The 119,010-nt window shown below is 38.3% G+C and overlaps 3 protein-coding genes and 2 pseudogenes across 4 annotated transcripts; 4 read left to right on the forward strand and 1 right to left on the reverse strand.

The window, feature by feature from the left end:
• Positions 1-8,444: 8,444 nt before the first annotated feature.
• On the reverse strand, positions 8,445-10,808 carry LOC143569065 (FT-interacting protein 4-like; annotated as a pseudogene).
• A 28,436-nt stretch (positions 10,809-39,244) lies between these two features.
• On the forward strand, positions 39,245-40,797 carry LOC143569081 (protein neprosin-like; annotated as a pseudogene). The gene is made up of 5 exons (XR_013141669.1): positions 39,245-39,352; positions 39,445-39,606; positions 39,778-39,831; positions 39,914-40,060; positions 40,361-40,797. The product of XR_013141669.1 is annotated as a protein neprosin-like (transcript).
• A 24,130-nt stretch (positions 40,798-64,927) lies between these two features.
• On the forward strand, positions 64,928-76,090 carry LOC143569088 (protein neprosin-like). The gene is made up of 6 exons (XM_077055076.1): positions 64,928-65,083; positions 65,431-65,517; positions 65,609-65,848; positions 65,937-66,053; positions 75,467-75,613; positions 75,722-76,090. The coding sequence occupies exons 1-6, from the start codon at positions 64,928-64,930 to the stop codon at positions 76,088-76,090; spliced, it is 1,116 nt and encodes a 371-aa protein (XP_076911191.1).
• Positions 76,091-77,145: 1,055 nt separating this feature from the next.
• On the forward strand, positions 77,146-80,105 carry LOC143569066 (hypothetical protein At1g04090-like). Its single transcript, XM_077055062.1, has 2 exons — positions 77,146-77,749; positions 78,454-80,105. Exons 1-2 carry the CDS (start codon positions 77,638-77,640, stop codon positions 80,103-80,105), a joined length of 1,764 nt encoding a protein of 587 aa, XP_076911177.1. The 5' UTR covers positions 77,146-77,637.
• Positions 80,106-88,444: 8,339 nt separating this feature from the next.
• On the forward strand, positions 88,445-93,678 carry LOC143569067 (protein SOSEKI 1-like). Its single transcript, XM_077055063.1, has 6 exons — positions 88,445-88,485; positions 89,775-89,944; positions 90,134-90,203; positions 91,185-91,303; positions 92,462-93,122; positions 93,441-93,678. The coding sequence occupies exons 1-6, from the start codon at positions 88,445-88,447 to the stop codon at positions 93,607-93,609; spliced, it is 1,230 nt and encodes a 409-aa protein (XP_076911178.1). The 3' UTR covers positions 93,610-93,678.
• The last annotated feature ends 25,332 nt before the right edge of the window (positions 93,679-119,010 follow it).

Genomic DNA, 119,010 nt, shown 5'->3' on the forward strand with positions numbered 1-119,010 from the left:
ACACTTAGCATATAAATGTACAAATACACTCAAATGGGAACATGAATTGATCGTGTTCAAATGAATGAGGTTTAGAACCTTAAAACTCTTTAACCACATACACTAAAAATTGGTTAGTCAATTGGCTTAAACTTGAATTAGTACAAGAACCGTTATTTTGTTTGTCTTATAAACATACTTTGATGTGATACAACACAAATGTGTATGAATATGTTATTATGTTACCTTGTAATGAAACAACTTTTTTTAACCAAGTCAATCACTCTAGGTCACTGTTAAATGCACCAAAAAATTTACCAATTTTGACCTGGAATGCATTTTTATAACGACAACAAAAAATTACACCTGAAATGCCTCTAGAGCAATATAAATTTGCTGTTTTTTTCCTTATTTTTTGGTTTTTTAAAACAATTCTAAACAACCCTTGCATAAATCTGCAAATCAGTAACTAAGGAACGACTAATGAAACCAAGTTGAATTTTAAGTCCCGAAAGTACTCCTTACCTTCAATTGTAATCCCACATATTAACCTTTAATATGCAATGTGACTGTATCAGTAAATGAAACCAGCTTTGACCACAAACCTGAACAAATGCCGCTGTAAACATTTTTTTGACTTAAACCAAGTATCGATATTATTGGTTTGTTGTTTTTTTCTTTTCAGTTTCTATCACTTGCAAAATCAAAACCAAATCATAATTTTAGTTTTTTGCAAAAACATAAAACCGAAACATCGGTTTTTTTTGTTTCAGTTCGGTTTTTTCAGTTTGATTATTTCAGTTTGGGATCGGCTTTTCCGATTTTATCAAGTTCTATCAACTAAAGTAGGGATTAGATCAATAAAAAGAAACAATCGGTAAAACCATATACCGAACTCCGTACCAATTTGTTTGGTTCAGTACTAATTGGTACTTTTACGGGTACCGATAAAAAAATACCGGAACCTAATAATATCGATACTTGGAAACATGAAAAAAAGAATATTGGTATGGTATTTAGTAAAAAAATGTCCATTCGTAATCCTATCTAGTTAAATCGGAATCGGTAATTGAAAACAGATGCACACAAATAGTTTTTGCATCAACCAACTAAAACTTAAATCTGTTACCTCTGATGGAAAAATTGACAGCGAAGAGAAGAGGCCAGAAGAACTTGTTACGACGTCGGAGTGATTCCTTTGGTGGTAGTGACGTTGGTGGTGGCGGCGTAGCAGATGAAGAAGCAGGTTGAGCAGCCATTAAGACATCGGCGGTGAGCAGGTGGTAGTTGCAGACATGTTTTCCTGTTGAGCTGTTATGATGGTTTACTGAACACACAAAAAACACATATATAAATCGAAATAAACGTCTCGAAATCAGAATTAGTCATTCAAAACCAATTGAACACAAACGAACACGAGCATGTTCATGTTTTAAACGAACTAACATGAACACAAATATTTTTCCAACTAACTGTCCATGTTCGTGTAAAGTTAAATGAACGAAGACAAACATTCCCTTGTTAAAACGAAACATGTAAATTCAATAGAGTTATAATCAAATAAGTAAAAAATAACTTATTTTGAAGAGTTGAGAAAATATATGCAACTAACATCATATGCTAGATTAAGATTAGTGTATAATAACCAGGTTTTGTTTTTTAGATGCTCGGTTAAATGGAGAAATACGCTAGGTATCTCTACGATCAATAATGCAACCATCATTTCTAACACACACTACCATTGTTTAATAAATGATTTTCTTGGAACATACATAGGTTAACATGCACCCGTTAACATCACCAAGTGCATGAACATGAAAACCATAAGGACCTAATTAACTATATGTTTCTCAAAAATTCATACAACATTAATATTCAGAGTAGAATTCTATTGAAAAAATGGTGCCACTAACACCCTCACTGCAACTGACTCCAATAATCTAAACACTTACATATATAATCAGCATAGAAACAAATACTTACTGAGTAAACGTGCTGTCGGATAACACAAACGTGCATCGTTCCTTGTTTTCGCCACCGACGGTCGAAGTTTACGTCTGCACAATCTGAACATCAGTAATCCGTAGGACCGATTTCAGATGTGATCTCTGCATCCTACATCGATTTAGTTTACTATTAACCATACCCAATAAACTCACTAATTAGATTTATAGCACAAGTCCTGCAACCAAATAACAACAACTCGGTTATCAAACGAAGTAAATCTTTAAACAATTAATAAATCCGAAGAAAACATAAAGAGATGATCAAAATACACTTACAAAATAAGAATGTAATAAACTTTTAACTTCATTGGAGAAATTTGAGGGAGACGCGACCTAGGTTGTTATAAAATAGACGGCATCTTAATAGAATTGAATAGCGATTGATCGCTTAACAAATCAATTTAGGGTGGTTATGGGCCAAAAAACCTTTGGACTTAGCCTATTTAAACCCTAATTTATCTTTATCTTCATTATTTCATCATCATTGTCACACATACCCATACACACAAACACCGAACCACCTGTACAAACATTCAAAATCCAATCTCATCCATCAAGTTATTCAAGATCTAGTTCCAACACCAAAAAGGTAAATACTATATTCATTTCGTCCTTTGACTCGCTAAGATTATTAATACGTAAACCGAACCAAACCGACATAAAACAAACCGGGCTAAACAAGTTTCAAACAAATCTAATAACAATAATAACGATAAGATTATGAGATTTGATAGAATACAAATAACAATGATAAAATGTACACGGGTCTTCAACGAGACCCGAATCCCGACAGTTCGGCCATGGTTAAACCCGAACCCAAGAGCTCGAAACAGAAACCAACAAAAGTCGAACCCAGATCTGAACCGACGGACTGGGTAGGTCTTGAACCCGAACCGTTCAGCTGACCCTTTTAACCTCGAAATCTGAACCCAAGCTTCAAACAACCGAAACCGAACCCCTATCTGTATGTTAGTAAACACTCGGGGACGGCCGCAACCGCGAAATCCAAACCAGATCTACACCCGAACTAAACCTGAATGCGAAAATATGGCGCGAAGCGAGAACCCGGTGCGAATAGACTGACCATTCGCGCGAATTTACGGCATGCGAAATCAGTGAATTCGCATAGCCAAGCGAAATACTCCAAGCGAAATCCAATGCGAAACGTCGTGCGAAATCGAACCCCTGTGCGAAGTTCCCTATGCGAATGAAGTGAAGGTGCTCGGCCTACTCTAGGTCTTGGGTGTTGTCACTATAGAAGCCGGAGGTGGCCGGATGTGGTGGGGAAATAGAAGAGCCGGCGATGGAGGGGTGGTGTCTGTGGTGGCGGCTGAAGTTAAGGAAGAAAGAAGAAGAAAGGTGGGAGTGGGGGTGGGGTGGGGTGGGGTGGGGTGGGGTCGGGTAGGGTTTTCTGTATATAGGGGTGTAGGTGGGTGTTTTTATATATAATAAGTATTATGGATGCGATAAATTAACCGAAACTCGAATTAGAGACCCGACTCGTCTAACGCCCAGTGACCCGTCTCAAACAAAGGAATGGAGATTGAACACGAATCCATCCGTTAAATAAGTGGAATCTTTAATGAGGTTAGGTGTGGTTCCGACACGAACCCGAGACACGACTCGTTTAGAACCCGAACTCGCTTAAAGTAACGTTAACTTGTAAATGCGTAAGGACGTGAATTAATAATAACAAAGTGAATATAATATATATATATATATATATATAATAAATAAGAATTGTATTACAATAATATTAATACTTAAATAATAAATCTATAATAATAATAAGAGGCAATTTCATAGAATAGTAACCAACTTTCAAAAGTGTTCCAATTAGATCACTTAACTTTAAAAAGTGTTCTAATTAGGTCACTCAACTTAGACGTGCACAAAAAAACCGGTTCCGGAACCTAACTGGTGGAACCAAACCGGAACCGGTTCCAGTTCTAACCCGGTTGGAACAATACCCGGTTTGGGTATTATTGTACCCGAAAATCGTACCCGGTTCTCCTATTTGTATGTCAGTACCAGTTCCAACCCGGTTCCTACCCGGTTCTTAATTGGAACCGGTTCGGTTCGTACCCGGAAAAACCGGTTCCGACGGGTTTTTTTTGAAGGGTAAAACAAAAGTCAAACTAGCCGTTGGAACCGGTTCCAACGGTAATATAGCCGTTGAAACCGGTTTTTTAGACACCAATTAGCCGTTGGAACCGGTTCCAACGGTAATATAGTCGTTGGAACCGGTTTTTGAGACAATAGATCCGTTGGAACCAGTTCCAACGGTAATATAGTCGTTGGAACCGGTTTTTGATGCCCAAAACCTATATATAACTTGTTTCCATTAAAAACTAACTATTACAAACCTATATATAACTTGTTTCCTATATTTAAAAACTAACTATTATAAACATTATTAAAACATAAACGATACTAAACATAACAACTAAAACATAAAAAACAAAGTCCGTCGTTTTAATCCGGGAATACTTATTTTTGGGTTGTAGAGCCGGACGACTCTCCCACTTCCGTTTTTTTAGCTTCCAATCTTCTTTTCTCTCGACAATACTTATTCGTATGTTTTCGTAATGTCGAGTTGGACCCTGCTTTAAGAAACTTCGAGCAATATTTGCAACGTGCCAACTCATGTGAGTCGGTCATGAGACACAAATCGTAATGAACCCAAACATCGGGGCATCTTGTTGTTTCGATCACCATAACAACGTCATCATTGGTTGCCATTTGTTGTCGGTTTAAGGTTAATTGTGGTTTGGAGTGTGTTTTATAGTTTTGGAAGTTGTTTAACAAGTAAACAAACAAACCTTGCTATTTATAGTAAGAAAATAACCTATTTATAGTTAAAAAACCGGTTCCAACGGTCAAAAACGGCTATATAGCCGTTGGAACCGGTTCCTAACGGCTCTAATATTTAAATTTCAAAAAAAACCGGTGGAACCGGTTTTTACGTAAAAACCGGTTCCGGTTCATACCCTACCCGGTTCTTAAAAGTTCGCATATCTGGGCATCAGTTCGGGTCGGGAACCGAACCGGTGCCATTTTACAACCCGGTGTGAAAAAACCGGTTTGGAACCGGTTCGGGTTTTCCATTTGAACCCGATTTGTGCACCTCTAACTCAACTTTCGTGTTTGATTAAATTAAAAGTTTTAACATGTTTTTTAGCCAATTTTTTTTCTGTTTCACATACGAAATCTTTTTATCTTTTTTTTGAAGTTGACGTTGAGTGGCGACGTGAATTTTATTTTTTATTTTTAAATTTTAATATAATTAACGTTTTTTTAAAATTTTTAAATTTAACTACATATATTGCAAATTCCGACACCCACATCTTATCATCCATTTCTTTCTTGACGTACACAAAAATCGGTGAGACTTGATTTGAAGATTTAGTGACCCGATTTGGGGAAAATATGCATCAGTGACCTAATTGGAACACATTTGAAAGTTGGTTACTATTCTATAAGATTTACCCTAATAATAATAAGTTGTTAATAATAATGATAATAATAATGTTAGACGTGAAAGGTAAAAGTAAAGGATACGAGATAAATGAAACCCGAACCCGTAACTCGCCTTATGCCAAACCAATAGTTATGGGACCCATTCAGAAACACTTAAATGTAAGAGCCCGTGGTAAATGAGGAAATTGAAAGGGAACGTACGAGTAAAGGATAACTTATGAAAATAAACAATTATATTATAATGATAATAATAATAATAACGAATAGTAATGAACTAATATAATAATAATTATAAATACGATAATGATAAATGTCGTCAAGACGTAAACTAATGAAGACGGTTCATTAATAAGATTATGCCAAGTATATTAAATTAATATGAACGGTTTAAGAAGGTTATATGTCGGTTCGATTAACTTAAAGGTTAACCCCGTTATTTTTAGAGAGTAAAGATCAAACAAATATAGAGTTTAATACGTGTATGTTATTAACAGTTACTCGGGCACAGTTGAAGAATGGAATTACTATCAACAGTGAACGTAACAGGATCCAGGTGAGTTCTAGCCCCTTTTCTGTGTCACGTTTTTTTCGGGGCTGTGTGCATGTTACGATGTGTTAGATTAATACACTTACCTTAAATGGTAAGTCTATAGTAGATATAATTGTGTATGTATGTGGACATTATTGAATGATTAATTTAGTATGCCCGTAGTCATAATTAAGTATATTACAATTGAAGGATGAAGGTATGAAACGAGGAATGTATGATTGTATGGTTGAACGGATTGCAGACTCTACTAATATATGTGAAGAATATAGGGTTGAAGACTCTACTAATATTTGCGAAGAATATAGGGTTGCAGACTCTACTAATATCTGCGAAGAAAATAGGTTTGCAGACTCTACTAATATCTGCGAAGAATAAAGGATGGCGGACCCTAATAATATATGCGAAGTTTATAGAATGAAAGGCTCGTTAAAATGTAGAAGGGGCGCGTAGGTATTAATTAAAGAAAGTCAGATAAAGTATAGAAGATTGTATGAATGTAGATATGTATGTATGTATGTATGTATGTATGAATGCAGAAGAACGGGTAACTAATTAATACGTATCTTCGGACGCGTATTAATAAGTGGATGCAATGTATGTTAATTAACTAGAACTCACTCAGCGTAGCTGACTTCTAGTATGCACGCAGGTGAGTAGAATGAGGCAGGTTGCTTGGAGTGGGACACGTGGCAAATAAAAGAAGACTGACATCGAAGAAAAGAAGAGACACGTGTTATTTATAATTTATGTTTAAAGACTTATGTTAAGTTATTTTAAGACAAGATGTTTATGCTATGTATGAATTGTTGACTTTTAATTCCGCGAAATGTTTTAATTAACTCTGATTTTACGAATTATGTGAATGAGTAAAGCCAACCAGCGAGAAAGTAGGGCACTCTGGTCGGTGGCTTTACATATCGTTCTTTCGATCAAAAGCCCTAAAACATCGGTTTGAAACTAGGGAAAAAACATAGCGACGTTAAGTATTTTTTAACGGAGGACCAGTAAGACAAAAATAGTTAATAGGTGGGACCATTGCTAGTGATTTTTAAAGGTGAGATTATTATCGGCCAATACACAAAAGATGGGATTATTTATTTCCAATTTTCCAAATTTCTTTATATACAACATTTGTTATTTTATCACAAGTATTCAAATTGTCATATAATATAAACAAATTTAGACTATGTCTACCAGTTACCCTGAATGATGCAATATATAATGTTCATGAGAAAAAACTGGAAATCGAATGAACAAAACAACATTAGGAAAAGATTGTTCTTTAATATTTTCTACTTGTTTTCATATTTTTACTTGCTTGATCCCAATCAATATTTTACTATTAACTTCGTGACTATTTTATAACTCAACTGTCAAAATGATTTTGGCCATGACCCATTGTAGGTTGTAGGAATGAGATTAGAATATTAGAATGGAAAATTAACTATTTTATAACCCAATTGCTAAATTAATTTCAACCCGTGAGTCCGTGACACATGGATAATATGGATTAAGGAGAATAAAAATTAGAAATTTGGATTTAATGTGGTTATGACACATCATCGTTATCATTATTTCTATTTATTAGTAGATTAAGATTATAATGAAAAATTGACTATTTTATAATCCAATTACCAAAATTATTTTAACCCATGAATAACATAGATTACGAAGAATAGAGATTAGAAATTATTTAGTATGGTTGTGACATATCATCATCTTTATATTTATTTTTTAGTAGATTAAGATGAAGTCGGAGATGACATGAGATGTGAGTAAAACAAAATTTTGATATAAATAATGTTTTGTTAAAAATAAAATAAATGCTTCTGTGTTTATCTTTCCTTTCAAAACGGAGTTTTAAAGAGAAAAGAATAGATCAACATTACATTCATATTTCAATTCCAAATTTCACCCTCATCAAGAAGATGGCGGGATTATCTCTCACATCCGCCATGTCTTTAACCGAACTTCCGTCATCTCGCCCGTATCGCGATTCTCCCAAGTCCCAACTCCCTTTCTCAGTCCAAGCCGAAGCCCAAACCATAGCCCAAGCCCGAAACCAAGACCGAAACCAAAAAAATTGTTTTAACCGAACCAAACTCACCGAATACCATCCAACAGGACCAACACATATAAACATTATCTGTTGTTCCGGTTTGGATCTACTGTGTCCAATTTGCTGAGCCCAACTTTTTGAAACATCAATTTGTAAATAACATGAGATAACTTTTACATAACAAAGAAGGTTTTGACATCTATTCATTCGGTCCAAACAAACTCATAAGCAGTAAAAACTAGTGGGGTTTTATAGTTGTAAACATAAAACAAAACTAGCCATCTCATAAATCTAGTCTGTGATCAAAATCTTATAAAGTTAATATCAGACAATTAACTATATGAAATTAACCGATAACAATATCAAGTTATCACAACAACCCATCAGTTCTCGCCGGCAACCTCCTAAAGAAGTTCATCGGCACCGACCGGTTCCTTAAACCAGGATGCCTCATCACAAACAACCCGACCGCCACCACGACCCCTCTAACCGGAACCATATAGAGCACAATAGCCATCACAAAGCAAAACACCAAAAGCATACCCGTGGCTCGCGGGTCCCGCCACGTGACCAGATTCTGAACCCGCTCCCCTTGAGTCGCCACGTCTCCAATCAAGCTCTGAATTCGGGCCCCCACGCTTCTAAGCCGGTCATATCTCAACTTCAATGCCTCGCCATGTTTTGAACTTGGAAACGAGTCGAATTCTTCATCGAGTTCGTCACCGTTCAATCTGTCCGCATAAGATAACTTAATATCCATATGAGGCGGGTGTCGGGCCCGTGACCGATACCTAGATACCCCGATCACGAACATGTAAAGAAACATAAAACTCAAAATCATTTACGGGTTGTACACGACGATCAAGAAGAAAACGTGCACGAGAACCGTGAGGACAGGGTTAGTCCATACGCATATATGGTAGAACCATTTGCAAAACCACACTAAACCCGACAGAACCTCGATTAGTCTACAATAGTTAGCCTTACTCTTCCTTAAACTCCACATAGTCGAACCCACATCGAGCATGTACTCAACCACCTCTTTCCTCAAAGGCGGTTCGGCTCGGTTCAACCGCATTGCCATTATTTGAGTCGCGTGGTGCCTTAAACTGTCTTGTTGGAACATCGTTAACAGGTGAATGTAATGCATATTCGGTAACAACGGCTGCGAGTACATTTGCACTAAATTCATCAACGACACGCACGTGAACCGAACCGCGAGCTGGATTTCACCCATCTTTTTCACACCCGATGGCTGCAACGCAATCAATGGATACAAATGTGTGTACACCCGATCCGTTTCAAGTGTCGATAACCGAATTCTTACTTTCCCAATTCTCGAATCTTTACTTCCGCCCCCACTATCAACCCCTTGTAGATGATTATTATCGAACACAACAATCGTGATAACCGTACACGGATCAAAAACTTCCCACGTATACTTCTCGTTCCACTTCGGGTTTAACGAGTCTATCACGGTTCACGTTCGGATCCATTTCTGCCCATATTTCGCTACACAATACGCGTCTACCGCCCCATGCCCGTTTCTCGCTTTCCCAGGGGTTAACGGGGTAGCATTTAATATCCCTAATTCGAGCACACCAATGCTCGATGACCCGAGTAACTTATGAGTCGCCCGAAGATCGCTACTATACTGAGTCAACTCGTCTAAAACATGATACCCGCCATCCAAACACACGCGTATATGAATCTTACTGTTTAACTCGACTACCTTAACCTCCCCGTTTTCGCCTCGAGTATGTTTTTCAAGATTAAACCATTTACTACTTACGACTCGCGTATCCATTCGTTTTTCGACATTATGAAGTGGGATCGAACATCTACCGACCGTTTCTTCCTTATTCCCGAGCTTTTACTCAACCGATAAAACCAATTGCTCGTCAAACGGCTCGGCAACAACAAACATCAAATCCTCATCCCAACTCGGTTTAGCCGAAACCTTAGTCCTCAAAACCATATTCATAACCGCGCCTTTCACATAAACCTCAGACTGTCTATTACTGTTATTATAACCATTCGTTTGCAGCTCGTGAGCCTCGATCACATGAACCCGAACATACCAAAGCCGAGGCGATAAATACACCTTCGACCGAATATTCGTAACCCCATCACCATTAACCGAAACCGAATCGAAATGCCACGAATCCGGGAACGCCTCATCGGCTTGAGTCCCCATCCAAACCGCAACCATCAACTCCCCGCCATTCGCATTATCCAACCGGTACCATTGAGCCGCCAACGCGCTGTCTGGCGGGACCCGAACTGGGAGCTCAGTGATATCAAACGAAAGCCCGCCAATTGAGCTCTCTTCATCCTCACCCACATCCTTATTCCTAACCGTTAACTCAATCGTTAACGACTGAATCCGATCCTTGGCAAATGCAAACACTTGGTTCCATTCGGGGTTCGGGTTCTTTTCGAAATGATTAGTGCAAGCTATGAAGTTACCAAGCTTGATCTCAACATAAGCATCAGGGGTATTCTCGGGATTACCTTGTTTTGGCGGTAAGTTTCTCGCTTTGACAATTCGAATATACAAGTAATGCATTTGCTCCACGAGATCGAAAGCGATTCCGAATCTTTCGTTCCCGGGAACCCTTCCGCCGCCTAAGCTCGGACGGGTTTCGCGTAAATTGAATTCATCAGGAGCCACATTATTACTGTTCTGGTTCCGATTCTGGTTCTGGGTTTGGTTTTGGGTTTGTCTTGCCATTGAAGAATTGAAAGAAATGAGGGTTTTGGAAGTGAGATTGGGATGAATTTGAAGTGGGTTTTATAAATGGAAAGCCGTTACAGGCGGTTGTGGGTGATCCGATAAACAGGGGATGTGGGTTGAGATGAAGATTTTGAAATTGTAACCGTTGTGTGAATAAATTGAGATAAAGATGATAAGGAAATTGTGAGCAACCGGGGTGGAAATTAGGAAATTATGAAGAAGAATAAGGGAAATGCAATTGTATGAGATATTGTTGCATTGCTGCAATTATGATGAAGAGTGTGTACCATTAACAGTAATTCTGCAGATGCAGAGAATAATCATAATCATTGTGACAGGAAGATATGGAAAGAGAAAACGGTCATGACTGCTTATGAATTTCACTTTTAATTCTTTATTTATTTCTAAAGATTTGTTTATTTAATGAAAACGACCCGAGTTTGAGCTCGACTAACCTCAAGCTCGGCTCATTTAATTTGCATGAAACTCGAGCTTGTCATTTTTTTACGATTATATTTTTATTTACAACATAATAATATGTATTATGTACTTACGTTTTTATAACATTATATATATTAATTCATAATTATTAAATATTTTAAAAAATTATATAAGTGAAAGGTTTATTTAGGTTCGCGAGCCAGTTCGAACTTGATAAGTGAATCTCAGGCTTGGGCTCAGACACATTTATTAAACAAGATTACTTTTTTGCTTGAGCTCGGACTCGATTAAGCTCGGCTCGATAGAGCTTTTTCACGAGCCAATTTGAAGTTGCAGCAAGTTGCTCGACTCATTTGTACCCTAAAATATATGTAATATATATTTAATGTATGGTAAAAAGATTTTGATTTATTTGTTTGAATTTTAAAGCTCTTAAGACTATACTAATTTAAGGTCGATCCCTTTTTAATATTTTAGATCACCTATATGTAGTCCCGACGATTACAACTCGCGTCATCTAACAAGGAGGATTAGTATATATATATGTATGTGTGTGTGTATATATATAGGGGAGGGATATTTTGATAACCATGTTGAGTTTTAAGAACTTAAGAACTCAATTATAAGCCACACATTTAATTAAATGTATTAGAATATGTGGTTGAGATTAAATCTAGAAAAAAAGTCAAAGTAGGAGAGAGAATAAATATGTAAGTGGTTACACTAACTTTTACGTCCGTTACACATGTATAAAAAGTCGACTCGATGCGTAAAAAATTCTGTAATTTTTTTACGTGTATGTAACTTACATATGTTACGCATGTGCAAAAAAAAATTCGAAAAAAAAATCGTTACACAAAGTTCTTTCGAGTTCTTAAAACTCAAAGGGGTTCTTAATTGAAATATCCCCTATATATATATATAGGGTTGAGTTCAATAGAAAAATCATATTAGTGTGAGAAGTTGGAGAAATCCTTTGAACCAATCAGGTTTTTTTATTTTTCTTTTTGTTTTATTTAATTGTAAAGGCAGACTTGTAAATTGTTAATACTTATATTTTTGTTAAGTAGGTATTAATATGGTAATATGGTAACTTTGCAAAACAATATTATTATCTTTAAACCATTATTTATCAAATACTATTAACATATTTAAAGTCGTGTTTTTTGTATTTTATCTCTGAAACAAAATTCGATATTCCCCAAAATTCAAGTTAGTTTTAAACTTATGTCTCTTCCCTGAATTCAATTTTTTTTCTTTTATTATTATTATTATTATTATTATTATTATTATTATTATTATTATTATCCTACACAGCATACACATCCTACACAAAAAACAAGTTTCCCTACACATTAAAATTTAAGAAAACAATCCTACAAAGTTTCATAGTTACTAACTACACAACAAAATAAACAACCTACATACATGGGATTCCAAAAATGTTACTACATAAAACACAAACAAATAACTTATACCTACACAACAACTTTAAGTCCTACACAAAATTAAAGAACCCATTTAACCTTTCTTACACAATTTTAATAAATCCATACACCATGCTTTTGAATATATACTACACAAGTGTTAATCATAGTACACAAATAAAAAATCTAAATAAGCATATAATCCTTCTTGCACAAAATTAAAGTACCCATACACAATGATATTTGAATATATACTACTTAGGTGGTAGTTATATTAAACGAAAAAATAAAGCATTCTCATTAACAATATCCCAACATAAGTTGAAAACATCCTACACAATTAAGAAATCATTATTGTTGGTATTTAAATATATCTATATAAGTTGAAAACATCCTACACGGTCTATGGATGTTTTCACATTTATGAACAACCACCATTTGTTACAAAATCTACCAAAGTAAAGAATTAAAAGTATACCTACACAAAAAGATGACAGCCTACACTCCCACCAAAGCTAAATTGTTTTGTTAGGAACTTGTAGTCAAAGAAACAAAAATTTTGAAATAACTGAACAAAAATTGTAGGTTTAGTTGAACACAAAATCAATTGCCCCAATTGGTATTGTAACGAAGCCAGATTTTTTTTGTTTTCAAATAAATTGATAAATCACATTATTTTTATTATCTAATTAAGAATGTAGGTTTCTTCTATATGAAAACAGTGATATATTTAGTGCATTTAAACAAAGGAAAAAAAGAAACAACATAATAAAGACAAGTTTTCTTGGTAATTGAATTTTTGGATTACACGATTATGGCAATGGAAAACATTAAATGATTGAAGCCAACATTTAGCAACTCATTAATTGCAAACATTTGTCATAAAATAGAAAGACTAAACTACCCTTTTTATATTAAAACCTCATAAATTATTTTCTTATATATTACAAGATTGCCATTAACATTATGAACCATAGATCAAACATAATCAATGACTCAAATTCATTTATCACACTTCTCACACTAAGATGACTTCTCCACTGAACCATCCATATATATATATGCTAAGTATAAAATGAAAACCCACTTGAGTTGTGAAAACTCTAGAAACCTGAAGAGGTATGTACCCGCCTTAACATCAAGCGGGGCGGGTCAACCCACAAGATATAGACAAGAGGCTTGAAATCAAGATATCATGAAGGCACAAAGCCAAAACCTATGCGCATGGCGCATATCACATATGCTCACGCATATCACATATGCTCACGCATCACATATGCTCACGCATACCACATATGCTCACGCATCACATATGCTCACGCGTATCACATGCTCACGCACCATATATGCTCACGCATATCACATCTGCGCGTGGCGCATCTCACATGCTCACGCATCATATATGCTCACGCATATCACATCTGCGCGTGGCGCATCTGCGCGTGGCGCATATTACATATGCTTGCGCATATCACATCTGCGCATGAAACATCTGCGCGTGAGAATAAAGAGAAGACCTCGCGCATCCTCAGGATAGGCGCATATCACACATGCACATAATCAACCTCGTCCTTATCCAAATCAGGATAAGGACAACCTTGATTGTGCTCGTCAGACAACCTTCCAGAAGGTATCCTTTAAGGAATAAGAATATGCTGATGTTGACAGCTGCCAATGAAAGGTGGACAACTCAGCAAAACCCATGTGCTACCACGTGATTGCACATGGGTCAGGTGAAATGCCTGGGTCAGAGAATAATCAATGAAAAAGCACCAGGTGTCCTAAGGACACGTGGCGCAAAGCAATAGGAGGAGGCCAAAAAGGCCCTAATGGGATCTGAGCCCAATCATTGGAAACCCTAACACTATAAATACCACACCACCTCCACAAGGGGAGGTAAGCAAGAAAATACATTCCAATTCCTTACTCATTCTTAGATTATTATTATCTTCTCCTACAATCTCTTATTCTCACACCGGAGGGTTACCCCAAAGAGGACCTCTCTGTCCCTTTCTGAGGGGTAAGTTCACGGTGCTGCTCGTTTTGTAGGTGGAAGAATTCATACTCCGGAGAACCATCGGTGAAATAGCATACTCATACCCGAGGAAAGTTGATCGTCTACCAGTGAGCCGATCCACGTTTCTTCATTGGCGCCATCACCTGTTACAACGGCAACAAAATCACCATCTCATCAGTTCTCTCTGAAAAACTTCACCATGGTTTCTGGTGTTCGAAACAGCGATCAAGTTCTGGAGGATATTGAGCTTGAGGATGTTAATGAGGGACAGCAGTTTCTGAGGGTGCCGCGTGATTCTGCGCGCACCACCAGTAACCATCCCTTCATCACAACTCCTCATAGCCAGACTGAAACTCCTCCAGACGATCTCACGTTCCAAAATCTGACTGGCGCGAAACAAAAAGGACCAATGGGTCCAGAAGTTGAAACCAATGACCCTAAAGAATGGCTCATAAACGAACAACGACGTTTAATGGACAAATACAATGAGCTGGTCAAACACAAAAAGTTAGCCGACTTAACACAAAGGCTCGCGTTTGATAAGCAAACCATTCAAGGAACAACAAAAAGGGCGCGCGCGCCAGAAGATGGTCACTCTGTTCACACTGAACACGCTGATTTTAGTGATGAAGAAGTGCACAGCATGAGGAAGACGCGAGATACTCATGCAGGAGGCTCACAGCTCCGCGCGCACATGAACATAGCGCCTGGAGCCAAAGCCGATATGGATCTGTACACACCGTACAACCCACCAGCGAGAGGGCAAGTGGACGTAACCACACCATACAGGCCAGCCATCTTGGTAAAACATTCAAAATTCACTGAACGCATCGCGAAGGCTCCCATTCAGCACAAAACCAAGATGCCAAGTGGTTTGGGCAAGTACGACGGCACAACAGATCCAGACGATTTCTTACAAGGTTTTTACAACACTGGAAACCTAGAAAGCTGGACGATGCCAACATGGTGTCACATGTTTGCTCGCTGCCTCACGGGCGCAGCGCGTGTCTGGTTTGAAAGTTTGCTGACTGGACAAATCGATGGGTTCGAAGAGCTATTGGAGAAGTTCCAGGCTCACTTCGTACAGCAGCGCAGACACACGCGCGACCCCGATGACATCATGCACTGCGTGCGCAGGAATGATGAAACCATTGAAGACTACATAACCCGTTTCAATCAGGAATCTCTTGCAATTGGAGGTATCACTGAGCAACTCTTGCGCGTGGCCTTTATACAAGGTGCGCGCAGTGATCAACTCCGCAGAGCTCTCGTGAGCAGAGATGGCATGCCAACCACTTGGGCCAAGCTAATGGAAGCATCGCGAGTCTTCGCGCGAAATGAAAAACAAATTGCCCAAGATAGAGCAAGAGATAGAGGGCATCAAACAGAAGCACCGCGCAACAATGAAAGGAGGGGCAAACAGAACTCCGTATGGTCCAGGTTGCAACAAACCAGTTTTTCTCCCGCAGAAAAGCAGGCGCAACCAAGCTCACCCCAGCCCCAAAAAGACATTCGTAATCGCGGAGAAAGTGACAAGAGGAAAGGCGGCAGAGAGCCTAACAGACCTCTACCAAGAATATGGACTCCCCTCACTAAAACGCCTTCACAAGTGTTAAGCACAGAGAATGGCCAGTTTAAAAGCCCCAAGCCATTACTCCACAAGGGACCATCAAACAGTGGCAAGTATTGTGAGTTTCACAAGTCCACAGGGCACAACACCGATGCATGCCACCATTTGAAGGATGCGATTGAAAGAGATGTGAAATCAGGCAAGTTGGCTCACCTGGTGAAAAACCCAAGACCAGAGAATGAACAACCAGATGGAGCCTCAGCCAGCAAAAAGTTCAAAAGAATCTGTGTAGCCGAGGGAGGAAGGCAAGGGCAAAGATCGAGAAAGAGAAGCGCGCAAGTCCAAGGAGATTGGCGCGAGCAACAAGTAATCTTCCCAAGAATCAGGGGAGGCCCGTCTATCAGCAGTCCTCTAGTCATCACTACACACATTGCTCATTATGAAGTGTCAAAAGTCCTGGTGGATACTGGCAGTGAATCAGACATCATGTATGAGCAATGTTTCAGGAAGTTGGATCCAGCAGACCAAGCAAGGCTCGAAATTGTGAATGCACCAATCTCGGGTGTTTCAAATGAAATCATTCACCCCCTAGGTCAGATACAATTTGAACTAACTATGGGGGATGAGAAACACAAGCGAGCCGAAATTGTCAACTTCTTGGTCTTGCCCACCACTTCATGCCACAATATGATCTTGGGTAGAGGAACGATTGCTCAATTCAACGCCATACCGTCACCAGCGCACGGCGCGCTGGGGTTCCCAACACCAACAGGTGTAACATTTGTATACCGAGATCATTTGTGCGCAGTGACAAGTATACCGAGGGAAGGGAGAATGAAACTTCCAATGGCAAACAACGCGCCAGAGGAATGGATTCTCAACCCAAAATTCCCAGAGCAAACAATCACAATTGGAGCTACGATATCAGACGACACAAGGTTGAGAATGAAAAGATTGCTCACAACGTATATGTCGGTCTTCGCGTGGCAACATTCTGATATGACTGGGGTTCCGCGAGACCTGGCTCAACATTCTCTCAACACCTTCAAGTCTGTAGAGCCAATTGCTCAAAAGAAGAGAGTCATGGGGGATGAGAAGGCAAAGGCCATGAATGAGCAAGTAGAAGATCTACTGCGCGCAAATATCATCCGCCCAATACGATACCAAACATGGGTAGCCAATCCTGTGATGGTAAAGAAGAGCAACGGGTCATGGAGGATGTGCATTGATTTCAAGGACCTCAACAAAGCATGTCCAAAAGATTGTTACCCCCTCCCAAACATTGACTCGAAGGTGGACTATGTGGCGCCATTTAAGCTCAAATGTTTCCTAGACGCCTACAAGGGTTATCACCAAATTCAAATGGCACCACAAGACGAGGACAAGACTGCCTTCAGAACTGACAAGGGTGTTTTTTGTTACACAAAAATGCCCTTTGGTTTGAAGAATGCAGGAGCCACCTACCAAAGACTCATGGATGCGGTTTTCAACGAGCAAATTGGAAGAAACCTAGAAGTCTACGTGGATGATTTGGTGATCAAAAGCAGGGAGGAAAAACAAATGCTCAAAGACATCGAAGAAACCCTTTGGCGCCTAAAGGAAGTAAACATGAAGCTCAACCCGAGCAAATGCACATTCGGCGTAGAAGAAGGGAAATTTCTAGGTGTAATGGTCACCAAGGATGGTTTCAAGGTGAACCCAGAGAAGGTGGAGGCTATCCTTGACATACCCTCACCATCCACCATGAAGGAAGTTCAAAAGTTGAATGGTAGATTGGTATCAATTAACAGGTTCCTGGCGAACCATGCAAGCAAATCTACCCCATTTGTTAACACATTGAGAAATTGCCTAAAGAAAAGCTAATTCAAGTGGACGCCTGAGGCCGAGCAAGCTTTCAGTGAGATAAAAGAATGTCTGATAAATCTGCCTGCGCTCACAGCTCCACTTCCTGGCGAAACTCTAACATTGTACCTGTCAGCAGAAGAGCGCGCCATCGGCGCAGTGTTGTTGGTGGATCGCAAGGGAATCCAAACACCAATCTATTATGTGAGTCGGGTGCTGACAGATCCTGAGACGCGCTACTCCATCATGGAAAAGTTAGTTTTGTCACTAACACACGCGTCGCGCAAGCTTCATAGATATTTCAATGGTCATCCTATTGAATTCCTGACTGGTTACAACATCCAGCAAGTCTTGCGGCGTCCCGCGCTCTCAGGAAGGCTGACAAAATGAGCTCTGGAATTAGGAGAGCACACGATCGCCTATAAGCCCCGTCCAGCAATAAAGGGACAAGTCTTAGCTGATTTCATCGCAGAAATCCCTGAAGGAAAAATTGAAGAGGCTCAGCGCGAGGTAGACCCTCCGCAAGCCAATAATGAAAAAAATGTTTGGAGATTATTCACTGATGGAGCTTCAAACAATGAAGTGTCCGGCGCAGGCCTCAAGCTGGTGGATCCAGAAAGTCATGAGTATACTTACGCAATCAGGTTGGATTTCAAGAGCACCAACAATGAAGCTGAGTATGAAGCCCTGCTGGCTGGTCTGCGCATCGCGCACAAGTTCGGAGTTAAAAAGCTAGAGGCCCATGTTGATTCATACTTGGTAGCAGCACAGGTCAATGGCCTTTATGATGCCAAGGAGAACACCATGCCTCTGTATCTAGAGCAGGCGAAAAAACTCATCGAGCAATTTGACTTCTTCAGAATCATACATATTCCGCGCAGTGAAAACAAGTCTGCCGACGCGCTGAGTAAGATGGCATCAACCAGTTTCGATCACTTCGGCTAAGATGTCAGGGTGGAAGTAATGAGCAACCCGTCGGTGGGAGCGAAGTCTGTCCTTGTAATTCATACAACACCTTCATCATGGATAACTCCATTAATGGAATTCTTGAAGGAGGGAAAGATACCGGACGACCGCGCATAGGCGAGGAAGATAAGACACAAGTCGCAGAACTACGAATTGCTTGATGGTACGTTATATCGACGCTCTTATCTTGGACCGCTCATGAAATGCCTAGATGCTGAGGAAGCAAGCTATGTGATCAGAGAGATACACGAAGGAATCTGTGGAATACATGCTGGCCCGCGCATGGTGGTTGCCAAGGCAATGAGCGCAGGTTACTATTGGCCAGGCATGTACTTGGACGCGTTAAAAGAGATCCAAAAATGCAAAGCGTGTCAGAGCTATGCGCCAAACACAATGCGGCCAAAGAACAACTTGATTCCGGTGACCTCCGCATGGCCTTTCCACAAATGGGCAATCGATATTGTGGGTCCCCTACCGCAAGGGCAAGGGCGAGTAAAATTTTTGGTAGTGGCAGTAGACTATTTCACAAAATGGGTTGAAGCCAAGCCACTAGCAAAAATCACAGCCGAGGCGATGAAGCAATTTATTTGGAGCCACATCATATGCCGTTTTGGCCTGCCCATGGAAATTGTGAGCGACAATGGCAAACAATTCACCGACAGGAAGATATCCAGTTGGCTCAAGGAATTGCGCATCAACCAAATCTTCACTTCAGTATACCACCCTCAGGGGAATGGCCAAGTGGAGCGCGCGAACCAAAGCTTGCTGAATGGGCTGAAGAAAAGGTTGGAGGGAGAATCCCATTCATGGGTCGAGGAGCTACCTAATGTCCTGTGGGCGCACATGACATTAAGCAAAACCAGCAATGGCGAATCCCCGTTCAGCCTAACCTATGGAACGGAGGCTATGATTCCAGCAGAAATTGGATGCCCATCCCATAGAGTGCTCATGATGAGTAAGATTGATGACGAGCGTGAAAGGAGGTTGGATCTCAACTTACTTGAAGGGCGCAGAGAGGTGGCTATCATCAGTGAAGCCAAATACAAGAAAAAACTAGAAAAATATTACAATCAACGCGTGAAAGAATGCCACTTCAAGAAGAACGATTTTGTCCTTCGGAACAATGAAGCTAGCCGCGCAATACCTCCGGGAAAAATGTCCCCCAACTGGGAGGGACCTTATCAAGTCTCGGAAGAATTGGGAAAAGACGCATACACTTTAAAAGATTTGAATGGAAAGAAGATCCCGCGCGCATGGAACGCAGCACAGCTTAGAAAATGTTTCATGTAAAAATTGTCAAGTTTGTAATCAAGGCTTTTTAAGCCATTATGAATAATGATAAGCGCTATTTTCTCTTAATGTGTGTTCTATTACCTTTTGCATACATGTTTCACACTTCCCTTTATTAATTTTGAGCAATATGACAACATTGTATTGACATCAAAACTAAAAATAAAACGAAGTAAAACATACATGCGCGAGCTTCAAGCTCAAACGTGTTAACGAGTTTTAGCTCTAAAACGTCAGGGCCTTAGCCCAATAATATGAGCCTTAGCTCAGGGCCTTAGCCCAATAATACGAGTCTTAGCTCAAATCACTCACAACATCCATCCTACATGCTGCGCAGCTAGACCATAAAAATACCTAAGCACAACTAAGGCAAAGCGCATGCCAAAACATAGTTGTTAAGGTCTCAGGTCGAGGTCGCACATGGAATTGTAATGGATATCAGAGTAACACATACTGACACGTAAAGGCTAAAAAACTCATAATTCCCTATAATAAATGCGCGATAACGTCGCGCAAAAGAGGAATAATGAAACGCCAAGGCACGTGTCAGCATAGTCAGGATATTGCAAAATCACTTAAAATATGACAAGGATTAAGTAAAATAATTTCCTTACAACCTTGTTCAAATTTCAACGTGCAAGCATATCTTATATTCAACAAGCGAACATGCAATATAAAGAGATGAATGGGGAATGCGCAAGATGCGAATAAGGGAAAAACAAAATTTCATTCCAAAACATAGAAGTTTACAAATTTACAAAATGATGAGATACAAACTACAAAAAAAAACATGAAGGGCTTCTCAAGTCTCTATATCAACGTCAGCCTCTTCATCGCCCTCATCATTACCTCCCTCAGCATCTGGCGCAGCCCGCTCCTCGTCATCTCCAAACTTGCCATAGTCAAGCTGTTCGTCTTGAATGGAGTCGTCTTCTATCACAATAGTGTCAGGAGCGGGTCCTTTGGCCACGCCAGAGCCGCTAGCAGAGGCAGCATTGCCCGCGCCATCATCGCCGCCACCAGCCTCTTCACACTCGTCAAGTAATTTCTTTAGAGCGCCGAGATCGGGCTGATCAGCAAGCGAGACTATCTGCAAATCATAAGGAAAAGTATGAGTACAAAAAGACTAGGAAAATAAGTCAAGGTAAACTCATTAAGGTTAAAATACATGCTCAAGGATGGGAATGGGAGTATTCAAATACTTCTCCCCCACCTCGGCCATGTCAGCGCAGACAACGTCGAGCTGATAAGGGTAGTCGGATGGGTTCTTCTTCAGCATGCTATATTCACAGCCATCCTTAAACCCTTCAGCTCGACCCACCAAGCGCGAGGCAGCGTTGCAATCCATCACAAGGGTCTGAAACTCGTCTGAGTATTTAATCGCATAAGTGCAACGAGTCATACCCTGTGAGACTAGCCATTGGCGATCCTGCGCGAGGGAAGAAACAGACGTCTCAAGAGCAGGAATCTGAGAGTTTAACAACTCAACAGTTTCCTTGGTCTGTTTTAGCTCTTCTCTGTCGGACGCTGCTGCCGCCAAGGCCTCATTCCTTTCCGCTCGCGCAGCATCGAGCTCTTCTTGGCCAGACGCTGCCGTCGCCAGGGCTTCATACTTCTCTGCCCGCGCGGCCTCAAGCTCTTTCTTCAGGCGCGCAACCTCACTCTCTAATAAAGATTTGTCAGTGATAGCCTGCACAAGATTTTGATCACGCGCCTCTGCATCTAGCTCCAAATCGCGCACTCGCCGCGCGTACTTGGCCGCATCCGCCTCTGCTGCCTGCAGCTTCTCCCGCGCAGCCTGCAGCTCATGCCCGCGCTTTACGAAGGCAGCGTTGGCACTTGCTCGGTTCTCGCTGAGTTCTGCTTGGAGTTTCTCAGCTCTCTCTCGAGCGTTAGAAAGATTCCAAGCAGATACCTTAGCCTCTTGCTTGGCCTCCGCAAGAGCATCACGCACCTTTACATAATCATAGCGAAGCTCTTGGGAGGCAGCAAAGAACGCAGACCCAGCAAAAAGATGGTCATTGAGCAAGTCCACGCGAGCGCGGTCCACCTGAAACCTCCTTTCAGCTGGAGGCACAGAGTGAGCCCAGAAGTCTTCACACACACCCATGGACTGAAATGAGCTATCCTCAATAATATTCCATCTCGGGCGGTATATGTGATCGGCTTCCTGCAAACACAAAGCAACGTTCTAGTCATCTAAACACTAATATGGAAGTCCGCGCAGTGGAGCAAAACGAACTTATACCTGCGGAGAGCAAGCAGAAAAGTCAGCGCCAGCCCCACGAGAAGGCTGCGCCACGAAATCTCGTGGCGCTACAGGGCTTGCGCGGCCACCATCGGAGTCTTCAAAATTGACCTCCTCATCATCCTCTGTAGTAGGTCTTTTCTCCTGCGATTTGGAAAAATCAAAACCAGTCTCGCGAGGAGGGCTGCGCGCAGGAGGAGGTGAGGGAGGTCTCGACGCCGCTAGATCAGCGCGTAAAACAGTCTCCTGCTCCTTAGTAATCCCAATAAGGGGAGATTCAGTGCTTGCAGGAGCAGGAGCAGAACCAACGGCGCTGGCGCCGGCGCCAGCAGTGCCGCCAGCAGCTTGTGTGCCAGCTATAATTCCTATGAAAAAACCAACAAAGAGAAATGATTCATGACTTGATCTAAAAGAAAAAAGTCAGAAAATAAAAGCGCAATATATACCTTGGCGCACCGCCGTTCGCGAGTTAAACATCGCCATGAAGTCCATTTTCCCCCTTTTCGAGGGTAAAACAGGGGACTTCAAAGCAACCTTCGGCGCAGCCTCGGTACCTTGTTGCGCCTGAGGTTGATCCACCAAGGTCGCCGGCTCTACAAACATTTGAGTGAGCAAAGATTCATTAATAACTCTATCGGAATCACGCTCATAAAACCATAAAGTATAAACAAAGTATACCTGTTGGAGAAGAGGAAACAGCAGGCGCAGCGCCGCTTCCCTTTTCCGCCGCGCGAAGAGAGGAGGTGGCGGCACCATACCTCGTGTGGACAGGAGGACTGCCCACACCTTGAGGCAAAGAAGACGAGGAAAACTTGGAGGTAAACCCCTTGGTTTTCTCAAGTCCCTTCGCTTGAGTAGGAGGATCCTGAGCAACAGGGGCATCATTTTTCTTCTGTTTTTTACTGGCCCCTGCGCCAGTTTTCCCTTTAGCTTTACGCTTGAGTTGTGGCACCTCAGCTTCCTCCTCCACCTCTTCTTCCGCGAGCTCCAGCTCATAGTTCTCGAGCGCATCTACAATACGCGCAACAGAAATGTTAACCAAATTTGGTATTCTAAAGGCATAAGCATAAGTACAAAGGCCTACCAGGCACATCGCTGTCAAAGCAAAATCCCAAATCAACAGGGATGAACATATCATCGAAGCAATCGGGGAAACCAACTTCCCCAGCGCCCAGCGCGACAGAGCCACCCTTCATATGCTCATCAAAGGCGGCGTGGACGTACTCCTTGCTTACTGCATAAAACAAGACAAATGATATCAGCAAAACGAATTATATTCGCGCAGAAATAATGCAATGAGCCAATAACTCACATAAGCCATCAACTTGGATAACAGGCTCAGTCGCGCTGTCGGTCCACCTCCTGCTCATACCAACCCCCACCAGCACCTCCTCGCAAATATTCTTGGTGGGGGATGGTTCAGCAGTCAACTTATTAACCCATGCGCCAGTTGGGTTTTTAAGAACATTCTCATCCGCGGGCGCAGAAGTGATCGCGCGCATGGTCATGCGGATGGGAACCACACCAGCCTTAATATAAAAAAATTTCTCATACCAGTCATGAAGGCTTTTGAAGGAAACAGTGCAGCACTTGACCTTCTGACTGCGAGGAATGAACGAGAACCAAGAATCTTGGATTTTTGGCTTATAAAAATATTGAAAGCGCCGAGGGGCGGGCTCCTCGCGCTGAGCTTTGCACATGAACTCAAAATGAGTCATGCGCACAAGTCCAAAAGGATGGACTTGGGATATGTGAATCCCGTGAAATTGAAGCAGCGCACCCATAAACCTTGTCATCGGGAGACGAATGTTGCAGTGAGTGAAAAAATGGCAGTATAAGGAGATATAGCCGGTGGGCGGATCTGCCGCCGTTTGCCCGGCCGCCGGGAGCAGACAGCCGTACTCAGGGAGAAAACCCTGAGAGGCGATGAGACTGTCGAAATCAGACTGTCTCAATTTGCAGGGAATCTCATCCCACCTCTTCACTGTCTTGCCCTTCCCCACCTCCTCCGACGAGGCCTCGGCAGCCCGTTTTCCCTTGCCGGTCTTCTTCAAAGTGGACATGACTAATGACTTTACACGGCGTTTGCTGGGGGAGATTGTAGCGTCTGGGTTATCAGACATACAACTGTGAATCAAACAGAGGTTACTTCAAGAACGGAAATCTGGAAGCAAAAGACAGGCCCTTAATCGGAATAAAAATGGAAGGAAAGAAAAAGCTCTGAAATAACAATGAAGATGAAGAGTAACAACACAAAAGGCTTGCTTTTATAGGCCCAGGAGAGAGAGAAACAGGTACTGATCAGAGTTCACGCGCCCCCACTCGCAGGTGTAGGCCAACGCGAGCGCGACACGTGTTCCTGACACTGTGTGAGGGGACATGAAAGGGAACGAAACAGGTACTGATCAGAGTTCACGCGCCCCCACTCGCAGGTGCAGGCCAACACGAGCGCGACACGTGTTCCTGACACTGTGTGAGGGGACATGAAAGGCAACTGTAGCACCTCGAGCACACGAAAAGTCTGACACATGTCTCCATCACTGACGCATGTCAGCACCAACCAACCACGTACATAGACGATTCATTTCAACCAAAGGGATAGAATTTCGCGCAGCGATGAGAAATAAAAAAGGAAAAGACAAACCCTATTAAAAGAGAAAACTATTAAGTCTAATATCTATCTTACCTCGCTCGCGCGAGACAAGACACACATTAGACTGGGGGGGCTTGAAGAGGTATGTACCCGCCTTAACATCGAGCGGGGCGGGTCAACCCACAAGATATAGACAAGAGGCTTGAAATCAAGATATCATGAAGGCACAAAGCCAAAACCTATGCGCATGGCGCATATCACATATGCTCACGCATATCACATATGCTCACGCATCACATATGCTCACGCATACCACATATGCTCACGCATCACATATGCTCACGCGTATCACATGCTCACGCACCATATATGCTCACGCATATCACATCTGCGCGTGGCGCATATCACATGCTCACGCATCATATATGCTCACGCATATCACATCTGCGCGTGGCGCATCTGCGCGTGCTTGCGCATATCACATCTGCGCATGAAACATCTGCGCGTGAGAATAAAGAGAAGACCTCGCGCATCCTCAGGATAGGCGCATATCACACATGCACATAATCAACCTCGTCCTTATCCAAATCAGGATAAGGACAACCTTGATTGTGCTCGTCAGACAACCTTCCAGAAGGTATCCTTTAAGGAATAAGAATATGCTGATGTTGACAGCTGCCAATGAAAGGTGGACAACTCAGCAAAACCCATGTGCTACCACGTGATTGCACATGGGTCAGGTGAAATGCCTGGGTCAGAGAATAATCAATGAAAAAGCACCAGGTGTCCTAAGGACACGTGGCGCAAAGCAATAGGAGGAGGCCAAAAAGGCCCTAATGGGATCTGAGCCCAATCATTGGAAACCCTAACACTATAAATACCACACCACCTCCACAAGGGGAGGTAAGCAAGAAAATACATTCCAATTCCTTACTCATTCTTAGATTATTATTATCTTCTCCTACAATCTCTTATTCTCACACCGGATGGTTACCCCAAAGAGGACCCCTCTGTCCCTTTCTGAGGGGTAAGTTCACGGTGCTGCTCGTTTTGTAGGTGGAAGAATTCATACTCCGGAGAACCATCGGTGAAATAGCATACCCATACCCGAGGAAAGTTGATCGTCTACCAGTGAGCCGATCCACGTTTCTTCAAAACCCATTCTCAACCACATGTTTTTAATTAATGTTTAAATCTTGTGGTCCACAATTAAAGTGAATAAAAAATGTAAATATAAATATAACTTTTTTCTCTCCTGAAAATATATATAAAAATTAGTAAAAAAATGTTAAAAAATAGCAAAATATTTTTTTTTGATGTTTCGATGTTTTGTATTAAATGTTACAACATATATTACATGTAACAAAAAAAAAAACGATGTTACATAGGGTTTTCGCGGGTTTTCACAACTCAAATGGGTTTTCATTTTAACCTTATCATATATATATATATATATATATATATATATATATAGTCTTCAAGGTTCTTCTAGGTATGTCTAAACTCAAGGGCATGTCAAACCAGGCACACTCACAGAATCATGACAAGGATAAGCGGATCAAATGGGCCGATACATGTACTTAGTTAGTTAGAATGGACCAAGTCACGTTGCTAATGTCTGATTTTTCGGTTTAAAACCTTAGCCTAAAAACCGCATTTAAGATATCTTTAAAAAGAATAATATCTATACACTTTTTATTATTTTTTAGTATTATGGTTATTTATATTTATTTATATTTAAATATCTATACACTTTTTATTTTTAATAAATATAATATTTTCGAAACTGACTTTTTTATGCAAGTGTATATTTTTAATAAATAAACCAAGACGTCATTCTTATTTTGAATGGCTGGCAAGGTGATTAAGATGTGAAATAATTATTTCAAACTCTATAGAGTACAAACATTTAGTTGTTGAAAAAAAAATACAAACCAATAATTAATATTAATAAATAGATTTTCAAAAACCTCCGTCAATTGAAAAGTAAAAAAAAAACAATATAAAATAAATATATGTTCTTTTTACCACCGAGAAATAAAAACAGAAAAGTTAAGTTTTCTAAATCATTTATAGTTAGTAGAAATTAGAATTAAAATGAAACTTAAAAAATAAGTATTTTATTTTTTAAAGCCTAGATTTTATAACGGATATAAAAAGTAAAAATAAAAGCATTCAAATATAAATAAATATATAGTTGCATAAAAGCTCTGACTTTAAAAAAAATATTTTAAAAAAGTAAAAAAGTATGTATTTATATACAAACAAATATAATAAACCATAATAGTTAGAAAACAAAAAAAAGTATAAAACTTATATTTAGTAAAAAAAATATTCATATGAATTAAAAGTGTGAAAATATAAAAATGCCCCTCAAAGTTGTATTAACTAACGGTCGGTGGATGACGTTAATGGATTGGATTAAAACTGATAGTTAATTGAAACTATTGTACCATAAAAACCTATAATAAACTCATGAACCAAAATTGATAATTTTAAAAAACCACAAGGATCAAAACCGAAGCTCTCTCTTTTAGTATTTTAGATACGTATCACACAATTAGTAAAATATGTAGGGATCTTAATTGCTTGTTTTGTAAGTAGAAACGTTAACACTACGGGTTGAAATACGCTTTTGTCAAGGACTGATGTTATATATGCTAGCATGATTTATTTGGTAGCAAATAAAATGATTTTAAAAGTTGATCGATACAATTATTGTTTAAATTTAATTAACGACAAATGTAAGTCTTCCAAAAACGTTAAATAACAAATTTCCTTATTTTGTGGGAAGAACATTTCAAGTATTTCTATCTTAACTCTTAAGATTTTTGTAACTAATGTTCTAAATTCTGATATACACATTAAAAATTATTTAAGCCTATAAATGCCTGCCCGTTTAATATGTGTGTAAGTTGAAGAAACTCGATCATTGTTTAGTTGGATTAAGGATAAGTCCGATTTATTCGACCTGAAATAAAGGGATATTAGTTACTATTATTTATTTATTAAAAAATAATGTTTACAACAATAAATAAGATAAGGAGGCAACAAGTTAAGCCGCAAGCCCTGTTTACAAAAGGCGAGCCAGACTGTTTCATTCGTTTAAGGCTGATAAGTCTCTTAAAATTTTCTTTTTTACTTCCAAAAATGGCTTCTCTTGTAAAATAAGCAAAAAAGCAAATACATTGTTTAAAAAAAAGTGGTTTGGTTAATTTATTTTTGTAAAAAAAGTGGTTCGGTTAATTTATTTTTGTTTAAAAAAAGTAGTTCGGTTCGTTTATTATATTTAAAAAGTGGTTCAGTTCGTTTACTTTTGTTAAAAAAGTGGTTCGGTTTGTTTTTTTTATTAGAAAAGTAGTTCAGTTCGTTTATTGTTGTTTAAAAATGTGGTTCGGTTCGTTTATTTTGGTTATATTTTTAATTTTAATTTAAAAATATTTTTTTACCACATAAGTAGTTCATATCACTATTTTTGTCACATCATCGTACACATCATAAAAAACTAACGGAATCCAATCCCGTTAGGTGAAAAGTTCGTTGACAGCTAATACGTCGAAACTTGAGACTGTTGTGGTATAATTTAAAATTTAGCTTATCGCCGGCAACAAGACAAAATTTAAATTATTGAAATCCAATATCCTGATATAAAATTTTCTAAGCACATTATTAATGATTATTTAGTTAAATATTAGACGGGAAGTTGGGAAACCTCGCTTCGCGAAAGACTTTTGTAAACTTAACAAAAATTTTCATTAAAATTGAAATTCGTGACGAATTTTAAAAACGTTTTCTTTTAATTTTTGTCAGGAAACATTAATGGTTTCAATTGGTTCCAAACCAGATTTTATATGATCGGTTTAAAATAATTCGGTTTTGATTTAATTTTCAATTCGGTTCAGTTAACTGGTTTTTCGCCCACTTCTATTTTAGCTAGCTTTTCGAGAATAATCAATATAATTGTATTGTGTAATCTTTAGTAGTTTTGCATCAAGCTTTAGATATAAGGCACACAAAAGTCAATCATCGGGACACCGGTCGATTGGTGCATGCACTCGTCTTTCGGCTATTAACGCCATCACATGATGCATGATTAACCTTCGCCACTTTTAATGTTATTTTCATGAAATTAGTAAAATAATGTCAAAATTAATGCAATTTCACTTTTGCTTCCCAAGGGACCACACATATATATATTATATGCGCATACACAGGGAGAATGAAAATCAATAGTAGATAATCCGTGTATAATCGCCAACTGATACCAATGGAACTTCTATTTGTGGTTAAACCGACTTCGATGAAAACGTTTGAGGGAACTGTTCAATTTCGTCGATTTTGGATGAAACAATGTGCAAACGAAATCTTCGTCGTTAATTTGTCGCAAATTTAAGAATAAAACTTCGGATTGAATTCTATTCAGTCTTCTCGGTTGCATGTAGGTGCATGTATATTTGGGAAATATTTATAGAGTTATATTGTTCAGTTATTAATATTACGAATAGATTCTATGGGCACATGCCGTCGGTTAAGCATAATAATATTCGTCGATGTACTGCTGCCAGCATTCCATTGGCCATTGCAAACAATTCATTAGTAATCGATCCTTTGGAAACAAGCACCTTTGATGACTTTATAACAACTGCTATAGGTAAACGTCGGTACTATTAACCGTGAGTGATAGCACTGTCCGATGGTAATCTGTCGCATATGATTTACCCGCTAACAAAAAACTTTGTCGGTAATCAAGATTAACTACAGATATTGCCGTCGATGATGCTGCTTCTTCTTCTTCTTCTTTTTTTAGGTGTAACGTGGCATTCATCAAATCGCAAAATAGCATGCAATAAAGCTTTTGTCCCATTTTGGCCTCAAAGGCTATTTGCGACGGATTTACGACCAAAAGTGCTTTGTAAAATATCCAATTTTATAGCAGGGTCAGTGCATCTTACATATAAACTTTCACATTCACAAATTCAACTTGCCCCATAACGTACTTGAAGAAAATATACGAAGGTAATTATTAAGCTGTGAAAATTGTGTTTTTGATATTAATGTAGAAGTTTTAGTATATAGAAGAAAATCGGAAACCTAACAGTTGACATAATTAAGGTTTCGTATAAAAATGAAGTCTTTACAAAAATTGAATGAAATTAGCATGTGCCAATATGTCTATTCTTTTAAACGTGGGAAATGACGTAAACTTCTTTAATTTAGATTAACATTAACTAAAAATCCTATCATAAATTGATTAAAAGGTGAATTCTCTCCAGACCGGGTGCTTGTAATTGTTGCTTGGCAGAAAGTGAATCAGTCGATCATGTGTTCACCTGTGTTTCATTTCATCGATCGTTTGGCAAAATATAAGTACGTCTATGGTGTGACACCCCTCGTACCTTTGCTTTTTCTATCCATGACATCTTTGACATACATAGCCACATAGGCAGGTTCCAAACATTGGGCGCAAGAGGAAGATTGTCCAGTCCATTATTATGATAGCATGTTGGTATATCTGGAAGGTGATCAACAGTTTTGTCTTCTCCAACAAACCGGTAAAGATAGAAAGCATCATTGGGGTGAGGACATCAAAGTGTTACAGCTATTTATGGATAAAAAATAGATTGAATTGTTTAGATGAAGACCGGAACAACTGAAGTTGCCTACTTTGTAATTTTGTTTCTGCTAGCTTCTTGTTAGTAGGAGCTGTTGTGTTCGTTTTGAAATGAAAATTGAAGTTCAAAAAATAATAATCATAATAATAATAAAAAAATAAACAATAATAATAATAAAATAAATCCTATCATAAACCTTTGGTAAATCTTGATTTATTATAATAACTAGGTTAGTGTCATGTGTAACACATGAATGAAAATATAGAAAACGTCAAATATACATACACATGGATTACATAAGGAACATTATAATTTTATATTATAAAGTATCACATAATAAATATTAACAAATTGATTAATAAGAAAGATTTGTATTTGTATTTTAAAAGAAATCAAACCGGAGGTTGTGAGTCCAATGGTATCTTAGTGGTGTGATAAGACTTAATGACTATAAGGTCCTGGGTTCGAATCTCATAAGAGAGAGTTTTTTCTTAGATATTGAGTTTCCTTCTGAATTTGTGGCTTGGTGGTGGATATGATCTCGTGGTACCACTAATGGCAAGATGATACTCCGGTGGTCCGTGAGTGATCCAAATTAGTCATTCAAAAAAAAAAGGAAAAAAAGAATATTAGCATCAATTCATCTTTGTTGAGTTGGCAAGCCACAAATATTTTAAAAGCAAGGTAGTGAGTTTGATTCTCACCAATAGGGCTGTCACTTTTACCCGAAACCCAACCCGAAAAAACCTCTACCCGAACCCGAATTAACCCGACCCGAAAAACCCAAACTCAAGAAAAGACTAACCCGAACCCGAACCGAAGTAATTCGGGTTGGTTCTCGGGTTTGATTTATAAGTTTCGGGTCAACCCGAAAAACCCGAATAAACTTTTAGTTTTGAAATTAAATATATTTTTAGGTATAATAGGCTTAGTCTTAGTTACTAAAGTTATCAAACTCTTATCCTAATCGACTAGTGTCATTCCAACTATTATAGATCGATTGTTTATTGCTAACTTATGTTTTCCACTTATTACTAATAGCAACTGTGACATTCGTCAATTTCGGGTCTTGTTTGTATTCGTTTTTGTATTTGTTTATTATGTAAACCGACCCGATTTGTAAACCGAAGCTTATGTTATAATCAAAATGATGGATTTATGTTACAATATTGTTTCACACTTGTTGGGTCTTGAAAACATCCTACCTTTATTTTTAGTTATTTATTTATTTTATTATTTTTTATTTTTTGTTGTTTTGTGTTTTTGTCTTGATCCATTTTGCATGAAAACTCTTGTGTCTCACACCCATATTTGACCACCAACATTACCCTATATATACACCATCTTTCCTCTTCATTTTCTCTTGCTACAACTCCAAAAAAAGAAAAAAACTCTCTCAAACATCAAAGATTCAAGGTTATCTTCTTAAGTGTTCTTGAAGGTTTTTAATCTTTCATCTTAATTAGTTTATGTAGCCTTATTAATACTTGTTTATGGTTGTGCAACATATATATAATATACACCCCTTGTTTACCTTTGGTAGTTACTTCTCCGATTCCGGTCGGTGAGGTTTCGGACCTCATAAGGCAAGGCTTCATGGAGGACTTCGTGTCCTTGATATATATACATTTATATAACTTGTTCATACATATTAATCTTGCTTATTTTAGTTTGTTGGTCATGTTTACAAGTTCCATGGTTATGGGTTTTTAAGAGTCTATGCTTCGGTTTAACCGTAAATAGCTCTAAACCGTAAATCGAACTTTGTTACTAGTTTTGTTAAATAATTGTTTAAACATACTTATTGTTAAATCTATGTTTCTAAAATCATTTTTACAAATTCTATGGTTATGGGTTTGTAGAATCTTACCTCGGTCTTAACCCGAAACACGATCCGAACCGAAAACCGAACTTTTGTTTAAAGACTTTATTGTTAACTTTTGGTTGTAAAACTTAAAGTATTTTTTTTATTTGTACATTATTATACAAGTTCTTTAGTGTTTGGACATGTGGAAACCAAACCGATTCTTACTCGCTTAAGACACACAAGTTTTTTTTTTAGCCATCAAGACTTGTATATTTCTTTAAAAATAGTTACAAATTGATTTTTAAATATTTTCTTAAGTACTTGGAAATGTTGGATCCAACTTGATCTCATAACAAAGTTTGGACCGACAAAACCGAACACTCGCTTAACGTGCGTTATTAGTTCTAAAACAATGGAACCACATACTTGGTAAAGTCTTATTAAATTTTATTGAGTTATCTCATAACATTCAATATTTTGGAAAGTTGACTTTGGGTTTGACCAATTATCAAGACCCGAACCGACAACCCGAACACTCGATAAAAAAAATCGTTTTAGTATCTTTATTCCAAAGGGATTTGCATTCTTGCATTTTACCCACCTTATTACTTAACATAGGTTGAGTAAATATTAAGGTTAGATACTTTAACCCGGTTTCGAGCAAAGTTACATTTTTAAAGGGTTATTATTATAAATTCTTAATAGTTACATTTTAAACCTTGAACTTTAATTATTTACATTTCTCAAAATTTATTTTGTTTAAAGACCTTCAAGACAACCTTTCTAAATTCAAGATTTCTTTTCTTTTTAGGTATTGTGTGTTAAACTCGTCGTTTCGACAAATCTCCAAATTATCATCTTTCAAGTTTACTACTTGAAGGTGAGTACTTCATACCCCATTTTCCATCTTTTATTTTGGGGGTGACATTTCATACTTATTCAACAAAATGCTTTATATTTGAATCTTAAACCACAAACGTAGTCGTATACTTTACCTAAATAATTGCTCGATTTGGTGTTCTATGCTTATATGCCTATGTGTTTATCACTTTTGGTTTGTGGAATGTAAGGCCCCGTTACCGGTAGCCCTACTTTCGTGTTGGATTTACTCATAAACACAGTTCTAAATATCAGAGTTAATTAAAACATTTACGCGGAATATAAAACTTTCATAAAACTTTACATAATTCATAACTTGTCTCAAAACATCCTTTGTCTTTCAACATTAAAGCATTAAAATAAAAACATCATAAGTCTTCAGATGCCAGATTCTTGTTCAGTGCCATGTGTCTCCTCAAGCGAGCTGCCTCATCCTACTCACCTGCGTGCATACTAAAAGTCAGCTACGCTGAGTGAGTTCTAGTTAATCACATAATCATACAATACATTCTTACGCTTCATACTTAATCTCTTAACTTTCTTTCATATACACCTAAGTGCTTTTACTTTCATTTTTACTTTCATACTTTCTTTACATTCATAATCATACGTTCATTTTTACCTTCATGCTTTCCTTACATACATAATCATACTTTTTAAAGAGCCTTTCACCCTATAACCTCACAGATATTATAAGGGTCTGGGTCCCTAGTTTTCGAATATTAGAAGGGTTCGATTCCCCATCATCACAGATATTATAAGGGTCTTGGTCCCTAGTTTTCGAATATTAGAAGGGTTCGATTCCCTAACATCACAGATATTATAAGGGTCTGGTCCCTATAATCACAGATATTATAAGGGTCTGGTCCCTAGTTTTCGAATATTAGAAGGGTTCGATTCCCTCTTCGTTACCATACGACCATACATCATACCTCGAGTATTAGTAGGGCTCGGTACCCTTTTCGTAACCATACAACCATACATCATACCTCGAGTATTATTAGGGCTCGGTACCCTTTTCGTAACCATACATCATACCTCGAGTATTATTAGGGCTCGGTACCCTTTTCGTAACCATACATTATCATTTCTTTCTTCTATTATCTCTATCATGTTCATACACATAAACATACATAACATACTTACCTTATACATAACGTTACAACCTGACAGTACGTGCAATATCCGAAGATCGTTCACGTACAATCAAGCAATCATTCATACACTTCACATTATCCACATAAGGCATACACTTATCTCTTAGGATAAGTGTATTAACAAACATATTGAGTATGCACACAGCCCCGAAAACGTAACACATAAATGGGGCTAGAAACTCACCTGAACACGGTTACGTTCTCCGTTGATTGTAATCCCTTTCTTCAGTTGTGCACGGCTGACTGTATAACAAGTATACATATCAATTTAACTATCACTACTTATAACATCATTCTAGTCTTAATTACTACCCACAACGAACGGGGGTCCGGGGGGCAGCGCCCCTGGCAGCGGGGTCTAGGGGCGGCAGCCCCTAGCAGGGTCCAAGGGGCAGAGCCCCTGGCTGGGGTCGAGCTGCCAGGTCAGCTTGGAAAAATTTTATTTCCATTAACTGTCTTAACACATTTTTCATTAGATTTTTAATTTATTTTCTAATCGAACTTGACTTTAGGCGAAGTTAACCTTAGGCGAACTTAGCTTTAGGCAAAGTTACCAGCTAGGCGAACTTAGCTTTACAGCGAAGTTGCCATCAGGCGAACTTGGCTTCAGGCGAAGTTGTCATCAGGCGAACTTGGCCTCAGGCGAAGTTAACAGTTAGGCGAACTTAAATTTACAGCGAAGCTTCCATCAGGCGAACTTAGCTTGCAGGCGAAGTTCATCAGGCGAACTTAGCTTGCAGGCGAAGTTCGTCGCTTTGAAGGCGAAGTTGCCCAGATGAAGGCGAAGTTGCCCAGACAGCCGCTGTTTTAGTTTCTGATCGGCATTTCGAGCGATTTTAACACCCTTGCTATGGTTCAATATCACCCACTACGCTACCCGACCATTTTTGGTCGTTTATACACTAAAAAGCTTGGATCTTTAAACTTCAAAGATCAAGAATCATACCTTTTTGGGCTTGTTTGGATCTCGTTTACTTGCTTATCACCACTAATCGCTCTCTCTCTCACTCGGGTCTGCCGGATCTGCCCGGATCTGCCTTCGGTCCGGCGGCGAAGTTAGTGTGGTATGTGTGTGTTTTTGGAGTGTTAGGGAGTTTGGTGAAAAATGAAGATATTTTGGGATTTTGGGGGTATTTATATCCCCGAAATCCCTTTCTCATTTAACCCCTCTCAATTAATCCAAGTCCAAGACCCGCTCCTTACCCGATATTAATTAAATACGCGAAATCACTAAACATAACTTCCTTTATTCATCATTAAAATTTTAGGATGTTACATGGAACTATAAAATCCTAGACTATTTGGCATCCCCTTATAGCAAGGTGTCGTTAACGTAATGCAATTAACGATAACTATAAAATCCTAGACTATTTGGCATCCCCTTATAGCTAGGTGTCGCTAATGTGTTTAGCGATATCTATTTATCCAAATTACCACTTTTATTTATCGTTTCGTATGCAAGTTTTGTGGCTATCTTTATTATATACTAATATGATTAAACTTATGAATTGCTCACCAACATTTGTGTTGACAAACTTTATTTTATAAAATGTTGCAGGTTTGCATCTTGGTTGATTTATGATTGTGAAGAAAATGACATCAAAGACCTTAGGATATTAGTAAAAATAAACAGTATCAAATTTGCCATATATTGTGATATCTTGTTTATGGTTATTTTATGGATAATTGTTATGTGACATTTTCGATGTTGTGAAATGAAATGAGTTTATTAAATACTGTCACTTTAATTAGTGTCATGTGCTTATGGACAATCTTTACACCTCGGCATGTTCCGCCACCTTTGGTCGAGGTGTGACAGCAACCGTAATTGAACAACTAAATCACGTCTGATTGAAAACGATTATGTTTCGAGTTAGTCACTTAAATTTACTCTTCTTTTGAATTGTTCTATGATTTTATCAACTTATGTTGGTTTATTATTTGATCATTTGCGTTACGAGCAAAAAAGAATATGTTGTTTTAATTTTAGTATTGAAGGTTTTGAAATTTTTTGTTTTTTGTTTCATTATCTAGGATACTCGAAACCTGATTAACCCAACCCGAAAAAACCCGAACCCGAAAAACCCGTGAGAGATTTGGGTTGGGTTTCGAGTTGAGATTTAAAACTTTGAAACCCGAAGAACCCGACCCGAAAAACCCGAAACCCGAAAAACAAACCCGAAGAACACCTTTACTCACCAACAATATATTTTTTATTTTATCATTCTGGTTCAAAACTGTAAAAATGAAACAATTTTAATTAAATTAAAATAGATAATGAAGTGGAATTTGTTAAATTGGAAACTTGAGATCTTATGTGAAGAACCTAGTTGAATGATATGTGGAAAATAAGTATTCTTTCAATAGTATAGTCAGATCTTTAATAACATTTATCATATATTATTACAAAATCATACGGGTGAACACGTGTCAAGTTGCCCGTGCACTAGAGATCTATCCACCAAAAGCTTGAGCCGAACTTCAGAAGCAGCTTTAACAAGCTCAAGCTGTCTAATTTAATGAAACCAGCTAAGCTCGAGCTTACACAAGCTCTGAGTCACTCGTTTACGCCCTTACGAAGTCATACATCATAGTCTTAGCACTCTTTGAATTTTAGGCCACATTTCAATCCTATATAAACACCATGCATGGTAAGTTTGAAATTGCAAGCAACTGCATTTCCAAGGTCAGTGTGTATCTATATTTTTTCTTCTTTTCTTTACCAAGAGTGTAGAAATTGAAACAGGTATTCTGCAGGATAATTAAGCAAGCTAGTATTCTTGAGAAAATGATGGAGGTAAAGCCACTTTTCTGTTTCGTGCTGGTGTTGTATCTGTTTACTGGACATTTATGTTACGCAAGTATGTTTCCCGGTTCCATGGAGAATGCTAAGGTTCTGAAGCATTTGAATCGTTTAAATAAACCTCCGGTTAAATCCATCAAGATCTAGTATCCTTCTTTGCTTTCTTAGTTTTTATCATTACTTTTGTCAAATTTTAGCGAATGCCACAAACTCTTTGAACAGAGCCCCGATAGTGATATAATAGATTGCGTTCATAGAGCTCACCAACCAGCTTTTGATCACCCACTACTAAAAAATCATACCATTAAGGTGTGTTTCTTTTCTCCCCATGTGTTCATATGTATTCTGATTGTAAATAGTAGTAATAATATGTGATTATATATAGATGAGGCCAAAGTATTATCCAAGTTGGGTAAATGAAGACAACATAAAAACGAGTGCGTCAAAAGTTGGAAGATTAACATCATCACCAAAGGAAGCAATTTCTCAATTGTGGCATTCAAATGGGAAGTGCCCAAAAGGGACAATTGGTAGGTTGTCGCGGTCTACTCAAAAACAATTAATTAAAGACTTAAATACCTATAACTAGTACGGGTAAGTAAGGTTGTCTCCACAGGGACTTAAGGAAAGTGCAAGTTTATTTAATTTATAACTAATTATTTAATCTAAGCGGACAGACAATGTCAAGCGGTTTTTAGAAAAAGGTTTAATTAAAACTAATGATTACTTAAAACGATTTGTAAATAATATTAATGAAAAGTATTCATTTTAGGTTCGGGTTATGTGTTCCATACGTTAATTACAGATTCTTTAGTCTTTGGTTTTATAATAATTGCTAGTTCTATGGTTTGATTTATGATGACAAACGATACCCTAACCGAATTGTTGACACAAATGAACCCGGACAACACAATTGCCAATTCTATGTGTAGGACAACTAACTCAATGATAAGGTTTGATGATTCTAGTTTAATGACACATGAGCTTAAACCCTAAATGTTGATGAACAACCAAACAAACGTTACACAAATCAATAATCGCAAACACAAACTTTAACCAACCAAATAACTAATTAAGCAAGACAAATTCATATAAAATCAATCAAGATATATTCATTAAGCATAAGAATATGTTTATAACAATATTTCACACAAAACCTTAGCCTAGAACGAACACGGGAACTTAGCCGAGCATCGACATAATCGTTAAAACACTTATCTTGATGAACATACGATTAATGATGGAACCGGAAGCTTCGGGATGGATAAAAGTCATCCTAGAACACCTCTTCTGCCTCTGGAAGTCGTGATCTCCGAAATAGGGTCGAAAAATTGTTTATATAGTGAAAACCCTAACTTTTGCCGACTTTAAGCATCTTCGCGTATCGCGAAGATGCAACTGACTTCATATTCGGATTCGTCTCATTGAGAAACATGAAATTCATATATTATGAGTCCCGTAACTCATTTTTTAGGCCGAGATATGCCCGTTTTACTAAAAGACAATTTCCTGGTAACCCATCTTGTTCAGTTTTCACTTCGGCTTCAAGTTTCTCATCCAATCCTTTCCCGAATCCTTCTTAACCCTCAATACATGTTTCCCTATCCTTCCATCATCTCGAGGCTTGCTTAATCTTCATCTGAATGACTCTAAATTAGCTCATTTAAGCTCCATAACTTCCAATGTCCTGAAAACACATAGCAATGATTGAAGTACCAATGTTCATCTATTTATTAACCTAAATATAACTAATTAATATATAAAACTAACTAACTTTTACCCAACCATCAACAATCCCCATTATAAGGACAAAGAAAGAGGACGTACTAAGAGCCAATTCTATCGAAAGTTATGGGAAGAAACTCAACGGTGTGGGCGACGACCATGAGGTAACCCTTTTTAGCCCATGTATTGACATATTGTATTCTAAATCTTGTTTTCTTAACTTTTCTAATCTAGTATTTATGTTAACTTTTGTTAGTATGCTTACGCAACAACCGATGAAGGGATTTATTATGGTTCACAAGCGACATTTAATCTGTGGAACCCTAAGGTTCAAGAGCCAAATGAATTTAGTTTAAGTCAATTATGGATATCAAGAGGTTCTGATCCAAATTTGAATACTATTGAAGCTGGTTAGCATGTTAGTTCCTTCTCCATTTAAGTTATAGTATTAAATAAGCAAAACATGTAATCAGCTTTACATATCTTACAATCATAAGCCATAACAAAGACCCACAAAATAAAGTATTAAACAGTTAAAACAAAATAAACATTTAGCTTAAAAGTTCTTCCAACAACTTTGAAATTATAGGTGTACCCCGAGTTCAACGGAGACAACAACACGAGACTCTTCAACTACCGGACTGTAAGTTTATGTAAATTTATAAACAGTATTAGTCTTAATTCATTCAGCAATTTAATAATTTAATAATTTATAATTTGGACAGAATGATAGCTATTTAACAACAGGGTGTTACAATCTTAAGTGTCCCGGTTTTGTTCAAACCAATAATAAGATTGCGCTCGGGGGCATTATATCTCCTACTTCACAAGTTGATGGTTCTCAATATGATATCACCATACTTATCCGGAAGGTATATATTTCTCTAATTTCCTAATTATTTTATCTCAAATAGTTTTATATAAATCAGATGGTTTAAAAGGAAGAGTTGTGGGGAGAATCTATGGCATTTTTTTCTCTTGTCAAAAAGTTGTACACTAAATTTGTAACAGATAACCAAATTTATAAATTTCAGCAAAATCACCTTAAACCAAAATTTAAAGTTTTACAACTATTTGAGGCTTTATGAGTTATGACTGGTTTAATGCTCCATGTGTACATATATTGAATCACAAGATGCAAATTGCATAAGGTCTTGTTATACTGTTGGTAGGACACAGAGGGAGGAGACTGGTGGATGGAACTAGATGGAGAGCTAGTAGGTTACTGGCGGGCTTCACTCTTTTCACTCTTGAATGAGAGTCCATCAGAGGTAGATTTTGGTGGGGAGGTGATTAACAAACGCACAAACGGGCAGCATACGACTACGCAAATGGCAGCGGCCATTTCCCTCAGGATGGGTTTGGGAAAGCAAGTTATATAAAAAATATTCAAACAGTGGATGAATCCAACCCTTTAAGGACTCCTGAAGATCTTACCAGCTACGCTCCGCAACAGAGTTGCTATGACATTGTGAAGGGCATCAATGATGATGCTTGGGGCAGCCACTTTTTCTTTGGAGGACCTGGTCGCAACCAGAACTGCCCATGAAAAACTTGAATGAAGCAGCTGCCATTTTTTCATGATTTCCTGAATGGTTTATGCTATATTTTAATGTAATGATTACGTGGCAATACATATAATAAAACTAATCAGTATCCTAATAATGATTAACTTTTACAACAAATAAATACATACATACATACATGCATACATAACTCTAGTAATCTATTAGGGATCTGTTTATCAAACAACAGACATAAGCACGAACACTACTACAAGAGAAAATAAAAACAAAGATATGCACGCGAGATTACATAGTTCGGTCAAGTTGACCTACACCCACGGGTTGCAATCAGGGTAACTATTGTGTTGTTGTCTCACTCGTGAGGAATTACTAGTACAAGCTTGTGTATATATAGATAACATAAACAAGAAACAAAAGCGGGCTTTTAAAAAGTCGAAGTCCCGCCCCCCTCCCCCCCCACATCTCTCTCTCTCTCTCTCTCTCAAACTCCCAAGCCCAAAACCAAAGCTCGAATGCAAGGCAACAAAACCCAACAATCTCTCACTTGTAGGCTTACTAATCTTTAAATTACCATCCACTGTGAACACTTATACATCTCTTAATTTCCCTCATCCTTGTTGCAACAGCCTTCTCATCAATTAACCTAAAGGCCCATTAAAGATCCTCTTAGCTCCAACACATCAGTCATGGTTAAATATTTCCTTCACCCATCCTTTGTTCCTATCGGATGCTATTGACAAAAACTCCTAGATCCTAGAATGCCCTGAAAATAAACAACACTTTCCATATGTTGTAGGTAATCCTCTGAGGAGATTTTAACCACTGGAATATTGGTTCTCTTAACCCATTGTTTTGGTAACTTTGGGTAACGCACTGACTAACTGGCTGCAAGTGCTCCTGCTGTATGGAATCTCTAAACGTTCCTAGCACCTTCAACTTGAATTTGACATGCGGCTCTGGATTTATCTCCTGCAAAACAAACTTTCTCATGGCCACTAGACTTTGTGAACCGAACTTTGGTCTTTTTTTAAACTAGGATAGCATCTCTCTCAGATAAACCATGTAAAACGAACCTTTCTTTCTTCCTTGTGCTATGACAAGATTTCACTAAATAACATTCCACTGCTCATTCCCGATGTCACACCCCAACTTAAAGCGAAAATGCCGGGACGTGAGCTGATTGTTCACACCTCAAAGGTACTATCATAAAGTTAATATGACAATATCTATTAACTTAATTATTTCAAATTATAGTGCACAAACATTCATAACACAAACAAATAAAATAATCCAAACAAAATTCAAATAAAGATAGCCTCCATTAAGTTCCGTATGGTACTTTCTAGATGCCCTTCACGTCAAACTTCAATTCAAGCGATAACCTGCATATGCTTAGAAAATAGAATAGAATTTATCAACACTAGGTTGAATGAGATTATCACCAGTTTTGCATGATATGATAATAAAATAAATAAATAAGCAAAATGAAATAAATACGGTAATAAACAATCAAATCATAAACAAATAATGTGTCAATTAACCATGCCTCATGAACACGGGCTATGGCTACAATGACTAAATGTGATTTGTCGATTTACCATCGCCAAGCGGGCTTTGGTTACTAAGACGGCATATGATCATACTGACATGCTAGACTTCTGATGGACCTCTCCGAAAATGATAGAATGTAAACACATAAGCAAGTAACAAATAACATTTGATCGAAATACACACAATCATTCGTTTGCTAGTTTTGTGTAGGTATGTAGTATGAAAATATGAATTAGATATTAGTACTAGTACGCATATGTCCCCAAAACTTATGAAAACATTAAAATAGAGGGGAATGATCTCACCCTAATTCGTAGGTAAGTGAATAAAATAATAAACGATTAAGAAATAAACGGATCGTCCTCTAACGCGCTGAATGAAATAAACCAACTGAACCTGAAACTTTGAGATAAATAAATATGAGTAAAACCGAACTCGTTTCCGCTGGAATCGTTCCAAATGGATATCTAGAACTTCGGTTATGAAAAATTAAACGTTTAAGCGAGCGATTCGGAAGTTGGGTTTTGGTCAGTAGCTTTAAAATCTCGTTACGAAAATAAAAGTCTTCTGGATCGAACGTCGTTTCCGACCAGAATTATGAGAAAATGAGTAGTCAAACTTGTTGACCATTATGCCCTTTAACGGGTTTTAATCGATTTTACCAGTCAATACCCTTCAACCACAGAAATTGATTGAAGGTTATTGACTAGGGAATATATATGAATGATTTATAACTCACAACCTACCCGGAAAGTGTATGAATCAATCGAAAAGTAAAGTCAAAGGTCGTTGTAATTGTAAAGTCAAACACCGAAACTTATATCTTTAAGTAATATGGCCAAAACGAAGAAGATTATGAAGGACAGAAATGGGTGATGGCTGGGAATGATGTATTTAGGGTTTAGGGAAATTGTGGCAGATGAAATATGTGTTGTTTATATAATATATGCAAAAACGAACCAATTTTGGTTAGTTTACTCGTTTAAGAAACCAAATATGATTTTAATGACCAAATCAATATTATATGCGGCCAAAATTCATTCTTGTTGAAGGGGTAATGCATATGGACAAGTACTTAGTCTATATTAATTTTCTTGAGGTTTAATTCATGTGATACGGTCTAAAAATAAGCGATTTTGTGCCAAAAACGAACTAGAAAAGCAAACTAATCAAAGATTCTGTGCAGGTGCCCCAAGGTGACACGCGACAGCTATGGACTCCCATGGTCACGCGGCGCCTCGGGTCAAGGGAGAAATTTGTTTTTTTGGCAACTATGGCCCTTGAACTTCCTAAAAAAGTTAAACATTGATTATTTTAGAGTTAAATCAAGAAATAGACAACTTTGAAAACATAAATGATATAAAATGAAAATACATTAATGAATACCTATAAATGTTTGATTTTATTAAGAATAAGGATCCGAATAATGTTCCCGAATCGGGTTATATGTAAACAAATACGAGTAGGAATTTGTGTGAATTGTGGCTTTGTTTAATCACGCATATAGCAATTTTCTGTTCCTCCACGTCCTTCTAATCGCACTTCTTGCTATTTTTCTTTCAAACACATATAGGGTCGAGATTTCGAATTTTAATGGTGTTAGCAACAAGCCACAACCTTTCTTAGATTCTTAGGATTTTATGATGCGGCTTTGCAATCTGCTAATTAACTGAAGAGGTAGGTCCCAGCAGAGCCCAGTTGGACCCGCAAGACTCACCTTGAACAGGGACGTCTGCGCGGTTGGACCCGCAAGACTCACCTTAAACAGGGACGTCTGCGCAGTTGGACCCGCAAGACTCCTCGAAGAGAGACGTCTGCGCAGTTGAACTCGCAAGACTCACCTTAAAGAGGGACGTCTGCGCAAAGACCAACTGGATCCGCAGGACCAACCATGCTCAGAGACGCGACGTCCTTACGCGCAGTACGCAAGCTGTTCCCGCAGGAAAAGCCTCCCAATGGTGACGTACTCCGCCTGTTCCCGCAGCTACGGATACTAGCCATCAGGGAAGGCTACCCGCACAGCAAGGCTACACGCGCAAGGCACTAACTCTCAAATAATTCAGTAATGTCACCTGAAGAAGGAATGAGCAAGCCGGGAATACTCCCGCCCAAAGCCGGGAAAACTCCCGCCCAAATGAGCCAGTCCGTACGCTACTGGAGGATCTTTTGTACTATACCTGCCAAGGTATGGACAAAATATCTGACCAAAGCTGCGACAGCTCACTGACAACAGTACGACGAGCAGCACGCTCTAGTACTTAATGTCACTATCAGCCACTGCCTACTCACCAACCCTTGTCGTGGCATGTACATAGCCTGCAGTTGGTGGAAAAGGAATAGTACACAGCCGGCCATGTCACTATCAGCCGCTGCCTACCCACCAACCACCAGCACGGCACGTGCGTAGCCCACAGTTGGTAGAAAAGGAATATTATACAGCCGGCTGTACCTTCTTGGACACCTACCTTCGGCTATAAATACTCCAACACCTTGGAACGGTATCATCATCTTCTCTGTAGCTATTTCTCTTAATATACACTTATATTCAAGAGCAATCTAGTCTGATTCTCACGCCGGAGGGTAGTCACAAGGAGGTACCCCCCCTTCTCAGTGACGAGCTCACGGTGTCTGTTTTGCAGGTCATTAGAAGAATAACCATCTTGCCGGACCTAACCCTCGTGGGAAACATCTATTTAACCCCCAGATTATCCGTAGTCTGCCGGGGTCGATTAGTGTTTCTTCATTGGCGCCATCTGTGCATAAAAGCTAGAACTTATTCTTTTTCAGTTTTTTCAAAACTTCTGGAAAGATGGTTAATGTTACTCCGGTCCCGAGGCCAGCGAGTGACCAAGAAACCCCGGTAATCACAACCCCAGCTACTGGGAGGAACACCGGCGAGTACACAAATTTTACGAACACTACCCCCGGTTACCCAAGCCGGGCAAGTGCAGTAAACAATCATCCTCTGAGATTCATTGGTACCCAGGTGGAAAGACAACAGACGAGGCTCCCCCACCAAACACTTGAACAAGTTAAAGCGTGGGCGGAAGCACGTCAGAAGGAATTCCAAGCTGAGTTGGACGAACGCTACGTTCCATCCAACAGGCTGACGAATTTGGAAGCACTCGACAACAGCTCAACATGAGCAGTGAGTGCGAGTACTTGGACGATGATCGGGAGGAATCTGACACTGACGCAAACCCTCGCCATAGGGAGAAAGGGAAGCGTAAGGAAACGGACTTCCAACCGAGAAGGAATTTCGAAGAAACCTTCAAACCAAGGAACGCGGGGGAAACCCACGTGACTTCTCCAAAACCTTTAGACCAACTGCTGCAAATGCGGGAACGTCCAAGTTTGCAAGGGACATTGCGGAAGCAATCGCCCCGAGAAGTGCCAAACAGATGTCCAACATCGGCACTTATGATGGTATATCCGACCCAGACGATCATTTGAATAGATTCATAGCGGGGGCAACCGTCAGCAACTGACGGAACCCACGTGGTGTTATATGTTCCAGATGACGCTGGTTGGAGCAGCCAGAGCGTGGTTTGACCGTCTACCGGTCCACCACATCTACGATTGGGCGGACTTCCAGCAGAAGTTCAGCCAACACTTCAGTCAACAAAGAAAGTATACCGAAGAGCAATGGACGATCCTCAACTGCATCCGAGAGGAAGATGAGTCTTTACTAGACTTCATCACGCGCTTCAATTCAAAGAAGCTAAGTCTGGGCACTATTAGCGAAGATCTTGTTCGCGCTGCTTTCATCCAGGGCGCGAAGGACCCAGAGCTCATCCGCACCTTAACGGGTAAAGACGGCATGCCATCCACGTGGGATGCCATCATGACAGCAGCTAAACGCTTCGCGGAAACGGAAAAGCAACTGGGTAGAGATCTTCCCCAGAGCACAAACCTCTACACCCAGAAAACAAGAGAAAACAACGTCCTCACCGCCCGACTGAACAAAAAGAGGAAGCTAGGCATTTGGCAGTCAAGGGTAAACTTTGACACCTCATCCAGCTCTCGCCCTCGGTTAGGCGGAAAGGATAACATGCAGTCGTCGAACCGGAACTCCAGATGGACGCCACTCACCAAAAGCGTCACCGAGATATTCGCCACCGAGAGCTCCATGGCCAGAGGCTCCAATTATCTGACAGCGTCCAAACGCTGATCAAAGCAAATTCTGTGACTTCCACAGGACAAGAGGCCACACCACCGAGGAATGCTTAGACTTGAAGGACATCGTCGAAGCATTTGTCAGAGATGGGAAACTCACGCACCTCGTGGCGTAATGAACGCTGAGCAGGCTAATGCGTGTAGAACCCCAGTTGGGGAAAACACGAATGAAACTGCAGCTTCAATGTTGGAGACTACATACTGCGTAAACAACGAGATTCCGAACCAGGTGAATATCGGCTCGAAAGGCTCGATGACACCCCCATCCCAAGAACATGGAAGGGAGTTCAATTACACAGGTTGCATGTAGATCAATTCCAAACTTGTAAAGAAAAGGCCCAGAGCCACTTCTAATGGAAATGATTCTCCTTATCACATTGACGCTGATGGTCTTACATTTATACTTATGAACTTTCCACACTGATATGCCGGTGTTCACCGCATAAATAAGTGTGAAAGGAAGTCGTTGCGTGTGGACGGCAGCAAAACCCGCATAAACACAAAAAACGGCAAAAATTTCTAAGAAATAAGGACAACCTTCACGCAGGTCAGTTATAGGTAAAATTTGGTCATCCCACTAAATGAAAGTGACGGCGCAAGACGCACAATCATGATAGAGGAAACTGAACATTAACCTATTGACAACCGCGCGTTGAAAGGTTTAACTTATTCAAAACACTGATATGCCGGTATTCGCCGCATAAATAAGTGGGAAGTCGTTGCGTGTGGACGGCGGCAAAACCCGCATAAACACAAAAAAACGGCAAACCTTCACGCAGGTCAGTTATAGGTGAAGATTGGTCATCCCACTAAATGAAAGTGACGGTCCTACCCGCACAATCATGATAGAGGAAACTGAACACTAACCTATTGACAACCGCGCGTCGAACGGTTAACTTATTCAAAACACTTGGAAAATTGCTAAGTTAAACTAAAGTATGCACGAGCGAATCATATATTGTTTATGCGGCAAAGCAAGTGCCAAATTAAGCTATAATATGCATGAGCAAGTCATATAACGTTTATAAAGCAAGTCATCCAGTGAAAGTGGCGGTCCTACCCGCACAAACGTTTATATTTCATAAAAAATTCAAACATTACAAGAATGGCCGGGTATCTACCCGCCTACAGAAATATAAATCTATCCTAACGGTGGGAAGGGATCTCAAGGTTCAAACTTCAGGACCACTCCCTTCAAACCCACTTGTACCCGCACCATCAGTTGGCTGTGGCGGTTCAAGGAAAGTCTTGAGAATGGTTAGCCCATCATCAGCAGCAGCAATTTCGTTCACCTTCTCCACCACCGGATGCGGGAAGGCAGCATACTGGTTCACTGCTTGGTCATAGGCAGCTTCGGTGTCCACGTCATAAAGAGGGAAGTTGGAAGGCGGGATGCCCTTCTCAACAAACCCCAGACCAAGCAAGAAACCCGCCTTTTCCCCATCCTCATGGGAAGCGTTGAGGGCTGCGCTCATGGCATCGTCGTAAGATGTGTCCGTGAAGATCCGATGCACAACCTACAAAAAGAAAAAATATGTCAAACTTTTCTAAGTATAAAGAAAAGCGTAAAGACGTTATGAAGCTAAGCTTACCTGCGACAACGCTTCTCGTAGAAGCCATTCCTTGGTAATCAGAGCCTCCTGGAGGGCAGCTTGAGCTTGGTTACGGGCGCGTTCGGCTTCACTTTTGTTAAGGTTGGCAAGCAACACTTCCTTAGCAGCAGCCTCTTCAACGCCCTTTAGCTTACGCTCAGTATGGTCAAGCATACCCCTCTGGTCCAAGATCTCTTGAAGCTTCTTGGCGTCTTCCATGGCCAAGGCATCATGAGCCTGCTGGAGCCTCTCTAGTTTGGCTTTAAGCTCCTCATTCTCGGCGCGCAGAGGCTTAGCAACAGCTTCAGCCTTGGTGGCCCTCTCGGTCGCGTTCCGCGCAGTTTCCTTAGTCAACCGAAGCTGGTCGTTAACAGCTTGGGCAGCCTTGGAACGGGCCTCGAGACGGGCCTGAAATTCAACCTCGAGGGCCTTGAAGGCCTTTTCCTTCTCCGCAGCAACGGCGGAAAGTCTCCTGTTCTCCCGGATGGCCCGCGCCTGAGCCACTTATGGATACGCGTCGCCTTTGTCGTTTTCACAACAAAGCAACTCGACGCGCGGCTGCATCCGGGCAATGAGAATCCGAAGCTCATTTGTCAGCCTACCCTCCTGGTAGCTAGACATAGCTTCCCCCAACGTGCCACTTGGGCTGCGTGACGCGCCCACTCGACGCAGTCCACAGCCGTCCGAAGGGTTGTTCCCCGGCGGATGTTCCACCGTGGAACATACACCTCATTGGAATCCGACACTGTAAAAACAAAAAACAGTTAGGAAAAGATGATATAAAAAAAAAAGAGGCCAAAATAACCCTCCGCACCTGTAGGGTCGACAACAGGCCGGTAGCCGCCGAACCCATCACCCGAACCTAAGGGATATCCATCCAAGTGGTCAGGCAGATGGGAAGGAGGCAGAGATTGGCTAGAAGCCCCAAACATACCTGCTGAACCGGCCGGAGACGAGGTAGTCACCGGTGCCGGAGGCACGGTTGAAGCCGCCGCGGTAGAGACCATCGGAGGTGAACTCACGGGAGGTGAACTCACAACCGTGGCCGCCGCTGCGGAGGAACCGGCAGAAAAAATCACCGCCGGCTCAGTGAAGGATGCAGTGAAGATGGCACTGACAGCCGGCGGAGATGACGTCACAATTGGAACAGTTGCCTCAACCGGTGAGCAACTGAACCAACACTTGAAACAGGCGCGGCCGCCTGGGTCATCGCCTCGGGTAGGTTGACCAAACCTACCGTCATGGGTCGAGAGACGCTCCTCCCCGCTCCACTCTGGAATGCGGTAGCATCCACGCCTGCATGAAGACGAGATATTAAAAACAATGGCGGAAAGAATTGCGGGTAAGATTAATTTACACTTACGAGTTTTCTTGAGCTTGAAGGTTCTGACAGGCGGGACGAACCCGATGGAGCCGGCCTCTTCACGCCGGTCACCGTCGTCGTACTGGGCGGATCGGAGGTGACAGCTGTCTCAACCTCCGGGACAGTTGTCTCACCACCACCAGGGTTCCCCGCCACCTCCTCACTTTCGGTCTCCGAGTCAGACCGGTTCCCCTGATCGGCGGTGGAGGCAACCTTCGCCTTGCCCTTCGCGCCAGCTGCCTTCTTCCTCGCGAAGAAAGGACCGTCTGCGGATTCCTCATAAGAAGATGACAAAATTAGGGGAATTCCAGCAGAGGGTTGAGCATGGAGAGGACGGGGGTTAAAAAAACCCTTACCTGGCCGCGTGGCGCTCAAAATCTCGTGGCCCGGCGGGTAGACCTCCACGAACCTATCCGCCGTTTGCTCCAAGATGGGCAACTCGTTCTCGTCGAGAGCACGAGTAACCAACCGAGCGGGACCACCGCTCTCACGCGGTTGCAGAAGCGACTGCAAATTGTTCCCCTCTGAAAATAAACAGAAAAGCAGTTAGAAGAAAAACCCTAAATCAGCAAAAAGATATGAAAGCATACCGTAAAGGATAGAGTTCAAACCGTATTCGAGGACGATGGGAATCTCTGGCGCCTCTGCCCCAGCATCCTTCCATACCCGGCTCATCCCAAGCATCACCATCCCAGACTCCGCAAAAGCGGTAAACCGGAGTCTGGATCCGGGAGATCTTGGTAAACCATTCCGCCTCCTGGTAGTTGGAGGCGTGAAGGTTCGGGAGAGCTCTCCCGTTCTTGAACGTCATCGCAATGGGGACGACGCGAGCGGAGACATAGAAAAACTCCCGCTTCCAAGAACGAAGACTGCGCTCGGTAGCGCAGATCTTCAAACCCTTGATCCGATTGACCAAGGTATACCAGCCCTGGATGCACCTCAAAGAGTAGAAGGTCATCAGGCGGTCGACGCGGGGCTCAACGCCCAGAATATGGCACACCCATTCAAAATGGCGAACCTTTGCGATCGCCATCGGGTGCACCTCCGTTAGGTGTACACCGTGTCTCTCCAAAACATTGTACACAAACTTCGTCAATGGGAACTTGAGATTCCCATAGATGAAGAATGCAGCATACACCCCTATCTTGCCCTTGGGGGAATCGTACACCGTCTGGTGAGGCTCAGGAAACTCAGGCTCGAAGGGCTCGAGCATGAACTTCCTGACGATGTACTGATAAACGTCGACGGAAAGAGCACACTGGCACTCCCCAGCAGTACTCTTATCGTCCTTGTCAGACATCGGGTTCTCGATGTACACGTCGGACTCCTCAGCAATAGCCTCAGGATCACGAATGGAAGACATGTTTCGAAGGATGGAAAGAACGATTTCAGGAGAATGCTCGATGAAAGTTAGAGTATTCGCCGGAAATCGCTTAGAAGATGAAGTGAAACTGTGAGTTGAGATGCATCCTCTCCTCCCTTTATATACTCATCGCAATGAATGCGATGAATTTAATGCGGGAGATACGGAAAAGCGCAGGTGCAATGAAACTATGACACGTGGAAAAAGCAAGCTGGCAACAGCTGTTGACAGGACGCGCGCCGTAAACTTCGCGCCCGAAAACTTGCGCCCACGCGCCTGAAAAAGCGTCTGGAATGACCATATACTGTCACGTCACCATAACTTCATGCACGTCCTGAAACTGTCAGAAGAAACCGTCAGACCACGCTGACGTCCCTTCAACGGTTAGACTGTTCTTATCCTTTCACCAACTCTTCGAATTTCAAAAAAATTCAAAAAGATTCAAAAGTAAGCGGGACTATACCCCCTTACCTTGGCAACCAAGTAACCATAAGACAGGTGCGGGTACAGTGTCAAGGCAAAACCCTTCACATACTTAGCACCTGCAGAGAATTGAAGCCAAGAATACCTTGGCAACCAAGTAATTATAAGACAGGTGCGGGTACAGTGTCAGGGCAAAACCCTTCACATACTTAGCACCTGCAGGGAATTGAAGCCAACAATACCTTGGAAGTAAAGTAACTATAAGACGAGTGCGGGTACAGTGTCAAGGCAAAACCCTTCACATACTTAGCACTCGCAGGGAATTGAAACTAAGAAGGATCTTCTGGGCCATGCTTGCGGAAACGGAAATAACATCCCCGCATAGCGGGAACGTTGAGAACTAGATTGTTTGAAGCTCCAAGATGGAATTGGTTGTTTAACATAATTGATCACTATGTTTAAAACTACCAAAACCTCATGGAGAATCTACACAAGTGGAACTCAACGCTCCTGACTTGCGAGGAGGTTACAGACCTACCCGCATCATACCCAAAGATCAAGCAGAAAAGTCGGGAATTTCTGCACGTGACATTAGGACTTCCGCGGGAAGAATCCCCATGGAAAACCTTAAAACTAAACCCTTTTCAAAACCCCTTGCTTAAGTCCAAAAGTTCACCTCACTTATTAACAATTCATGAGAAGAACATTGGACTGGGGGGACTTGAAGAGGTAGGTCCCAGCAGAGCCCAGTTGGACCCGCAAGACTCACCTTGAACAGGGACGTCTGTGCGGTTGGACCCGCAAGACTCACCTTAAACAGGGACGTCTGCGCAGTTGGACCCGCAAGACTCCTCGAAGAGAGACGTCTGCGTAGTTGAACTCGCAAGACTCACTTTAAAGAGGGACGTCTGCGCAAAGACCAACTGGATCCGCAGGACCAACCATGCTCAGAGACGCGACGTCCTTACGCGCAGTACGCAAGCTGTTCCCGCAGGAAAAGCCTCCCAATGGTGACGTACTCCGCCTGTTCCCGCAGCTACGGATACTAGCCATCAGGGAAGGCTACCCGCACAGCAAGGCTACACGTGCAAGGCACTAACTCTCAAATAATTCAGTAATGTCACCTGAAGAAGGAATGAGCAAGCCGGGAATACTCCCGCCCAAAGCCGGGAAAACTCCCGCCCAAATGAGCCAGTCCGTACGCTACTGGAGGATCTTTTGTACTATACCTGCCAAGGTATGGACAAAAGATCTGACCAAAGCTGCGACAGCTCACTGACAACAGTACGACGAGCAGCACGCTCTAGTACTTAATGTCACTATCAGCCGCTGCCTACTCACCAACCCTTGTCGTGGCATGTACATAGCCTGCAGTTGGTGGAAAATGAATAGTACACAGCCGGCCATGTCACTATCAGCCGCTGCCTACCCACCAACCACCAGCACGGCACGTGCGTAGCCCACAGTTGGTAGAAAAGGAATATTATACAGCCGGCTGTACCTTCTTGGACACCTACCTTCGGCTATAAATACTCCAACACCTTGGAACGGTATCATCATCTTCTCTGTAGCTATTTCTCTTAATATACACTTATATTCAAGAGCAATCTAGTCTGATTCTCACGCCGGAGGGTAGTCACAAGGAGGTACCCCCCCTTCTCAGTGACGAGCTCACGGTGTCTGTTTTGCAGGTCATTAGAAGAATAACCATCTTGCCGGACCTAACCCTCGTGGGAAACATCTATTTAACCCCCAGATTATCCGTAGTCTGCCAGGGTCGATTAGTGTTTCTTCATTAACGGAAATATTTGTAATTACTTTTATTAGACTTTTGAATACCCTTAAGCTATTGACTTTTCCTTTAATGATCTTTCTTCACTGAGACAATGGTATCGCATGGTTTAATATATTTACTAATTATAAAATTAGGCAAAACTTTTTAACAATTACATTTAGGACACTAACTATACAAACAGACATTAATTTAGTATATATTTTAAACAACTAATCACAAATCCTTTTTTTTATTAAATCACCTTGACCAGCTAAATACACAGCCTTTTATATATATATATATATCACAAACAAACTTCTTCTTTATTGAATCAATCACAAACGATTAAATCACCTTGACTAGCTAAATACACAGCCTTATGTATGTGTGTGTAGGGGAGGGATCTTTTGAGAACCATATTGAGATTTAAGAACTTATGAACTAAATTCTTGCCACACATTTAATTAAATAGATTGGATTATGTGGTTGAGATTAAATCTGACTAAAAAGTCAAAGTAGGAAAGAGAATAAAGATGTAAGTGATTACACTAACTTTTACGTACGTTACACATGTGTAAAAGTTGACTCGATGTGTAAAAAATGTTGTAATTTTTTTACGTATATGTAACCTACATATATTACGCATGTGTAAAAAAACTTCAAAAAAAATGTTACATTGAGTTCTTTAGAGTTCTTAAAACTCAAAGTGGTTCTCATTTGAAATCTCCAATATATATATATATATATATATATATATATATATATATATATATCACAAACAAACTTCTTTATTGAATCAATAACAAATGATACAGGCCAATAAATTGAAGTAGCTAGCGTGAGGAGCACACATAACAAATAAAGAAGAGACTGACATCTGAAGAAGAAGAAGAAGTCTAAGTGGTGTTTGTTTTTGCTTAAAACATCTGCAGGAGACTTATGTTTGCGGGCGCACAGACATAAACTTCTGAAGACTGTTTTTTTTTAAATAAGATCTGCAAACTGCTTTTATAGTCTTAAAAAAGAAGCTATTGTTTAACTTCTTCACACATCTTCACACTTCTTAACATCCTACCAACACCCAATGTCCAACACCACCACCACCCATCGTGCGCCGCCACCACCACCACCCACCACACACCCACCGTTCGCCACCACCACTGTCCATCACCGCCACCACCCACCGTCCACTACCACCACCCATCACCACCGTCCATCACCACCACCACCACCACAACCCACCTGTCGGCCACAACCAACGTCCACTACCACCACCCACCGTCCGCCGCCACCACCACCGTCCATCACCACCACCACCACCCACCACCACGACCATCCATCGCCACCACCACCCACCCGTCGGCCACAACCATCGTCCACTACCACCACCCACCGTCCGCCACCACCACCACCCACCATCCGCCACCAACACCGTCCACCACCCACCACCATAACCGTCCAACACCACCACCACCCACCGTCCTCCACCATCACCGTTCACTGCCCTCCACAAACTATTTTACTAGTCTACAGACGTTAAATGACTTCTATCTACTGTGATATGTATGATAGGTAACTAACTTTCAGTTTATGCAGACGATACCTAATTTATAAAACAAACAATATTATATTTTCAGATTGCAGACCTTCAGACCACATCTTCAGTTGCAGACATGAAATCAGATGAAATCAGATTGCAGACAGTTTTTGTCTTAAAAAACAAACAGCACCTAAATGTTATGTTCTGAAAGGTTATTAAGAAAATATGTATGTTTTGTTTTATAATGACATATTGGTTTATGTTTAAAGATTGAAAGGTTTAATTCACTCTGATTATTAGACTGTGTTTATTAGTAAATCCAACGTTATATAAGGTGCTCAGGTTTGGGGCCTTACATTTAGGAATCCCCAGAACAACCCCCCAAAAAACACAATTACATAAAAATTGAAAATGTAAATTAAAATAAATAGTCGGTAATCACAGCAATTACATAAAAATGAAAATGTAAATTAAAACGAATAGTCGATAATCACCAACTGATTATCGACGGACTTCTACTAGTGGTTAAACCGACTTTACCACTCAATTTCATTGTTTTTAGAAAGAAATACGTGTAAACGAAAGTTTTTTCGTTAATCATGGTTATTTAAGGATAAAATTTTGAATTGAATTCATGTTCAAACTTTTCAGATGTTTATTGTTTTGGGCCCATCATGGTGGATTATCCGTTGTAATCCACCATTCAATTAATATTACTAGCGGATTTTAGGGCATTTGTAGTCGGTAGCTCATAAGATATCTGTGACTGCAACGCTCTCAGTATTTTGTTGTAAGTAACCCTTCATAAATAAGCACATTGGGTGACTTTATAACAACTATCGGTAATTTGTCGGTGATATTGACCGTCAATAATCCCTTAGGTTGTTCTTTATGGTGGGGGGCATCAAAGTCCCTCCACAGTGTCGTGTGAGCACAGGGGGCTTTGAAGCCCCAACCTATGATGCCCCTTTATGGTGAAGGGCTTTGAAGCCCAATCTTTTTTCTTTTTTCATAAAACAAAAAACCAACACAATAATATAAAATACAATAATAATATAAAATGCAATAATAATAAAAAATAAATTAAATTAAATATAAAAACATATAAATAAAATCTAAAAAAAATTACGACTATTTTTAGCCGTCGCCTTCATGTTGCTTGTTCCTCCAAAGATGTTCAACCAAATCCGATCGAAAACTGAAATTCGTTTTATAAGTTTAAAGAGGTGAATGAGATGTTTGTAGAGATTGAGTGAATGATATATATATATATATATATGATGAGTATCATTATAGAACTCTTAAATTATTTAAAAACTTAAAGGAACTCTTAATTACTAACGTTTTTTATAAAATTTTTTGTTTGTTAATGTTAAATTGAGTGTAGTTTTATCACTTCTTATATCTATATTTAACATTACAATTATGAAAATTAGTTTTCACATATCTAAATTTTTTTTACATATATGTAAATTTGTTATTACGTAAAATTTACATATATGTAAACTTGTGATTTATATATGTAATAAATTTTTTTATATAAAATATGGTAAAACTAGTCTCAAACAATATTAATATATGAAAGAGATTAATAAAATGTTTGGTTGTTATGAGTTCCTAAAAGTTTTTAACTTTTTTAAAGTTCTAATATATATATATTATTTTGGAATTTTTTTATGTTTAAACGGTAATATTACTGTTGGAGAGGGCCCACCATTTCTCCTTCCGTGCAGGTTGTTCCAAAGGCGCCCCCTCCTTCGCTGCTTGATAGCCGACCCCCCCCCGGCGGTGTTTAGCGCCCCACTTCCGCGCCCATAGCATTGGGTCATAGTAGTATCCATGGTAATTTATCGCAAATGAAATTATTCACTAACAAAATTTTTTATTGAAAACCAAAATTAACAATGGATATTGCCGTGGTGATGTTGCTTAAAATTTAGGGTAATTGACAGTCGAAAAACTGGAATACCCATTGAAGATTTTTGTCTCCGTGATTTCTGTCGCAAAAGGCTACTTGCGGTCAATTTACGATCAAAATTGTACCTTAAACATCCAATTTTATGGTGTCTTTTTGCATCTTACAGATAGGTTCACATTCACAAAATCAATTTCTATGGGGAAAAAAACAAATAACAAGAGAAATTCCATCACTTTGCTAAGTCTTCCCATAATGATTAAGACATTCAAGACTTGGACTTATTAATTGCTTGATTCTAGTTTTCCATGTAACACGTCTTGAAAGTTCATGCATGTGGTTCAGCGTTTCCATTTCGCCCATGTATCACGTCTCAACTTTTCATAATTCAAAGTTTTAAGAAAAGACAAATCTGGATATTAAACATCATTTAACTAAAGTTACAAATAGCATGATACCACTCCAGAATTAGGAAAATGATGATTACAGCATTGTGTATTCCAGCACAACTTAAAAGAAAGAGTACAAAGGGAATTAATAAGCTTTGAAAAGATTTCATTTTCGACTCGGAAGAACGAAGATGTTTTTTCAAGTAAAGATAAAAGAAAAAAAATCTTATTATTGACTCTTTTTTTAGCTACTCGTTTCGTAAATTACAAATAAAGACAGTAAAAGTAATATATGTTAATTGCATGACCGACTCTATGGGAGTAAATTCAAGCTAGGGTTTAGGCCCCCACTTGAATTGGGCCTCCAATTTAGAACAAAGTTAGAACAAATTCGTGGTTAGTTTTTTGCGTTGTAACAATAAATTTTGAAAAATGCCTCAAATTCTCGTTTTGTTTAAGCCTCCAAAAATATTGGGACAACCATGGTTAGTTGTACCGGGTGGATCAAAAATCTGCTCATTGTCATGTGATTACTTTTGGGAAAGGTTAAAATATAAAGGGATACAAAAATAAAAAGTATGAGAAGGATTTCTAACCACACAAAAAACTTTAAAAATATCAAAATAATAATAATAATAATAAAATCATAACTCAAAAATATATAAATAGAAACCAAAAAAAAATTTAAAAACTAAAATGTTTCCCCGGTAATTCCCGTTCAAAAAAAAGACACAATGAAGAAAATGAACAAAAGATATAATTATAACTAAAAAATGACACAATAAATCGCAAAATATAACACATTGCTGAACAAAATATAACACAATATTGAGTAATATAATACAATATCAAGAAAAAAAGACACAATCAATGACGAAAATAAACACAAAACACATTGATAAACAAAAAAGACACAGTCATCTTTTTCCCTCAAGATTATGTGTGTGTGTTTTTTAAGAACTAGGAAGACGATAGGAAACATTTTTGTGTTTTTATTTTTTTTGTTTTTTTATTAAAATTTGAGTTATGATTTATTTTTTTATTTCTTTGATGAGTTTTTTTTGTGGCTACAATTAATTTTTATTTTTGTCCCTCTTTGTAGCATAACTTGACCCAAAGTGGATAAAATTAAAATACAAAGGGTCACAAAATAAGAAGTGTGAGAAACAATCTAGTCCATTGATAATGTATTTGAATGGTTGTGATCAATTTAAGCAACAAAATTAATGAAAATGACATAAAAGGAATAACACATATTTGTTGACTCTCTCTCTATATATATATGCAACGCACATGTCAATTCACTCATCATTTTAAAACGTCAATAATTTTTTCGTATGATAATTTTTTTATTATATTCACCAAAGTAACAAATGTTTTTTTTTATCTTCAATATGAGCATCATATTGTTATATAAAAATAAAAAAAATAGTAGGTTTTTAAACATTGTGTTATTGGTTTATCATTGTGTTTTTTAATTGGGTTTTCTATGCATTATGTTATGGGTTCTGGTCATTGTGTTTTTGGATTGATACTCATATTAAAGATAAAAATTAAAATAAACATTACGTCATCATGTCTTTTTGCTCATCATTTTTTTGTTCATCATTGTGTCTTTTTACTCGTCATTGTATTTTAGTCATTGTGTATTATGTTCATTGTCTTTTGTACGGGATTGGCATATGGTATTCACTTAATTTGAGAAAAAGAGTATTACATTCATTGTGTATTACGTTCGTGTCATTGTGTAATATCTATTTTCCATTGTGTTTTACGTTTTTAGTCATTTTGTAATATGTATTCACCATTGTGTTTTACGCTTTAAGTTATTGTGTAATATGTATTCATCATTGTGTTTTATGTATTTGATAATTTTTGTTCTTTTATCGTTATATTTATATATTAAGGTTACACAACGGTGTTATTAGTATTAAAAAAAGTTACACAATGATGAGTAAAAGACACAATGAAGAAAAAAGACACAATGACAAGCAGAAAGACACAATGACGGAATTTTCGCTTTAATTTTTATATAACAAAGTTATACTTATATTAAAGATAAAAAAACGATTGTTATTATAGTGAAATTTATTTTTTAAAAAATATCATATGAAAAAGTTATAGACATTTTGAAATATTGGGGAATTGCTATGTGTTATGCATGTGGAGAGAGAAAATATGTGTTATTACTTTTATGTAATTCTCACTTTAGTCTTCATTTGGTACATGTCAATTAATTATAAATTCCTATATTTTTTTATTTTTGTAAGCCTTTGTAGAATAACTTTACCCTTCAAAGTTAGAATGAAATTAGTAAATGCCAAACGCATCAATTTTTATCGACGTGGGAAATGGCGTAAACTTCTTTAGAGCATTCCCATCCCATTCCCTAAAATTATGTTAGGGAGATTTGTAAATTATGTAACATTTTGGATTTTTTAAAACCGCATTCGTTTAAGTTTAACTCGACATGAAATATTTTAGATCATTATAATTAGTCAAGAATCAAATATTTAAGTTTCCTAATGTTCACTTTAGGCCCTCATACTTTAAATAACGTTTAAATCCTTATTTAAAACATAAAAACTAAATAATGGACCAAATATCAAACTACAGGGACTAAATATGTAAAAAATGAAACTTTCCCCTTTGTGGCATGGGGCGCTGCATGACGGGAACCACCCTAGGTGGCCGCGCGGCGCGACGGGGTACCTGCACAGATCGTTTATGCTTTAGTTTATTTTCTAACTCGTTTAAGGTATAAAATCGTTTATTTTAGGCATGTTAGAGTGAATTAAGGTCCAAGTAAACATCATACAACTAAAATACCATTCCTAATTCATTTTCCTTTGTCCAAGATCAGATCTTTGTGAATAAATCGAAGATTCTTTCCTTAAATCGCATATACTTGCTTAAACAGGCCAAAAAGCCCATATTTGGTTCGTTTTAGCTATTCTTATATAAACACATCATAATTCCCTGCCGTAAACCTTAACCAAACCCTACTACATCTCCTCCAGCCGTTACCTACCTTTGCTCATTCTCAAACCCTTCGGTTTTTGCATATTCGTTAAAGACACAAGCCTTGACGTTTGACTTTGCCTATACTTTGATCTTTAACTCGTTATATCTCTTGATCCTTTCACTTTCCGGGTAAGTTGTAAACTGTAAAATCGTTCATACATATTCCCTAGTCAATGAACTTCAATCCATTTTTGAGATTGAAGGGTATTGACTGGACAATTGCTTTAAAACCCGATGAAGGATAAAACAATCAACAAGTTTGACTTTGCGTTTTCTCATGCTTCTGGTCGGATTCAACGTTCGGTCCATAAGACTTTTATTCTCGTAACATAATTTTAAGGGTTCTGACCAAAACCCGACTCCCGACTCATAGTTCGGATTCTGGTCAGGCTCGACTCGTTTAAACATTAAAATCAACATAACTAGAGTTCTACTAATCCGTTTTGGATTGATTCCGGCGGCATTAAGTTCGTTTTTATTTATAGTTTCATATAACCAAGTTTCAGGTTCTGATCAGTTATCTCCTTTGATGCGTATTGGACAACTCGCTTATCCGTTGACTCGTTTATTCTTAATTATACTCACTTGCCTTTAATCTAATGTGAGTTTGACCATTCCCCTTTTTAAACACAGTTTTCTAACGTTTTGGGGACATATGCGTACTTACTCATATTTTCTATTCTATATATATACTTAAAATCGCAAACATAATTATTGTGTGAATATCAGTTGAATGTTATTTGCTAATTGCTACATGTTTAATTGTTTACTTGATAACGTTTCGGAGAGGTCCAACATATCCCCTTGTATAGGGTTTTCATTAGTATGATCATACGACCGTCTTAGTAACCGGAGCCCGATTCGCTTGGCGAAGGTAAACCGACAATCTAATCACTGTAATCAATGCCCGATTCGCTTGGCAACGATTCATTGGCACACGAGTACAACTTGGTTTTGGTTTGTTAAGGTTTGATTGATTATTACCACATAGTTTGGTTTGCGCATTTAACACTTATCATTTATTATATAACTATTTTTGTTGTGTCAAAATTGGTGATCATCTCACTCAACATATTTGTTGACAAAACTCCATTTTCTATGCATATGCAGGTTGTTTGAAATTGAAGTATGGACGCTTAGAAAGACCCTAGGGTTATATTGAAGACAAACTTGGATTTAAATGATTGTACTTATTTATTTAAACGGTTTTGTTGTATTTGATTATTGTGTGTGTTATTTGAACAAAATAATTAATAAGATATTGTAATTTATATTTGTGATAGTATCTTCGAGCTGTGAGCAATCGGATCACGCCCTGACATTTCCGCCTTAGATTGGGGTGTGACAAATTATATGGTATGATTATGAGTGGTTGTGAGTAGAAGAGAGAAAATACTATATGAGAAAGTTAAATATGGGTTTCATTGTTCATACCGTATAATTTTTTAATATTTTTGAAAGTGATTGTGTGATGAAAGAAAGATAAAAGATAATGATAAATGTATAAAAAGTATTGTCTAATTAAATAAAAGAGAGAAAAAACAATGATTTTTATTGTAATTATATGATTTATATGAATATATGATAGGGAGTGGATTAAGAATGCTCTTAACTTTAACTTAGATTAACATGAACAAATAATCCTACCGTAAACCTTTGGTAACGTGTCTAATTTATTAACAATAATTTTTAACTAGGTGTAATTAAATCCGCATGTTGTAATTAACTATATGTGATATATAGATAAATATATAAAAACTTATGGACTTAATTAGTTAATTAGTATGTGATTGGTCCACATGGGCTCATGTGGTGGGCCGCATTTAATTTTTTGGCTTTTCTTTTTTTTGGTTTTATTGTATTTGAGACATTTTTTATGAAAGTTATCTTTTTATGATTTAGCGACGACATCATCAATATCGGCCAACCTTCCGTCGGTTCACAGCCACAACATGCGGATTTTGTTTTTGCTATGTTTTTTTTCTAAATATGTTAAATTGTTGTATTTGGACGTTGACGATTTTGTTTTGCTGGTTTAATTAGTTTCAGTGCTGCAACCCGATACCGATTGTAACTAATATTATATATAAAATTATAGATTATGACTAAAATAAATAAATACTATATGTGGTTTATCTAAAAGTATATGTATGTGATATATATATATATGTATATGTATATAAACAATTATAAATAGAGATATATAAATTTATTACATCATGAATAAATGATTAATGAATTATAGATTAATGAGCCAAACGCGAGCTTCAAAATCATTTAGCGAGCCTAGCATGAGAACTACTCATGAGCTGAGTTTAAGTTTCTGCGATAGAGATTTATGTGAGCCAAGTTCGAGTTGTCTAATTAAATGAAATGAGTTGTGCTCGAGCTTAGACGAGCCCGAGCTAACTCGCTGGCAGGAACGACTCGACGAGTGTGAAGGCTTAAATCGAAACAAGATTTTGTGGTCTTTTCATCACAATTGTATAGAAACAAAAATTGCTTATTACAAGTTTTGAACTCATAACCTATACTTTAGTAACAACCAAGCCTATCACCACACTAATACATTATTTTGAGTTTACTTTACCCATTATAATATATCTATATATAAAGTTTTTTTGACTTTAGGGCCTTAATCAAATGTGGGCCTCATACCCGCTGGTTTACACCCTTACAAAATGATATATCACAGTCAAAGTCTTTTGATACTAGACCAGATTTCAAGCCTATATAAACAACTTGCATGGCAAATTTGAAATGATAAGCAACCACATTTCCATAGCCGCAAACACATTGCAAACTAAGCTCGGTAAGTATGAAGTATCTATATTTTCTTTCTTTCTTATTCAAGAGTGTATGTAACATCCCGAAATTTCTAAAGTAATATTTATTATATTATTTTGTCGGGTGAAATAAACGAGTTAGTGGAACGATAATAATAATAGCAAAATATGAAGACTTAGTAAGATAATTAGATGGGATTAGATATGGACCAAAAAGGAAATATGGGTCTTCGGTCCATGGGCTTAAGGGAGTATAAATACCCCCTTAAACCCCAATCCTTTCCATTCCATCCATTTATCCATCCTAATCTCTACACACTCCAAAACACACACAACCCGAACCAAGATCCAAAGGCGAGGACCCAAGCTCGTTGGTGCTAGATCGTCGTGATGAACCAAAGCAACAAGACCAGCTCGTGTTCGTAGTTCGACTCATTTACGGTACGTTTATATCGAGAACTTGTTCGTTTAGGTTTGGATTAGTATAGAAATGATAGATCTGTGTTTGTATGGTAAAAACGAATCCAACAAAGCTAAACTTACTGAAAATGGATATGATTTGATGGGTTAATCGATTGATAAAAGAACCCGTAACCTATATGCCTAAATCGCACCCTTTAAACATCGATGTTAGGTCGATTTGATGGTTGGGGTTTGTAGGCGCTGGTCAGACGATTCCGTGGATACCTAAATCGAGTTATTTGGTTAAGAAACAAAGATGATTAAGGGATTTAAGGACGAACAGTACCTGCAGCTGGACAACTTCGCCTGCAAGCTAAGTTCGCCTGATGAACTTCGCCTGCAAGCTAAGTTCGCCTGATGAACTTCGCCTGCAAAGCTAAGTTCGCCTGATGACAACTTCGCTGTAAAGCTAAGTTCGCCTGATGACAACTTCGCCTGCAAAGCTAAGTTCGCCTGATGAACTTCGCCTGCAAAGCTAAGTTCGCCCGATGACAACTTCGCCTGCAAAGCTAAGTTCGCCTAAGGTTTAACTTCGCCTAAAGCTAAGTTCGCCTAAGGTTTAACTTCGCCTAAGGCCAAGTTCGCCTAATTGATAACTTCGCCTACGGCCAAGTTCGCCTAAATGGTAACTTCGCCTACGGCCAAGTTCGCCTAATTGATAACTTCGCCTACGGCCAAGCTCGACCCCAGCCAGGGGCTCTGCCCCTTGGACCCTGCTAGGGGCTGCTGCCCCTAGACCCCGCTGCCAGGGGCGCTGCCCCCGGACCCTCGTTCGTTGTGGGTACTAGTTAAGACTAGAAAGATGATATGAGAAGTGATAGTTAATTGATACGTATACTTGTTATACAGTCAGCCGTGCACAACTGAAGAAAGGGATTACGATTAACGGTGAACGTAACCGTGTTCAGGTGAGTTTCTAGCCCCAATTATGTGTCATGTTTTCGGGGCTGTGTGCATACTCAATATGTTTGTTAATACGCTTATCCTAAGAGATAAGTGTATGCCTTATGTGAATAATGTGAAATGTATGAATGATGGCTTGACGGTACGTGAACGATCTTCGGATATTGCACGTACTGTCAGGTTGTAACGCTAAGTATAAGGTAAGTATGATATGTATGCTTATGTGTATGAATGTGATAAAGTTAATAAAAGCAGGAAAGGATGGATGTACGATAACGAAGAGGGAATCGAACCCTACTAATATTCGAGAACTAGGGAACCGAACCCTACTAATATTCGAGGAAAGAGGGAACCGAGCCCTAATAATACTCGAGGAAAGAGGGTACCGAGCCCTAATAATACTCGAGGAAGGAGGGTACCGAGCCCTAATAATACTCGAGGAAGGAGGGTACCGAGCCCTAATAATACTCGAGGAATGTAGGGCGTAATGCTCTTTATAACGTAAGATATGAAAGTAAGTTAATACAAAAGAAAGTATGAAAGTATGAAAGTATGAAAGGATGAATGAAAGAATATAAGTTTATGTGTATTGCATAGTGTATGATTAACTAGAACTCACTCAGCGTAGCTGACTTTTAGTATGCACGCAGGTGAGTAGGATGAGGCAGCTCGCTTGAGGAGACACGTGGCACTGAATAAGAGGCTGGCATCGGAAGACTCAAGACGTTTAAGTTTAATGTTTCGTTTATTTTGAAAGACAAAATGATGTTTTAAGACAAGATGTGTTTTATTATGAAATGTTTTATGAAAGCTTTTATATTCCGCGAATGTTTTAATTAACTCTGATATTTAGAACTGCGTTTATGAGTAAATCCAACATGAAAGTAGGGCTACCGGGTTCGGGGCCTTACAGTGTAGATATTCAAAGTGATATTTCTGCAGGATAGTTAAGATGGAGTTAGAGCTATTTATCCTTTTCATGGTGGTGTTGTATGTGTTTACGGCGGCATGCTTGTGTTATGCAAGTGGCTTTCCCGGTTCCATGGAGGAAGTTGAGGTTCTGAAGCATCTGAATCGTTTAAATAAACCTCCGGTTAAATCCATCAAGGTCTGTTATTTTTCTTTGTATAATTTTACTAGTCTACCATTCCTCCTGTCATATGACCATGCATGGTCTTTGGAAGGCCTAAAGCGCATAATAAAATTGAGGCCCTTTTCGTAAGAAAATTTGTTTTCGATCCTATTACTCTCATGTCATTTATGCATATGTATAATTATACACCACAAACCCTAATGTTGAACAATCTCAAAAACTAAAATTACATACATATAATTTGTTACCTTTTAGCATTTGGGGGCCTCTAGAGAAGTGATTGCTTTATTTCACTTCCCTTGTACCACCCTTGGTTCGAGTGAAATTTTAGCTAATGACATAATTTGTGAACTTTTTAATAGAGCCCTGACGGTGATATAATAGATTGTGTTCATATCTCTCATCAACCAGCTTTTGATCATCCGCTTCTAAAAAATCATACCATCAAGGTTTGCTTCTTTTCTCCTGTATGTTCAAATTATTAATCTTGAGTGTTAATACATGATTTAAAATGTAGTAATACTATGTGATTATATATAGATGAGGCCAAGTGATCATCCAAATTGGATAAAGGATAGCAACATAAAAATAAACGCTTCAAAAGTAATTACTCAATTGTGGCATTCAAATGGAAAGTGTCCAACAGGGACAATCCCCATTATAAGAACAAAGAAAGAGGACATACTAAGAGCAGATTCTCTTAAAAATTATGGGAAGAAGAAGAAGAAGATTTTTCATGTTGCTCAACCAAGCTTCACCGGTCCTCTAAACGGCCATGAGGTAAGCCGTAAGCCTCTTCAGCCTATGTGTAATCTACATCTTATTAATTTCATAATTTTTCTAGCTTGAATTTGAGTGTTTTCTGTAGTATGCGCATGCACAAACTGGTCGAGGGAATTTTTATGGAGCAAAAGCAACATTTAATCTTTGGAACCCAATGGTTCAAGAAGAAAATGAATTTAGTTTAAGTCAACTATGTGAAGAGGTAGGTCCCAGCAGAGCCCAGTTGGACCCGCAAGACTCACCTTAAACAGGAACGTCTGCGCAGAGACCAACTGGATCCGCAGGACCAACCATGCTCAGAGACGTGACGTCCTTACGCGCAGTACGCAAGCTGGTCCCGCAGGAAATGCCTCCCAATGGTGAAGGACTCCGCCTGTCCCCGCAGCCTCGGATACAAGCCATTAGGGAAGGCCACCCGCGCAGCATGGCTACACGCACAAGGCACTTAGCTCTCGATCATTCAGTGTCACCTGAAGGAATGAGCCAAGCCGGGAGCAATCCCGCACAGAGGCGGGAGGGGGAATACTCCCGCCCAAATAAGCCAGTCCGTATACTGAAGGATCTTTTACTGTACCTGACGAGGTATGGGCGAAAGATCTGATCAGAGATACGACAGCTCACTGATACAGTATGGCGAGCAGCATGCTCCTGTACTGTATCACTATTAGCCGCTGCCTACTCACCAACTACTGCCATACCACGTGCGTAGCCGTCAGTTGGTGGAACAGGAATAGTATACAGCAGGCCTGGTCACTATCAGCCGCTACCTACCCACCAACTACCAGCAGGGCACGTGCGTAGGCTACTGTTGGTGGAACAGGAATACTGTTGCAGCCGGCCATACCTCTTTGGAAACCTACCTTCGGCTATAAATACCACAAATGGTATGACCATCTCATCTTATCATATCTTATTACATTATCATCATAATATACCTGATATCTGCTCTAGCAATCTCTTAATATACTTTTATATTTAAAGAGCAATCTAGTCTGATTCTCACGCCGGAGGGTGGTCACAAGGAGGAACCCCCCCCCTTCTCAGTGACGAGCTCACGGTGTCTGTTTTGCAGGTTATCAGAAGAACCATCTTCCAAGGGTCTAACCCCTCGTGGGAAACATCTCTCCAACCCCCAGGTTACCAGTAACCTGCCCGGGGTTCGGTTAGTGTTTCTTCATTGGCGCCATCCGTGCATAAAGCTAGAACTACAATTTTCTCCAGTTTTTTCAAAACTTTATACAAAAGATGGTTAGAGAAATTCCGGTAACCACAACCCCAGCTATTGGGGGGAATACCGGCAACACAGTTTTTACAAACACTACTCCGGCTACCGAAGCCGGAGCAAGTGAAGTAAATTTTACGAACACTACCCCACTTACTAAAGCAGGGGCAAGTGCAGTAAATGACCGCCTACTGGGATCCACCGATACCCAGTTTGAAAAACGAAGACTCCCCCGCCAGACTCTCGACGAAGTCAAGGCATGGGCGGAGGCACGACAAAAGGAATTCCAGGCTGAGTTGAACGAACGCTTGCGTTCCGTGCAACAGGCCGACGAATTCGAATACTGGGAGGATGACTCGGAGGAATCCGACTCCGACGCGAACCCTCGTCATAAGGCAAAAGGGAAGCGTAAAGAAACGAAAACCCAACCAAAAAGGCATTTTGGACAAGCCTTCAAACCAAAAAGCATAGATGGAAGTCCACGAGACTTCTCTAAAACGTTCAGACCAAACGTTACAAATGCAGGAACGTCCAAATTTGCACGGGACATTGCTGAAGCAATTGCCCCGAAAAGTGCTAAACAAATGCCTAACATAGGCACATATGACGGCCTATCTGATCCAGACGATCATTTGAACAGGTTCATAGCGGGGGCAACCGTTAGCAATTGGACGGAACCCACGTGGTGTTACATGTTCCAAATGACGCTGGTGGGGGCTGCTAGGGCTTGGTTTGATCGTTTACCGGTTAACCACATTTACGACTGGGCAGACTTCCAGCAGAAGTTTAGCCAACACTTCAGCCAGCAGCGAAAGTATACCGAGGAGCAATGGACAATCCTCAAATGCACACGGGAAGAAGATGAATCTCTGCCAAACTTCATCACTCGCTTCAACTCAAAGAAGTTAAGTTTGGGCAATATCAGCGAGGATCTTGTTCGCGCAGCCTTCATCCAGGGCGCGCAAGACCCAGAGCTTATCCGCACCCTAACGGGTAAAGATGGAATGCCATCCACATGGGATGGCATCATGACAGCAGCCAAACGCTATGCGGAAACGGAGAAGCAACTGGGTAGAGACCTTCCGCAGAACACAAACCTTTACACCCAGAGGACGAGAGAGGACAACGTCCTCACCGCCCGATTGAACAAAAAACGGAAGCAAGGCATTTGGCAGTCAAGGGTAAACTTTGACACCTCATCCGGCTTACAACACCGATTGGGTGAAAGGGATAATGTAAAGCCGCACCGGAACCCCAGATGGACGCCACTTACCAAAAGCGTCACTGACATATTTGCTAATGAAGAGCTCCCATGGCCAAAGCCTCCAGAAATCCGACATCGTCACGATGCCGATCGGAGCAAGTACTGTGACTATCACAGAACAAAAGGCCACAACACTGAAGAATGCATAGACGTAAAAGACATGGTCGAAACATTCGTCAGAGATGGGACGCTCGCGCACCTCGTGGCGAAATAAAAGCTAAGCAGGCAGGCAGGTGCGTGTGGAACCACGGCTGGGGTAAACACGAATAAAAAATCAGCTTCAATAGACTACATGCTGCGTAAAGAACGAGATCCCGAAACAGGTGCGTGTCGGCTCGATGGCGCTCCCATCCCAACAACATGGAAGGGAGCTCATTTACACAGTTTGCATGTAAATCAATTCCAATTTGTAAAGAAAAGGCCAAGAGCCACTTCTAATGGAAATGATTCTCTCTAGAACATCGAAGATGATGATTTTACATTTATACTTTTCTGGACACTATTATGCCGGTTTTCACCGCATAATTACGTGAAGTCATTGCATGGGAAGGCGGTCCTACCCGCACGAACCCAATAACGTAACAAACCTTCACGCAGGTCAGTTGAAGGGGAAAAAATTCAGCACCCAAAAATGAAAGTGCCGGTCTATCCGCATGAATCATTAAGGAAACTGAATAATAACCTGTCAACAACCGCGCGTCGAACGGTTAAAACTATCCAACACTGGACGACATTCATATCACGTGAAGTCGTTGCGTGGGAAGGCGGTCTTACCCGCACGAACCCAATAACGTGGCAAACCTTCACGCAGGTCAGTTGAAGGAGTTCATCCCATTAAATGAAAGTGCCGGTCTATCCCGCATGAATCATTCGAGGGAACTGCACCAACAACCGCGCGTCGAACGGTTCAAAACAAAATTCTTAAAAAGATGAGAAAAACCTACACGCAGGTCAGATAAGGGTAAAGTCTTGCCATCCTACTAAGTGCAAGTGACGGTTCTACCCGCACAATCACGAAAGAGGAAGCAAAACTTCACACCTATTATCAACCACGTTCAAAGGTTAACTTATCCTCAAAAGATGAGAAACCTACACGCAGGTCAGATAAGGGTAAAGTTGTGCCATCCTACTAAGTGCAAGTGACGGTTCTACCCGCACAATCACGAAAGAGGAAGCAAAACTTCACACCTATTATCAACCACGTTCAAAGGTTAACTTATCCTAAAAAAGTAAGAAAAACCAGCACGCAGGTTAGATAAAAGTTAAAGTTTAGCCATCCTACCAAGTGCAAGTGACGGTTCTACCCGCACAATCACGAAGGAGGAAGCGAAACTTTAACCCACTATCAACCACGTTCAAAGGTTCTTATTCTGAACACTTGGAAAATTGCTAATTTAAACTAAGTATGCAAGTCATAAGTTTATAAAGCAAGGAACCCAAAGAAGGAAATAACAGTCTTATACGCAAAAAGGTTAATATTTCAATGATGTATTACAACAGTGGCCGGGTAACTACCCGCCTAAAAGAAATCTATACAAAGCTAAGTCTATCCTAGCAGTGGGAAGGGATCTTCAGGATCAGGCTTCAGGGCCACCTCCGCTTGGACCAGCACCGTCAGAGCGCGGCTGCCCAAGGAAAGCCTTAAGGATGTTTAGCCCATCATCAGCAGCAGCAACTTCATTCACCTTCTCCACCACTGGATGCGGGAAGGCAGCGTACTGGTTCACAGCATGGTCATAAGCAGCTTCAGTATTAACATTGAATAAAGGGAAGTTGGAGGGCGGAAAGCCTCTCTCAGCGAACCCTAGACCAAGCAGGAAGCCAGTCTTCTGCCCATCCTCATGAGAAGCGTTGAGGGCTGCGCTCATCGCATCGTCATAAGAGGTCTCTGAGAGGACCTGACGCACAACCTACAAAAGAAAATTACAAGTTAGAACATTTTCTAATTACAAGTAGAAAAGAGAGAAAAAAAGAGGATACCTGAGGCAACGCTTCTCGAAGTAGCCATTGGAGGGTAGCTTGCACTTCGTCACGGGCGCGTTCGGCTTCGCTTTGGTTCAGATTGGCAAGTAATACTTCCTTTGCGGCAGCCTCTTCGACGCCCTTAAGCTTCCGCTCGGTTTGGTCAAGCACCCCCCTCTGGTCAAGAATCTCTTGCAGCTTCTTGGCGTCTTCCATTGCCAAGGCGTCATGAGCATGCTGAAGAGCCTTTAATTTGCATTTAAGCTGCTCATTCTCTTCGCGAAGTGGCTCAGCAACAGCTTCAGCTTTGGCAGCCCTCTCAGTTGAGTTTCGCGCAGTCTCCTTGGCCAGCCGAAGCTGTTCATTCACAGCTTGGGCAGCCTTGGAGCGGGCCTCGAGTCGCGCCTGGACTTCAACCTCGAGGGCCTTGAATGCCTTCTCCTTCTCGGCTGCGGCAGCGGCCAACTGCCGGTTCTCCTCCCGAAGAGCCCGCGCTTCAGATACATCTTTGGCGCGAGCTGCTTTTAACTTGTCGTTTTCACGACAAAGCAACTCGACGCGGGGCTGCGTCCGGGCCTGGAGAACCCGAAGCTCATTGGTTAGCCTACCCTCTTGGTAGCTAGCCATGGCTTCCCCCAACGCACCAGGAGGAGCAGCGTGGCGAGCCCAGTCCACGCACTCCACAGGGGTGCGAAGGGTTGTTCCTCGGCGTATGTTCCATCTTGGAACATACACTTCATTGGAATCCGACACTGCAAAAAAAACAAAGGCAGTTAGGAAAAGATGATAAAAATATATAAGGGAAAAAAAAGAACCCTACGTACCTGTAGGGTCAATAACAGGCCGATAGCCGCCAAACCCATCACCTGAACCTAAAGGAAATCCATCCAACAGGTCAGGCAGACGGGAAGGTGGCATAGATCGGCGGAAAGCCCGGCGTGTACCTGATGGTCCGGCCGTCGGTGCCGGTGGCGCAGGTATAGTGGCAGCCGCTGTGGTAGCCGTTGTTGGCACCGCCTCCTCAGCAACAGTAACCGCCGGCTCCGTGAAAGATGCTGTAAAAATTGCACTCACGGCCGGCGGAGACACCTTCTCAGCTGGAACAGCCTCAGGAAGGCTGGAACCAGCGGAAGCAGACGCCTGGGTCGACGCCTCGGGAAGGCTGACCAAGCCTACCGTCATTGGCGGGGGAACACTTGCTCCAACTCCACCCTGGAATGCGTCAACATCCACACCTGCACAAGCAAAAGTGTTAGAAAAATTTATTTGAAACAACAAATTTAGACAAGAACTATGGGGGTACTCACGGGGTTTCTTGAGCTTGAACGCACGGACGAGCGGGGGCGAACCCGATGGAGCCGGCCTCTTGACACCGGTAACCGTCGTCGTCGCTGCCTCCCCGGAGGTAACACCTGCAGCCTCCGGAGCGGTGGTCTCCTCACCACCGGGCTTCCCCGCCACCTCTGCATTATCTGACTCCGAGTCAGATAGGACTACCGGGTCGGCCGTAGAGGCCACCTTCTCCTTGCCCTTCCCGACGGCAGCCTTTTTCTTCCGCACCAGTGGAGGACCTTCTGCGGATTCCTCAGAAGAAGAAATGTCATGAACTCCAGCAGCAGGCACAGCATTGAGAGGTTCAGGGTAGAAGATAGGCTTACCTGGCCGTCGGTGGCTCAGGATCTCTTGGCCTGGCGGGTAAACCTCCACGAACCGACCCGCGGTCTGCTCTAAGATGGGCAACTCGTTCTCGTCCAGAGCACGAGTACCCATCCGCGCAGGACCATCTTCCTCCCGCGTGTTCAGGAGCGACTGAAGATCGTTCCCCTCTGAAATCAAGAAAGTTAGTAAAAATCGAAGTCAGCAAAATGAAACAAGACGTACCATAAGGGACAGAGTTCGAACCATATTCAAGGACGATCGGAACCTTATCCGCATTCGCCGCCTTCCACACCCGGCTCATCCCCAGCATCACCATCGCCGACTCCGGAAAACGGAAAACCGGGGACTGGACCCGGGAAATCTTCGAGAACCATTCCGCCTCCTCGTAGTTGAGGGCGGGAAGGTTCGGAAGCGCCTGGCCATTCTTGAACTTCATGGCAATGGGGATGGCGCGAGCGGATATGAAGAAGAACTCTCTTCTCCAGGAGCGAAGACTCCGCTCGGTGGTACAAATCTTTAAACCCTTGATACGGGTTGTAAGAGTGTACCACCCTTGGATGCACCTCCATGTATAGAAGGTCATCAGGCGATCAACGAGGGGCTCAAGGCCCAGTATCCGGCACACCCACTCAAAGTGCCGGACCTTGGCAATGGCCATGGGGTGCACCTCTGTCAGGTGCACACCGTGCCTCTCCAGGACACGGTACACAAACTTTGTCAACGGAAACCTAAGGTTCCCGTAGACAAAGAATGCAGCATAAACCCCGATCTTGCCACTAGGGGCATCGTACACAGTATGGTGGGGTTCAGGAAACTCAGGCTCGAGAGACTCGAGCATGAACTTCCTGATGATATACTGGTACAGATCGACAGGAAGAGAGCACTGGCATTCGCCAGCAGTCTTCTGGTCATCAGCATCATGAGAAGACATGGTGGAAGAAAGACGAAAAGAGATTTCAGGGTAATGCTTTACTAAACAGAAAAATTCGCCGGAAATTACTTGAGAAGAAGAGATGAAAGTGGAAAGTGTGAATTGCAAATAACCCTCTCCCCCTTTATATAGTAATCGCAATTAATGCGGTGAATTTAATGCGGAGGAGAGAGAAATCAAATGTGCAATGAAACTATGACACGTGGCAAAAAGCAAGCTGGCAACAGCTATTGAAAGGACGTGTGCCAGTAATTTCGCGGCCACGCGCCCGAAAAATCGCTCCCACGCGCCTGAAAAAGCGACTGGAATGACCATGTTCTGTCACGTCACCATAACTTCCTGCACGTCCTGACACAGTCAGAAGAAACCGTCGCACGACGATTCAGAGGTTTATCTTTTCACCAACTCTTCGAATTTCAAAATTCAAAATTCGAAAGTATTAAAAAGTAAGCGGGAAAATACCCCTTACCCCTTGGCAAGCAAGTAACCGTAAGACGGATGCGGGTACAGTGTAAAGGCAAAACCCTTCACATACCTAGCACCCGCAGGGAATTGAAGCCAAATAAACCTTGGCAAACAAGTAACCGTAAGCCGGCTGCGGGTACAGTGTAAAGGCAAAACCCTTCACATACCTAGCACCCGCAGGGAATTGAAGCCAAGAAAACCTTGGCGAACAAGTAACCATAAGACGGATGCGGGTACAGTATTAAGGCAAAACCCTTCACATACCTAGCACCCGCAGGGAATTGAAGCCAAGTACCTCGGCAAACAAGTAACCGTAAGACGGATGCGGGTACAGTGTTAAGGCAAAACCCTTCACATACCTAGCACCCGCAGGGAATTGACGCCAGGAATACCTTGACAGTAAAGTAACCGTAAGACGAGCGCAGGTACAGTGTTAAGGCAAAACCCTTCACATACCTAGCGCTCCGCTGGGAATTGAAACCAAGAAGGATCTTCTGGGCAATGCTTGCGGAAACGGAAATGGCATCCCCGCATAGCGGGAACATCGAGGACTACGTTGTTTGAAGCTCCAGGGTGGAATTGGTGGTCTTAACATAATTGATCACTATGTTCAAAACTACCAAAACCTCATGGAAAATACATACAACTGGGACTCAATGCTCCTGACTTGCGAGGAGGTTACAGACCTACCCGCATCATACCCAAAGACCAAGCAGGAAACTCGGGCATTTCTGCAAGTGACAAGGACTTCCGCGGAAAGAATCCCCATGGAAAACCTTACAAAACCCTTTTCAAAAACCCTTTGCTCAAGTCCAAAAGTTCACCTTACTTCATTAAACACTCATGAGAAGAACATTGGACTGGGGGGACTTGAAGAGGTAGGTCCCAGCAGAGCCCAGTTGGACCCGCAAGACTCACCTTAAACAGGAACGTCTGCGCAGAGACCAACTGGATCCGCAGGACCAACCATGCTCAGAGACGTGACGTCCTTACGCGCAGTACGCAAGCTGGTCCCGCAGGAAATGCCTCCCAATGGTGAAGGACTCCGCCTGTCCCCGCAGCCTCGGATACAAGCCATTAGGGAAGGCCACCCGCGCAGCATGGCTACACGCACAAGGCACTTAGCTCTCGATCATTCAGTGTCACCTGAAGGAATGAGCCAAGCCGGGAGCAATCCCGCACAGAGGCGGGAGGGGGAATACTCCCGCCCAAATAAGCCAGTCCGTATACTGAAGGATCTTTTACTGTACCTGACGAGGTATGGGCGAAAGATCTGATCAGAGATACGACAGCTCACTGATACAGTATGGCGAGCAGCATGCTCCTGTACTGTATCACTATTAGCCGCTGCCTACTCACCAACTACTGCCATACCACGTGCGTAGCCGTCAGTTGGTGGAACAGGAATAGTATACAGCAGGCCTGGTCACTATCAGCCGCTACCTACCCACCAACTACCAGCAGGGCACGTGCGTAGGCTACTGTTGGTGGAACAGGAATACTGTTGCAGCCGGCCATACCTCTTTGGAAACCTACCTTCGGCTATAAATACCACAAATGGTATGACCATCTCATCTTATCATATCTTATTACATTATCATCATAATATACCTGATATCTGCTCTAGCAATCTCTTAATATACTTTTATATTTAAAGAGCAATCTAGTCTGATTCTCACGCCGGAGGGTGGTCACAAGGAGGAACCCCCCCCCTTCTCAGTGACGAGCTCACGGTGTCTGTTTTGCAGGTTATCAGAAGAACCATCTTCCAAGGGTCTAACCCCTCGTGGGAAACATCTCTCCAACCCCCAGGTTACCAGTAACCTGCCCGGGGTTCGGTTAGTGTTTCTTCACTATGGATAGTTGCAGGTCCTGCTCAAAATTTGAATACTATTGAAGCTGGTTGGCACGTGAGTACTCAATAAAACTATTAAATAATTAAAGCAAATTAAATATCCACTAACTTTGAAATTACAGGTGGTTCCTATGCTTAATGGAGATAGAAACACAAGGCTCTTCATATACTGGACTATAAGTTGATGAAAATTTTTGCTAGATATAGTATGCCTTTATTCAACAATTTCATGATTTTATCGGTTATATGTTGGGCAGAGTGATGGATATCAAACAACAGGATGTTACGACCTTAAATGTTCCGGATTTGTTCAAACAAACAATGAGATTGCAATCGGAGGCAGCATATCTCCTACTTCACAAGTTGATGGTTCTCAATATGATATTACCATACTTATCTGGAAGGTATAATTTCTTCAATGCTGTTCAATTATATCATCTTCTTACTATATTGGTTTAAAAGCAAAGGTTGTGAGAATATGTGACATTTCTTAAACCATTGTTGGTACGTAGGACACAAGACAGGGAGTATGGTGGATGCAAGTGGATGGAAAGGTAATAGGATATTGGCCGGCCTCATTGTTTTGGTACTTAAGTGAGAGGGCATCACATTTAGATTTCGGCGGGGAGATAGTTAACAGAGGCTTAGGGGGGCAGCATACGATGACGCAAATGGGCAATGGTCATTTCCCCCAAGAAGGAGCTGGGAAAGCAAGTTACATAAAAGATATTCAATCAGTCGACGAATCCAACACTCTAAGGGATCTTCGAGATCTCACCGCCATGACTTCTCCATCAAAGAGTTGCTATGATATTGTGAAAAACGACAATGAGAACCACTTTTTCTTTGGTGGACCTGGTCGCAACCAGAACTGCCCGTGAAAGGATTGAACGAAGCAGCGTATTAAGAGAGATTATGCCATATTTTCATTTTCTATATTGTTTATGTTACACCTATTGTACCTTCTGTGATGATTATGTGTGCAATATATGCATAGTTAACCGGGTCAACAGGTCCGGGCCGACCGCCACCCGTGAAACCCAGCCGGGTTTTTAGAAACGTCCAAAATACGTTGACCCGGCCCGGTATAGGGACCGGGTCCCGGTCCGACCAGCCTGGCCGGGCCGGGTTTCAAAACACTGGTTAGTGGGTATGATGACTTAGCTAATTGTTACACACAAAATAGCATATGTCTCAGTGGTACCCACTTGTTTGCTCATCTCATTAGCCATAACTATGTGGATGTAATCCATCGAAATCCGGTTCTTCGATTACGAACTCTTTTTCATAATTGTTTTCAAAATTTTGACGATACATGCTACAAATTAGCAGAATATATCAAACAACTTAACAATTTTATTTTCTTTCCATGAATCAATATAAATTTGGTTTTCTGGATGTAATACATTTTGTTTTATGGCCCGGAGGCTATGAATTTTCTGAGTAACAGCGTGTCATGCATGGTACTTTTTCGGCTCCTAAGTCCCAAAGCTTCGTATTTAGTAGGATCGGCTTTGCTATTCAAAAGAGTTTTGACGCAGCTTGTTGCCCGTTTATCTGTCACTTTATTGTAATCATTTTTTATTTTAATGAGAAAGCAAAGTCAACAACAACAACAACAACACCAACAATAATAATAATAATCGGTTGAATAAAAATTAGATTGAAGGAATCAATAGAACCTTCAAAGGTTGTTTGGAATCGCTGAAACAATAAATAAAAAGCTAGATATATTTGTATGTTAAAGAAATAGCTAGTGGGAATGATTAGTTCAATCGACATTTCAAATCGAAAATTTGATTGGTTTATGTCGCTAAATCTGTATGTCGCAAAAGCTAAATGGTACTAAAATTTGTAGCTAAATAATTAGTTCAATCGAAAAATGTTCTTGAAAGTTGAAACCAGCAAAAAAAGCTTTAGAAACGAAGCCGTCACATAACGGTTCTAAAAGTTTTAGCTAATCCCACTAGAAACAGTCATACACACATCGTCGCAAAAACAAATGAGCAAGGAGACGTTTTATCTCGACTCAAAACCGTTACAAAATTAGTAAGATAAAAAATGACGTACACAAATTACATAAAAATAGTTTTGGTTTTTCAAAACTGATAAACGATCGTTTCGTGACAATTAGGTTATACTCTTTATAAATATTAAGAAACAAGCAACCCAAAAAAAGCAAAAGAAGGATATATAAATATCATATATGTAGCAGTGGGGTTGATAGTATCTTGGACGGCTTACCCAAAACCATTTAAATGGATACCTTGCACGCCATGCACTTCTTGTTCTAGACAAAGCCTGCTTTTTGGTTTTGATATTCTCTTCACATTTTTGTTAAATTATCATTTTCAGAATTATTACATAATTAAGTACGTGTTAACCTCTATATATTGTTTGATGAAGAAAGCACTTGCCATCCAAAAATATGGGGTTGTTCTTCAGTATATTGGCAAATATATTCCAGAAATTTGGTAACAAGCCTTTGCCCATTGAATCCATATTCAAGCTTCCATCACCAATACCCAAGTTTCCTCTAGGTAACTCCATATATATTATCCATCTAAATAAAGGCTTATGGTATATACTATATAGTATTGATAGACATAGCAATGGGATATGGTCTAAATCCATGTTATGTTTAATTTCTTGGAATGTAAATTGGTAGTGTTATCTTGAGTTCATGTGAGGCTTTTTCCTTTTTGTATTAGGAAGTTAGTAAATTAATATGCGGCTTTTAAAACAACATTTTTCCTCAATTTAACCAAAAATCCAAAAATAATTAAGATCACCGTGCACAACTGATACGAAGCAGACCCAAGTGTTAGATTACTCTTAGAAAGAGCCAAGATTAAAAGAAAGGCATAACTTGGCTATAAGTGTAGTTACGGAGCACATAACCAGTGGATGGAAAGGTCTCAACAAACTAGATAACCGTCACACGTGAATTCCATAAATTAGAGCTCTTATCTTGTCGCTGAAGATTTTTCGCGTTCAAAATGCAAGAGCCCCCCCACCCACTCCCACCACGCTTGGTCTTATAATAATTTACACCCGTTTATTTTTGTCTATAATTTCATCAATATTTTTAATTTCAAAAATTTGATAATATGTGTCAAATTTATAATTCCATGTACTCTAATGTAATGTTTATCAATGAATATTTTCAATTTCAAAAATTTGACGATGATATATTAACAAGTTTCAAAACTTAACTAATTTTGTTTGCTATATATGATGATAGGGGATGGTTTTGCAACCGGTGCTATTGATTTGGGGGGGTTACAAGTTTGCCAAATCACTTCATTCGACAAAATTTGGTCTGCGCTCGAAGGCGGACCAGCCAACAAGGGTGTGACATTCTACGAGCCATCTTCAATACCAGATGGATTCTTCATGCTCGGTTGCTACAGCCAACCCAACAACAGGTCTTTATTTGGATGGATTCTTGCGGCAAAAGCCGTCTCAGATGAATCTATCTCATCACAAACTTCCTTAGCTAAACCAATAGACTATTCACTTATTTGGAGTAGTGAGTCTAAAAAACTAAAACAAGGTGGTGGCAACTGCTACATTTGGTTACCAATGCCTCCTGAAGACTACAAACCTGTCGGTTATGTTGTCACAAACTCACCCGAAAAACCATCAGTTGATAAGATCCGGTGTGTCAAGTCAGAATTCACTGATGAGATTGAAGTTGATAGATGGATTTGGGGGTTAGACAAGAAGGTTAATAATAATAATAATAATAATAATAATAATAATAATAATAATAATAATAATAATAATAATAATAATAATAATAATAATCATCATCTCAATATGTATGAAACAAGGCCCAAAGATAGGGGTGTTAATGCTCTAAGTGTGCCAACAGGATCTTTTGTAGTTCAATATGTTGATGCACCTGCTGATGTGTCACAGGTTTGTTGTTTGAAAAAGATAAACAATAATCTTATGGCTATGCCCAATTTGTCACAAGTTGAAGCACTAATTCAAGCTTACTCACCTATTATTTATTTTCATCCTGATGAAGAATACTTTCCCTCATCAGTCAATTGGTTTTTCCAAAATGGAGCTTTGTTGTATGAAAAAGGCAAGGAGAGTGAGCCGAGCGCGATACAACTGGATGGCTCGAACCTACCACAAGGTGGTTCTAACGATGACTCGTATTGGTTAGACCTACCTATAGATGGTTCAACTAAAGAAAGGGTCAAGAAAGGTGATTTGGCACATTCTTGTGCTTATTTCCACATAAAACCTATGTTTGGAGCGACATTTACCGATATACCCTTGTGGGTATTCTACCCTTTTAACGGTCCGGCAAGGGCAAAAGTGAAGATTTTTAATGTTAAGTTAGGGAAAATAGGTGAACATGTTGGTGACTGGGAGCATTTGACATTAAGGATTAGTAACTACAATGGGGAGTTGAAAAGTGTTTATTTCTCGGAACATAATGGAGGACAATTGATTGATGCTTCTGATATTGAATTTGCAAATGGGAACAAGCCCGTGGCCTATGCATCGTTGCATGGTCATGCATTTTACTCGAAACCGGGGTTAGTTTTACAAGGAAGTGGAGGGATAGGGATACGAAACGATTCATCAAAGGGCGAAATGGTGATGGATACACGTGTCAGGGCGGTGGTGGTGGCGGCCGAGTATTTGGGGCCGACGATTGTTGAACCAGTGTGGTTGAACTATACTAGAAAATGGGGTCCAAAAATAAGTTATGACATAACAAATGAGATCAAGAAAGTGAGGAATGTTTTGCCAATGGTGTTAAGAGGTGCATTTGATAAATTTGTTAAACGGCTTCCTAATGAAGTGTTTGGGGAAGAAGGCCCTACAGGCCCAAAAATGAAATATAATTGGAATGGGGATGAGAAATATTAATTTATTTATTTCATGTAATTATTATAACGTTTTGTAATTGCATTTACTATTCTACGATGTTTTCTTTTAACTATTTTCATTTTTAGATTAAAAACTTTAGGTACAAATCGACGGGAGTACGAACACATGGCATGTCATCTCATCAATAAAAAAATAAGGGTGAACTTTCTTAAGAAAATTAATTTTGATGGTACCTCATATAAATATCCTAAATTCAGAACATTTTATGAGGTTTATTTCATAACTTTAAGGGGTTAATACAAATAGGTATGAAATATAATAGGTTTATATTGATTTTCTAAATAATCTCAAGTAGGAACCGAATGTAAAACAAGACAACTGATAGAGATAGGAGTGGGGAACATAGGGTTTACAAAGCATGCAATGGTGGATTCTACCTATTAGGGTTCAGGTTCGCAAAAACCCAATCTATATTCAAGTTTATATAGAATGTATAGTATCATAACGAATGAATTCGTTCTTTTTCGATGAGCAAACCCGTTATAACTTTAAAAAATATATGAATCCATTAATTATGAAAATTATAGTTAAAAATAACTCTTTGTATATAAAATATTTAAAGAAACTATATTAATTACTAAACTCAATTGAATTGACCCAGAAACTATATTAAAGAGAAACCCATATTACTATAAATCACAAAACCCAATAGAAATGGCCCAATAACTTAATTAACATTTAACACCTAAATAGTAATTAAATAAAATCTTTTAGATTAAAAATAACTGAAAAATCAATCAGTTGATCAGCGGCCCTCACCCCTCGACTGTCGACGACTACCCTCCTATATAGATCATCTTTGTACGTTTACAACTTGTTTGTTCGCCAAATCCAAGCATCATGAGTCATTGCTCCACTCTCAAGTTATCACACAATCAAAAATCATCCATAACTGATATCAATTCTCAAATCCAATCATTCATCCAATTTGAGTAAAAACTCAAGCTTAGTTTTGTTGATTGTTTAAGTTATTATGTTTATCATTTACCTGTGATTGTAATATGTTGAAGCTTGATTAAGCCATTAAGTTTATATGTTTATGTTTAGAATTATGCGTTGATAGTTTTGAATTAGCGCATCAAGGGTTATTGACGATCTTTTTAAGCAAAGACGACCAATTTTGCATTTTTTATGCAATCCGACATGAATACTTTGACGCCGGATAGTAATAAATGCAAGGACCAAAAGAAAATACCGAATCCATAGGAAAAAATTATAGCTCCACTGCTAAAAGTAGGAGATGAAAAAAAGTCAGCAACACTCAAAACAATATTCATCATATCGTATTCTCTACTCTATTGTGCTTATAATCTCTTATTATCATTCCCAAACACATGGGCCTTTTACTGGCGCTGAACTTATACTTGAACTAGGCCAGTGGCGGACCTACCCGATGGGAAGAGGGTCGGCCGACCCTTGTGAAAAAATAAAAAAATAAAAATTTAGTGCTATTATAGTGTTAAAATTCTTATACTGGGTATGATTGATTGATTTGATATGGTGTTAAAATTCTAACCGCCCCCTGTGAAATTTTGACACCAACCCCTGTGGAATTTCGAAATCAGAAGGGTGATTAGGATGGCAATGGATCGGGTTTGGGCCGGGTTTAGGTATTCCCAAACCCATAAATTCCATCCCAAACCCGTCCCAAACCCGTCAGGTTTTAATCGGGTAATTACCCGTCGGGTTTCGAGTTTTCCCATCTGGGTTTTGGGTTTCCTATCGGGTTTTGACAAAATACTCGTCGAGTAACCCCGGCTCAAAACACGTAGGGTTTGTACCGGGGTTTTGACAAAATATAACTAATCGATTACAAAGATGGTTACTATAAAGGTAAAATATATCAAATAATTGATATAAACAAGTTTCGACAAATAATATATTTGGAATATAGTATATATATATATATAATATAATAAGCTATATCGGGTACATCGGGTATATAATCGGGTAAATGGTCTATATTATCGGGTAATCAGATATATCAGAAATCCCAAACCCGTCCCAAACCCGCGAAAAATTTCAAAGCTGTTCCCAAACCCTAACGGGTCGGGTATTACCCGTCCCATTTATGTCGGGTTTCGGGTTTCATTGCCATCCCTAAGGGTGATGAGCATCCGGAGAACCACAAGTGAAACTTTGCCTTGCTTTTCCGACCGTCGCGTTATTAGAAGTCAGAACAGTGAAGTTACCGAAGGAAAAGAGATGAAGAAGACGACTTAACCTAATATTAGTTTGGCATGTATTGGGTCTTTTCAAACTCAAAACCACGGCCATAAAGATTTATTTTTCCCAAGTATAAACAAATTAGTTTTTTTGTTATACTTATTCTTGAACGTAAGCCATTTTTTTACGTTTTATTTCATTTTTAAATTATTTTTTTTGTCCATTAGTTTAGTACATTGTTTATTAATTTAAAATTTTAATAAATCTTTGCTTTTCATAATAGTTGAACAATATTTGTTGATATTGTTTACTAATATTTTTTAGAAAAACTTAAAATATTATTTTTCAAATCCTTAAAAGAACAAGTAAAGTAATGCTAAAAGAACTCGAGTGATGAGAATCAAAACGATAGTTGTATTTGTTTCATTCAGAAAAACTTGTTTAGGATTGTCAAAAGTTGATAATATTTCAAGTTAGATTTAAAAAAAATAAAAACATGTAATGAACAATTTTAAATATATTGTCTTTTAATTATGCATTTCTAACGATATGTTAATTATCTTGTTTTATATGACCCGACCTGATTCGATCCCATCAGAACGGTGGAACCGGACCAAAAAGAAAGTAATACCGAGTTGATCCAACCAGAACGATAGAACCGGGAAAAAAACTATATAATTATGTACCGACCCAAAAATTTTCTGACCCATATAAAAAATTTTCTTGGATCCGTCACTGAACTAGGTCGTTGAATTCATAACAATTTCCTTTAAAACGGATACATTCAGTTTGACACAAAAATTAGTTTCACTTTAACTGGTTTAACATGATCAAGGGGTTAAATTGATTACCAAGCAACGATATTATATTATATATAAGCTCAAAAATGAACTTTGGTGTTGCAAGGACTTATTGGGCCACGTGACGGTGCCAGCATGCAGAGCCGGATTTGGGCCTGCTTGTGTGCAACTGTGCACTTGCACGGCTGCACAAGTCCCATTAAATCTAGGGGCCCGTAAGTTTCTAAACATCCTATGTATATGTTAGTAGACCCAGTTAAAGCCCATTGTTCATACAAAAGGCCAATGCAATTAAAAGCCTGCTGCTCTAAACACAAATAAAACCTTTTTATAAATGGTTAGATTATTTGAAATTGAAGCAATATAAAACGAGTGAAGGGCCGATTGTGAATTTATTAATCTGAAATTATAGACTAAAAGTAGAATTATTTGATTAGGTATTTAGGATTATCTGTTTATAAACACATGAGTATTTAAAATTTGAAAATAACAACTTTACTATTTAAAAATTGAAAATAACAACTTTACTATTTTCAGTATATAATATATATAAGTTTATATGATGGTCCATTTTTTACTCGCACAAGGTCTATGAGAGCCGACGTATTCTCACGGACGGCCCTGCCAACCTGTGTCACGTCATCTAAAGATCTTCTTCTTTAAGCTTTAAGTTTGTTTTTTATTTTAGTTTCAGTTCGAGAACAACGTAACTAAAACCGACCCAATTTGTGTCGACACACCGCTGCAACTCCCAAGTTTTACCGGACGAATAAACTCCGTTTTAAATATGTTGTTGTTATTATTATTATTATTTTTGTACATAAGTTATACGAGTATTATGGTTGTTTACTAATTTAATTTTTGGGTTTAGTGTCAATACTATAACTAACCTAACCGATACCACCAAATCCTTGTCATTTTAATCATGAGTTGTATTTATTTTTTTTATAAGGAATATCTCATTGAATAGTAACCAACTTTCAAAAGTTTTCCAATTAGGTCAGTAATGCATATTTTCTCCAAATTAGGTCACAAAATCTTCAAATTAAGTCTCACCGATTTGTTTATGCGTCAAGAAAGAAATTGAGGATAAGATGTGGGGGTTGAAATTTGCAATATATGTAGTTAAATTTAAAATTTTTTAAAAAACGTTAATTATATTAAAATTTAAAAATAAAAAATAAAATTCACATCACCACTAAGCATCAACTTCAAAAAAAAAAGATACAAAGATTCTCTATGTGAAACAAAAAAGAAAAAAAACTAAAAAAACATGTTAAAACCTTTAATTTAATAAAATATGAAAGTTGAGTGACTTAATTGTAACACTTTTTAAAGTTGAGTGACCTAATTGAAACACTTTTGAAAGTTGGTTACTATATATTAATTTTTTTTATTATAAGCTATACGAGTATCATCACTGCTTTCTATGTTGACGTATTAATTTTTTCATAGTGTCGGTGTTGTAACGACTTAATCCATACCAACCGAATTTGCGTTAATGCACCGCCGCAGCACGACAGGTACACAATTTAGTTTAGACTAAACGTTGAAAAAAGTTGATATTTCTAAGGCCAAGACTTAGACAACGAAGGCTCGACCTTAAATTATTTAATTTCATGTGATATAACTTTCTATAGAATAATATTGCCAATATATATATAACACAATCCTCATGAATCATGGATCCTATTAAATATTCCTAGAGTCATTTTTAAAATGGTTTTGGATCTCACCAGTTGTATGTCCCTCTCTAGGATGATACATAACGTTTGATTATTAAACTTATAAATTAAGTTTTATGCAAATCATAACTCTTTAGCCAAGCTGCGTACGTTTAACAACAACTATATTCTATTTACTTATATGCAAAAAAGGTACAAATTTTAATCAATTAAATTTGTTTAATGGTTATTATTTATGCTAAGGGTGTCTTTGGACTTTGGATAGGGAGTTGGAGAGGGAGATTGTGAATATGAAATTATAAGGTGTTTGGTTGGATGATTGAAATAAAATCTTTTAGATTGGGTTCTCTCCAAACATTCCAAATTAAAGGGGTTTGGTTGGGCATGGAATCTCATACATATATTCCCATCCCATTATGTTGGGAAGTGGGTGGCATTTGACTAACTTTGAATAATTCCTTAACGAGAGTTTGCAACAAGTTATGAAGTATCCATGATGGACACAAGATGACTGAGATGCACCCATCGTTGTATAATATATCGACGGTAAGATACCAAGATCATCCAAAAATATATAAGGGCTTTTAGTGCCGGGTTGCGGTCAACATCTAGCCAAACCAAATAAAAAAGTTTGTTTTTTAAACTAAGAAACATAAACAGAGAAAACAAAATATAAGTGTTTGAAAGCAATCACAAGAATCGCTAGAATTTATTTCCCCCTAAATAACAAGATTAACCCTTTAATTTTGGACTACAAAGAAAACTGGCTCCGGTTAAAATTACCAAAGCATACGCCTCTTTAGAAAGTTGTACATGACAACCTCCTAAAGTTGTTCTATGAAGAAAGAAAATGTGTGTTAATGCCATTGAATGAAAGGACCCTAGTTACGGGTATCACAACCCTCAACAATATTGGGAAGTTGCTACGAGCAAATTTCATGACAACCACTGAAATTTTGAAATAAAAGAATATCGTCCCTAAGGGATTTAAATCACCAACTACTATGGACCTCTTGATTTGTTGTTATCTCCTCAAGACTAGTAGCGATAACATAAACCTAGTCTTCACGCATCAAATATACAACCTCTCTACGTCAAGCAAGAACCTCCAACGCCCATTTATTTAAAGTCATTAGCATACACCAAATGGATGTTCACAACAAAGGAATTAAAAATTCATTAAGGTTTCATCTTTCCCAAGTGATTTAAGAACTTAGCGACTCATAGTTATAAAGATAAGCATCATCAAACTTGAATGAGTATGATTAAACATAGATGATTGAATTGTTATAAGCTAGGGTTGTTCTTACAATCTTGGTTTCTTAATTAAGCTAAAAATTACAAAGAAAGTGATGGAAATGGATGATGGTTGATGGTATAGTGAGTGCATAGATGGATGGATGCTAAGTGACGTCGAAATGGAGAGCTTGGAGTTGAACTTATAGGATGATCAGCAAGAGTGACACAGCCCCAAGCCTCATTAAGCATGACACATGTCGTTACTCGTTAACGTTTTTGCATTTTGTCATATCAGTAAGCTGGAAAGTTGACTTGTGAGCTAAATCAAAGGCAGTGCCTTTGTAAGGCACGGTCGTGCCTTTGTGAGACACGGTCATGGTCAAGTATGTGGGGCCCGGTCTTTTGTCTTCACCTGGGAGAGTAACACAGGTCATGATTTGCCAAACACAACCCTTATATTGTTGTTGTCTTCTATATCTTTTCCTCGTGATCAGAGCACAAGGCGTGCTTTGTCAGTTTCTTTGTAAGAACTTTTACAATAACACTTGTTTTGTCATTTTATGCTTCGTTTGTCCATGAAAATCAAAAGTAAGCAAATAAACAACATATTGTTCGTGTTAGACAACCTGAGATGTGATGTGCAAAGTCTTCTAATGTATTTCTGATGTGTAAATCAACAAAAGTGACGCATTGACGCACCCGGTTTTTTTAGTGTCACATGGCGTGCTAACCCTCTTGGACAAACGCTAAAATACTTGTTTACTAGACACATGTATAATGTATTTTGTAAATGTTACCTAACAAACTTCTATTTTGTTTTGGTAAATTACATGAGAAGATATAGCTAGTTAGACCATGAAAAATATATTATCATCAATCTCTCCATGATAAGTATTTGTAACCCAAAGGGTTACCTCTTTGGCTTTGATACCACTCATGATCGTTATTGTGTCATCACAAGAAGATCACACGCTACTCACCTAGATCCAGAGGTATGTCATTATAGAATGTAATCATATACTAATCATTTTTTAGTGTTTGTAAATTACAACCATAAAAGAAAATTTGGAGGCAAAGGGGGCAACTGATACAACGAGATATAGAGGCCCAGGACAAGGTGTTGTAGATAGAGCACATGTCAATGAGATAACCATTCCTACTAACCATGGAAGAAATGTTGCGCTCAAAGGAGTCATGACTCCACAGCACGTAAAATGTCCCTCTAACTAGCGAGATCTTTTTATAATTTATTTTATATTTGTTTAAACCTATTTTGTATTTAATTTTTATTCTAATGAGAACTTTTGTTCACGATTGTTTTTTTTTTATTTTTTATTATCTATAGGTTTTATTTGAATTTACCGTCAGAAAATGTCGTCGGTAAATCCGTCATCAACGTATCCCGTTGTTAATTCATCGGTGAATATATCCTCGCTCACTCGTTGGCCGGTGAAACTGTCATGGTAATTTTTACTAACCGTCATCGGTAATCTGTCCCTGAAATCCCTATCAGTGACATATTTTTTCGATAACTTTCATCGATAAATACATTATCATAATGTGTTTGCCGACGGTACCACCGACAGGAAGACCTTTACCGTGTGAATACATAAAGTTCGGTGTGTTGGTAAATTAAAAGAGATATTTACAATACAAAGTTACAAACATTATGAATAGAATTTATCTTGTCTTGTTTTTAGGATGAAGACCTTGACACCTGATTTTATATATACACACATGTGTGTATTTTTTAAAATGAAACGTAGATTACAAACCATTATATATATCATTCATTTGGGGTGAAACGGCACGCTGACTTTAGAAGATGCTGCGTGGAGTTCACCATCAACCACCACCATCTTAACAAATAACAACAACGACCTCTTTCTGTCTGTCTTCATCTGTGTATATAAGCACACATAATTAAGCTTAATTCTTCCAAACACACTTTTCCAATCACAACTGTTGTGTTTCTGTCTATAATATGCTTTGTTTAGAAACTTGGGAATAACAGGTGAGCATTTTGTCATCAGTTGTTGTTCAGGATTTTTGGGAAGACCCTCAGCTATCCAAATCATGTAAGAAACTCTGACCTTGATTCCTTTAATTGTCATTCTAAATTATAACGTTTAACTGTGCTTAATAATTTAAATTCAAGAGATTTTAATATATGTAAGTGCATGTTTTAAGCAAAACCCTACTTGGATTTATGATTTTAGTGTGCCTTATTAATTTTCTCACTTGAACCATCTCGCAAGAGTAATTGTTTACATCGAAATGGATAAGTCAGACAGACAATATACAAGTTGCGCCACTATCCCTATTTTTAGTTTTTCTGTTCTTTTATGATTGTTGGATCGGGATGACTAACTTCAAGTTATATATGAACAAAAAAACTCAAAGATTAATCTTGTGATTGTTCAAGCTCATGGAAGAGCCCGGTTTTCCGCTAGAACGTAGCTTCAAAAGGTGTGATTAATTTCTTTATACTTGTATGGTATATGTATACTGGTTTGAAAGTACGGATCATCGTAAACTATAAAATCAGATCATATGAAGGAGATTCAATTTAGTTTGGTTCTTAAATCTTAATTGTATAGATTTAAAGAATCAGGATCGGCCTAACCCTTTTGAAGGTCTAAAACAAAACGACAATCCGGGGCTTTTCTTAAATCCATGACCTATGATCTACATATATAACTCGTGTTTTTATGTAACTAGTTTTTTCTTTTCTTTTCTTTTCTTTTCTTTTTTCTAACTGATTTTTAACGGAAAACTCATGCCATGGTAACTAGTTATATTTAAAGAAAACTTATAATTAGTATTATTATTTTGAAAATAACATACTATTAGTATTATTAACTATTAATATCAATGTCAACTTTTAACTCGTGATGTTTAGTTTATACACAATTTGAGAATTAGGCCGGAACACATCAATATCAGCATAACTATCTATCACTATTTATATAACTAATATTTTTTACCATCCATATTACTTGAATTTTGTGGCCAACCATCATCAACCGGCTTAACAATGTTACAATAACAAAACCTTGAACATTTGTCTCGAATAATTCGTTTTTTATAGCTAGTTTATTATTATAATCATTTGATAATTAGATATTAGTTGTAATAAATCATTAGAAGTGTACAATATCATATAAAACTAAAAGACTTAAACTAATCTTTTAACTTCAACAAGTAGAATGTCTAGGCAGGGTTTGTACATTAACACAACCCTGTATACGTAGATTTCTTATGTATTTGGACAAAATTGTTGGAAGTTGTTTGTTTTAACTTTTGTGTCATTACTACATATGTACTTTAATGCCAAAGTATTTATCTTGTCTGTCTTGAAAATTTCTCATATTCTCCGCACCCTATGCCACTTTTCGTTGAAAACGTGTAGGAAACCATCGTTTCGGACACATTTCCAATGAAAACTGGATTATAGAAAACATACTCGTGGGAAATATTTTTCTTGTCATTTCAAACAATTCCTGACACCAGAATTATGTCGTTGGAAGTTTCCAACACAAATAATTAAAATTTTTATTTTCAATTTTCTAAAAATATTCATATAGTTTAATTTTCATGATGATTATTATTATTGTAATTTTAATTTACCATTTGTATTATCATTAAACGAAATATAAAGTAAATAGTAGCTATTCTTATGTTTATATTTTCATAAATATATCTTTTTTGTATTCTTGTATTGATACCTTGCCTTGTTAATTTGTCCTTTCACACAGAAGATTAATGGAAGCACAAGCCACCACCGTTAATGGTGGTGTTGGAAACGAAGTTGGTGGTCAAGTGAGAAAAGTTCATATTATCTATTACTTGTGCCGCAACGGGCGTGTCGAACACCCTCATCTCATTCGCATCCATCATCACTCCCGTAGTGGTGTGCACTTAAGAGGTCAATAATTTCTTTAACAAAATAACTGATAGTGAAATGCATATACACGTAGCATATGTATTAGAACTCAAATTAGACTTAAACAAGATCATGTGACTGTCATGCTTTACTATGTTTGTCCTATAAAACGAAACAAAACAAAAATATAAGTCATTTCCTAGGAATCATCAAAAAGTTATTGATTTGTAGATGTTAAGAGGTGGCTTGTGGAGCTAAGAGGAAAAGACATGCCAGAAAGTTTCGCTTGGTCATTCAAGAGGTTTGATTCTTTTTCTATTTTTCTTTTGTTTTTTTATTTTATCTATTCAGGGTAAACATAAAGCATCTTTTTACCTCTTATCGTAACAAGGAAGACCGTTACGGTTAATGGGTGTGACAGTGAGAAACTTAAAGGAATATCTCGGTAATACTATATAAAGAGTTAAAAGAGACATTTTACGGGTGTGAATTTATTAATTAACATAAATCTAACACGAAATTATAAGTTTGGGTGTTACAATTATGGCTGAATATGTTATATATGCCAAATATTAAATTAAATAGTCATTTAGTTGTATTGTTTAAACACAATGTGTACACATATTTCTTTAGTAATTTGCAGCGTTTGTGTATTAATAAGCAAAAAAAAGATTTTAAAAAAATACAAAATTCAAGTTAAACGGGTTATATTTGTATCAACTTGTGAATATGCATTTCGTGCTCGGGCTTGACACGGTTTTCATTTCTTGCATTCTATGGTAAGTTTAAAAGTTGTGGATGTGTCAAACTCAACCCACCAATCATCAACACAACTAGATGGACACCTCTAAAACCATCCCCAATGCTAAAGATGTAAATGCAGCCACATCATCATCTCAACTCCACTATCTCTCTCCCCTCATTCTCTCTCCTTCCTTTCTTTTTCTTTTTACCTCACAAAACCTAAAAGATGGATTAGTATCTCTCTCTTCTCTCTCATCCACGTCACACTTCATGTCACAAATACATATTATAAATGCATGCATTGAGGAAGGTCTAAGTAGTTTCTTACGCATTTAGTGTTCTCGGTATACTACTATACACTAAAAGATTGTATTGTCTATATCCTAGTAACTGAAGCATATAATGTTATTATGGTATTGATTATAAAACTTAGAAATAAATGTTCATTTTAGGTTGTTGAATGTATTTAATATCATAAAGCTTCAAATATTTAAATTATTTATTGTTAGTATTTATTTTCTTGATAAATAAATTACAGAAGGTACAAAAAGAAATATGTTTGGCAAGACCTATTAAATGACGACCTCATTACCCCGATTTGTGACAATGAATATGTTCTCAAAGGGTCAGAGATCTACTCAACAACATTAAACAATGGTACATCTTCTTTCTTGCTTTTATTAGTTTTTTTTTTACCATTTTCATTGTAATATAAGATACCATTTTAATCGGATTTCCATTCAGTTAAATCATACCTGGAATTCTAGTTATCATATCATTACTAGAAAATAGACTTCTATCAACGTATATTCACCAAAGGTCCTGTAATTCGCGGCATGAACAAACCCATTATTAGATCACACTGTAACATGTAATTATTTCGGATGGTATTATGTAAATATAGATTATATTATATGTGGTTCGATCAAATAGAAATCAAATTAACGTACTAACTATGAGAATTAAATATTGTAATTAGAGTGTAGTGTAATTACAGCATAATGTAATTACATAATTACACTATTTATATATATAACTACACTACTTGATACTTACATGTAGCACGTTAATTTAATTGGCACAATAACTTTCTCCATATTATATAACCCCTTAATGTTAAACTTAATAACAACATTATCAAGACACATCACAATTTCAGCCTTTACTGGCATTCCAGGCCATCCTTCTGGACCAGCTACGTCTATTGGCACTCAGTCTCCACAACAACTTGAGGCTCTTCAAGAGATGAAAGCTCAACGTGGCTTTCAACCCATGCCCGACACTACTCCACAAGCCTTCATTGGCGATCATCTGCCTCACGATCACAACAACAACAACAACAATCACAAACGAAGTCATTTTTCTTGGGCATCCTCTCAAAACACTGTTTATGGGTCATGCAAACAATGTGGTATTGGTCATATTCCTAGTGATTGCCCAAACCGAGACCCATCTACATTTCGTGCCAATCCAACAGCCAACTTTGCATACACCTGTTACAATCTTGCCGATAACAAATCTTATGTTGGCACAACTAAGTACCCCTACACTGGAGCAAACAGTCATGTAACACAAGATCTATCACCTCTTGACAATTTGGAGGCATACTATGGTAATGAATTATGGAATATTAGATCATCACATTTTAATGTTTTTTTTTTTTTGGTTTGCTTGGGTGAATATTTAATCATTTAAACAGCACAATATAAAAGAATAATACGAAACTTATTTTTTTTTATTTTTTGTCTGTTCTTTTAACATATTCTTGTTGTCCACGAAATAAAACTCTAATTTATTATTTGGTTGATTTAATAGACATTAACTCATACGAAGGGAAAGAAGTCTTTGAGTTGAAAACATCACCACCATTTGAAGCTTCAATGAGAAAAGAATATTCTCTAGATTTCTCAACAAATACATCTACAGAAATTGAAGAATCTTCATTTGGCTCCAATGTTACAACTGAAGACACAACAAAGAATCTAGATGGGGACAAAGACAAAGAAGTCATACAAGGCCGAGACGACACAAACGAGAATAATTCCTTTCACGAGACGTTATTGAATGATAATATGGATGATGATGAGAATAATATCATTAAGAGTAAGAAAGGAGGTGATAAAAGTGAAATAAGTTATCTCAATACTGTTCAGCCACCAAATTACTCGTATAGGAAATCAGGTCAGAAGTCGGGCATGTTTCTTAACTGGATCACTTGTGGGACTGCTAGCACCCACGAGAAGGCGGTGGTGGCGATCAATAAAAGAAACTGTAGCATACCTTCTACGGTAAGTTCAGTTTCTGAAAAACGTGGTAACGAAAAAAACACGGGGCAAATATGTAAGGAACAGAAGTTGAGGGACTTCGAGAAAAGATTTGATACAAATGATAGATCAAAGAAGAGTAAGAAGGAGGATTCCCATAACTTGAAAACCTTTGGAGCTGCTTATAAGCCTGTGAATGGCCCCAATTGCTCGTAAGTTCAATTCCTAGGTTAGCTATATTACATTTTGACTTTTAAAGTCAAATACGCATGTTTTGACTTTCAAATTAACATGAACTTTTTTAGAACTTTTTAAAAAACTCAACCAACTCGTTTAAGTTTTAGTTCGTAATATGAATATGAATTTGGTGTTAATTTGCTACATAAACCATAAGCATCTGTAATTTGAATAACAAAAGGTTTGACTTAAGTCAAACCTATTGTTCTTATTGCTTTAGTAGTATTTTTGGCCCTGTGTTAATAGATCAGTACATACGCTAATCGACCCAAGTTTCGGCATGGTTGATGCAGGCAATGTGGAAGGCAGTTCAATCCAGAGAAGCTTCACAGCCACATGAAATACTGCAGAGGGGTGAAGTCAAAGGCCAAATCTACCAATTCAAGACTTGAACCAAACACAAGAAGATCACATTCACCTTCTTCAAAATCTATGGATACTTTTTTCTTGGCAAATAATTGAACACTTGTTTGTGCCTAAAAACTACATTTGTATAAAATCAAAGAAAGCATGTGTGTACAGAAAAATTAACTACTTTAGTCAACATTTTGACTTTGTGATGAATCTTGAACCAGTCTTTAAAGGATCACAACTTTAAATCATGAGTCTTGCAAAATAAAGATCCCTAAAACAAAACAAATGCTACATTCTATTGGTTAAACAATAACTACCATTCATTAGCTTTGGTTAGAACAGCAATTCTCAAAACCCTAACACAGCTTTTTTGATGACGTGAAATGACATGTTTGCCCTCACATCCACAACTTCCAATCTTTAGTCAGTAATCAGCAATCTGTATCTTGACCTAAACTACCTGCCAGCTTTCTGGACATGATCAAGTAAAAACCCATAAATCTTTTTCCTTAAATTTTCCACATTTTCATCCCCGCGAACCGAATCATCGAGCCAACGATTGACCCGCTTAAGTTGACCCAAAAGACCAACCGCAGCACCCGAATCTTCTCTGTTTGTTAACCAAAACCCGTTGTTCAAAGCTTCCTCCAAGTAATTCAAAAACCATTTTCGTGACACTAAAAGCAGTTCTTCAGCCAATTTAGCAGTTTCCTTTAATCCGTTTCCTTTTGACCATTTTACCCTTTCGGGATTTTCATTTTTTGCTACAGGACTGGAACCCACACGCTTCACTCTAGAAGCAATAGGTTCTTGAGTTCTCGGGACTTTTTTGTTTCCGGGTGACCGGTTTTCTGCTTGAATTTTATGATTATCTGAAGCGTTGTCGAGGACAATATGGTAATTTGTCTCACTATCTTGAATCTTTGTGTTGTCTTCCTCTGTAAACAGAGTAAAATTTCCTAGGTTTGATTCTAAAGCAGCTTGCACCCATAATGCACTATTGCTAGGTTGACTTTTGGCATCAGTTGACTTTGGGTCAATTAAGCCGTTGACTGCTGTGGTTGACTTTTGAAGGTTTTGATAGAAGTTCAAGAATTGTTCAACAAGAGGGTTTCTAGAGGTCTCACCAAGTTCACATATTTCACCAAACCAACTGCATAAAATAAAAAAAAATAAAAAAAAACGAATTAAAGTTATAATTATTTACCGAAATTATTAACGTTATAAAAAATACTTCTTTAAGCAGTACCTCATGCATTGAAGGATGCTCTCAATGGTGGAAGATTCTTTTAAAGCATGTATTGCAGACGAAAAACCAAGATTCCTGTGACAAATAGCTTCCTGAAAGATAACATGTTACAAACATTGTTAAACAAGAATAAAATCTTGAATAATGTGACAAATCAAATACCTTTCCAAGTTGACGAATTGTAGGCGAAACAAAATCCCATGAAATTTTTGAATCAGAGCATGTTCTTGCATTGAGTTGCACTTTCGTAAGGTTGTTTGGAACATGAATGCTGTCGAATGAGGTTTTCAAGTCCTTTTTTACAGGTTTGCTGATTGATTTTTCAGAAACTATCACATTCTTGCTTCTAAGAGGTGCAAGATTCAAATTACGCTGTTTTTGAACAAGATCTTTTACTAAAGATGACTTCCTAACCGAACGAACCTGAGAATCAAGAGGTATCTAAAATTAGGACTATAATCAGGCTAAATAATTCTTGTTATTGGTAAACCACCTCCAAAAGTATACACCAGCTTGTCTGTCATGTCACATCATACAGGTCATATGACTTTTTCACCCTATCATGCGGTCCGTATGATGTCATATGTGCCGTATGCTAGGGCGATAAAGGTCATACTTCCTGTATGGAGTTCTCAATAGTCAGAGTCATTTTTGTTGTTCGAAAAAGACATACGAGCCCTAAGATTAGGCCCTCATAGCACCTGTATTACATTTTTCACGTTCTCATACAGCCCGTATGGCCGTATGAATATCAGAATGACCCGTTTGACCACCTTTCACCCTACCATACAGACTGTAAGACACATCACCGTGTCCGGAAACTATGTCAGTGGTCACATCAGTCATTTCTTTGTTAGTAATGATTTGGCACTCATACAACTGTATTACATTTTTCACGTTATCATACAGCCCCGAATGACTATCAAAATGGGCCTATTTGACCACTTTTCATCCTATTTAAACGACCACTTTTCAACCCTCATCCAGCTAAACATATATATCAAAATTTGCTAAACAATAAAGTAGACAACTAAAATTACCATTAATTGTTGCTTCAAGATCTTAACAGACAAATGTTTCAATGCTATGAAGTTATTAAAACGGCCATTAATAGCAGACATATATAACTCTTAAGGGGCAAGAAAACGTACAAGTCGCAAAGCATAGAGTACAACTGTTACATAAATAAATAAATAATAAATAAAATATACCGGTGTAGAACAGAGTGGAGATGAAGGCTCTCTGGGTTTTGTACCCGACCCGCTAACTTTCAAGCCGGACCTCCGGTTTTTCACCGCTGGACTCCGGTCCCACCCCTTCCTCGCCGGACAATCCAAACTCAATCTCCTCGTATCCACGTCATCCTTAACCTTCCCATTCGACAACGACAGCCTCCTCGTATCCTTCACAACAACTTTGGTCCTAACCACCAACAAATCACTCGAAATCAAATCCTTGGGATCTCCGACACACGCCCTCCGTTTCGGCACCGGTTTAATCCCGATAACAACCGGAACCGGCGACCCGGGTTCGAACCGGGTGACATGCACGAACTGGCCTAATTGTATCTTATCGTTCAAGATCAAGTCCACGTCAGCATCGGGAACCGACACGTAAGCCGAATGAATGGAGTCAGATAATCTCAAGTAAAACCCTCGGTTCCTCCTCCTATCGAAATCGAAGACGTCGTCCTGTGGTACAATGGCGATGACTTGGAGGAGAGGTGTACGGTGGTGGCCGGCGACCTTAGCGGCGGGGTTGTGTAGGGTTTGGAGGAGTTTGGAGAGAACGCCGGGGGTGAGAGAAGCCATGTGGGTGGTGGTTGAATGATGATGCCACCATGGCAGAATGAAGGTTAGGTTGAGTGTAAATATATGGATGGAATCTCAAAGTGACATTGGATTGATGGATTGGATTGGATTGGATTGGATTGGATTGGAGGTGGGTGTAGAGATTTGTGTTGTGGCCGGCTTCAAGGACGGAAAGATGCAGGTGGGTTGTGGGTTTAAAGTGGTCAGGGCTCAAGTATTACTTGACGGATGCCGATAGCCAACAATAACAGACAATTAATAATAAAAGCATCATCTTTTATTATAAGAAAATATTTTATAAAATCAGAGTTTATTACACGTGCTAATGCACGGTTTACAACACTTCACTTTTGTTCAAACATCCCACGCTCTCGTTTCCATGCCACCTCGAAATCTTCACTTTCCCGCAAAGCATATTTAAATAATATTTGGGTCAACACGAATGTTGATGAGTTATTCCCGAGAAAAAAAAAACTTATTGTATAAATATAGACAATTCATATATAAGCAACACATGAATATAATAGTGTACGACCATTATACTCCCAACAATACCGATCTTTACACGGTAAAACACAATAACGAAACCCGCAATTTTACCCTTAAGCACAAAAAGCGTTAGTTGTAAACTAGCTAAGAATACAACGCGTGTATGACTACCAATTTGATAACTCGAAACGTACCATACTCGAAATATTCCCACTTTTAACCCAACGCGAATGGAAATGGGGGGCGTCACCCCGATAGATCTACCAACATTTATGTGCCCTCAATTCGGTTAACAATTATTTAACCAAATTGATTCATCCCACAATAACGACAATTTGTAAAGTATAATGCGCTTTCAAAACATATATATAAATACGAATATAGATATACAATATGCTTTTCGGAGGAAGAACTCACCTTTGATTTCGGTGTTCGAATAAACGCTCGTTCCTATATTAGTACACGTTCGTTGATTTTAAATTCGGGTTTGACTAAAATATATATATATATTCTTATTCTAAAAATCCACACAAGCACACAACACATAAAGTTTACTACTTATAATTCTATAAATACATACTTAAAAATATAAACAATTAATAATCAACTAATAATTGTTTTATTTAATAATTTAATTTAATTATTAAAATTTATAAAAATTATTACCTTTAGTTGCTGGAGTGTTTTGGAAAAATTCAAGTTATTATTTTATTTAAAATTTTGACTCTATTATAATCGGTTTTGTCGGTTTTGCCGGTTTCGTTGGTTTTGAGCTTAAAAACGAACCGGTTGTTATTTTATGAAACTTTTAGTTTTAAATTATCTAAAACACTTTTTATATATTTTTTAGTCAAGTTTTATTGGTTTTTCAATAAAAATGTTTTGGTTTTTATTTTGTTGCCAATTTATTAAAAATGCCAATTTTTAACGTTTTCGTGTCGGTTTTCGCGACACGAACCATATTGGTTTAAGTTTTGTTATTCTTGACTTTTCTTATACTTTAACTTATGTTAAATATAAGAATATTATGACTTTAGGAGCTGTTTTAATTCAGTTCCAAAAACTCATGTCGGTTCACCTTAAAAGTCGAACTTTCCGACCGTTAAAGTCACCGACAAGCTATTTAAGTCACAATGTCAAAACCCAACCATTTGGTACAGCAAATGTACATATAATAACAAATAATATATCATCATATACATGTTTGATCATCTAGCACCAAGTATGCACACAAAACAAATTTCTAATTACACATACTCAAACCTTAAGTTTTCAACTATACAATAAACATGTCATTTCTATAATCTCTACAAGGTGTTTGTGTACCAAAATTTCCAGATCTTAATAACCCATATTAACATCTTATTTCATCCCACTATTATCCTTTAACAAACACATTCTTGATTTCTTTAACAACAAGGTTTCTATTATTAGTAAGTAGCAATTTTTAACAACCCTATTATTATACCAACAATCTTTACAATGGAGTTTACTAAAGTAATCCTAACCACAAGTCTTTAATCATCCACACAAGATTATGTTCATTTACTAAATCAATTTGCAAAACATCTTGTATAATTTACAAAGTTTCTTTTATTAGTAAATTTAACACAAACTCTTGTTTATCTAAGTTATTATGTTACATGCATCCTAGTACTTCTAGTAGATTTTATTCTTCTACATATGTCTCATTCAATCACTTAGTTAGTCACTTTCAATCCATAAAAATCAATACAAGACAAGTATGAACTTTTATGATCAAGAATCAATTTTTTTTTTTTGTATTACTTGCATGTGTAAGTAAACTTTTTAGAAAAGTCAAATAAACAAATCTCTACACTTTTTGTCAACTCTTCATCCAAGATCTTATTCACCTTTTCAAAACCATTATTACTATTACTTACAACTTTTTCAAATACTTTTTAATAAATCAAGTATGTGGGTTTTCAAAATTTATCATTTATTTTTAACCATTTTAACATTTAATCAAGTTAACAATCTCAATCCAACACCCAAACTAAAACCCACGAATTTAATGGGTGTTTTTACCCATAATCCATCTTTAATCTTTGGCCATTTACATGTTTACTTCCATTATTAAACAATACTTAAACCCATTTGTTAAACAAACTCAAGTAATCAATATGGACAATCAATACAAGCTAATATGCATCCAATATAAGTCCTATAATCAACAAAAATCCATCTTATACATTCACATGCAAACTCACGGGTCACACACATGCATGCATACATCCATATTATACTTGCATGCACACTATCAAGCATACTAAAATCAAGCTTTAAACATCAAATAACAACTAATATACACAAATCTTGAAGTGGGTTACCTTGGATTTCGGATTGGTGTCTAAGGAAGATGATAATATGAACTTGTTTTAGCTATAACCCTTTCCTTTGGTTTCCTACTCCTTATTATTTGCCTAAACTTCCATCAAAAATTCTTAACTTAATAATGTGTGTGGTATTATTTTTGAATTGATGGAATGATGAAGTGGTGTGTGAGTATACGTATATATGGAGAGAGATAGAAGGTATAGACTCTTGAGTTGGAACCTAGGGTGATGTGTTGGGTAAACCATAACACTCCAAGTAACCTTCTAATCATTACATACATATATTATATTAATTTAATATTACAAGTGGGTGGTTTTGGGGAATTTTGGCGGCCGAGAGAGTGGTAAGGGAGCGGGAAAGTGGGTTTTAAATAATAACATGTGGTATTATCTAGGTGTTAAGGTTTAACGTATCTCGTAATTTATCTAGCCAAACGACATCCGTTTCTAATAATTTTTATCAGACTTTGAGCGAAATTAGATTACAGTCAATGTCTGCCTAAAATCATAATTTTCTGAGAAACTTGATGTCGGGTCCTTACGGTGTCCTCTACTGGCTTTCGGTTACTTATTTTCAAATTTTCGCGATTCGAACCTTCTAAAATTAAGTTTATACACTATCTCTAAAATTCTAATATAAAATTAAATTTTTCGAGGTCATTTTGACATGTTTATGAATTTATCCGTTTTGAGATATTACCCGGTGTCAATCTGTACCGTGTCAGCTACACGACAAAATTTAACTTTTTTTTTTCGGGTTTCTATATTTAAAACTCAACTAAAATCAAAGACTTTAGGTAAAAATATTATTCCTATATATTTACCTTACTAATTAATACGCGATTATAGTTAAGATAATTACCAGATTAGTCTAATTTTTGGCGGTTGTCACACCTCACTCTAACCAAACTATGGTCTTTTAACCGGATCCACGCTGGCTTTAAAGTTTGGCTTTCTGGGTAACCATGCCGCTGGCTGCCACTTGACAGTTGTTGTGCCTCCACAAGAGCAGAACTCCTTGCCGTAACACACGGTGAGACGTCTTAAGATCTAAACTGACAACCTCGCAAGACCTAGCCCAAATCCTTCATTATCCACCCAAAATAATACAAGTGAAGATCAAATTTAGGTCTCTACGGAAGAACCTAAGTCTTCCTGCCATTAACCACAAGTAAAATATATTCAAGTTAATTTATTTAACTAAAATAAAACAAATCTTTAAACTAAAATAATAGGAAATGATGCATTTAAATCAATTTAACTTGACCTGTTCTTGTTATATTTTACTCGTATAATAAGTTAAAACTTAAAAGATTGAGTTTGCTGAGATAAATAGAGGAGAGATGTGTAATTGGTCTTCTAATTTAATTATATGTGAAACATTGTTAAAGCTTGAAAATTTAAGGTCACGTGTTCAAAATGTGATTTAAAGAGGGTTTTTTTTATATTGATAGGTTTTTTTCTTAATGATATTTCTAAATAATTAGGCCTAAAACATCAAAATTAATATAGACAGTTGATATCTCATTTCATAAATTTCATAAACAGTTACAAACTCTATTAAAAAGATAAAGAATAGATGTGATATATGTTTAGCACAACCTTTTAATGATCAGAGCATTCCCTCTCATCCTCATCTCCATAATTACACTATACAAGAGCATTCTCATCCCACCCATTATCCCTAAACCAAAAATTACACTAAAACTCACTACATTTTATCTCTCTATTTCAATTAAATAATACTCTTTATACCTTTTATCATTACCTTTTCTCTTTCCTTCACTCACAACCACTTTTAAAATATATTAAAAAATTGTAGGGGATAAACAGTAACTTTTCAAATATACAGAAAAATCACTACTTTTTCTAAAATATAAATATTCTTCACTTACAACACCCTGAATTACTCTTTAAATTATAAAAACACCCCTCACATAATATGAGGGGTTGGATGAGAATGCTCTAACACCACATCTTTAATTAAATAATATTTTTTTATACTTTTATCATTACAGTTTTCTCTCTACACCCTATAATTTACAAAAAATCACTACCTTTCTCCCAAATTTACAAAAAAATACTACTTTTTCTTTCTCCATCCTATAATTTACACTCACAACCACTCACAACCTCACCCTATAATTTACAAATTCCCCTCACAAAATTATAGGGGATGGGTTGAGAATGCTCTTAGTAAAACATACCAATGCATTATCTCTTTTTGCTTGTAGCGGTTGTTTTTCTTTTGACTTGTCACACCAATATTAGAGCATTCTCATCCATCCCTTTATTTTGTTTGAGTGGTGTTTTTATAATTTAGAGAGTGATTCAGGGTGTTGTGAGTAAGGAGCTTTTATATTTTAGAAAAAGTAGTGATTTTTTTGTATATTTGAAAAGTTACTATTCATCCTTTATAATATTTTAATATATTTTAAAAGTGGTTGTGAGTGAAAGAAAGAGAAAAAGGTAATGATAAAAGATATAAAAAGTATTATTTAATTGAAATGAAGAGAGAAAATGTAATGAGTTTTGGTGTAATTTTTGATTTAAATATTAGAGCATTCTCATCCCACCTCCTATCCCTAAAGTAAAAATTATACTAAAACTCACTACATTTTCTCTCTCTATTTCAATTAAATAATATTTTTTATACATTTTATCATTATCTTTTCTCTTTTTTTCACTCACAACCACTTTCAAAATATATTAAAAAATTATATGGGGTGAACAGTAGCTTTTCAAATATACAGAAAAATCACTAACTTTTTCTAAAATATAAAAACTCTTTACTCACAACACCCTGAATCACTCTCTAAATTATAAAAACACCCCTCACATTAAATGAGGGGTTAGATGAGAATGCTCATATTCTTTTATAAAAATCTCTATATTTTCGGGGGATGTGATGGTATTTAGAGTGGTACATTTAGCTATCTTTTAGAAAAATACAATAAATAGTTAAATATTTGTCTTTTTTTAAGCAATCATACTTTTATTGATGTGTAATTAATTTACTAATATAGTATATTTTAAGAATAGAATAAGAAGGCTGATAAATTAAATAATTAATTGTTTGATGAATGTGGGTTCCTTTGGTTGGTAGGAATGGAGATGAAGCAACGAGTAACAAAACTTTTGGGTTAACTTATATGGCACGAAAGTAGTAATTTTTTTTTTTATATATATTTTTTGTGTTTCAGCTCATTTTAGTTATTAGAGAGAAGAAAAAATGGTTGGTCAACTCCTTGATAAGCACAAGGACAAAAGGTACAACAGCTTAATGGTTACTAAGTTTTCTTCTCTAGGTGATACAAATAAGACCTTGGTATGTCTTAAAAAAAGACATTGGTAAACTTGTTTTGAATTCTTACTCCTGCTTGTTTTCTCTTGAATTGACTCTTATATCTCCTAAGTAACACTTTCTCTTGCATTTCTTTTACACCAAACAACAATAATGAAATTTGTCTACTTGGTTAGTTCTATGATGATACCTGACCTAATATCATGTCATACGAGATGGAAGAACAACGAACCTTCTTAAAGTATAAAGTCAGTGATTGCAATGAATCCGTGTAACATTTATTTCATCATGTTTTATGTACTATTTGTCACACCCCGACCAATGAAGGCGGAAACATCGAGGCACGACATGATTGCTCATTGCACAATGACACTATAATGTTACAATATTTAAACAACTCATTTAAATCCATATCATCATAAATAACACAACAATTGTTCATACAAAATGCCAAATAGATAGATAAACAAATAACTTGTTCTTTTATTTTCTAATATCCTAAAGCCAAGATAATAAGTTTCTTCAAGTAATCCAATTAAGCTAACATCAAACCTGTAACATTGCATAAAATAGAGTTTGTCAACACGAAGGTTGGTGAGCAATTTTCATAGTTTTGGACAATAAGTATATAGTATGAAATCCACAACTAGTATATGAAAACAATAAATAATAGCAACAATTTAGATAATAAAACCGTCAATAAGAATACATTGACGACAATAATGAAATCGTCAATAAGAATACATTGACGACACCTTTCTATATGGGGATACCATATATACTCGGAATTAACGTATAATCATACTTTGATGAGGCTACCCGCCTTAGCATTCAAGAGGCTACCCGCCTTAGCATTCAAGAATTTGCACATAATCATGTAAAGCATATAACACCAAATCGAGCATTTATTTAAGTAAACATATACAATACGTGTTGTGGTTTAAGACTCAAGCATAAATCATTTGAATTTGAATAAGTATGCAATGCCACCCCCAAAACGAAAGATGGAAAACGGGGGATGAAAAAGTACTCACATTAACAAGTAACTTGAAAGATAGTGTCGTGAATAATCGGAGAGATCGGTTTAACGAGCAAGACCTATATTAAACGGGTCTTGTGTTAGTAGGTAGTCTTGGAAGGGTTTAAAATAAAATACATGATAAATAAAGTAAATAAATAAAGTTTAGGATTTAAAATGTAAATATTTGAGAAATTAAAGAAACGAGTTTTGTAAAATAAGTTTACTCGAAACCGGGTCTCGGTATTCTATTCATTAGTTTTTTTCTTTTTTTTTACTCAACCTATGTTAAGTAATAAATGTGGGTTAAAATGCGATATTGCAAAACCTTTGGTTATAAGAATACCAAAACGAGGTTTAAACGAGTGTTCGGGTTTGTCGGTTCGAGACTTGATAATTGACCAAGCTCACAGTTAACTTCCCAAAATAATAAATGTTATGAGATAAATCAATAAAATCAAAATAGACTTAACCAAGTATGTAGTTCTATTGTGAAGAACCTTAACGTTCGTTAAGCGAGTATACGACCTTATCGGTTCGAACTTGTTATAAGATCAAGTTGGTTACCGACATGCCAAGTATGTTTAGAAATTAACTAAAATTGATTTAAAATATAATCTTGAAGAAAAATATGAGTTTTGGTGGCTAAAAACACACTTGTGTGTCTTAAGCGAGTGAACTCGGTTTAGTTCGGTTTTTGGTTCGGTCCTTGACTCGGAATAAGACCGAGGATGGTTACCACATACCCAATTACCATGGAACTTGTAAAATAACTTATAAAAAATAATACTCAAGTTTTACATTCAAAAAGTTAACAATAAAGCTTTTAAACAAAAGTTCGTTTTTTGGTTCGGTCCTTGACCCGGAATAAGACCGAGGATGGTTACCACATACCCAATTACCATGGAACTTGAAAAATAACTTATAAATAATAATACTCAAGTTTTACATTCAAAAAGTTAACAATAATGCTTTTAAACAAAAGTTCGGTTTTTGGTTCGGTTCTCAACTCGGGATGAAACCGAGGCTAGTCACCACATACCCAATACCATGAAACTTGACAAATATGAAAAATAAACTAAAATATGTAGAATTTAAGCAAGTATAACAAGTTATATGGTTAGATTTGTTAAATATATAAACAAGGACTACAAAGTCCTCCATGTAACCTTGCCTTACTAGTCCGACATTTCAACCGGCCGAGACCGGAGAAATGAAAGACCGAAGGTAAACAAGGAGTGTATATTATATATATGTTGTAACATCAAGCTTTAAGTGTTGAGAAGTTAGTTAAAATGAAAGTTTAGCTTATGAAGAACAACCTTAGAATTCAAGAATTTGAGAGAGAAATGAAGAAATGAGCAAGCACAAATGAAGAAGATGGGCGTGTATATATAGAGTAAGTTGAATGGGTCTTTCATAAAAGGTGTTTCATGAAAATGGGTTGGTTATAGACCCAAGAAGCAAAAACTACAAATGGGTCATTCAAGTCTCCATTTTGGTAGTTTTAGTCCCTAGAGTTCGTTTTGAGCGTTTTCGGGGAATTTTAAGAACCGAAAAGGGTGTTTTTTTTATCCAACAACTATAAAGCAAATATTTAACATACAATTCATTATTTTGATAATATCGAAAGGTTCGGGATACAAAACGGGTCGGGTTTACATTAAGAATACAAGTATAAAATAACCCGAAATTGACAAATGTCACACTATTAGCAGAGGTAAAAGCTTAAAAGCAACCAAAGATTCGTGTCTCATTGCTTTAGTTGTAAGTTTGTTCTACATTACAACGCTAGGTTAGATCCCGTGTTACACACGGGTGGAAATATATAAAACTTTATATATATAGGGTTAGGTTAAAATAAAAACCCACTTGAGTTGTGAAAACTCTAGAAACTTATTCTCAACCACATGTTTTTAATTAAAGTTTAAATCTTGTGGTCCACAATTAAAGTTAATAAAAAAAATGTAAACATATATATAACATTTTCTCTCTCCAGAAAACATATATAAAAATTAGTAAAAAAATGTTAAAAAATAGCAAAAAAAATGTTTTTTTAATTTTTTGATGTTTTGTATTAAATGTAACAACACATATTACGTGTGTAACAAAAAAAATGATGTTCCATAGGGTTTTCACGGGTTTTCACAACTCAAGTGGGTTTTCATTTTATACTTCCCCTATATATGTGTGTGTGTGTGTGTGTGTGTGACATTCATCAATTTTCGATTCGTATTTGTATTTGTAAACCCAACCCGTTGGGTCGTTTGATTATTTTGTCATGATTAGTAATAAAGGATTCCCGACATTTATGTTTAAACGTTCGTTCATTTAGTACTACGTTCCATTTCTTATGAAATCACGAGGCTTACCGATAACCCGCTTAAAACACGTAAATAATCCAAAACCAAAAATTATATAATTTAAATTATAAAGTTTAAGGTTAGAAATGAAAATTTAAATACTAATTTTCAACTTAAAAGATCATGAAACTTTAGGGTTTAAAGTGTAAAATATTCAAAATATAATATAATAAATAAAACAATCCCAACCCACCCCACCGTCTTCCCCGTTTTTCCGGCAAACCTCCGGTGGCCGGAATCCGGCGCCGGAGGTAGCCGTACACCCCTAAACGCTTTTTTGAAACAAATTAAATTATATAAAAACAATCGGACGTCAATATTATACGATAATAACAAGTCAATTATACCATAATCGTTAAATGAATCCCGTAATGAACGCCGGAAAATCTGGGTAAATCACATTAATGCATTGACGCGTATACGCTCCGATTAGTTGTATAAACAGGGACCAAAGCTTTATTACAACTCGCTCATAACCTTCTTTCCCTCTAATTCTCTCTACAATAGCCGTAATAATCTGGCAAAGCTTCGGCTCCGGCGAGTTCTTGTTCTTCACCAAATCAACACCATTTGAAGTAATTGTAACATGCATTTGATCAGTTTTTGATCCAACAAAAAAAACCCCTAACGTGATTTTAACAAACTTGGAACAGATTCTTCGATTGAATTATTAGGGTTCATGATGAAGATGATGAACCTGATATGTGTATATATATAAATTTTTCTGATATCTAAACGAATGAAACCCCAGTGTCAGGACCGTCTTTCGGGTGCAACCTTAGCAAAGGTTTGACAAGAACACACCGACTTAATTACTCAAAGACCGATTGAGTATCCCGGCGGAATAAGGATATTCAATGATTGAGAATGAAAGCTTATGGAGAATTATCAAACACAAAACAATAAATGATAATCGGTAAAGACTATTTCAACGACAAAGATTCACTATATTAAATGATACGTCAATGATACAGTGAATGGAATGTCTAGGGTTTTGTGTGACGGCGGCTTTTGATATTCGTTTGCAAAGATTGTCAGTATGCGTGCCAAAAAAACCGTCTCCTAGTCGTACCCTAGGATGTCTATATATAGACCCTAACATTCCATGTATACGTCATAGACATTACATAATGAAAGATAAATCTAATACAAGTGTTTCATACCTCGAGCAAGGTATATACCTTGCTCGAGCAAGCTTCCTATACAAGGTGTGCTCGGAGAGTGTCCTCGAGCATACTTTACTTAGAATATATTCTCTTTCGGAGAATACATATTCTCTTCGAGTAAGCTTCATTCCTCTTGACTTGTTCAAACTTTGCTCAAATAAGTCCATCGAGCAAGCTCATTCTTCTTGATGTCTTCAGCTTTTCTTATTCAGCAATCTTTATCATGCTCGGATATAAATCTTGCTCGGTAACTGAACTGTGCTCGAAGTCTTTGCTTTGATTCACGTGACATCCTCTTATTGCATCCATGCTCGTCCCCATGTGCTCGATCATCCTGTGCTCGTAACACTTGGCTGGAACTTGTATGATCAAGCTGTTTGCTCGATTGGCAATCCATGCTCGATAGAAGAATACGCTTTCTCGTTGAAGTGTAGCTTGCTCGAAGCCTTCAACACAGAAAAATCAACCATTTAAGATTCAGAACCTTGCTCGAAGTAGTAAAAACCATGCTCGATCGTCTGGGCTTGCTCGTATTCCATACTTAGCCATTTCTGAGGAGGTTGAGAAGATTCCAATCTTCCTTATTAAGAAATCTGACCCAACAATCTCCCCCTAGATTGGAACAAGCTCAGATGCACCAAAACATACCTGCTTAGAGTTACAAATGTATCAGATTTGTAGATAAATCATTTAAGAACATTTCATTTCATAACATAATCTGTATTTTGCCACATGGGCATTACATTAAACATTTTTACACATTAAACAAAAAGAATAAAGATAAACAAAAATAAATTAATCTTCAGTTAGCTCCATTTCTTTATCTCCTTCCTCTGCTTCTTGCATTAGCTCTTTCCTTGAGTCTCTTAACATATGCAGCCCTTTGTTTGAGCATTTCAAGCTCTGCTGAGTCCGATGCATCACTTGGAAATCTTGCTTCAATTAAATCTTGCAAATCTTGTGGATGCATGAACTTTAGTTCTTCATCATGTCTAATCACAGCAATAGGAACTCCAGAAACATTTCTCAGAGTGGTGGAATCATCAATCTGATTATATGTTAAATATGTGATTCTTCCAAATTGTTGTACTACTGAGTTTGGTTTCTGCATCACCTGCCTCATAGCTAAGCACTCTTTCAAAGTCTTCCTTTTGTGTTGAGAGCTGCTTGCTTGAGTTCCTTGTTTCTTTGATTCAGAAAAGGATAATTCTGATATATGAACTTCACTTATTCTCTTTCTCCTCTTCTCTTTTTCAGTTTGGCTCTTAATCTCTCTCTTCTTTTGTTGCAGGAATGGGTCCCTTCTCTGCTTGATCCTTTAAGAACTTTGAGAGATCATTCCTTGGTTGACTCCTTGCTTGATTGTCATATAGAGTCAGGTCAGCCATCCTGGTCAATTGTTCTACTGTGAAATTTCTCAAATCATCTCTGAAGATGATGAGATGTTCTTCTTCATCTTCTGTGACCACCCTTAAGGTCTTAGATCTTCTGTCAAAGTAGAGATGTGTGGGCAGATTCAAACTTCTTGGCTGCACAGGCCTCACACTCTCTGACCTAAGGGTTCCACTTGAGCTTCCCTTCTCAACCTTCTTAACTTTATCCAAACCTTCTTCAACATACCATCTTTTAATCGTGTCTTCATTTTGTAATAACAACTTTGACATCTTGACTCCCTTCTTGTGGAGGGCATTCATCATCTCTGCATGTACTTCTTGCTCTGCCCTTCTCCTATCTTCCTGTATTTTTCTTTGTGTTTCCAGATACATCCTCTACTCTCTGTTATATATTTCCATTAGTTCAGCAAGAGGCATGTTCTGAAATTGTTCTTCAGTCATTCCTTTCTCCATCACAATTCTTTTCAACATGTCTACCCTCTGAGGGTCCTCAAACCATTTCTTCAATTCTTGATTTTTTCTTTCAGCTTCATCCCTTTCCCTCTGTAATCTCATTTTCAACTTTTGCTCTCTTTCATATCTTTCACGACTTTGATCTGGATTATTCAGGATCATTGTGAGATCCTTCATTATAATCAATTTAACCATTGTGCTTGCAGAGATTTCAATGGCTTCCTCTTCTTCATGAATCACTGGTTCCATTCCCAGTTCATTATGATTTTCTTCACCCTCTTCCAGTTCAACTATCAATGGCTCTGCATCTTTTTATTGTTCTTTTCTTGCAGGCTCTTCAGCCACTTCAGGCTCAACCACATGTTGTTCAGCTGATATATTCTCTTGTGTATCATCATTTACATTCTGTTTAAGAGCATCAATTGTTGCCTTGATAGCTTCATCAGCTTCTGTTAATTTCCTGTTCTCTTCATCTTCCATACTCTCCCCCTCAACTTCTGAATTATCATATAACTGATTTATCATTTGTAGTGCATTTGATGGTCCGGCTTGCTGTTCATCATTAATATTCTCCACCTGTTTTGGTGCATCTGAGGTCTTCTCAACCTCAGAGTGCCCCTCAAGAGTTTGAATTTTTAACAATGCTTCCTTCAGAGCAGCTTCCAATTCAGAGTTTTTTGTAGCCAAAATGGCATTTTTCTCTTTGAGCATAATATTTTCAAACTCCAACTTTGCATTCTCACAAATGATGTCATATAGATTTGGAGTTGAAGGTGGGGTTTCAGCAGTGGATTGTGGAGCAGGGTCAGTGGATGTGGCAAATTTAATAGTGGGTTCATTAAAAGTGGAATGTTGCAGTGGTGAAGTAGGAAGAGGTTCAACAAAAACATCCTCATCCATATGCTCTTCAAGAATATCATTTATAACCCCCTCATCTTCAGCATGTGGAGGCAAAGTTCTCTCATCACTTCCAATCAAAACACCAAAATTACCATCACCATTATCATTATCATTAGCATCATCATCTTGATTATAACCACCATCATCATCTTCAATATTATCACCCTCATCATCTTCGTCATCACTGTTACCTGGGGTCCTCGGTACAGGAATGGCACACATGTTGTGCCGTTTTTCAAATTTGAATGCCATTAGATCTGCAAAAAACAAGAAGCGTTGTCAGTACACACAATTACAGAACTAATCTATGAGAAAGGATAGATGATTAATGGCGTCTTCAATTAACCTGTTCCAACGTAATATGCGTACCTGCAACACAAATAAACAGTTAGTCAATTTGTTCAATTTGGAAACCCTAATTTCAAAATCAGTGGGACGAATTTTCGAACAGTGATGTCTTACCGAAGTCGAAACAGAAGTAATGGCTATTAAGAAAGTGAAAATAAATAAGAATACAGCAGCGAGCAAGAAGACGGCAGAACGAGCAAGAATGGCGATAGGACGAGCAAGAGATGTTTTGTTTAGGTTAAATTAGAGAAAAGTGTGAAAAACTTTCTAAGTCCCCTTTTTATACCTAACGAGTTGGTGGTACAGTACCTTATTTTGGCATCCAGCACACAACAGTTGTCATTTAATTTCAAATTCACATTTACTGCCCTTGCTTGATTATACCGCCAAAATAAAACTGGGCCCACCTGTACACAATGACATGGTACAATGCTTGCTCGAGTATACATAGTAAAATAACTAAGTATATCTTCATGCTCGTAGATCAAAGATAACAAAAACACATTAACAACAAGCTCGAATTACAATCTAATTCCTAGATCATACTCGAAAATACCTAGAACACTTTTGCCTAGAAATTTAGACAAAGATCACACTTAAACATTGCAATAATTAAGATTACAAGTTAATGAAATCATTCATTTTGCTCAAGCTTGGGTTTGAGGTGAACAAGAGATCAAAATCCAGTTTAAAAGTTTATGTCGTTTCATTGGAAAAATCTCAACATGGGATCAGATTATCCAATAACTGTTACACCACTTCATTTTCAGCCTTATTATGATTTAAGTCAGGCTGACAGTATGTGTAAATTCTTAGCATGATTCTCATGACGTTTGTGATATATTTAAGGTTCAATTAGTTGCTTGAGTTAGAATGGTCACATTTTAGACTTTAGTTGTTCCTTATCTCTTCTCAAAGCTTATTTAGCTTTCTCCTAATCACCCTGAATTGACTTTGACCCCCTGATGCGTTGGTCAAAAATTTTAATTTTTCGAGCAGTTTATTGAATAATAAGATACTTAGTTATCAGACCATAAGGTTGAACGTTGGACTTACAATCCATCCGGACTTACATGCCTTTCATTCAGAGTGTTTAGGACTTATTTGGATGCCCCACTCTTGTAGTTCGTTTAGTGCCCCTTTAGGTCATGATATATTTGTTTAGCATAAATTAGTTTGAAGCATATTTCATTTTGATTTTCATCATTTTTTTTTATTTGCTTCATTTCCTTTTAATATTTATATATAGATATTTAGTTGCTGCTCATAATTTAATAAACTGTTTTTGGTAGACCAAAGCATCAACAGGCTCGTGTATGATTGGATAATTGCCTTTCTGCCTATCATTCGGAGAGATGTGTAAGAAAACATACCTTAGTTGTCAAATGAATCACCACATCAAACTTAGCATGATTATCGTATTTGTATCACATAAATCACTGCACTTATGGGAAAAAGCTACACAAATTGTCAGTTTACCGAACTGAAATCTTTTAAGCCTATAATCCATGAGTTAGGTGATCAGACAATATGCTATCATTTCCCACATTAGTTGGATTCAATCTCCACCTGAATAACAATATTCATTTCTGAATATGAACTTGGATAATATTATCATCTCTCTTGTTTGATCACCAAAACAGTTTTGCTTATCATAAAACATGTTACATTTTCAAAATCATTTATTTGATAGGTCATTTTTAAGGTTCGATTCTGAAAATAGTATAGTCTTGTAGTCACATTTGACAAGCAGACACTTCACAAGTGTCACACACATAATACTCACATCACACATTTCAATCAGCAAAGCACACAATACAGTGGAGCATGCTTAGAAATCCATCGAGCATACTCGGAAGTCTGTAGCAACCTTAAGATGTATCATTACAGAGTTTGTGCTCGACAGAGTTGTACATTGTGCTCAAGCAAGAAACTTGTGCTAGGAATACTTAGAAAGTTTTCCATAGTACATGTCCATGCTCGAACATCAAAACATATCATTTGTGCTCGAAATATGGTTTGTTTGTGCTCGAAGAACAACAGACACACCATAAGTACAGAACCATGCTCGGAATACTTAGAAAAGTTTTCCAAAGCAAGTCTGTGCTTGAGCAACTGACATCTGTGCTCGAATGAGTTAGAATTGTCTTTGAGAAGCCTATGCTTGTGCTCGAAGAGCAATAAGCACAACATCGAGCACAGATTCATGCTCGAAGTACTTAGAATCATAAAAATTTATCATGCAAGCACAGATCAAAGTACTAACAACTGTAAATATCAGATTTAACAGAAATTCGACATACACACATTCACAAACATGATTATGACACCCAGAACTGTCACACACATGATGAAGGCAAACAAAAAATTTAGATTAGCACAACTATCAATCATGCAAACATTCACAGTGAGAAACATGGATCATCAGTAAGCACCTCACTTAAGCACACATCCTAAATCATACTTCATCAGCATTAATCATTCCTAGACATTTTAACAGAAAATGAAACCTGGTCTTATTTAAAGGTTAGGTGAACAAATCAGCCAAATTATCAGATGTATCTACCCTCTTCATTTCTATAAGCCCTTTTTCCTGACAATCCCTAATGAAATGATGTCTAATTTCAATGTGCTTAGTTTTAGAATGTTGAACTGGATTCTTAACAATGAACATAGCAGCCGTATTATCAATTAAAATAGGTGTGAGTAAGAAATTCAGACCATAATCCAGTAGTTGGTTTTGAATCCACAGAACCTGTGCACAGCAGGCAGATGCAGCAATGTACTCCGCTTCAGCAGTAGAGATTGACACTGTGGTTTGCTTTTTGCATTGCCATGACACCAATCTGTTTCCAAGAAACTGACATCCTCCTGAGGTTGATTTTTGACTCATGTTGCATCCATCATAATCACTGTCAGTGTAAGCCATCAAATCAAAGGAAGAGTTCTTTGGATACCAAATTCCCAGGTCTGGTTTTCCTCTCAAGTATCTGAATATTCTTTTCACTGCTAGCATATGTGACACCTTTAGATTAGCTTGAAACCTTGCACAAACACACACAGCAAACATAATATCTGGCCTAGATGCTGTAAGATACATCAATGATCCTATCTTGGCCCTATATTCATGCTGATCAACTGGCTCCCCCTTTTCATCAGGTACCATTTTCTCATGTGTGTCCATTGGTGTTGACACCGTCTTGAAGTCTTGACACTTGAACTTGGTGAGAATCTCTTGAACATATTTTGATTGATTAATGAAAATTCCATCTGGCTTCTGTTGCACTTGCAATCCAAGGAAGAAATTCATTTCTCCCATTGAACTCATTAGTATTTGGACTTCATCACTTGCTCAAATTCTTTGCACATTTGTTCATTTGTTGACCCAAAAATGATATCATCCACATATACTTGCAGTAGCAGCAGATCCTTTCCTCTCATATTGTAAAACAAAGTCTTGTCTATGGCTTCTCTACAGAAACCATGTTCTAACAGATGGTTAGACAGCTCATCATATTAGGCTCTTGGTGCCTGATGTAATCCATACAATGCCTTGCTGAGCTGGTAGACTTTGTTTGGATGAATTGGATCTTCAAATCCAGGAGGTTGAGTGACATACACTTCTTCATCTATCTTTCCATTCAGAAATGCAGATTTTACATCAAGCTGATAGACTTTAATGTTCATTGATGCTGCATATGCCAGAAAAATCCTAATAGCCTCTAGTCTTGCAACAGGAACAAATACCACTTCAAAATCTACTCATTCTTCTTGTAAACATCCTAGAGCTACCAATCTAACTTTGTTCTTTATCACTATCCCCCTTTCATCCTTCTTGTTTCTGAAGACCCATTTTGTACCAATTGCATACCTTCCTCTGGGCTTGTCCACCAAGTCCCACACATGTAAGTCTCTGAACTGAGCTAATTCCTCCTGCATAGCTTCCACCCAGCTATTGTCCTTCAAAGCTTGATTGATGTTTTTTGGTTCAACTTGGGATAGGAAACAGGCATACAGGCAGATATTTGCTTTTTCAGATGCACTTATGGTAACTCTTTCATGTAGATCTCCAATAATGTTCTCTGCAGGATGATTTCTTTCATTTGAGGTACTTTGTACAACTGGAGGTACACACACTTCTGCTTCTAGATTTGACAAATTTAACTCAACAGATTCATCTTCAGATGTGACTTGAGTCTCAGTAGAAGTTTGAACAAGATTGAGTTCTGATGTAGATGCCTTATTTCCTCCTAGCTGCAATGAGTCAAACAGAGATTGTAACTGACACATTTCTTCAGTTTGAGAAGGTTGTTGACTTTGGATGGGTTCACTTTCAATAGCACTTGGACCTTCATTTGAGATTTCAACTTCAGCCTCTTGTCCAACTCTCTCTAGATCATCTTCTCCTTGGATAGTACCTCCAAAGGTAAATCCATTTGCTTCAGACGCAACTGAGGGCCATAGTTTGTCCAGATCAACTTGCTTTGCTTTTCCTTTTTCTTCAAAGCTGGGTCTGTACATACTATCATCCATGTCTTCACTGTATATTTTAAATGATTTGATCATTTTCTCAAGATCAAATAACCATTTAGGACCATCAGTATTGTTGAACTGGTTTTCATTGAAGATAATGTCAGACGATTCAATCACCACCATGTGCTCTTTCACATAGACTCTATAAGCTTTTGAGTGAGATGAGTAGCCCACAAAGAAACATTCCAGTGATTTGGACTGGAATTTATTAAAGTAATCCTTTGTGTTCAAGAGTGAGCATTTGCATCCAAAAGGCTTCAAGAACTTCACATAAGGTTTTCTCTTGTAGAGAATTTCATATGGTGTCTTGTTTTGAGCCTTGTTGAGTAGAACCCTGTTCTGCACATAACATGCAGTGTTTATTGCTTCTGCCCAGAAAGTAACAGACAGGTTGGCATCAGCAATCATGGTCCTTGCAGCTTCAATTAAAGTTCTATTTCTCCTTTCTGCAACACCATTTTGTTCAGGGGTTCTAGGAGCACTATACTGCTGGAAAATACCCTTAGAAGTGCAGAATTCACTCATAGTCTCATTCTTGAATTCTAACCCATTATCACTTCTAATCACTTTCACTCTCTTCTCAAGTTGATTTTCCATCTTCAAAACATAAGCCTTGAGTAACTCTGGAGTCTCATCCTTGCTTCCCATGAAAAAGACCCATGTAAACCTTGAAAAATCATCAGTTATTACTAGGCAGTATCTCTTCTTTCCAACACTTGGAACACTCACTGGACCAAACAAGTCCATGTGAAGTAGTTCCAAAACCTCATCAATTGTGTTCAGCAGTTTGCTCTTGTGTGAGGATTTGTGTTGTTTTCCTTTAAGGCAAGATGTGCATTTGTCTTCCAGCTTGAACTCTCTTGTGGGAAGACCAACAACATGTTCACCTTTCACTAGCTTGTTCATGTTCTTCAAATTTACATGACACATCTTCCTATGCCATAAAACAGATTCATTCTCAGTTGCCTTTGATACAAAGCATGAACCACCTCTTGAAGTTGCAGTATTCATTCTCAGTTCATAGAGATTGCCATTTCTTGGAGCCATTATCATAATCATTCTGTTGGTATCACAAACTCTGGCTTCAAAATCAGGCAATGTTCATCATTAAAGGCAACCTTATATCCTTTGTCACAAACTTGAGAAATGCTCAGCAGATTGTACTGTAGTCCTTCAACATGTAGAACATTCTCAAAGGATACTTTGTCATTCGTGAGTGTTCCCTTACCAACAATTTTTCCTCCATTTTCATCACTCCCAAATGCAACTAGTCCCTCATACTTCTTCACATAATCTATTAATGCAGACTTGTCACATGTCATGTGCCTTGAACATCTATTGTCCATATACCATAAATCATTTTTGCTCATGGACTGATCCTGCACACACACAAAAGAAATCAGTTTGATTCTGAGTTACAAACTCCATCAGTTTGTAATTCAGAGAAAGTGGAGGAGGTATCAGAAGTTGGAATTGGAACTGGTGGTGGATCTTCATACACAACTTCACACTCATCATCAGTGTCTAATTCTGATCCAATGTGCACTGCAGACACTGTAAAGCTTCCATCAACTTCCTCCATCACCTTATCCTTCCCACCTTCTACTTCCTTCTTTACTTTCCACTGAAATCCTCTTGGTTCAAATCCTTGTTTTAACAGAAACTTCTCATCACCATTAAGAACACCTGATCTCTTCTTAGCCTTTTCTCATTTGGAGATCTTCTGTTCTTGTCTGTTGTTTTCAGGATTCTATCATCTTCTTTAAGCTTCAAATTTGCTTTGAGTCTTTGGTCCAACACAGACTGATAGTTCTTCTCTTCATATGGATTTTTTATTCCCTTCAGGTATCTCTCATACATTTCTTTGTAGCTTTTCATATTATAGCCACTAACCACATCTGGAATTTCAAAACTATCCTCAAGAATCCAGCAAGAGTCAGTGTGATGCCCATATGCATCACATTTTGTGCAGAACACTTTAGCAAAGTTTCCCAAATCCTCAAGAAGTTTCTTGTCCTTGATCTTGTCACTTGGTTTAAGGAAATCAAACCCTAAAGATGTTTTTGAGTACAAAGTGTTGGAAAAGTCCATCTTGATTGGCTTGCTGAGATCAATTGGTTGGGAACATTTTTCTTTAACAAAAACAATCTTCTTCAGCTTAGATGGCAATTGTGAAGAACTTTCCTCTCGTTCTTTTGAACATCTTCTTCTTGGAGCATAGTCCACATCACCCACATCAAATACTTCATGATTAGAGAAAACTGGGTAGATAGGTGGACGACTTTGATCATAAGAGAATTTGCTTTGTGTTTCTGTTCTCTTCTTGATGGCTGGTGGTGATCTAGCACATATATCAAATGGAACATGCTCTCTTCTCATTTTCTCATGATGCTCTCTCACCTTTGATGTCATAGGTGGCAGAAGAGGAATTTTGTCACCTTTCTTCTTCTTTGCTCCTTTCTTCTTCTTCTTCCTCTTTGATGACTGAGAGCTTCCACAGCTACAATTGCTTTCTTCACTGGAGTATTCACTCCACTTCTTTTTCTCTCCTTGAAGCTGTTCATCCACCACAGTTTCTTGCTTGTCAGTCTTTTTCATTACAAATTCTCCATTCTGATCTACCATCACATCATCATATTGCTTTATAAATTCTGGCTTATCATCAAACACATTTTTGAACTGTTTGAGATACTCATTTCTGCTCTCTTTATCAACTTTCAATGGGTAACTATCACAGAACGGGGGTGGAACCTTCTTGTACTTCTCTTCTTCAGTCATCTTTTCAACATGCCCAACAATGTTTCCAGTAGAGACTAGGTTTTTTAAAAACTCAATTTCAATCAACAAACCACCATTCTTGAGTTTCTCTTCAGCAAACATCTTCTTCAGTCCTTCTATCTCAATTTTCATTCTGGATTGAGCTTGATATGCTACCATGCAATCATCCTCCAAACCTTTGATTTGACTTTCATATGTAGCCTCATTTTCAGCATACACATTTAGAAAGACATCCTTCCTACCACATTCAGTTTTCCATTTTTCAACCTCCTGATTTAATTCTTCAATTTTAGCAAGAAGATCAGAAATAGAAGTATCAGAATGTACCTGAGTGTTTGAAGATTCAGCCTTCTCATTAATTTTGGCCATGAATGCAACATTTGCTCTTTCCATCTCAGCAACATGATTACTCCAGTCAAACTCTCCATCCTGAGCCACCCTTGCAACGGCCACATTCCCTTGATCTCTTTGCTGGTTCACACCATTTTGAGATGGTCTGCTTTGATTTGTATGAACCTGCATTTGATTAGTTCTCTGAGGTTGAAATGTTTGTTGCTGGGTTCTATTCTGATTTTGATAGGGATTTTGATTGGGCATTTGAGTCCTTTGCTGCTGAAAGTTCTGATTCTGATTATGATAGAACTGACTTTGATTGAGTTGATTTCCAAACTGTCTTGGCATGTTGCACTCTCTTGCAAAGTGTCCAGGTTGTTGACAGTTATAACAGATGGCCTTGGAATTGTCAAATCCAATTCTTTCATTTGGTCCATTGAAACTACTTCTGCCAGTTCTGTTATACAAACTTTTACTTCTTACTGCCAACATGGCCGCTTGCCATTTGATGTCCATATCTTCTAAATCATCAGCATCAATTTGTTCTAAGTCTTCTTGCACAATGCTTGTGTTTATCAGATTCTTGGCCACAAAGGCATGATAAGACTCAGTGAACATTGAGAACAAGGCCTGATAGTATGTTCCTTGAGTCTGGTTGTGATATGCAAAATTTGATTGCCCATTTCCAGTAGATGAATGGTCATCTTCAATCAGTTGCACATTGAATCTTGACTAATTGTTACATGAGGAGTGTGCATCTGATGGTTCCTCAACAATAGGCTGTTGATTCTTGACAGAGAGGTTGCCCATGGGTGCCACAAGTGCATTGTTCATTTGGAAGCTTGGCTTGTCCTCTCGAATCATGTGATTCTCTATCATTTCATGTTCAGCAGCCTTGAGGAAGGCAATCACATCATCTAGTTTGAAGGTAGGAAAACTTGCCTTTTCCTTTATGAACTTGCTTGCAGTATACCATTCCCCAGATAGAGATGATAAAAGCTTCTTGTTAAGCT

The sequence above is a fragment of the Bidens hawaiensis genome, unplaced genomic scaffold (genome assembly GCF_021521415.1).
Source record: "Bidens hawaiensis isolate Kalapana, Puna unplaced genomic scaffold, B.hawaiensis_p1.1 tig00024303_1, whole genome shotgun sequence".
In the NCBI taxonomy this organism is placed as follows: Eukaryota; Viridiplantae; Streptophyta; class Magnoliopsida; order Asterales; family Asteraceae; genus Bidens; species Bidens hawaiensis.

Bases quoted from the DNA above. Each gene is read 5' to 3' on its own strand.
- LOC143569067 (XM_077055063.1), top strand. From the start codon at position 88,445: ATGGAAGAGCCCGGTTTTCCGCTAGAACGTAGCTTCAAAAG. The intron at 90,204-91,184 runs GTTTGATTCTTT...AATAAATTACAG, and splicing joins TTCGCTTGGTCATTCAAGAG to AAGGTACAAAAAGAAATATG. The intron at 93,123-93,440 runs GTAAGTTCAATT...TGGTTGATGCAG, and splicing joins GTGAATGGCCCCAATTGCTC to GCAATGTGGAAGGCAGTTCA.
- LOC143569088 (XM_077055076.1), top strand. From the start codon at position 64,928: ATGGAGTTAGAGCTATTTATCCTTTTCATGGTGGTGTTGTATGTGTTT. The intron at 65,084-65,430 runs GTCTGTTATTTT...ACTTTTTAATAG, and splicing joins CTCCGGTTAAATCCATCAAG to AGCCCTGACGGTGATATAAT. The intron at 75,614-75,721 runs GTATAATTTCTT...GTTGGTACGTAG, and splicing joins TTACCATACTTATCTGGAAG to GACACAAGACAGGGAGTATG.
- LOC143569066 (XM_077055062.1), top strand. From the start codon at position 77,638: ATGGGGTTGTTCTTCAGTATATTGGCAAATATATTCCAGAAATTTGGT. The intron at 77,750-78,453 runs GTAACTCCATAT...ATATGATGATAG, and splicing joins AATACCCAAGTTTCCTCTAG to GGGATGGTTTTGCAACCGGT.